The following is a 134,685-nucleotide window of genomic DNA, read 5'->3' as shown; positions in this document are numbered from 1 at the left end:
GACCCTAGCCAGGGCTGCAGGCTATGATCCGATTGGAACCTGGGCAGCTCTTTGGAGTCAGTGGGGTTGGGGTTTTTCTTGGGGCTGTGTTTGAAATGAACACTTTGATGCTCTTCCCTGAAGAGCTTTTTGGTGCAGACATCCATGCAGGTGTGTGTGCACCTAAGCAGCACTTCAGGGAATTGCACACCATAGGTGGAGAAGCTGAAAGATGTGCCTGTGTGGCACCACAGGAAAGGATTCATTTCCCAGGGAGCAGAATGAGAGGAAGGAGCAAACCAATTGTAATGAAAGGCAAAGCAAGGCCTGAGGTGCTAATAAGCTGTAGCCTTTCTGGAGCAGGAAGCAGATTTAGTAAGCACCATGCAGAGAGTGCCTATGCCACCAAAGCATGCCAGGCACAGCAACACAGGGAGCCATTTGAATATGTTTCAAGACAGAATATTGAGGGAAAAGCACAGTGAACAGCAAAGCAAATTAAAACCAACAACAGGATGTGTCCTTTAAATGAGTCACCCAGCCTCGGCTGGTGCTGCGGGACGGCACGCGCAGAGCCCCCCGACTCGCACTCAGAGGCAGATTTTGCTAAAGCTATGGGCTGCGAGCTGCAGGAACATCTGTGTTTATTTTGCATGACAAACTTGTTCCTCAGCCTGGACAAAATGCAAGTTGGTCTGGGGCTTGGGGGTTGCAGCTCTTCGTCGGGCTGTGCCCAGCACACGGCTGGCCGCTGCTGTATGATGCATATTGCATGATTCCATTCATGTTTAATGACAAGTGTGCTATATTTTTAATCTTTATAGCTTTAATGTGTGCAAGTGGTTTTAATAATTGGTGCTGCAGGATGGTTGCTTCCCAGAATTACCCTGCAAAATTGCTGTGTTTTCAGCCTTTAGTTGCACAGGTTGTAAATTATAAAGCTTGGGTAGTAACAAACTTGGCACCCTCTCCTTGCTCCTCAGAGATGCCAACCTGTAACAACAGTGAAAAGATACATGCTGGCAAAAATCCTTCTCTGAAGCTTTCCTTTCTTGTCTGCATACCCTGCGTGAGAGAACAGGACCAGGAGAGTTCAGCAGCCAGGCCCGATGGAGGCTGGCTGGAGCCTGCAGCGCTGCTGCATGGTGTGATCTCATGGTGTGGGCTCTGCTCGGGGCCATGCCCCCACAGCCCTTCAGTAACCCCCAGTGTGGGCTTCACCATATGGTGATAGGGAAGACAGTGACTGTGGACTGAAGCAGAGATGGTGGTGAGGAGCAAAGGGATTTGGGAGTTCCTTGAGCCCCTTGGATTCCTCTGGGGCATTCTATCTGCTTCCCACTCTATGTGTGGACACTTCTGCTGGAACAGTGAGAAACAAGGCTGATGTTCTCCAAATGCCTCTGTTGGTACTTTGAGACGGCATGTCTCTGGTTTGGGCCTCTGAAAATCTTCTGGAAGTGCCCACTCAGATTGGCTGGGGAGGTGGCAGACCTCATGTGTCACTTGTGAATCATTTTATCCTCTGGGATAAAGACAGAGTGCGACTTTAGTTGTTACCCTGGCTATTTGGGATGTTTCTAAGTGCCAGCACTAATCAAGAGTAACCTAATAAAAAGCAAGCGCGGCTGTAAAAATTGACTTTTCTTGGGCCATGGTTTCTGTGCCACCTAGTAACTCTGCTTTTAGTTCTTTGTCATCACACAGTTATGTCAAAGGTAGGCATTAAAGAAAAATACAAAGTGGCAGCTACTCAGTTTAATGGGGAAAAGCTAAAGGTTATTTGGGACAGCTCCTTTGCTGGCTGTAGGACACAGTGCCTGCCACCAAACACAGCGCTGTGCTCTGCCATTAGGAGGGAGCTTGGGGCTTGGTGTTTGCAGCACCATGGTAGCAGTTGGTGATGGTGTTCTTTGGCATCAGATTAATCCATCCCCAAGCACCAGCTCACCTACCCTGCTGCACCCTCTCCTACTGTGGCCTGGCTGAGGCTGACAGAGGACTGGCACTTGCCATGTGGGCTGCACTCTGGTGGCACAGCCCAGAGCAGCCACCACGGCCTGTCACCATGCAGTCACCTTGAGGAGTTTCCCTACAGATGGGTGGTGTTAGGTACAAAGCCCTTGTGCACAGCAAGTCTCCAGAGGAACACTTTAAGGACAATAAACGTTCAGAGGCTGTCCCTGGAGACAGCAGCAATGAGATGGTCTAAGGTAAGAAGAGCTCCTTTGATTGTGAGATCAGCCTCCAGCTGTCTCTGAAACTCTTCAGCCCTGGATAGTGTGGAGCTGCCACAGCCCTCTGAGCCCAGCCTGTGTGTAAAAGCTGCAGGAGCTGAGTGGCACAGGTGATGGCCAGCCTCCAGTGAAGCTGTGAGCCTGGGCTGTTGGTGTCTGGGGCAAGGCAGCCATTCCAGCAGGCAGAGCTGCTGCCTGCAGTGCTGCATACAAGTCCTTGGGTAGGGACAAGCTGGAAGGGCTTCTCCTGACACAGGTAGTCCGAGGTAGCAGTTTCCAACCCTGGGGCCACAGCTCAAACTTTCTTGCTTTACCATCTCTAAAGTCTTCTTGGTGGGGCTGCTTTCATCAGAGACTGCACCCAAGCAGAAGCTTTCCAAGTTAATGGCTTCCAGTAAACAAAAATGTAACTCTGTGTGGCTGTAGCAGAAAGGCAGCCACTGGCAGTGCCACCACCTCTGACAGCTCCTTTTCTAATCACCATTGCTTTATCAGATATGTTAAGTTGTGCTTTTTTATATTTTTATTGGCATTTAAGAATAAATTCTCACAACATCACATCTATAAAAGGTTCATCACAGCCCAAACACCACTCTAACCTTTTAAGCTCCTCCAGTAAAAGCTGTCGTCTTTATTTATACAAGTTTGGGGAAGATACAAATGTAATCATAGCCCCCAAGGCGAAATTTTATGGCAGTTTTCAGAACTCCTCTCTATAAAAACTACTCAAACCTACAAACATAAAAGCTTCCAATAAAATTTGCTTTAGATCCTAGTCATAAAACATGAATATCTTTTCCTGGTCCTGCAGCTACAGGTGTCCAATTGCTGGAGCTGTTTGATGCAAGCTTGGGCTGGCAGCCTTGGCCTCCTCCCTCAGCTGGTGGCTGCCTTGGGCAGGGCTATGGTGGGTTTTGTCCCACCTTCCTCACCTAGTATTGGGTCTGGTAATGAAAAATAGCTTTGGGGATGAAGAGGATCATGCTATAAAACTTGTCTGTGGATGAAGCAGAATGTTTCAGACATGCAGCAATCTAGAACCTGCAATTCTTCTCTCTCTTTGCTTTGCTCTGTACAACACACGTGCTGTACTCTCACTGGAAGGACTGGTGGCACTTGGGTTTTCTTTTGGGTGGAACAGGAGCGCGTGCCTGAGATGCTGCTTTAGCTAAAGATTCCTTATTGCATAAGCTGCTTAGCTGCACGTTAAGTTTTAGCAACAGGTAGAAAATCCTTTATTTGTGTGTCAGCTGAGAAGATGCAGGCACAGGCAGGAGTGAGGCTGGGCTGCAGGCAGGCCGTGTGCTGGAGATGAAGTGCAGAATAAATCTCTGCAGATTGGGGCTTTAGTGGAGTCCTGGCAACTGCAGGCTCATGCTTTATCAACCTAGATTAATGTGCTCTTACCATCCAGAGGGGTTTAACCCTGAGAGCTCAGCCTGGCTGGTAGCTCAGGGAAGACCTGAGCACTTCTGTTCTGACTGCAATTAGAAGAGGAGTGTAGGTAGGAGCAGAGCCTACAGCTCCAGACATGAAAGTAGAGGCAGTTTGCTGTGTTCTGTGAGACACAATCACAGGCTTCTTCCTTGGAGGCACTCAAAGCATTCGTGAAAGTCCATGGTAAGAAGGAACAACTTAGTTTAAATCTGTGCTTTTATGGCAGTATTTTTTCTAACACAGTAGTACTAGGACCTTATTTCTTAAAACTGATTCCTCCAGTGACTGGTGGAGGCTGGAGGTCACCCAGAACACCTTCAGCTGGTGGCCTGCATCTCACTGTTGCAGGACTTGGCCTGGGTGCTTAGTGTGGCAAGTCCACAGCTCACAGTCCCTGTGCAGAGGGGCTGTCTGAGGGCCTTTTCCTCCTCCCTTCATACACTTCTCAGCTAGAGCACGACAGCAGGAGCTGAGCAGTCTGTCTCAGTGTGCTACTGGATCTGTCCTGGGTAAGGGCAGGAAATAGCAGGGAGATGGGGGAGACCAAGAGTTGCAAAATAAGAGATGTAACAGAAACTATGATTCATGTTGGGGCTGCTCTGTTTATCTTGAAATGGACTTTAATTACAATTCTGCTTTCCCATTTGTGCTTTCTGTGAGAAATGGGCTCTCAGAGTATCAACAAGCCAGCTGTTAGCACTTCTTTAATACTTCTGTCTTCTGCTCCAGTGGAGAGGGCTGCATGCTCAGGATCTGCTGGGTGTGTTAATGATGAGTTAACTCTGCTTTATGGCATTGCTGGACAAGGGAACTTATCCCAAATGCTCATCACTGAGTATCATTTGCTTGTAGGGCTGCTGTGCCTTTCCTGTGTCCCCATTACAAAGCTGTATTTAAGAGTGAATTTTGGGGGGTGTGGAAACTGTTCAGGGAAACCTGCTTCTTCAGAACTGTTTCAAGGAGTGAGGTGCCCAAATGCCGTGGAAAGCAAGCTGCTATCTAGAGCCTGATGTGTTGGTCCTGTCCGAGGCCACACTGGTGTGTTTGTCAGACTAGAAATGTCAGGAGGATATTGTGGGAGTGGCTGCACAATCACTCAGGTCCCTGATTTCTACAGAGTCCCTTTTTTGGCCAGAATTATGTAAACATGCCAGCTTCCCTGGCTACATGGTCACAGCTGTGCATAGCCAGCAGCTCTGTCTTGCCTTCCCTCTTCCCAACTGCACTGAGGTAAAAGTCTGTAATAACGAGAATGTTCCTTTGAGTGGCAATCCTCCGTACACTCCCTCCTATGGCATCTTTGAATTATTGTTACTAATGATAGAGGGTTCTAGTCACTGCTTTCAGAAAGAAGCAAACCAGAAAGCTTCTTACTTCTAGAAACCAGCACTCTCCAAGCCTCTGCTGTACACAGGCTCCAAAGGCAATGTGAAAGAGAGAAATGGTGTCTCGCAGGTGTGGTTTGGGGCATGTAGTGCTGGTGACTGTCTGTGTTTTGCTGAGAAATGGAGTGGTTCCTGCTCTGTGCCGTTGTGCCCATTCCCTTTCACCAGCTCTACATGCGCTTAATTGTCTTTGGGGTTTGGCACCGGAGCAGAGTGTGGCTCTCAGCCTCTGATCTAAATCAAATAGTCATGATTGGAGGTGGTGCTGTTTGCATTATTCATTGCTCTTGGCAAAACAAATGTTGATCTTATAATGTGACTATTAATGTTTTGACAGGGTAATGAGGCCACCTGGATTTAGAGCAGCGATGGGCTTCCTGGTGAGGGGATCTCTGAGCTTCCAGACCCTTGTGGGGAGAACCCAGCAACAGTGAGTAAATTCACCACAGCCAGGCTGCAGGGTGGAGGTGTGATACAATTGTTGGCCTGCTCTGCTCTCCTCAGCTGCTTCTCACAACAGAGCTGTGAGTTCTGAACCCCAGATACTCCTTGGTAGAAACAGGGATGAATTGTTTTGGTCTTCTCCTGTGAAAATGTGTCCTAGCAGAATGTAAGGAGGTCACTCCCTCAAGCATTCATTCTCACCAGACTAAAGGAAGGAGGAAGAAGCTTTTCACTGTCTCCGCTGTGCCCATACTGAGTGGGGCTTCCACATGAGACTTCTCTGGAGCTATTGATTGCCTAAACTCTCCATATCTCTGGCTTACACACTGCTGTCAGGCACCTATTGTGGAGGCTTGACAGCATCATCAATACTGGCATTAGAGCTACTTTGCCAGCTCATGAGGACAGGACGGGTGTGATTGATATGGAGGCAAGTGAAAAATTGTGCAAGGTCACTGCCATTTTTTTTCCTAGGCTTTCACAAAGGCTTCCTTTGCTTCCCTGCCTACTCAAGACAGGGGAATGAATTCATCAGGACTGCTGCTAAGTCAGTGGGCAAGATGAGTCTACAGCATGCCACGCAGCCCCTGGCCCTGGCAGGACAGAGGTGCAGGGCACCAGGTGTCTGCAGATCAGTATCTGCAGTGTGCTTGCTGCTGAAGGAGCTGGCACAGCTCCAACAGGCACTCAGCACCCTGAAAGCTTTGCTAGAGCCTGAGAGATCAGTGGTGCTGCTGCAGCAGTGCTGCCCCTGCTGTTGTCAGCACCCTGGGCTGGATGGGTGCCTACAGACAGTCCAGCCCCCATCAGCAGCCCTGCCTGGTTGTGTTGCAGCAGGAACAGGGCTAGCAACCATATTGCGACTCCCAGAGTCTCTGTGGCTTCCTCATTGCTCCAGCAGGGAAATAATCTGCACCAGACTTGTTTGCTGGCACCGGCTGCGTCCCTCTGTGCCAGCTCCAATGTGTAGGCTGGCACATTGCAGAGATGAGGGGTGGGGGAAGGACTGGAAGCAGAGCGCCTCCCATTCTGACCTGCCCCAACCCTGGCTTCACTGGCACCTCTCTGTGCAGTGAGACCAAGCAGCTGCTGGCACCATGGGCAGCACAGGTCTCCAGGGAAGTATGGGGACCTTCAGGCTATCCCTCTTCTTGAGAGGGAAGCCAGGGAGCTCTGCAGCAGGCAGCTCTTTGGACAGGAGTGTAGCATGCTTTATGTTCAGGGCAGCCACTGGACTGCTGTTGAAATTCCTCTGCCAGAGCAGCTCCATTTGGGAAGAGCCAGCTTTGCTGTAGGGCAGATCTCAGCTGCTTCCTTCCCAAGCCCTGGCATCCATGTGGTGAGTGGAGGTGCAGCCAGGGGCTCCAGTAAATGCTGGAGCAAGCACTGCGTGTCAAGCCTTGGGACTTGATGTGTATGTCAGTTTCTGCCTACCTTTGCTTTAAAACAAAGGTTGGCTTCCTGCTGCTTCAGGTGTCAGAGCATAGTTTGCCCTGAGCTGCTGTTTCAGGAGCTCTTGAAAATAAAGAATGTTGCAGGGGGACAGGTGAGGTCTGTGGGGTGGTGAGACTGCACGAGCTGTGCTGCAGCAGGACCTTCAGCCTGCTGAAAGTCACTTTTTCCAAGCTATTTTCTTTCAAAATCTGCTCCAGTTCACACATGGCACAGGGCAGTCAGGAGCTGACAGGACAGCGTTAACCTGTGACATCCCCACCAGGGTTAATGTCACCACCAGGACCAAGCTGTCTCCCCAGCAGAGAGGGTGGGATTGTGCCTCCTTTTCTTATTAACAACAGGACCTTCTACCTGAAGATGAAAGAACAAAAGCCTGGGCAGACAGTTAATTATAGCTTAAGCTTCATAAGCAGAGTTAATGAATTTTAACGTGCCTCAATTAATAACTAATTGGGTTCTGCGCCTCAGCTGTGAGTGGAAGTGTAGGGGTGTCCAGGAGAAAAAAATGGGTCTAAAGATGAGCTGCTTTAATTGAAATACTGCAGGAGCCTTCTAGAGGGGAGATGGGACCACAGCATCACTCTGCATCTGTAATGCAGAGGGAAGCACACAGGGAAGTGGTTTGCCAGGGAAACAGCTGGTGGTGTTCCAGCAGCAGCAAGGACCAGTGTTCTTTGGTCACCCGTAGCATGTAGGTGGAAGAGTCCTCCATGCATCTGTGGCCTTCTGAAGGGCCACCTCACTATTGAGCACTCCCTCGTCTCAGCAGTGGTAACCTTATTGCCAGGATGAGCCCTGGAGCACTTGTTTGAGGCCAGCTTGATGGTGGGTGGGGAAAGCCCTGCTGGGATGTCAGAGCTGTGCTGCTCTAGGGATGCAAAGCCATGTTTGCACACGTCTGGCAGGAGCCCAGGGTGGGGGTGGTGATGGTGGCTGGTTTTGAGCTCTTCTGAGCCAGCTCTGCACTGAGCTCCAGCGGGTTTAAGCAGGTGCCAGGAAACTTTCTGATGAATCTGGCCCAATGGGAGTGTTACTTAAAAACTAATGGGAGGTGATGGCCCAGCAGTATGCTGGAGAATGTGTTAAAGCTTTAACTTTTCATTTAGGGTTTTTGACAAGACACTGCAGATTATAAATAATGGATGAATTCCCAAAGTGTGTCTGTACTTCCTGGCTAGTTTCCCACATGGGTGAACTGTGAGTTTTCTCCTTAATTATCTGTAGGAGAACCTCTGCATATTGCTCTTTAAGCATATAATTACCCTTGATCATTTGGGATGAATTATATGTCCTTGCTACTGTATAGGTTTGAGCCTAATGTAGGACGGGGAGTCAAGCAGATAAAAAAAAGATGTGAAGGACACAGAATGGTGAAACATGACGAGGAGCCTCTGCTGCCTTGGCTTGAGGATGGAGGCTTCTTCAGAAGGATTTAAAAGCCACCATGGAGCCGATCCTGCTTTCAGTCATATCAGCTTCTCCAAAGAACCAGGGTCTTGTAAATTCTTTTTACCTGTCTGAGCCCCAAATATATTGTAGCTGCTCTTTAAAATCAAGTACAAGTGGGTCTAGTGAGGAGAGCCTCTGTCCTATATGCTGTTGAGTGGCAGCTCTGTGGAGGAGATCCTGTGTCCTCTATGGTCTTGAGTTTGTGACACCTGTGGGGCTGGGATTTATTCTCCACAATCTCCTGTGTAAGTGCTCACCCTGCCAGTCACTAGGTAGTTTCTGTGGCTTCTGCTCTTTGGCTGCCTGGTGATGCATGTTGAGGAAAGGTTGGTGCAGGTCCTGCTGAAATCTGTCCTGGACAAGTGCTGTAGTGATGGTACACATCTCTTAGAGAGCGCTGGACAAGTAGGGGTACACAAGGAGTAAAAATGTGATCCATAGAAATAAAGGGCCTGGCTTGATATCTCTGAACACTGGTGTCAGGTGCTCCAGCAGCTTAGGAGAAGACCTCCTGTATACAGTTTTGACCTTACTCCTCCCTAGGCCTTGCTATGGATTGGAGCAGGATGGAGCCCTAAAAACCAGCAAGGAGCTGTGTGACCATCAGCTCGGCCATGGGCTCACACCACAATCTTCCACCCCTGGCTCCAGGTGCTGGAGTAGTTAGGCAGAAAGCAATGACAGCTAGCATAAATTTTGTTCTGCCTGGGGCTGGCTGCTGCCTGGCTGTGCCACTGGGCTAATGAGATATTTGATGGCTTTTGCTATGGAAAGAGGATTAGTTTTAAGCCCACAGCTAAGAGAATGTCCATCATTTTGTTATGATTAGCATGTAACTAAGGCTCTGGTAGGATAAAAACAGTGACCAGAGGTAAAGCTAGCAAAGGTTAAATTGTGTTTGTAGTGGTTAAAGAGAGCAGTAAATGCCAGAGAGTACAAACCCAGGAACCCTCTGCATCTCAGACAGTAGAAAACTGTCGTCCTTTGAATGTGATGCTCTGAATGTGAAAGAAGAAAAGAAAATATATGTGTGTGCTTCTCCTCCCCAGCTCTGCTTCCAAAGCATATTTATCAGCCACTTCAGCCACAAGGTGGGAAAACACACAGAAGCCAAAGTGCTACTTTGGTTTGTTTTGTTTAACTTTATTTGTGTTGTGTTTGAACAGCCTCAGCCAGAACATGGCAGCACTAAGGAAAAGAAAAGAACTCATTAATTCCTTCAAAGCAGCATCCTCATGTGCTGACCCCCCTCCCACAACTACCTGCACTGGGCTTCTCATCATGCCCTACAACTGCTGCACAATAAATAATAAAAGATTAAAACCTTAAACCTGGAAAACTTAGGAAAAAAATATTAGAAAATTTTATTTCAGATTATAAAAATCCTTGAATGATTTACTTGAAGGGACAATTTCATTGCTGCCATGTGCAGGAACTAATGATCGCACGGGGCTGCCGATTGGTGAGGAGGTTGCTTGGGAAACATAGCCATAGGTAGGTGATAAAGTCACCCTTTCTCCAGTGCTGCCTCACTGTCACCAGCACAGCTCTCACCGTTTGTTACGAGGAAATGATGCTCCATGCACATATTTATATCTGCCTGGCAGTAACACTGGCAATAACACTCCCTGAGCGGCCTATGTTGTTTTAAGGAGCCTGACTTGCTTCCCGCTGCCAGCGACCCTCAGCCTGCGTGTGATGGGTTTAAAGCAGAGTTTGTGGTGCTGGAGGCAGCTTCCCCCATCTTGACTCTGGTGAGGAAAAATGTTCTTTGTCATCAGGTGTGGTGCTTGAACTGGAAAGAGGCGACAAGTGCACCTCGTCCCCTCTTGGGTGTTACAATAGCAACCCAGTCAACTGGCATGAGGGTGTTCAGGAGCCCTCTGTTCCCATTCAGAGAGCAGAGTGTCTCCTGCAGCTTCTGAGAGGGCACCTCTGAAGTACCTGACCAGCTGAGCTGGTAGCTGCTCTAATGTGGAAGTATGGTTTGTGATAGCTGTGGGGAAGAGGATGCTGGATTCGGGTCCCTTTCAGCTGAAACCCACACTAAGCATGTGTGGATTCGCTTTCTTTTGTCAAAAGCCCCATGGATGAGCACCTCTGTGTACAGCCTGTTGTCAGGCAGAGCTGTCACGCTGAGCAGCAGTTGGTGATGCCAAAGCCCACAAGAAAGGCAGTTAGAAGGGAAGGGCAGCATGTGGTACAGGAGGCAGGGGTGTCTGGAGGAGCTGACCTGTGGTTTGAGTAAGGCATACATGGGTGAGCTGCGTGGCCTCCCTAGCCTTAGAAGCATTTGCTGGGCAGTGCCTCCAAGGGTGCTGAAGGTGTGGTTGGTGTTGCTGAGGAGTAATGGTGCTGAGAAGCAATGAGGATGTGGTGCTGCACGGGGCTGTGACTCCCTTTGTCTACTGGCTCACACTAACACTGGGTCTGGTCCATGTCACTGCTCTGTGTCCATCACTGCAGGTGTTACTTGGTGTTACTAGCTTGGGGAAGTTTTCTGCATGCTTCCCAAACCTCTTCCTTGTCAGTGCCTTGTTGCATTTATTCACCCTAGTAGATGTTAATTCTTCTTATTCTTTGCTCAGGGGTCAGTAGTCTCCATTTATCTGCCTTGATTCCAGCATTGGCCCTGTTGGGGCCCTCAGTGGTGTAAGTTTAGTTTTTACTTTGTGACTTTTCTTCACTGCTAGCTTCTGTCCAGTGTGTCAGACAAGTCCAGATAAGTTTGTTTTGTTCAGTCTGTGCCTTTGCCCTGGCTGGTGTGGCACTGCTGCTCCTGCAGTGTCCCTCACACTGGCGTGGTCCCTTGCTGTGGCACACAGGCAAAGGACAGGTCTTGCACAAGCTCAGAATTGCCTGGAGAGTGAGTGAAGAGGAGGGCACTCATCACACCCCTCATTTTGTGTAGTTGCTAACTCCTAGCTGAAGAGATCGGGGTCAAAGGGCTGCTTTAGCAAGCAGGAAATGGCAGGGGGTTCGCGGGCCCGGGGCAGGCCAGTTCCTCACCCTCCCCCCAGCACCTGAAAAGCTTCCAGGGTGGCGAGTTCTTGGCGCCCGCCTTTGTGTGTGCACAGAAGGGGCAGGGAGCAGCGCCTGCCAAGTGCCTGGCCCTTCAGGAGCTGACAGCCTGAGCCCACAGATCACCGGCCATGTGTGCGCAGTGCCTGGGCCTTGGCCCTGCTTCCAGGGCCACCTCCCACAGCCAGGCCTCTTGGCTGCCTCCATCCTCCTGCTGTCAGCGGCTCCCACCGCCGCGCTCTGCTTCCTCCTTGCAGGGACTTGCTGTCAATGTCACAGCCACGTGCATTTGTCATTCAGGGCCGGTGGCAGGACAGCTGGTGGCACGAGGGGACCAGGCTGCCTCAGCATACTCTCCAGAAGCCATAAGGAGCAGGCAGGGACGTGGCCGTCATGGTGTCCTGCATTGCTCTCCTGCACAGCCACCTCCAGAGCCCCAGAGCTGAAGCATTTGCTGGGCTGTGAAGCACCTCATGGAGAGCTGGTGATCCTCTACAGGGCTCCTGCCCCTGCTCCTCACACCTTGGGTAAGGCCAAAGGTGCTGTGAGGGCTGCCTGTGTGTCTCTGGGTGTGGTGCTCAGTGGTTCAGTCCACACAGGACTTGTGCTCAGGGCTGGGGCCACCTTCTCAAACTGTTGTCTGCACACACACAGAAACAGGCTGTGTGGGGATGGCAGGAGCTGGGCTGGGAATCGTACCCTCAGCTTGCAGTGGGGTGAAGGGGTTGGGAAGAGAGAACTGTGCAGCTCCTGCCTGTGTTATCCCCAGCGAGTTAACAGAGCCTTTCCCCCAGGTCTTTTCTTGGTCATGAGCTGCAGGAGGAGCATGAGCATCAGTGATGGAAACGTGATTTAGCCAGAGCGGTGCTGCTGAAAATGTGGCTCAATGTTCCTCACTGTACTGGTAGGGAAACTCCTGTGGACACTTGCTGTAAACCTGTCCTGTGCTGATGTGACTTAACCTTATCCTTTGGTGGGTGAAACTGCATTTGGCATGAGCTGGAGTGCAACTGATTTCTATTTATGCACACAGAAATGTCCAGCAATTTGACTACCTAGTTTTGAAAGTGATTTTAGCATGTGGGATCTCAAACAAAGCTGGGGAGATGGGTAAGAGGAGAGGACGTGTGGTGCCTGAGTCTAGAGGTGATAGCCCATGGGAGTGGATCTTGCAGGGTACCTGGCACCCAAACCAGCTCAAAGCACAGGGAGTGGGAATGTTCTGCCTGGAGCATTTGAGCTGCTTCTCTGTTGTTCTTCCAGCACTGAGCAGAGGCTTGCAGTGTGCTCCAAGGAGGTGATTGAACCTCTGTGTGCTTCAGGACCTAATCATGTAAGCAGCAATTTGAAATGGTGGATTTTAAGAGGAATGCCAACCCTGCAGTAGTTGCCACAGTTATCAGAGAATCTTTCAAAGCCCACAGCAGAGCTATGTTGATTTTATTGATTTTGATACCCAAAGCTACTTAGGGAAAGAAATTGGTTAGATAAAATCTTCATAAAAGGGGAGCTGGATAAAGAGCTTGCAAGTTCCTCACCTGAAAGAGACAGCCCTGGGTGTAACTCAAGTTCTGTTATATTTGCTGCTTTACTCCCCTCTCTCATTCCTGCTCTGTGCAGGACAAAACCTGTCTGCAGGGAGGCACTGGTCCCTTTGGAGGAACAGTGAGGAGCACCGTGCTGTAGTTCCCAAGGAGGGGAGGCCAGTGGAAGGTGATGGGGTTGTTTGGCACAAGTGTCAGCTGATATAAGTGCTACAGTCCATGCTGCATAGCCCCAGCCGTGCAGCCTCTGTGCCCTGCAGGTGAAGCAAACACTGCCCTCCTGCCGGCTGGCTGCAGGGACTCTAGAGCAGCAGGGAGGGCAGACCATGCCTGTGCCAAGCCGTCAAGCTGATACAGCATGAGGTGGCTCAGGGATGAGTGGAAGGTGAGGTGCAGCAGGTAAAAGGAACAGCCACAGGGTAGCCCTTGTCCTGTCAGCAGTCATGGGGAAGGTGGTTTGCACATTGCTAGAAGTGAGGTGAGCTGAACATCCATAGTGAATGCAGCCAGGAGCACAGCACGGGAGCAGTGTGTTGCATGATGGATTCCTGTGGAATCAGGTGTTCTGCAAGGCCAAGATCCACACTGACCTTTTCTTGTCTTGATAGTTCTCTTCCTAAAAGTACTGTTGGCTTCCAGTTCAGAACATCATAGTAGTGCTCGAAGTGCATCTCCCATCACCGTTTCTCAGTAGCTTGGCACCAGTTTTATTGTAAGAGCAGAAACTTTCATGTGATCTGAGTTAGATTCAGTTTTTGCAAAAGGCTGTAGGGGGAAATCCAATTCCCTCCTATCTAGACATGCACAGCTTTAAGGGCTGTGTTAAACATTCCCCTTCAATAGTCAAAACCCCTGAGGTTTTGAACTGCTAGTCTTCTGCAGACATGCCAAAAACCCTATACTGCCTGATCTGTCTCTCCTGAGCTTCTCTGACCACAGATTCAAAAAGCAGATGTTTAGGTCCAATGTCAAGTTGTTTGAATGCTAAAAGCTGCAAAATGTGGGTCTGGAGGCAAGTTTCTGAGTGTAAATTGGAGCTGACCCTGGATGAAGTAACTGCTGTGTAAATCCATGGACAGAATGTCTGTGCAGGGGCCTGCCTGGCCTTCTGCTAGATCAAAGCTCTGGCTTCAGGCTTGTTGCTATAGCCACAGGTCAATATGCACTTGGAGCCAAACTACATATCCACCCAAACTGGAGAGATGTCAGGAAAGTTCCCTGATTGGCCTGGGTAAGCAATAAAGAAGTGGCCTGGGCTGGCTAAGCAGCCAAGCTGAACTGGGAGCACTGGAGAGGTGAAGTTACACTGAATCACAGAGCACTAGGTGCTGCTGGGCCTAAGCAGCTGAAGGCTGGAGCTTACGCTTAAGTGAGAGCAGTCCTGCAACCTAACTGCTCTGTGAGCAGCCTAAACTGGAGTCTGTGAGGGATTGTGCTCTTCTCCAGTGCAAACTGAGGCTGCCATAGCCTTTGTTGGTGGACACTGAGTTAACCTTCGTGTGAAGCTCTGAGGGATGAAAAGGATGTATTGTGTGTACCTGGAGAGACAGAATCCTTTCTGATGGTTCAAGCCACTGCTCATCTGTTTCTCTTTTGGGCACAAACCTGGAAAAGTGGCTGCTCTAAGTCACTGCTGCCAGTAACATTGCACCTCTTTGGGTCCGATCCAGACCTAGGAGCCCCTAAAATGACAGTTTCCATCTTCTCTTTCTGTCCTGGTTGCAGCTGGTTGCCGAGTTCTGCAGAAGGTTTTCAGAGGTCACTGTGTGTAGCAGTGACTCACTGGAGCTGCAGCCTGGGGAGCATTAACAGTCTGAGCAGCGTCCAGCGGGGGCCTTTCCAAAATATGAATGTTCACGAAAGGAAAAAAAGACTCTGAGTGTTGTTAAGGGTTCAGTTTGGTAACAGACATCTGGCCTGGAGGATTGTGTTACCTACCCAGTGTCCAGGTCTTCCTTGTGCTGGTGTTCCAGTACAGCTGCTGGCTCAGTCTTTCTCTGTGCTGGATTTCCTTCCTGTGTGCTGTCACTCTTGTCCCCTTTCTGGTGTGCTTCTCAGAAGAAAAAATGTTTGTACCCTGTGCAGGGACTCCTTAAATGTCCTCCACCCAGCTGCTGCTTTCTCTTTTGGCTGTGCTTTGGGGATGTTATGAGAAGAACTGGGAAGTATGACCTTGTTGAAGCTACAAGCAGATAAGCTGTGTTCAGAGAAGTCCTTCAGCACAGAGGTAGAAAGCAGCTGCTTTCCCTGCCTGGAGATGAGGGGGAAACAACAAAGTCCCAGCTTTCAGCAAGAACCTAAGCCAGGGCCATGGTTCTTTAGCACCACCAATGGTGCCTGTTCCTCAAACAGCCCAGTTTCACAAGAACCTGCTTCTTTGAAAGGCAGGATATGACAATGTGCTGGGATGTTTTCTGCTAACCACATTTATGACATCACCTTTGTGGTCTCCCCATTGATGAGTTTGACATGCAGGACTGCAACAGCCTCGCTTTCCTGGCAGCCAGGATGTTCAGCAGACCAAGATGTCCTAAAATAGGTCTGATTCCACAGGATAACTCCTGATGCCCATCTTTGCTTGGTTGCTGACCTGCTAGCCCTGTCCTACTTCCCTTTTCTCCATAGACCATACCCTCATCCAATGCATCTTACATCTCATGGCATGCCATGAGCTGTGGGAGGATGGTGAGACCCTGCCTGCAGCACGAGGGGCAATGGCAGCCTGGTCTTTAGTGGAAGAAGTGGTATCTAGTTCATGGGGGTCAGTGGGAGGCTCTTTGCACGTGGCACAGATGTGGCTGCACACCAAGGTGGGAGTGACTTCCTTGGTCCTCACTCTGCATCCTGTTAGCTGCAGCCATCACCTAACACAACCTGCCTGTGAAAGCCTGGCCTGGCCGCAGCCCCTCTGAGCTCAGTGTGCCCCTGGAAGGGGAAGGAAGGAGGCATCCTGGCTACACTTGGGTCTCATGGTTGGTAATTAAGGCAGCCCAAAGCTGTTCCAGGTCCATAAAATGAACACTCATGGCAGTTAGGAGGAGGTTTTCATGCATGGCAGCAGCAGAGCTGAGCACCGATGGTGTGTGTTAGCTGTAGCAAATGAAGCACAGCAGGGCTAAATCAATTGCATCCACACTCAGCTGCATCCCCAGACACTGCCATCAGGAAGGCCACTTCCTCCTGCTGCCAGCAGAGCCAGTCAGTGCTGAACATGCTCTACAGAGATGGCTGACCCTGAGGGTGCCGGAGAAAAGCAGTGAGCACTGTACTCTGAGCACAGGGTACATTGTTAGTGATCAATGTACCCTGCCGGCCATGAGCGGTCACTGGAGTCCCAAACCTCTGGGCTCTGCCAGAGGAAGGGTGGAACAGCACCCAGCAGCAAGGTCATGGGGGGCTCTGGGTGGGGAAAATGAGGCACAGCATGGCAAAGGCCAGAGCTCCAGGAGGATGGCAGTATCCACCACTTCCCAGTGCAAGAATGCCATGCTGCATTGTATTTCTTTGTGCCACACTGGCTGCAGCTCAGGTTTGCCTGGTGAGGTCCCTCAGACCTCCTTCACTGAGAGCCTCTCAGCACATGCTGATGTCCAGCTGGGCCTTTGTGTTGGTTGCTTGGAGTTTGTGTGGGAGGTGGTTGGTGTTTAAGTGGATTTTCCAGCTGACTTTACAGCACAAAGCCTGGCGTCTTCCAAGCTTTTTCCCTGCTGAAGTATCCTGCAAATTGAAGAACACTAACTAAGAGGTTGTCTGGTCTGGCACTGGTTCCCTTAGATAAAGCGAGGCGTTTGCTGCTGCTAACACTTGCACAAATTCAGAATTAATCATGGCATAATAGAATCTGGTAGCTTTGGTTGTTAATTCTCTATTGAGTCTGCAGCCCCATGTTTGTTCTCATTTGTTCTGATAAGGTCCATTGTCTCTAATATTGCTTCGTAAAGGGTAAGAAATAAATCAGCGGTATTTAGCTCTTCTAACCATCTGCTCTGGCTTGCATCCCAAAATCAATTTTTAAGTTGGGCACCCTTTGTGTATTTTTGCTTCGTAACGGAGAATGTCTCTGGGGAGAGGAGGGAAGGAGAAGTGGCTGCTGGCCTCACCCCAGGGATGGATCATTTTATGGACGCTGCACCTTGGACTCTGCAACCTGGTGCTGGAGGCATAGGTGTGGATGTTGGGCTGAGCTTTTGCAGAGTTCCAAAAGGAACTGGTGTATGGTCTGTATGAATGGGACTGGAGCAGCAATGCATTACTGGGAGGTGAAAAACTGCTTGGTGTGGACGTGCAGTGCCTTTGCTCTGGTGGCACTCGATGGTCAGCAGTGTTAATCCTCAGTGCGTGTGCACACGATACCGCCCCGCTCAGGCCGCTGCAGAGCCATCCTGTGGAGTTAAGCCAATTGTTTGTAAGAGGTGTTGTTAATGGAGTGAAATTAGCGTGTGTGGGAGCCGCTGCCTCGCCACAGATGGGAAATAGATCTTGTAAACTATAAATTTTTAAAAATTATTTTGCGTCTCCATTGCTGTGTGGGGCCATGAGGCAGCCAGCATGGCATAATTCCACAGTTTTCGTGAAGGCACAAAATCATCAAATATTTAAAGGCCACAGAGGATGTTTTTGGGGAGCTATTATAATAATAATAATCAGTAAAGGAAAATGGGTTTAATAGAAGCTGTAAGTAGTGACCATCAGCCAGCCCCTGTCCCTCCCTGTAAGCCCCATCTGCATTGCACAACTGGGCACATGAGGCAGGCAGTGACAGTGTCCTCTCTTGGCTGCCCTGGCCCAGCAGAGACCCATGCTTTGGGGTCATGCTGAGCCAGGGAAATGGCAGAGAAATGTGAGGAGGACAGATCTGTAGCACAAGCCAAGAAGCTAATAAACAGCCTTCTGATGAGACGCTCCTGTCCTCGCCTCCTGGCAGCCTGCCACTGGGGGCTTGGGGATCCTTTGCACTGAGCCCTGTAGACTTTGCTAGATTGACACCAAAGGATTTCAACGTCAGAGAAGGCTTGGGGCTGGTGTTGATCCCCATCTCCTCTGCAATGCTTTGTGATTCCCTGATGGGAGGCAGCACCTTCCCTCGAGGTGATGGAACTGTGTGGCCCTTGGGAAAAAAGCGATGTAAGATCAGGTGGAGCGGAAAAATTCCATGGATCTAGTGAAGAAGCTGGTTGCTGAATTCTGAGTCCAATTGGTATTACACAGGCTGCTCTTGAATCAGCAGCTCAGTCAGTTCATGTAAGTATCTGCCTCCCGAGGAAGGAGCCAAGGCACTGGACCCAGAGCCAAGCTCTGGCTGACTGCAAGCACCTCTGGCTTGAGTAACTCCCACCCTGGAGGGGCCCCTGTTCCAGGCAGCACTTCAGCTGGACTGTCCCCTTCTTGTCTTGAGCAGCAGACCCCAGTCGTTGGTCACCAGCAAGCTCTGCATGAGGGAGCTTTGCTAGAGCTGTTGCTGGATGTCTCCCTGCCCCACTGCCCCTACTCCTGGGCTTTTCCCACCATCCCTGCGGGTGCAGAGCCATGAAGCTGGGACTCATGTCCGTGCCGGGGAGGGCGAGGAGGGTGTGGAGAGGGGAAGCAGCTCCTTCTTTGCTTTAAATTGAGGGCTGTTCAGCCAGGTGTGGCAACAGCAGAAAGCTGGGCTGTTCCACCCCTTCCTGCACATCCTCACCATGGGCAGGCTGGGTGCCCCGTGCCAGCGACGGGCGAGCGCCCGGCGGGAGCAGGGGCCTGAGCTCTGCGGCATCGTGCGCGGGCAGGCTGCTGGCTCCTGACCTAAATTGAGATTGAGCAAAAAGAGCAAGCAGCTGCCCCACCACTGTTGCTCTGTTTTCAGCGTGGATCGAGCCTCCCTAATCCCCTCGGATTTTGTATCTACCAAAACAGCTTGGTCCCATCAGTAAATTGCAGTGGCATATGGTCCAGGTTTATGAGTAATCTGGCACACGCTTAAGGCAAGGAGGACGTCATCCTTCAGCAAATACAGCAAATAGTGTGGGGCTTTTTTTTATGACTGTATTTAATATAGTTGATGAGAAAGCTGTGAAAAATGTTTACCTTTAAAGCTAGTCCTGTTTAAACTTCAGATGCTGGTTGAAGCAGCTATGTAATGCAAAATAAACACAAATAAAGGGGGCTGGGAGAGGGAAGGGCATTGTCCTTCGAACATTTTGTCACTTAGTGCTGACCCTGAGGGCCCCTTTGGGTCTGCAAGGAGAAGATGATCAGCTGGTGCCACCAGTCAACCCAAACACGTCTGGTCAAGGGAAGTGCCCAGCATCCCACTGACCACTTGAAAAAGTCCTCATCAGCTCCATACAGGTGAAGAAGTTCCCTGAGATGTGGAACAGTCTCATTCCTAGAAGAGAGAGGAATAAGATGTCTGAACTTGGGCAGTTCAGTGGGCCTGGCCTTGGAAGGTGATGGCAGTGGATGTCCAGGCCCAGTTTCTGGCTGTTTTGCAAGCATATTAGAAAGGCACCACCTGGGGTGGATTTAGTCACTGATGGCTTTGTCAGAGCAGCTCACCTCAAAGGGGCTGGCAAGTCAAGCTCTTCACTACAGTCCTGTCTTGTCAGGAGGATGAACACTGTGAGTGGTTTCAGCTGCTGCCAGGCAGCATGAAAACAGCTCTGGAAAGCACTGGCAGGGCTGCAGGCATCCCTGGGCTCAGGCAATGCTCCCCAGGAGACATCTGCCCCCCTCTTGGTCCTGCATCAAAACTGAAGCATCCCAGGGGGAGCAGGCAGGACGTGAGAGAGGGAAATGGCTTTGTTAGGCGAGACACCACAACAGTGTCATGAGAGCTTTCCCATGGTGCTGAGTTTCTCTCTCCAGGTCTTGCCAGTGATACAGCTTCTCCCTTCAGCTGGGATGCAGAACTGCTGGCTTTGCTTCTCTGCTCCCCTTTCAACTGCCATGGGCTCTGGGTCCCCATTCTGCAAAGACCTTGAGCTGCCTCTAATTCTTCCCAAGGTCCACCTCTTCTCAGTGTGTCTGAGAAACCTCACGCTTGCCAGCCCTTCCCTCATTCTGTGCTAGCAGCCTCCTTGTGCTCTGTAATGCTTTGGCAGCAGACAGTGTTTGCTTGCATGGATGTGGCCTGCAGCTGCAGCACCACAGCAGTAAAGTCATCTCCAAGGTGAGGGTTCGTGGGGCCTTTCCTGGCACAGTGAAGAGAACATGGCTGCCTCTAAGCTACCACTCCTGTGTTTAGGACCTGTTGGGCACAGCTTAAACCTCACCTCTGCAGAGCAGAAATGCTGTAGGGTGCTTCTGGCCACTGCAGCTCCTGGCACTGAGCTGGGCCCAGGGCTCAGACAAGCCCTTTCCCAGGGTGGTGAGATGGATGTTTGGTCTGAACTGTCCTGCTGTAGTGGTAGTTTTGGGGGTCTTGATAACCAGTCTGTGTAACCTGGAAGATGAGAGGTGATGGAGCAGTCCCCCAGCTCATTCTCCTCCTGCCAGAGCATTTGTCATCAGCCCTCTCCCCTTCTTTGTCTCAGCAGACAGCAACGTGTGATGTTAGATGGTGTTCAAAGGAGCTGGATCAGACACCTCCTGCTGTGCTTGGGCTTTCTGGGTAAGATGTCACAAGGATCTCTAATTCAAGCATGAGCAGTGACCAGCTGTAGACACCTGTAAAAGGGATGGCAGGGCTACCTCTGCAGAAGGTGGCACAGGGAAGATGCTGATAAGATCTCTGCTGCTGTTTCGTTTGTGAAGAGGAGGGAGTGATTCCCAAGGTTTCTTGGCAACAGGGGACCGTGGGGTGCATGCCATTTAGTGCCATGCTGCTAGTGTGGCATTTTCCAGCTGACCAAGAGACCTCCTTCTGGGTCAGCCCTTCTGTGGCAAGAAGAGCCAAGCCTCTAGAGGTCAGGGTGCAATGCCCTGGTGTCCCTTCTGGTTCTTCTTTTTCTGAAAGAAATTGTTGGAGCTCCAAGCAAGGAGCTTAAGTTCTCTGTAGTCCCTAAAAAGCCAAGGGCATTTGCTCACAGTTCTTATTTTAAGTGTGTTGACAGGATCTTCTCATGCTCCCTTCCCCTGCTCCCTTCCCCTGCTTTGGTGTTTGCTGGGACTGATCAGGGACACAGCCCCGCCTTGCCCTGCCGGGTCACTTTGGGCACACCTGAGGCCCTTCCTGCGCTGCTCTGCCCCTGGTGTGTTTGTTGTGGTGATTCTCCAGAAGGTTAACAAGAAAAGTCAGTGGTGGTGGTGTCACAGCCAGCTCCAGTGTCAGCTGTGTTGCACAATCACAGCCACCACAGCCAAGCCTCCTCTCAGTTTCTCCTCTTGGGTGCTGCTTTCTCCTGAGGGTTTCGTTGGAGGACCCCAGGTTCTGCCCATGCTCAGCATGCCCAGAGGGCTGTGGCATTCCACCAGCCACTCCTGTCCATGCCAACCACTCCTCTGTGTGCAAGGCCAGCCCTGTGAGTCATTAGGGACCCCCTCACAGCCCTTGGGGTTGCAGCACCTCAGCATGTCCCTTGTGTGCTGAGCAAGTGCTGTGGTGCGTGGCTGTGCAGCATGGTGTCATGGCAGCCTGCCATGCAGAGACTCAGCCACTTGTGGTGGCTTCATGACCTTGTTGGTCTGCTGGGCCCAAGGTTAACACAGGGAGGGGGAAGTGGCAGTTCCATGAGAGTGTGGGAGCTGCTGAGTAGTCCTGGCCTTAAAGACTCTTGTTTCTAGGTGTCATTGCATGAGGGAAAAATCTCCCTATTGTCAGCCTGTGCCTGTTGCCCTTGATGTTCTGCTTTTATCTCACAACTTGATGACTCAAAATCTGTATTGGTGGCTGTGCATGTGCCAAGTGTGCTGCTGCTGCAGGGCCTGCACGCTGGATCTGTGGAAGCTGAAGGAGTTAAACGGCTTTCAATTGGCCTCGTCATGCTAATAAAGTACCTTGGAGCTGGTCCAGCAGGCGGACACCTGGGTATCATTCCAGCATCTGACACCCCTAGAGAGCCAGAGCCGTGATGAGCTTTATACACTCATGGAAATCTTGGAAAAGAAAGGAGGCTTTCCATAGAAAATGGATTTTCAGGGCCAGCTGAAGGACATGACGTTCAAGATCATTGCTTTAAAATAATTTCAGCTGCAGTTAATGTGAAGCAAAGAAGAAAAGAAAACCCAAGACAGTGAAAGGATAATTAATTCTGAGTTTGAACTGCAATTTGAAAGGGCTGTATTGTGAAGTGACCCTTTACCAACTTCTGTCTGAACTGGGTCTTCCCATAAACCCTTTTACAGATGAAGTGTGCTGTTGTTTTACTTTTATTCCATATGTTTGTGCATGCCTGGTGTTATGGAGTGACCTTGAATTCAACCCCATCCTAGGAGAGTCCTGTGTCACTAGGGGGTCCTGCAGGAAGCCCCGAGAGCACCAGCACAGGCATTGCTGCAGCAGAGTTGTCTCCAGGCCAGCCCAAGCTCTGCTGTAGACCCACCAGACTGTTTCTGTGCAGATGGGAGCTTAGCCTCATGGAAGTGCATTTGTTCCCAGTCACACCAGGAGGTGTTGGTGTAGTTGTCTTTAATGGGCTCTGGCAGCAGTGCCAGGGGCAGCATGTGGTGGGTCTGCTCCAGCTTGTGCAGCTCTGGGAACTTCCCCCCTGAGCTGGGCTGTGACCACCCTTGGTGCTGTCCTGGCCAGCAGAATTCAGTGTGCGTGTGCCTGGTCTGGTGTCCTCCTGGGACCAAGGTCTTCGAAGCCTGACCCTGGTCCTGGCTGCTTTTGCTTCTGCTTGAGGCTGCCATGCTGGCTTCAAAAGCCAGGTCAGCAACTTCCCAGCAGATCTGAGGCTGGGGAAGGTTTCTTTTTCTCTCTGTAACTTCGCAGGCAGCGTTGGGTTGTCCATGTGAGAATTGTCCTGTGGGGTCCCTGCCCCCCAACAGCACCCACCAGGTCAGTTGCTGCAGAAGTACTGGAGAGGTGAGGAGCTGCCTGGCTGCAGGGATGTGGAGCTGGCTGTCGTGGCTCTTTGTTGTCAGATGCATTTTCTTTGTCCGTTACACAGGACTTGGATAACAGCAAATGAGTGCTGAAGCAGGTAGTGGGGACTGGGCTGCAGGGCAGACAGCTCTGCTCCACTCTACAAACACTTCACTGTTCCTTAGGTAGAGGCTTGGCTTCAGCATGTGGTCCAAGTAGCTCAACAGAAGGCAGCAGCTGCAGCTGTGGGGAACCAGGTGAGAGCAGTCCTGTGGACTCCAGCTTGGGGAAAGAAGCTCATTTTCAAAATAAGGCAGGAGAAGTAAATGAAAAGAATGAAGTGAGAGTTAAATAATGTGGCTTTGGTGAAGGCATGCAGAGGAGCTGCTTGCTTTTCCATAGGCTGAAGAGCCATCCTGGTAACACGGCAAGAGTTGTTGTAGGTTTACTGCCAAAACAGAAAAATCATGGAGTGAAGGCAGCTCCTCATCTCCAAAGTCCCTCATTATATTAAAAAAAATGATTGCAGCAGAAAACTTACAAGTGCATCACAGGACCCAGTTGCACTGTTAAACAGATGGCACCTACACGAGACCCAGAAATACATAACCATTTTAATTGAGCCAATGCAACCAGATCTGGAAAGCAGAACAGTGCCTGCCAGGGCTGCTAAGGCTCTTGCTGGGGATTTTGACATTCAGGAGTTTTGCAATGGCACGAGAGCTGTTTGGAAGACACTCAGCAGCACATGGAGCAGTTCTTTCACTTGCTTACTGTCATCTCTGAAGTTCTCTCAGTACATTTCTACCTGCTTTCCTTTCTCCTCAGTGGAGTTTGCCTCCTCTGACACCTGGGCTGCACCAGCCACTGGTGTCAGCTCCTTGTGCTGAGTCCTCTCCTCTTTGCTGGGGACAATGCGAAACCTCCCTGTCCCCAGGAGCAGGGAACCTTTCTGTCTTGCAAGGCTGCAGCTTGGCTTGGGCAGCAGGGGACCTCTTGACACATCTGCTGGTAGTGTCAGGCTGATACTGCTGCCGTGGAAGGATCCTTTAACCTTTCTGTCACCCACTGTGGAGCAGTCCTGCATTTGAGCAAGGAGACCTCTGTTCTGTGCTGGCTGTGGGCTGCTCTGCAGGACAGGGGCTGTGGAGCCTGTTGCTGGCCCATCTCAGTCTGCATAAGCAGAGCTCTGGGCATGGGGAGGCACAAAGCTGAGCTCTTGGAAGCTGCATACAGGGTTCTGCATGCACACAGAGAAGGGGCTGTAGCAGGAGGCACCCTGATGTGTGCTTACACCAGGAGATAGCTGCTCTACAGCTAGGCCAAGTCACTGTTGTGTCACCTTCCTTCTCCCATCCCCTGTGTCAACCCTTGGGAGATGCTCTGGGCCAGGGGTGCTTTGCAAGCCACAGTGGCCATAGGATGCAGAGGAAAATGAGTATTGCCTCTGCAGGGTTGGTGGATCTGGACTAGCCATGGAGAGGGAGGCAACTGCTTATACAGAGGGTCTCAGGACACCTTGCAGCTCCTGAAGGGTTCAGCAGCACACAAGGGGCAGGAGTAGAAGTGCTCCCAGTCGGACCATGCCTCCCAGCATGGCAGATTGTAATTCCCAAAATCCTCCTTGGAGGCTCCGCTGCGAAGGAGAGGTTCCAGTGAGCTAAAAGCTGAGGACAGATGGTGACATCACCTTCACTACTTTCCAGTGAGCTAGAGAAAGGAAACTGCTCCGCAGCAGAGCAGCATTGTCTGAGTCACGAGGCAGCAGAGCACTAAGTGTGGATTTATTCCCCCTGGAAACACCCCCTGGATGGCTCTTGTTCCCATCCCCCCACAGCCTAATGGGGACAAGGAAGAGACAGTTCTGCCACATCAGGAAAGGGGCATTTTGGCTAAAAGGGTGGAACACAGAAGTCCCCAGCCCCTTTCCAAGTGCAGGGAAGAAGAGCAAATGGTAAAACCGTCCCCTACTAGTGGCTTTTACTCATCTTTTCTTTTTTTTTTTTTCTTTTATCCTTGAGGACATCAAAGTGATTTGAATTGCAAGGACATGGTAAAAGTGAAAACAATGGGCAGTGCAGGCTGGTGTCAGCATGCATCTCCAGGAGGCTGAGTAACTGTGCTGAGTCCATCAGATCACTGGGAGGGGCTGTGCACATGGCTTGCAGGAGGTACCGTATCCTGTTGTCTTCTGCTGCCAAAGCCAAGCCCAGCACACGCAGGGGTTCAGTGCAGTGACGCCAGGTACACAGCAGTGTGTGGGCTGTGGAGCTGTGGTGTTGCCTTAAGGACAATTAGGAGAGATGTGGCACAGGGATTTCGTGCAGGAAAAATACCAGCAGGAATTGGTACCAGCCAGCTGAGCTGCCAGGCAGCACACGTGGCTTGGGATCAACCTGCATCATGGCACTCAGGAATGTTCCCTCAGCTTTCACCTCAAATCAGCCTGACCTGGCTCCTGGCTTAAGCCCAAATTAATGCTTGGTGAAAGCTGGAGGTCTTGTTAAATTAAAAAGGGCACAGTGGGCATCCTTTGCAGAGATGCTGCTGTGGCTCTGCTGAGAGTAGAGGAAGGCTCCACATCTGGGCAGAACCTGGCCTTTGCAGGTAACTGAGATCCTCACTCAGGAGGAACGTGGCTCTTCCTGGCACCCCTTGGTGTTTGGCGTTTGCCACAATGCAGGAGCTTTTGGGGTTTGCTCTTTTTCTATCTTAATCCTCATGCTTACAACACAAAAGTCCTGAGCATGTTCTTTTTTGGGGGAGGAGTCAGTCTCTAGAGACCAAAGCTATGTTCCAGGCGTTGAGGGCAGGACCCAGATGGAGTCCAGCACACAGGGACACGCTGACTGTCTGTAGGGATTCAAGGAGCAGCCATCCCCATCTCTGCTCACCAGTTCCTGCTGTGTGGGTACAGAACCCTGTGCCTGCCTGGGCATGGAAACCTGCCTGAGGAAACTCCTCCTCCAGTCACTCTTTGTGAGATTAGAGGTTTCCTAAACTAGTTTCACGTGTGAAGGGTCACACCACCTGACGCCTGTAGTGCTGTCATCTGTACTTTGAGGAACTTTTAGGGGTGGCACAAAGATCCTTGTGTTAAAGAACCATTTCAGACTCTGGGGTTTGCAGACTTCTCAGGAGAACATTTTCTGGATCACTCCCATGCTCATTTAATTTTTCAAGAGAGTTATTTTTCTTACCTAGGCTAAAATAGTTCCCAACAATGTTCTCAGTGCTTGGTCTTTCTGTAAGGAGATACCCAAGGTTTGAAACTGCAAGGGACATAGTCTGCTAAGTCTTCATGGCTTTCTCAAGCACTTTGTGCTCTTCTGCCAGGCTTTACTTAGTGCTGTTTTGAATCATTGGGTTTTAAAGTATTATTACTCTGTGCCTCTTACCCCCTGTTGTTTGTGACAGATATTCCAGTGTAATAATGAAACTCCTAGGGTGTTCTCTTCAGCTAAGTGGACAGTGCAAGGCACTGCAGTATGAGTGCAGGCGCCTGAAACGTTTTCACTTGGTATCAGCCACTCTGAAAACCTGCATGTTCCAGTGTTCTATGAACACAGACAGGCAGCTAGGGAGGACAAAAGATGATCAGTGGATTGCTGTTTCTGTGGCTCTATTGGTTACAAATGTTCTTTGAGAAACAGCAGATACACGAGGGGAAAATTCGTTGTCTGCATGTTTTGCTGCTATGCAAGATGCTGCTCCAAATGAAAGCTGCCAACTCCAACTCGAGCTCAAAAGAAGTGTTGTGTTTACATTAAAAATGGAGGAAAAGTAAGTAAAGGGAGCAGAGCTAATTTTAACTCAGTGTCTGATGAGATCAGTGTTTCTGCCTGCACTGCCTCGCTACCTTGAGCAGTGGTACAGCACTTCACCTGTGTCCTAGCAAACCTCTACCTGGTCCTGGTTCTTCATCTCGAGTTAAGCTGGAGAGTCCACCAAGGGTTCATGGGTTTGCAATAAGCCAAAGCCTTGCTGCTGGCTGTGCTCTGTGCATGGAACCAGCCTGTTTTGCACAGCTGGGCTGAAGCATCCCCACCCAGTGCTGGTGGTGTCGGTGCTGTGCCATCACTCCGTCCAGGAACAGCTCCCTGGTGTGCTCAGGTGGCTGATGGCCCACACAGCGGCTTCGGGACAGCTGCAGCCCCCAAGCAAGGCTGCAGAGGCCTTCCCTGGCACACCACACGTGGCCACAGGCAACTGGGCTGCCTTTGGGAGCTGGTACCCAGGGTGACCGTGTAGCTGGCACAATGAAAGCATAAGCTGTGAAGAGGAGGGGGGGAAGAAGGAGGAAATAATCACTGAAACTCAGATAATAATTTTATTTATAGTCTACTGTGCACACATGGCTGTGGGTGATGAGGCTACCAGTGGTATAAATAAACTCAAGCAAAAGATGTAAGCGAGTGGATATATGTAAAGGCTTCTTTGGGCAGTGCCACACGTTTGGACATTGACCAAGAGAATTATTTACGTCCCTTGCAATTTCAGTGAAGAGCACAAAGGAGATAATTGGACCAGGATGCTCTGCGTTGCTCTTTCCATCTTGCGCACATTGGTGCCCACCCAATGTGAAATGTTCGCCTTTTCCCCTCCGACGTGATGGTTGCTGAACTTATTTTTAGTGTCATTTGATAAGCCTCCCTGCTCGCAGAGAGACATCCCACTGACCCAGCCACTGGTCATTGTCTATACCGGTTCCCATCAAAGCGGGCGCGCTTTGTCAGGTTTCGCCTCGAATATCCATTCTGCGCCTGAAGTACAGTATCCAAAGTGACTGGATCATTTGAGCCTTTTTCTTCAGCTGCTCCCTCCTTCCTCCCCCACAGTGTTTCCGCTCACGCTAACATAATTTGGCACCGTCGACGTGACACGACACTGGTTCTTCTAAAAAATGATAATGCGAACCCCGTCGATGCTTGGCCATGGCTGGGCTCCCGCGCGCTCCAGCTCTAATTTGATGGCAGCTCTTCCTCCGCCGCTGGATCTCGCCCGGCGTGCAGTGCCCCTCCAAGCAAGCGCGGTACGTACAGTAATAGGTCATTCAATGTCAAAAGGCATAAAAAAGATGAGCAAAATCTTCACAGGCTGCTGCTTGCTGTTGCCTTTAATTATATTAATTAAACTTTGAAATTCTCATGCAAAGAGAGTTGCTGGCTTGTGACGCTGGAGAGCCCTTGGAGATTCGGGGGGGAGGGAAAAACCAACCCTGAGATACCAGCTTAGTGGTGACTGCTTTTTTACTCTGAAAGCAAATAAAGGCACAGAGAAGCCAAGGAGTGCTAGGTATGTTTATAGATGGTGATGTTTTATGCGCTACTGAACTCTGAATGCAGGAAAGGGGAAAAAAACACCAGCCACAGTGTCAAGGTCTTGAAGCATCAGTCCCTCCAACTCCACTCAGGATCTCTGGTTGCAGGCTGTCTTCCCATGCAGTAATGCTCTGTTAATTCTCTTCCTGTCCCGGGTGCATAATGAAAGTTTCGGAAACTAAAGGGCAGAGTCTCATTCACTACCAATACCTTGAGGCATCCTGTCTACATTTTGTCATGCGTGTGCACTTCTCAGTGTTAGAGTGACAAGAGCTCCAGTCAGAAGGTTCCCGTAAGGCACAGTGCAGGGGCTGGGGATGTGACACGGCTGTAAGGCACTGGGCTGGTGCTCACAGAGCCTGCTGGGGATTGTTCTCCGTGCCTCTGGCAATGGGTCCCTGGGTAAGCAGCATGTGCCCAGAAACCACGGCCTCTGCCGGCAGCGTCGCATCCTGAGCGCATGGAGTCCTCAGGAAAGCATAAAGTAACCAAACCAGAAAATGCTCAGTTGTGGTGTCTGCTCTGCCTCGTGTGCTCCCCGAGAGCACCAGCTGGGTTCATGCTTCTCCTCTTGGCACTGCTGGGATCGCAGATTATCGGCGCTGGGTGGGACATGGTGCCTGGCGCAGCCATGCTGGCTCCGAGGAGTGGGAACACAGAAACCTTCTGGGGTCGGGCTGGAGCATTGTCCAAGGAATGCGCGGGCGTGCTGGGTCGCTCTGCTCGGTTGAGAAGTGGCAATGTGGCTGTCTGTCCTCCTGGGATCCTCTTCTCCTCCTCTACTGAGACTGAACCCGGGTGAAGTTGATACATCGGCCCTGAGGGGGGAAAAGAGAAGCTTTTATTGGTGGAGTCATGCATGTGGCCAGGACTGCAAGTGCTGAATGTTCCAAGCTAGAAGGCAGCTGTGATTTAAACTCAGAGCTTTGTGCAAACAATAAACCCATTGGAAAACCTTTTAAGTATTAATGGAAATTACCCAGAGTGAGGCACCCCACTTGCATTACAAACTGATGGTGTCAGAAAGTGGTGATGACACAGAAGACTTTGGAATACTCTGGGGGTCTGCTCTGCGGAAGATGTACAAATTCTCAGCAGTTGCAGTGAGCAAACCCAAACCCAGCCACAGGAGATAAGGGAAGAGCAGGGCACAGACAGGCACTGCCCACAGCTCTCCCTTGAGCCAAATCCTGGTGCTCACAGCACAGATGAACGTGGCTGTGAGTCAGCAGAGCTGCTGCTGCTTGGAAGCTGTATCTGTTAGCAGTGACCCCAGCTCTCCTCACCTACCTTCAAATTGCTGTGCACCAAAAGGAGAAGTGGCTTCTTCTGCTGCCATGCCCAGGTAAATACCATTCTCCCATAAATGGGCCCAGATTAACTCTGACTTCTTTTGGTGTAGCTGTGTGAACCAAATGCCCCAGCAAAAGTCATAAGCACTTTCTACTAATGTGGGCCTTCTGGGGGCTGACTTCCAAACCCAGACTGCAGACTGGTCACTGGCTCTGCAGGAGGACAGCCACTCTGGGCACAGCACCTGATGCCTTTCCTCCTGTGATGGAAGAAGCCAGCTCATATTGAGCCTTTGTTCAGGGCTTCTCCACCTGCAGAAAGGGATGCCCAAGGTCTGGAGGGGAGGTGTGGTGTGATCAGTGACTGCCAGCATTGTGTCCTCTGGTGTGAGGCTCCTCATTCATTAAGGTCTCTCTGTGCCAAGTAGGCCCTGTCACACCAACCCCTGCTCCAGGCAGTCTGTGGAGTCAGGGAGGGTGGGTGACTGCACACAGTGTTACCTGGCATTGCCCATCCAGGTTTCAGCTGGCACCTGCCTGGGACTGGCCCAGAAGGGCCAGGGTGCTGATCGAGGGGTGTCTTCCCTAATGCTCTTCTAATGGTCCTGCCTCCGCCAGCTGTATGCTCAACAGAGAAGCAGTGAATAGGTGGTGTAGTAGCTGCTAACGTAGCTGCTGCCATGTGTTACAGCAGCAGGAGAGATGCAGAGATCAGGCAGGAGTGCAGAGATTCCTCCAGAGGCACAGTCTGACAGGCCTGGATATCTCTGTGCACCTCTCCACGTGCTTGTGGCATAAAGAAAAGCAAAGGGAATTCTGTGGCATTGGGCCTTCTCCTAAGTGCCCTGGCATCTGAGCAGGAAAGGGAACATTAATGTGTTCCAAAATAAATTTGGCAATTGTGAAGCCTTAAAAGGAAACACGGAGGTGATAGCCTGGGAGGGCTTGGCTTTCACCAGAGGTCACGCAGAGGCATTTCTTGTTTTGTTCTAAACACATCATCTCTGCCAGCCTCAAGGCAGGGTTAGAAGGGTTTGGGAAGATGCTCTCCTTTATACCTGAGGAGTCACTTCCACTCTGAACCCAGCTGTAGGCATGATGCTACTGTATCTGATGTATGCTCAGTGAATTTCTGTAACGTCTCTTATGTAAGGAAACTGGAGGATGAGAGCTTCCCAATGAAAACAAAGCCATGTTTTGTGTAGACTGTGATGCTGGCAGGGGACAGAGCTGGAAAATCCACTGAAAGTGCTAATTAATGAGAAGGTCAGGAGCACTGTGGTGTCATTAACACAACAGCAAACACTGCAGCTAGCATAGCCTAGAACTGCTTCCTTCAGGTAATGGGATGTGACAGTGTGCCTGGTTTCACAATACCTCCATGTGAAATGCAGCAGGAAGCTTTCAAGCCAACAGAAAGGCTCTGAGCTCTAAGCCTAACTTGCACAATTGCCATAGGTATCTTTCACATTGTTATTTCTTAGGAAAGAGAGATACAGGTCTATCAGCAGGCCTCTCTCTTGTTCTGCTTGCCACAATTTGTTTCTTGGACTTGGGTCTTTCCTGGGAATGCTACCTTAGAAGGTTTTTCCTTCCAGAAGAAGTGGTTCTAGACATGGCAGAGACAGAGGAGAGCCTTAAGTGAGCAACTGCCATTCTGGTTCCCCACTCATTTCCATGCTCTCTGTCCTAACCTCCTTATTTGAGGACATGCTTATGGAGAAGGGAGGAGAAAAAGGTCAGCCAGACCCCTGATGATGTCACCCACCCAGCAGAAAAAAACAAAGACATTCCAGCTACCAAAACAGCACCAGCCAGTGACAGACATCAGCAAAGGCACTGTCAGTAACTGCATTGAGAAGTCAAACCACTTGCATTCTAGATGGGCAAACTGCAGCAGGTAGAACACAAAAGACTAATTTTCAGTTACTCCAGATCAAACCAATATGAACTGTGGGTTTTCATCAACTAGAAGCTAAATCCAGCACCACTGTCCTTGTCTGAGCTGGGATTGAGCAGAAGCTCATGTGGCTCGTTCCCTGCATGACCTCAGACCTCTCATGTGCTGGGATCCACTGCATCCCTAACCCCAGCTTTTACAAACGGAAGAGGAATTCTTTTCTCCTGATTACTCTGAACCTTACTGTTCACCTAAGTACTGTTTAGCCAGCAGTAGACTCATTAGGCTATTTTTGGCTTTCCCATTACAATGTGCTTGTTCTACATAAGTAATGACACCAGGGAACTGCCATCCCAGCAGCCTTGCCATGACCCCCACAGTGTGGAGGGCCAACACTGCACTCCTGTCCCTGTTTCTCAATTAACCAATCAATACAACCAATTTGGAATCAGATGTATCATGCCTTGTAAATCACTGCATCATAAACCTTAACAATACCAACACCCACTCAGTACAAAATTGGGCTAAATTACTGTTTAGGACTAGAGTAACTAAAAAAATGAGTTATGCAGCCATTCTGTGGGCTTTGTGTGGAGCAGGGAGGTGTTGCCATGCACCAGACTCAGTGGGGACAAAGCCACCCTTCACTCCAAGGTGCACCACAGGTCCTGCAGGAGGAGAATAGGGCAGATGTGGAACAACAAGAGACAAGAGCTCCAGAGCAGGGGGTTGCCTGAGAAGCAACACTTTCTACCACACGTTCCATAGCCTGCTGAAGGTAAGCCACAGCACGACCAGGACGAAGTCCTTGCAGGGCACACTGTCTTCAAGGGGAGTGGAGGCTCAGATTGAACTGCAGCTCACAGCCCCGCATGGCAACACCCAAGAGCAAAAGGCACCTAGAGGTGCCTGCAGGAGCAGCCCTGTGCCCTCCTGCAAGCCCACAGTGCTCTGCTAGTCACAGTATTAGGTGGGGTGGCACTGAGAGCTGCAGGTGGCCAGGAAGGTGACAGGCTGGAACGTGCAGCTGCAGAGAAGTTTACATTTGTTTATTTTTTTAAAGCTAACATTGTGTTTACTTTGGAGAGGAACTGCTAACCCAACCTTGTCTGGCAGCTCTCAGCACCATTCAGAGATGCAAGCTGACATCTCTCTCCCCCTCGCTCTCTGTCCCTGCCTCCCTGCCCCTCAGCTATCTCCTGCTCCCAGGGCCCTGAGCAGCTCAGGATGTGCACTGCTGCTAACTGCAACCTAGCAGCAACCTGTGTGCTCAGACCCCAGCTCTGCAGATGGTTGTTGCTACCGCCATACCTTACATCAAACCAAACCATCTGAAGCTGTCAGTTGCCTGTCCTTGCCTGTGTCACCTTACTGCCCACACACCACCCAGCACAGGCCTCAGTGGCACCTGCTCACAGCTGCCACCCCAGCACAGTGCTGTTAGCAGCCACACACACTACAGGTGAAGTCCCAGTCGGCATCTCTGAACCAGGCTGTGGTGATGGATCTTGAGCACCTGGGGAAAGATGCCTTGCAGTGCTGTACATGGCTGGAAGCTGTGTGGAAAAAATGAGCAATGAATCTCTCAGAGGTATGATCTTGAACGGTGTTACTGCTCCAGAACCCATTGCTGCTGATGCAGACATTAGGATCACTCCCAGGGCTGCTTCCTCCCCAAAATTACTGGCAGAGATGGAATAAGCTCCAAATCCCAAGAACAGCAGGGGATGGGCTCAAAATCCTCCTAATGTAACAAGAACCTAATATAAAAGGAACAAGCTACAGCTGAATGGCACTATGTATTTTTAGCAAAAGAAGGATTATTTTTTTCACTCTAGCAGTTTTTGCCACTACTTTGAGGTAAGTGGTAAGGCAGAGGTCTTGTTTATTGTCTCACACCTATGCTCTGTGGCATGAGTGCAGGACCTCATGATTTGTCCAAGCAGCCCTTCAGTCCCTTAGGTCAGCTTTCAAAAGTCACACATCCTGAATTTCAAGAACACAATGCAAAGTGGCATCACCTGCCTGAGAAGAGCCTGCTTCAAGCAGAGTATGCCAGCACAAGCACAGGTACATCTGTAGCCATCTTTCATCCCTTGGGCCTGCTTTAGTTGTGGGCAAGTAAAGGGAAGATGGAGCTAAGTGCAGAAAAGGAGGACAGGACCAAACAAATGCTATATTTTAGAGCATAGGCCAACAAAACAAACCTGCTAGTAATAGGTTCAAAAGGGGTATCTGAAAGATGCTATGTAAGGATATAAAATGTGCAATGGATGGCCAAGAGTCTGTTGCTGCTGTGTCCAACATATTTCTTGCAGGAAGACAGGCAGCTCAGTTGCAGCCATCCTTACCTTACTATAAACATTAGGCAGTGAGTGCTAATTTGTGGGTATCTGGAGCCTGTGCAGGGGTTGTGTCTGCAGTCAGCAGCTCGCTGCCAGAGCTGCCAAGCTCTGGTTTGCTGGGTTTTGCCAGGTGCTGTGATGGAGGTGTGTTTTGGTACCTCTGGTTTGGTAACTGTTGGGGCTGCAGAACCAGGCTGTGTGTGCAGAAGGCTGCTGCTGCCATCAGGGAGAGCTGGGTGGCTCTCAGATGTGAGGGGCCATGGGCATTATCTCTGCTATTTTTAGTATGCTGGCAGCTCTGAGGAAATGCTGTTAGGAGCAGCTTTTCACCCTGCTAATAGTGCTTATTTGGAACTGGACATATGGACATTTCCACACAGTCGTTACACCAAACAAATCTTCCATCTACAGGTCTGCCAGTGGTGTAGCCTTGTGACGCCCAGGACTGAAGGGGGTTTGTAGCTCAGTATGCTGCGTGGCACTGAAAGGGGTGCTACTGAGAGTCCCAGGAACTCCTGCAGAGCACCATGCAAGCTCCACCCTCACTGCACTGCTGCTGAGCAGGTCAGACATGAACAGCACCAGGGCTGCACAGCTCTGCTCCTGCAGGCACCTGAGGGCAGTGGGGCTACTCAGGAGCAGGGCAGCCATCAGTGCCAGTGGGCACAGGAGTGCCAAGTGCTGTTGTCACCATCTGGGCTTCCCCTGTGTCCAGTGCCAGTGCCTCTGACATTGTGTGCAGGGCAGCCCTTGTCCTGACCATTGTCAGGGAAGGACAATGCAGGGAGGGGATGGCAAAGGAGGAAAGGGAAAGGGAAAAGGAAAGGGAAAGGGAAGCACTCACTTAGCTTGAGCGTTTGCCGTCCTGCCCAGGCAGGTCTGGTAATGAGAAAGGGAGGGATTTGTCTTCTTTTGCCAAGTTTTCTGTGACTGCTTTATTCAGCAGATCTCCAAATAAACTGCTGCCTTGAAAAAGAGTGGTTGTGACAAGCTGCCTCTCCTGCGAGTTGGCCTTGCAGGGCTGGGAGAAGGGAGTGCGCCAAGCTCTGAGCCGGCTGCGTGGGCCTTGGGGGGGGAATAAAACTGTGTGCATTTGTAGCATCTGCTTCAAAAGGAGGCTGTGGCAAATATTTTATTCAGCAGAGCTGGAGGTCTCCTGTCTCTAGAGGGCAGGAGTTTGTTGTTTTCCTCATAGCAGGCAAGCAATGCTTATGCAAAGGGAAAGGCTGTGGCAATGGCCTGGAGAGTGCCTGTTTCCCTAGCACCGACTCTGGAGCAGAGCTGCAGTGTGCTCTGCATCTGACCCCTTGGCAGGAGCCCTTCCACTGCGGTGCTTCTGCCTCCCTGGAAACACAGCATGGCCTGGCAAGGCCTGACCCTTGCTTCCTGAAGGACATGTTCTTGTTTTCCCATCCCTGCCAATGGAGGGCTCTTCTCCTTTAGACCCAGTTACGCCTCAGAGGGCAGCTCAGGCTGCCAGGGGCAAAGTGATCTCTGTGCTGGCAGTAGCCCAGCGCACACCTAGCCTGGCACTGCCACAGCTAACCAGGACAATTCTGCTGGCCCATGGTGACCCTGGGGAGAGCTCCTCTGGGGAGACTCCGGAGGGCTGGGCTTGCAGCACTCACTTCAGGTGGGGCTTCAAGCGCTCTTCCCTAATTCCTGCGGCACCCCATCGCTGCAGTGGGGTGGGGGTGCCCCAGAGCAGCAGAGAAGTTTTCTCTGGGCAGTGTCTTGGCTCTCTGAACTCTTCCAGGACTTGCTGGGATGAATCTTTGTCAGGAGTAAGCATTGCTGGGGTCCCCATCTATGTTACGGGAGGGGTGCAGCCAAACCAGCCGCAGGCCTGACCTTTACCGCTGAATGGTTTCCTCATGTTAGCATCCTAAATGACCCCCCGAGTCCTCTACTGCTTTTTTAGGAAGAAAGAGAACATGCTCCTAGATGCATCACATTTCAAGCCTTGTAAAATCAGAAGCAGAGTCCAATTCTAAAGCCACTACACCCAGCAAATATCAAAACCTGGCCCTGGGGCCTTTTTCATCTAAAAAGGCAAAGAGTGTCAGAAATTTACAGCTCCTAAAGATGACATCTCTAAAGCAAAAGCCAAACATCTCCATTATTCTTCCTTCCTCTCCTCTGTACAACTACCCAAAGTGAGAAGGTGGCAATTTATCTTTCTCTGAACTGAGAGCTAACAACAGATAAACCAGAACTGTCAGCAGAACCATTCTCTTTACACTCCTTGTCTCCTCCATCATGACCTCCCTCCTCAAACCTTCCCTTAGAAATACTTCCCAGGTGCCCTTTCCTGACTGACCTCTCTAACATGGGTTTGTCTGAGGACTGGCTGTTATCTTCAGGTGGCCCTTGTATTGAAGGTGCTGATGCTCTACAGCTGTAAAGTCTGCAGGTCATCCACGGGCCATGTTCAGCTCCTAGCAGAGCAGTAACATGGCATTCATACCCCAGCCAAAATCCTGGCCCCTTTCATTTTACAGTGGTCCCTGATAACTACTCATAAAAAGAGAGGCCACCCCAACTCTAGCATTTAGGATGTTACAGAAATGATTTTTAAATATTGATTATGAAATTATTCTGAGGAAAAAATTCCTCTTAAGGAATCTATGGCTAACATCAGTCTGAGGCTGTATGTGGGGCCTGAGTGGATTCTCTCAGCAGGATGCCTGGAGGGTGCAGCCCCTCTGCGGCAGTGACCACTTGGATTGAGGTGGCTCTGCAGAGGGCAAGACGGCCCCAGCAGGAGCCTGGCTCTGTCACCCGTGCCTGCAGTAGCAGCCCTGTAGATGCCACTGTGATCCAGCTGTCACTTCACCAAGCAAAGCCTGTGCAGCAGAATCTGATAGCTGGATGCTCCACACTGATAATGAATTCAGCATTAATGGCACTGACCACTGGGCCTGCTGCAGACTGCAGATGCCAGGCTGCTGCCCACCCCTCAGCCCATGGTGCCTTCCCCAGATGCAATGGGCACAGGGCAGATTCAGCTCCTTCCTGCAGACAAAACCCCACAGCACATCATTAGGCCTCTGCTTTCCTTCAGATGGATTCATAATCATCAACTTCACCGGCATTTGGCCAACCCTCCACACACAAAGCCCTTCTCTGTTCGAAGCAGTGTTACAAGTGGCAACTCCAGCATCCTCTACCTCAGACCAATGCCTGCAAGCCAAAGCCTCCTGCAACACCATAACTGAAGTGACTGCAGAACACCTTCTCCTGTGCCCTGCCCTGGCTTATGTGGGCTGCATTCTGCCTGTTCCCACCTCTACCAGCCTGCCTGCTCCCTGTCTGCAGAGACCCATCTCAGCTGTACCCCAGGCAGTGCTCACTCACCACTGCTGTTGCTGCCATCAGCTGCTGGAAGCTCAACCACTGACCTGCTGGACCCAGGTTGTGGTAGATCATCTCTTATGGGAGGTGCTGGCTTTTGATCTTCACTTGTCCTGATGAAAATCAGGAATACTTCCTTCCAAGGCAGCAGTGTTAAAGCTCATGGAAATGGATCAGAAGCTGTTCCTCAGATTCCGTTATGACAGTGTGGCACCTATCACAGGGTCTTTCCAGGTCTACCAGGCAGCTGGCCCACCAGAAGTGGTGCTGGCAGGCCCCAGGATGTGTGCAATGTGTGTGCACTGCAGAGACACTGCTGGAAGCCTGCAGCAGTTGCACTCTTTCCTTGTGGACGGGGCTGTATTCTCTGAAATGTTTTTACTCACTGGAAATCACTGCTACACATGTCCTTAGTGAAGATGCTGATGTTCTCCAGAAGCTAAAAGTCTCCCCTTGGGGACATGGGCAAGCTGCATTTATTCTCTTCCCTGTGCATTTTTCCTACTTGTACATAACCAGCTAGTACTGGAAAAGGATTTGGTAAGGGTCTTTTTTTGCCCTGAATCCTCAGGGTGGAAGGGTGGGATGTTCATGGTCTACAGAGCTGGGATTTGCTCCTGTCACTGCCCAGACACTAAACTACTTGAGCATAAGCACCTCTGCACTGGCCAGCTCTCCTCTGAGGAGCACTCCTGAGAATCCTGGGGAATGGGTGTGCAGTGTTAGATTTTGCTCTGGTTTTCAGTTTCCACCTTTCCTTTTCTTCCTCTTTTCACTTTGAACAGTCTGATTTGTACAATGAGTTTGGGTTTGGTGAGGCTTTATAACATCCATCTGCCCAGAGATGCTGCTATTAAGTGCATTTTATAAATTAATAAATAAAAATGCTCATTTGTTGTAGGATGTCTATTGTTGGTTTGGGAACAGTAAGCTCTTGCAGATCTCAGCTTTCACCTTGCCAATCACTGTATTCCTGCAAGTGCACTGCAGTTACTTGGAACCTTTTCTGGGTTGGTGTTGGCATCTTTTTGCTAGATTACATTTATGCATTAGTACCATCTGTGCCTGCTGTACCTTCTGTGAGTTAGCCCTGGCCAAATGACTGGCATTTATCTGGAAGTGCACTGAAAAAAAAGAAAGAGAAAGAAAAGGGGGGAAGGAGGAAGAGAGTAAGGATGGTACCTAGAGCTTTATGCTGGCTGCTGGCACTAATGGATCTCCGGGAGGAAGACACACTGGTGAGCACAAACACCTGCACTGATGTCTCATTTCGACTGCTGATGAAATCTGCTGTGTCCTTTGGAGCCTTTCTCTCTAAATGCTCCATCCTGACGAGGTAATCAAATAAATTCTCCCTACCCTTCTGTTCCCCAGGAAGATAAACTGGGCAGCCTTCAGAGCAAAGCCACTGCGGCCTAAGGGATGGGCTTGGTGCTGGTCTTTTCACCTTGGGTCTGGTTTCAGCCTGGACCCAGGGATGCCTCTAAGCTGTAATTTACAGAGCTGATTGCTACAGGAATGCAGATGTCACCATGCTTGGCTTTAACACTGTTTTCTAGTGAGAGTCCTCTGCTGGTCAAAAAATCTTAGGTGTGAAATAATCTCTTATGGTTTCTTTCCTATAAATAAAGGGACTGGGGGCTGGATGAGCAGTTTCTTCTGTTACTGGTCTGTAAATGTCTTTGTCATAATAAACAAATGTTCCTTGGTGAAAGCCAGGGCGTGCTGATCAACAGCAGCATCCTCACCATCTTTGCGAACTCCTGAGAAATGGGAGCATTTTTAGACAGGCCAGAACTTCAGCAGCAGGCACTAACAGGATCACAGAACTGTTTGGGCTGGAAAAGCCTTCTAAGAGCACTGATCCCAACCAACAACACAACACCAACATAACCACCAAACCATGTCCCCAGGTGCCATGGCCACACGTTTCTCGAACACCTCTAGGGATGGGGACTCCACCACCTTCCTGGGCAGCCTGTTCCAATCCCTGACCACTCCTGCAACAAAGACATTTTTCCTAATTTCCAACTTGAACCTCCCCTGGCACAATTTCAGGCCATGCCTAAGCAGCCCTTCCCTGGCAGGAGCAGCTTGGGGCACAGAGCCACAGGAGGGATAATGACAGCAGTGGCTGCTCCTGGTCTCTGGTCAGAAGCGCTCCTGCAGGAGCACTGCACTGAGCTCTGTTCCCCAGAATTCTTGCAGGCTTTCTCCTGGACACTTTGTGCTGTCTTGAGCATCCCTCAGATTAACATCAGGATAGATAAGAAGCAGAGCTAGCACTACAGGTATTTCTAGACAGTAAATCCTGCTTTGTGTAGTTCTCAATGACCACTTTCACACTCTGCAATCTTTTCTACTAAGAATACGATACTTGGAATTCAAGATTTGCTTTTTCTTTCTTTCCATATGTTCTGTGTTAAACATATGCTACACTTTATATTTAAAAACTAGCAGCAGACTGAAAACCAGCCCACACCACAGAAATATGTTTGCTTCTCTACTGAAGGCTTCTGGAGTTTGGTATTTTTTTTTTTTTTCCCCTTAAATACAGTGGTGGAGGAAACACCCTCGAGGACCATTTCAGAATGTGGAGCTAACCTTCACAAGAGCTATAGAGAAAGTGAAGACCTAGTTCCTCATCTGCAGCTTAGAGCTATCCATGGCCATGTGGAGGTGGTGACTGAGTTGGTGGTGATCTTCTCTGTGATTAAGGGAGGGAGCCCATCCCTCCCCTGGGGTTAGGAGTACTTGGGGAGCACACTGCTGTCCCTCCTGCCCCTCAAGGAGTTCTCTGCTCTGAGCCCGCTGCTTTCTCCCTGCCTGAAGAACTGTCAACAGGAGAAAAACAAAGTTCTAAGGGTTTCAGAGGCATTACAACCACCCTCCATAGTCTGCTTCAAGATTGCTGCCTCCAAGGTACTGAGTTTCTTTAATTAGCAAAAAGGAAATTAGCAGTCAGCAGCAGCAGATCCTTGCTGAAGGCCGGGTGCGGTATGTTAAATCGTGGCAAGACTCAAAGATGCTGTGCTAGATCTAAGTGGTGAATTTAGGGGAGGAAATGGGGTTTGTCATTTGTTATATAAACCCAAAGTGATGTGGCTGTTGCCATGGTGACACCTTGTTTATTGCACAGCAGAGTAAACTGTGAGCATTTGCTGCCTGAGAGCGCTTCACAGGACGGACTTCCCCCCACCCCCTCCTCCTTGTTTCAGGTCTTTTTCAGGAATGTTTAATCTGCTGTTTGGGAGGGGAGGAGGCAATGCTCAGTCATTCTCTAGCTAGGGATGAATATTTTAAACTTTATGAAATCACTGGTAATTTAGAACTTGTCTCTGAAATTACCTGGTAAATGACCACAGCAACATTTAGAAGTAAAAAGCAATGAGGTGTGCACAATTGCCTCCTAAAGCTGCAGACATGCACATACTTAAGCATGAGTTTAATTGTAACAGGGGCAGATTGGAGCCTTCTTGAAACCCTGTCACTGATGAGGGTGACAGCTATTTCTAGTTGAAACCATAATAAAGCAAAAGCCTACACTCTTAATGTAGAAACTTACCAATTCTTTGGCAAAAATAGCCCATAGGTGTGCTGGCTGTAATTAGCTGCACATCTCAAATGGCATTTTCCAGCAAGTGCAGGCAGCTTTGTGACCCATCCTTAAATGGCTGCAGTTAGTAAAAAGCTGATTTAAGGGAAATGATTTTTAACACTTTAAAATGATGCAGGCTTGCTGATCAGGGGTCTTGTACCACTTGGAGTGGAATTTCATCAAGGCCTTACTGCTGTAAACAGCTCTATTAAGCCCCACTCTGCTTGCCTAAAACCCCTTCCTTCCAATGCCTCCTTTGCAGAACCACAGAATCACAGAGTGTCAGAGGGTTGGAAGGGACCTCCAGAGATCATCCAGTCCAACTCCCCTGCCAAAGCAGGAGCACCCAGGATAGTCTGCACAGGAATGCATCCAGGCAGGTTTTGAAAGTCTCCAGAGAAGGAGGTTCCACAACCTCCATGGGCTGCACAACCTCCACAACCCCCCTGACCCCTGTAGTTTTCAGAGTTTGTGAGTTGCAGCAGTCAAGCACAGCCCTGCTGGTGTCACCTAAGGCCAGGGTAAGAGGGAACTGCCACAATTGCTCCTTGCTCCATGAGGGCTCTGCAGCTTCAGCTACTGCTGATGCCAAGGTGAGAGCTTACTGGCTGTGAGGGAGAAATTAAGAGCCCAGGTTTTTTGCTCCCATTATCTTTAAAGGTGTAAACCCTGATGAACAAAATCCTTCAGCTAAACAGAATATGAGCTGCCAGCAGGGACTGGGCTTTTCTTTGAGCCAAATAAACTCAACAGGGCAGAGCTGACACAGAGAGACACACAAAATATTGTCAGTGTCCTCTAGTAAAATGCAAAGACACAAATTTTGTTGGGAAACACATCTGTAAAATCTATCCAAACAATAAAAGACAAACAAACAACAACCAAACAAAAACCAACCAACAAAGCAAACAAAAAGCCAAGCAGACAAAAAAAAAAAACAAAACAAACCACTCCATAAAATGCAACCCAAAAGCTGAGATGAGAAGCTGGAATGTGGTCAGTCTGTACCTAATCAAGTCTGATCTCAATGTGAAGTCTCTAAATGAAACAGTCCTCTGCAGTGCTTGCAACCCAACTATCACAGCATTATAAATTAATGCAAAAGATGCCAAAAGGCCCCTTAAGTAGAAAATGTCAACATGAAAACGTTAACGAAGAGATTTAAAGAACTTGAAGTCTCCAAGTCCCACTGAAAGGCTTCAGAGCCCATAAAGCCCTTTGAAAGCTTCAGTCCCATGGCACTGGATTAGTCAGATCTGGTATGGGGGCATCCTCCCTTCACCCTGAGCTTCTCCATGGGTGCCTGCAGGGCAGAGCATGCCTGCAGAGCTTGGTGCACACAAGCTGACCCAGAACAGGGCTGGAGCTGGACCAGAACCACTCCCAGCCCTCTCACCTCCCTTTTCCATGTGCAGGTGCAGCAGAGGCCTGGGCTCAGCACGTGATGTATGTGCCATATGTGCTGCAGGACCTGTGCACAAGAGGATGAGTTAAGGACAGTGTCAGCCTTAATTGGAGCAAGCTGTCAGAGCAGGGATGGGCTGGCATGTGGAGAGTGCCACTTGGACATTGAAGAGCTCCTTCTCTCCTGAAGGACAGCACAGACAGCTCAAACCAGCTGCTAAGGAATCCTGCACAGGAGAAAAGGGTACAAGAGCTTCTGCCCCACTTTGAGCCCCCTCAGGCACAGTGTGTCAAGGTGCTGTGTCTGCCACCAGCCCTGGGAACTGCACTTGCAGGTGGGGTCCTGTGTCCCCTCCTGGGGCACATAAGGTAGGATCTGCAGAAGACTGCTCTGCCTTCCTCATGCACTCCCTCCTCTGGCATCTATCTACCTAAACAGAGACAAAAATCCCCCTCAGAGGCACCCATCTCCCTCAACACTGGTCCCTGGTCACCGGCAGGATCGCAATGTTGTGGGGCAGGCCTGTACCCAGCGCAGAGCTGGGAAGGCAAGCAGTCTGGTAGCAGTTCTCAGGGCTGCTGGCAGACACAGCACCTTGGCACAACACAGCTGCAGTTTAATTTCTGCAGGCCATTAAGCTCTTAAGACACATTAAGCACATCCAGTACTGCTGGCAACAACTTCCCTGTCTTTGCCTGTGCCCCTTGAGCATGCCCTGCTGCTGCCCAGGCTCTGCCCTCCGAGCATCGGGGGGGGTGTGCACACAGGTGTGTATGGAAAGTCAGCCTTAGAAGTACCCAGCCTGTTCCTTCCTGAACTGTCAGGTCACTCACAGTGACACCTTTGCAGTCCTGCTCATCTTGCTGTCCTTTACCAGGCAAATTTCACTGCTGCTGCCTCTCTGGGGCTTTCTGCATGGCTGGCTCAAGTGTGTGGCTAAAGCCCCTGCTTGGCCCTGTGCACCTCTGTCCCCAGCGAGCTGCTGGGCTGGTTCCTGTGCTCAGCTGCCAGCAGACCTGCTGTGCTCAGAACCATACTGTGGGTGCCCCCATCCCACAGGCTGTGGGCTCTCACCACTGCACAGGCACCCCTGCCAAGCCTGGCACTGATCTGCTGCTGCGCTCAGGAGGGGCTCTGTGGGGCTGCCATGTTTCCATTAGGTCATGAAGAGGGCAAGAGCACAGCAGATGAGTGAACAGGCCCATGGCAAATGTAGTTCCATTTTCATGACCTGAGAAGCAGGCACCTCACTCAGTTGCCCTTGGCTCAGGTTTTTAAATCCAGGTTGAAAACTTTTAGCAGAAGTAAAGTGAACTTTTAGTAAAGTGAACTGTGTACCACTTCCATTTAGTGTTAATGGCATAGGCCAGAGCTGTTCCTCCTCGCTTCCCAGCCTCCAGTTCACACACTGGTGCTCTGGTACACCCCAGCTCCCACATGTGATCCTTGCCAGTGAGAAGTGACTGCACACAAAGCAGTGGTGGAGCAGCTAGGCCCTGAGTGGACAGTGGCAGCGTACTCAAGAGGAGACATTTCCCTGCAGAAATGCTGTCCCTGGACAGTGTCAGGGTCATCTGAAATGGCCTTTTTCCCTAGGGATGCCCCTTGCTGCAGCGCCAGTCATGCTGTCAGCTGCATCACAGACCACAGTTGGCCATGCTTCCCCCCCTCCCCCCCCCCCTTTTTTTGTTGTAAGAAAGAAAATGAAGCTGCAGCAGAAAGAAAAAGAAAAATAACAGCTAAAGAAAAGCCAAGGCTGGCTCACTGCCAGAGATGCTGGGAACTACCAGTTCCTCCTCTCTTCCCATACCCTCTGATGCCTCCACATTCATCCCTCAAACCCAAGCAGCTCCACACAAAATCAACTGGGCACAGCCTGGTTCCCTATGGAATGATGATCCCTGGGGAGCACAGCATCATGGCTACCAAGCATGTCCATGGGGAGCTTGTCCTGCCCAGGGAATACCCTGACGGCATCCTGCTCTGCCTGGCCACTTCTTACAGGACATTCACAGGCACCGTGAGGTTGGTGGAGCCTCCTCCATGCTGTGACAAGCATCAGGCTCAGCCCTGCTGCCGCCTGGCCCCTCCACCCTGCAGGGAAGCCAGGACACAGCACAGCCATGCTGGGCCGGCAGCAGGGACAGCATGGACGGGCAGGGCAGGGCAGGACAGTGAGCTTGGCTGCTGAGACACCTCCACACCCCCCGGGCAGGGGCATCTTCCACAGAGCCTGGCTGGAGGACAGGACAGGAGCAGCGGAGGGCTGCAGAGGCAGCGTGGCCGTTGCAGCTAAGTGTGCAATTGCATTTTCAACGTAATTAGCTGCCTAATTGTGCGCCTAGGCCGGGCTGATGTATTTGCACGTGCACCTAATGATGATTTATCTAAAAGCTTTCTGGCCAGAATGCTTCGTTCTGCCACCTAGCAGAGGCATTCCTCACAGGGAGAGCTGGGTCCCAGTGGTCACTTCCCCCATGCCAGTATTTCAAACTGAACTCCTCTTAGCTTGGGGGTTTTCCACAATGCAAGCTGGCTGAGCAACAGGAGAACTCCAGACAGCAATGTTACTGGACAACAGGCACAGTGCAGCACAAAACAGCTGGGAAAAAAGAAAAATTCCAGGGGAAAGGCCAGGGTGAGGTTACTAAAGGAAATTTCCACACAAGGCTTCCAAACAGTGCTGATGTTGGAATCTCCAGTGGCGTGGCTGTCACACAGTAAGAACTTGTACCAGCAATCACCAAGGTCAAAAGGGAGCTTCTTCCAGTAACACCAGAGGAGCTGCAAGGGCAGCAGCTTGTGTTGAGGCAGGGAATGCCACCAGTGCAGTAGGCAAGAACATCACAGCAGCACACTTAGTGTGACCTACCCAAGCAGTGCAGCACTGCAGCTTCCACGGCAGCTGTGGAAGGGGTTTGGTCACATTTCCTTTTACTTAGGTAACCATCCTCCCTTAGGATTACTCAGCTGCATTTTAACACAAACTGGCTCACCTCAGACCCTGTGAATGCTCAGGACCAGCCAGGCCACACAGCAGCCAAGCTGCACTGCAGTGCTGTGGCAGTGCCTGTTACCTTCCCACAGCAAAACCCTTCTGAGCCTGCAGCCTCCGCGTGCTCTGTTCGGTGCATGGTGTCAGAAGCACTTACTGCACAAGCAGAGATCTGTGTTTCTTTTGCCACAGACAATAAATCTTTAGTGCCTTCTCTTGATACGCATCACTCCACTTGCTCTCAGGAGGCACTCTACGTCTCTCTTTCCCTCTGCCTCTTCTAACAAGGTCACTTTCCAGCGATGAAACAACTTTTCCAGAAGGTATCGTGTTCAATAATTAATACCTACTGATAACAGCTTCCCAAAGCAGTGCTTTAAAATCCTAATGCAGGCTCCACACAAACTTGCAGCCCAAAAACCCCTTAAAATAGACTTGAATACCACATCTGAAAATATCAGTTCAAAACCAAAATGCCTGTGACTGAAGTTACCTCTGATCCAAACACTCCTGCCACCAGCACAGCACTGCCAGTCACAGAGTTAAGTCAGCAGCAGGCACAAGACAGAAAGTTGAGTTTTAACATGGAACTGCCTTATAAATCAGGTATAATAAATAATTACTTCAGCTGAAGCCCAGTTAATAAACTTTTCTGCTCCTCAGACAAGCCCTTGGAGGACATTTTGCACCATTAAATGTCTGGTTTAGAGATCTGCAGGGGGAGGCAAGTGCCCCAGGTCAGGATGGGCTGTCAGGTTAATCCCCAGCTCCTGTTGCTCCAAGCAGTCTGTATGTGGTCTGCAGGTGAACAGGCTGGAGCTGAACTGGAGCAGCATGCCAGGAAATGAAGGGGTTTCTTAAAATGCTTCTGACCCAGACCACTCAAACCTTTCAGAGTCAGAACACAGAATCCCAGCTGCCATTTGAGCCATAGCTGTTATATTTATCTAGCACATAGAAAACAGCTTTCATTCACGAAAAATGTTACACTTGGCAGGGACTGAAAAGATGAAAGGGTGTAAAGCTCCAGTCCAAGCTCAATGGCTTTGTGCTGTGTATTGATTTGTCTGTGACTAGGAGCAGTGCTAAGCAGATGCAATTGGCCTTGATATCCACACAGAGCCCAAAACTTTACAGGGAAAGCTGGACAAAGAAGCAAAATCTGGGGGCAAAAGGGGAGGCTAAACTGCAGTTCAGCTTCATAGGTCTGAGAACTTTTAAATGCCTGCACACCAGAAAAGGAAATGCTAGGAGCAGGAAGGACTTGCAAGGGAAAAACTGAGGACACTGTTGTGCTCTGCTCACTAAGGGTCAAGGGATGCAAGTCCATGACAGACAGGAAGGTTTTAGGAGCCACCTATGTGCATAAGTCCTTGACAGGTGTTTCAAGGCTGAACTAAGTGACATTTGCTCTATCTTTTTTAATTTTTTCTTTGTTTCTCCTCAACAGAATGGAAGGGATGGTAACTAGCTTAAAACAAAACACCTGGCATGGTTAGTTCATTCAAAGGAACAAGTCAATGGCAAAAATACCAGAAAGGAGCCAGTACTGTGCCATCTTCTCCCCAGTTAGTACCTACATCCATTAGCAGCTTCTTTTACTCTGCCAACCACAACTAAGTGCATACCACTGCACTTTGAAAGCAATAAGACTTGAGAAGCTGGATCTAGAATGTGTAGAATTCACAGAATTCTAACTGACAGAGTCCTAGCTCCAAGGGAAATGCAGTCCCTTACATTACTGCTCCTTTACACCTTGCTCTTCTCCCTCTTTTAAATGTTATCATCAGAGAAAAAAAAAATTATCTTTCTTGGTCACCATCATAATCTTAACAAGATGCCCCATCAGGTCCATTAGGATCTGTGTCCATCTGCCTGGGCTACATCTGTGTGGCACTACCAGAGGGGACCCATGTCTACTGCTAATGCCTGGCAGACTGGCTGCCAGGCCTGCCCTGCACAAACCAAGGTCCTGCCCATCAACTGCTGACTCACCCTGGCTGCTGATGGGCAGAAGCCTTTCTCCACAGATGTTAGTGATGAAATCAGTGCCCTGTGGCCAGCTGTGGTAGATATTCCAGGTTTAAGACAGCCATGCAAAGCTCTCCTGTGGTGAGGCCATGCTAGGTGAGGAACTGGACAACACTGGAGGAGAGAAGGAAGCAGCCCTGGCACGAGGATGTGCCCTAAGAGCTCTCTCCAGGCCAAGCAGTTGTTCTCTAGTAGGAGCAGACAGGATTTCTCTGTGATTTAGAGTGGGGATGCTTGGGTTTGCTGGGCAAGTCCTGTCACACAGCCAACTAACACCCTGTGGTACTCAGGATGTGAACGTTTTCAGTCCTACATAATCAACTTTCTTCTGGATTCATACTCTGCTCCCTAAAGATACCCATCCATCATTTTACAAGCATTCCAAACTTTAGCAGGTTTATGTTGCACTGTAATGCACAATAATGTATCACCCATCCACTTGGGCACAGAGAGATAAAAATGTGCTGCTGCAGCCTCTGCTCTTCCCACCTGCCTCTGCCCTCTCTGTCAGACTGTAAGGGATTTGTATTTCAGACCACTAAAGAATTTCTGTGGTTTCCAGTGGAAAAAAAAGTGATAAAGAATGCCAAGAAAAATCTTATCCTTTTTAACTTGATGACAGTGGGTCTGGATGGCTAGACTAAGTGATAAAGGCAGAGCAACACTGGAGGAGAAAACCACAGCTAGGAAGCCCTCTCAAAAATAAAGTCCCTGGCTGTCTCTGAGTGATGCTGAGCCCTGGATTGCAGCTGAAATGCTGACCTCAGAGGGTCACATTCAACATTCTTCAAGGGCTAAAGGTCAGTCAAACTGTTCCTTATCATCTGGTCAGCTATGCCACCGAGCCTGCCGAAGGAAGAGCCTGAGCTAAGTCCATTGACACTTCCAATGATTGATTTTCATTTAGCATTTGTCCACCACAGTTATCAGAAGGTGCAAAATTAATGTCAGAATGACTTGGAAGGCATAGAGCCACCTGCATCCACATGCACCGTGACATGTAGCAGCTTTAATAACTCTATGGCACTGAATTAATCTTTTTAAGACTGTCTTTAAGTTACATGAAGGCTCTGACACAAGCCATCAAAAAACAGCACACACAGTATTAAAATTAAATGCTAAGGCTGAGGGTGTGCCATTATGTCACACTGTTGAGGGACAAAACTCAAACGTACTTGAGACATCCTAATTTATGGAAGGACCCTTAAAGTGTAATGGGCTTTGGCAACATATGGCACAGAGACTTCTGCTGCTAGGCAGCAGCTTCCCCTTCAGCCATGGTGGGCAAACCGCCTGCGTTACTTGCAGGCACTCTGTGAAGATACTGCAGTTCACCTGGTCAGAAAGCCTGCCCGAGGAAGCCCCCTCCCTTGACCATGCTGCAAACCTACTTGTTCAGGTTTAATTGTTTATGGATCTTCTGAGTTCATAATGGACTCTGACATGAAGAAATTTATTTCAGAACAAAACCAATTCTGCAGTATGGGAACGCAGTAAAGTTCCTGCAGAAGCAGGAACTGTAATTTCCACAAACCTTTCCTCTTGATTACAGACCTGGAGCCCAAGGAAGGCAAAACTCACTTGTTTCTGTCACCACCTTTCCTGTCCCAGAGCCTCTCTGATTCCTGATTGGTTGAATTACACTTTGCTTTAGGCAGCAGAAGACCTAGTAGACTTAGCAACAGAGATGTTCCGCTGTCATTCAGAGAGGACTTAGAACAAAGGGCTCCACTGCCATGTGTGGGAATAACCATGTAAAAAATCCTTTGTATGAAAGCGAATGCTGCAGAAATTTATAGCACAGTTTGCACAAAATTCAAGCACCAGGACTCAGTCACAGGTTTTTGGTTTATATGCTCAAATCGCCTGCAGGCAGTACCTGAGTAAACCTTGCTGCACCATTACTGGGGTTTAACCTGTAGCTATGTGGCAGCAGCTATGGAGAGCTGCTCCTCTCTTCACTGTGGAAGCCCAGTGGTAACTTGAAGTAAGAAAAAAGGGAAAGTGAGATCCTGAAGGTTAACTCAGCAGAACTGAGAGAGAAAAGTGGAGATGAGTCTGTCTGAATGGCCAGGGGCACACAGAGACAGGTGCTGCACCTTTCATCTGCAGATGGGACATTTCCCTTGGGCAGATAACCCAGCTACAGGGCACCTCTCATGGCAATGGATGCATGCCCCTGTCAGCACCACCAGAGGCATGCATGGTTCTGTTGCAGGCTGACCCTTTGCACAGAGGCTCCCATCAGCTGTGGCCAGAGTGCTGCCTCGGCCGGCACGGGAGCTCTTCCTACAGAGCTGTGCAGTGTGTGAATGCACATAGCAGAGAGGCCATATGTCCCCAACATCCCAAAAGAGCATCTGATGCTGATATGTAGACAGTACGTTAAGGACCTTCCTAATTAATAACCCAGATTAAAACCTCTTGGCAATCAATTAAGATTAATGACAGAAGTCATTCTCTATCCCCCCATGCCCACGTCTCCGGCTGTGAAAACCCTGGGTTGTGAAACTTTAATCCTGTTATCTGCTGCCTTCTTCATCTGCAAAGCTGCAGATTAACGCAGCAGACATCATGGGGTGTGCAGGCAGCCACCTGGGCAGCTGCCCTACTTTCTGCAGTTAATGCAAGAGGCACTAATCTGGTTAGCAGCACAGGACTAGTTCACCAATCTGCATGCCCAAGACAGCTAAAGCTGTCACATCTCTTCTGGAGAGTGGCGACCCAGTGAACCTGGCAGTGTTCTTGGGGCTGCTTCTAGAGGATGGCTGGTGGCCATTAGCTGGACTAAAGAGACGCTCAGGCTAACAGGTTCTGCGTGAGGGCTAGGCCCACACTGGGAGCTCAGTTAGATACCTTCTCAAAGCCAGGCAGTGGTTACGTGTTGCTGGGCTGACTGCAATCCACACCATAAAAAAGAAAAGAGATATCATGAGGAATCAACGAAACAACTTTGTGCTTCCAACAGCAAGTGTTCTGCCAACAAAATGGTTTCTGTTTAGTACAGCTTGCTGGGGGGGAACCCTCATGCTCTTTACGTGGTGGAGAAGGTACTGGACAGCTGTAGCAAATCCATACTGCACCCAGGAAAGACTAATTTGTCCTTCCACAGCAGCAGCATCTTGTGCTGCCAGCACCAGCACAGCACTGAGTATGTGGCATGCCGGGCACAGCACTATGTGGCATGCTGGGTATGGCCACTGATTGCATTTGGGGAGGCCTGAACTGCTCCTCTTTCAGCCAGCTGTTGGTAAACTAATAAAGGGAGTAGGAATGGTGGCCACTCAGCTTTTTCAAACACTACTGCAGCATGCCATGGCTTCACCAGCCCTGCAGCCTGCTACTGGCTCACAGGTGGAGCAGCAGTTGCTCTCCATCCTGGTATTGCCCCAGAGCCTGGCACAGGGTCCCTCAGAGCTGCTCTGGCCAGCTGCCTCTCTGGTCACACCAGGTAAAATGTCATCACGTTAAAAATGCCAAGTAGATGTGTGTCCTTCTGCTATCTGCTGCATACAAGTGATTGCACTCACACCAATTAATTCTGCAGGCATGTTCTAAAAAGAGCAGCAGCACTCATCTGCACAAAGGGAAGCATTGCCAAAGTGCCTGCCTACGCAGGTGGGAACTCTCCTTGTTTCTCCTAGCACTGGAACAAGGGCGCCTCTGAATCACAGTGATGGCTGCTGCCACTCCTGACTGACAGCACTCAGCTGCTGACAGAACCTCTCTGGCTGGGGTGGGCAGCCTGCAGCCCCGCTCCAACAGCTCGAAGCTGGGGCACCCGCTTGCAGTGAGGTTCCTCTTGGAGGAAGTGCCACGACCCAGAATCTTCTGGGTCTGCGGCACAAGAAAATTCTACTAATTGCATAATTCATAATCAAGCTTCTCTCCTGGCTATCACTCACGATCACTTCTTTTGCATACCACAGATTCTTGCCAAGTAACATCACACAGATGTTTGTGTTGAGTCTGCAGCTCTTTGCCACAGAAGAATCTTTAAAGCAGGTAAATGCTAACAGGCTTTAAATTAGAGCCAGTTAAGCATCTTCTTTTTATTTAGCTGGTTTGTAACTTTATAAAAACTGAAAGTATTTGACAGTTCTGCTACAGAAATTCTTCTAGAATTAGCTAGAATTTTTTTTCCCTTTTACCAGTGCCACACATTCTCATCCTGACAGAGCAAACTCCCAGGCCTGAGCTGCTTGTGGGCTTCGAAGCCATGCATGTGTGTAACTGCCCATCACAGGGTCACACAAAGCACTGCAACCTTCAGCTGCGAAACAAGCACCAGGACATAGAGACCAGAATGGGACCTAATGCTGGCACTGTGAACCTGTGCCAAGTTCTGTTCTCCTGCACCATTAGGCTCCCTGGAAGGGGTGTTCATCAGTGCAGGGACAGTGGCAGCCACACCTCTGCTGCCCAGCCTCACACTGTGCCTGTGGGGTGCCAGAACCTCCAGTCAAAGGACAGGTGACTACTTTAGCAAAGGAGCCCAAAACTACTGCAGCTCTTAAAAAAAAAGGAAAGCAAGTATAACCAGAAGGTCAAGGGCAGGTGATGCATCATTTATAAATTATCTTGTTAGTGCTGAAAACAAACGTGGCTTTGAAAACAAAACCTCCTGCTGTGGGCTCGAGGATGTTTGATGGGAGCCCTTCAAAAGGCTTCCAGGCTTAATGGAGGCTGTTTATGTGGGGACTCCGATCTGTACCTGCTGTCCCCTGTTACTCCCTGGAAACTTGGTGGCAGATGTTGCAGCGTTAAGTTGTCTCTGAAGTGGCTCTCTGTCCTCATCTCCCCACCACAACAGAGTCAAACTGTATTAGATCTCTTTATTTGTGCCCGAGGCATGTTTGGGAGCACAGCTGTGTCCACCCCCACTCTACCTTTAGTGTTTCAGCCCCCAGGCGGCAAATGTGAGACCAAAACTGTTCTGCCACTCTCAGCCCCAGCTGCTGACAGTCCTGCGGCCTCGCTGTGGGCCGGGGACGGCGCCGCGTGCCCAACAGATGTCGGTGACAACCTGCTCGCTCACACCTGGACAGCCCTCCCTAACCTCCTGCACTGCTCACTGAAAGATTGATGACTCCCAGGACTTCCACCCACAATCAAAGCTGCTTGGCTCCACCGCCTGCAGCCCCCAAACTGGGCCACCCTCAGCACTACCTGGCAACACGGCAGAGGTGGGTGAGGAGAGAGAAAAGGAAGAAAAAGCTCGCTCTGCTTTGATACTTCATGCCCAAATTTCAATTATTTGATCAAGGGCTTGAATTCAGCAGTGAATTCTTCTACAAACAGCAACTACCAAGTTCTTAAACAATCAAAGACAGACAACAAACCAGCCACAGCTGCTGTCTCCCGAAACACACTGCCCGGGGACGTGGCTGTCCTGCTGTAGCTGCGGCTGCTCCTCCTTTCACTGCCCTACACCCACAAGGGGATCTCCACTAGCAAGTGAAGAATAAGTACATTTTTTTCCCCCAAGATGTAAAATGCTGTACCAGACAGAAATTGCAGTGTCACAGGTCGTACCTTAACAACTGCTGCTTTAGATTTTACTCATCAGTACAAACTCTGCTCCTCTCTTCAGTGGGGATACTGAAGAGGAGTGACCTCCTTCTCTGTTTAATAAACCAAGGTGCTGGACAGGGTCTTCCTGTGAGGCCCCAGAAAGGCAGGTGCCTGACCACAATGGCTCAGCAAAGCCTGCTCTGGCAGTTTTTACAGGAAATTACCTCCTTCGTGGTCAGAAATCCTCACAGGAGGGCCTGCCTGACAGGTATTCAGCCTGTTCAGACACCACCACCCTCTTTATCCTGCACTTACCTGCTGCAGTGTACTGTCCCCTATCCTTGTGTGTACAGCTGTTGATACAGGTAACCCTCCCATGTAACAGACACACAGGCTAGGATCAGAACTCCAGCATGGGACTGTGCTCCCTGCTGCCAGCACTGCCCTTTGTCATTCTGCTTCTTCCAACACTTGTCTTTGTCTTCATTAAAGTTCTCCTTTTCTGTCTTTAGAGCAGTACCAAATTTCCTCCCAGGAGATCATCTCAACCCCTACCACCTCAACCCCCTCTCTGCATCCCTCTAGCTCTTCAGTGGCATCTTAGGCACTGCAGAACCAGCTGCCGCTTTGCGGGAAGGGACAATCTGCTCTGTCACACCCACCGGGGACCAGTTTGCAGAGACAACGGTGCTGCTGCCTCATCTAAGGGCAGCCATTTGCTCCTGAGTCTGTTCTGATGTGCCACAAACAGGAAGTGGAATGGCCCCTGGATGAAAGATCAGTTTCCTGAGATAAATGCTAAAGTTTCAAGTAATGCTGTCATAAGGAGCAGCAGCCAGAAATGCAGAGTCACTGCAGAAGGCCCAGGTAACACCTCTGCTTCCCAGCCAGAGCCTGCTTCCAGGTGAAGGCTGCTTTGTCATGGCCCATGAGTGTATTAGAAGCAAGGACTGTGAAAAATAAGTTTCCTCACCCTTTCTTTTTCCTGTGAAAGTTGCTTTGGCAAGAAAGGCCAAAGCCATGTGAAGCAACTTGCATGGAAGTTATTTGTGGTCACTGCAATTTGATGGGGTTTTAGCACTGATTGCCAGACTCCACTCTTACAAACAGCTGGATATGACAGATCTGGGGGTGTGTTAGAGAACTGGGACTGAAGGAACCTTGTGCTCTGGGTTTGTTTTCCAGCTGAACACACACACAATATGCAGAACCCTTTGCTTGCAGAAGATCTGTGGGTTTGTAACAAGATGCTGTGATGCATCTTTTAGTGCCCTTTGTTCCTCAACCCACTCTTTTTGCTGTTGTACCATTCTTAGGTGCTTTCTTTAGCTATGGTCAGGGAATGACCAGTGCTCAGCAGCTGTTAGAGCCTGGCTGCAACATGCCCCCCTTCACCCCCCGTGCGACGCACAGACCTCATCTCCTTGCTGCGGCCGCATCAGCGAGACTCTGTCGTACTGCCTGCGCAGCAGCGCCCACAGCGCGTCCAGCCGGCCCTGCGGGGAGGAACCGTACAGGTCAGGGCTCACTGCTCAGGGCTCACAGCTCAGGGTAGGCACAGAGCCAGCAGGGCACACAGCGAGATTCACTGGCAGAGCTCAGCACCAGCCCCTCCAAGTGTGCAAGCAAAGTGCAGAGGTGGGCTGTGGCCCATCCCAAAGAGCTGTGTGGTGCTGCTCTGCCCCACCGGTGAGTGGTGAGTGCTCAGCACATCGAGGGAGGAGAGGGAAGAGGAGCACTGAAGACTAAATGATTACCTTAATTGGCGTGTACCACTTCTCCTGAATGGCTGGTGAGGTAGGCTTTGGTTTGGGTGGTTTAGGATGGAAAGGTTCTTCTGATTCTTCTGGTAGTTTCACCACAGCATTTTTTGCCTTTTCTAATCTAGCTCCCTCCTCAGTGGATCCTTTATCACCCCAGCGCACCTAGGTAAAGGCAGAGTTTTGACATAAATGCAGGGCAGGCAAAGGATGAGGAAGCTGTTGCAAACACAAGGAGCTGGAAAAGTTTAAATTGAGAAGAAGTTCTGAGTAGACAAAAGAGGAAGTACTGAGGAAGATGTCCCCTCTTCATTTTCAATGACAAGCAGTCTTAGATACATTTGTAACTGTGAGTCAAGAGAACTACTGACAAAATCTAGCATGCAGGACTCAGGGTCTATAGGAGACAGGAAATCTAGGAAATCTCCTCTATTAATGATGTAAACCTATCATTTCCAGAAGCTCTGACTTATCCTAAAATACCAGACCTTAGTCTGGCACCAGTAAAAGCCTGGCTTTCCGTCACCCCAGGCTTCCTAACAAGGCATGCTTGTTGAGAACTTCAGTTGTGATGACAGAAGGCAAGACTTGAGCAAGGGGTAGCAGAGGCTCCCTGAAACCACCCAGGTTTTAAGCGGTTCTGCAGGAAGCTAAATACTGGAGGAGAATGCCGATGAAGCACTGACCTGCTAGCAGCCTGTGTTTTCTCTCTGCCGCCATATACAAAATAGATAGAAAGGGTTCAAAGAGAAAGGAAATCTGGATTGTTGCTGCTGGTGAAACAGGCACCTATTTCCACTCCCATAAAAGGTTGCACCTATTATGCTGTAAAGAGGAAATACAGGGGAAAACCCTTCCCTCTGAGAGAAATTATTTGTCCTGCCACAGTCATCTTAATTTCATCTGGAAACACAATGCAGCAGTCTGAGCAAGGTGTTTGCTCTTCTGTATGATGCAGAGAAACAAACCTGAACAAGACTGTTACTTACCACCCAAACAGAGTATCTAAGACTGGCTGAAGTTTGAAAGCTCTGAGGAAAAGTGGCCTGGATTATTTTCAGTGCAACACTTCCTAAATCTTGCCCTCTGCTACAGTCTGGCCTGTAAGGAGGACCTGGTAGACCCAAACCCAGGAAATGAAATTCCAACATTACCTCTTGGGTAAATGTGACACACTGATGGGTCATGAAATTGTGGCTGGGAAACAACTCTTACTGTAGGACTCCACCAGTGCTCCTGGGTTTTGCAGGGACCTCCTGACTGTAGGAGGCCAGGCATGAAAAGAGAAGACTCCAAGTAAGAAAAATGAGAGAAGCCTGAGCTTCCCCCCCGAGGGACAGAATGAAGAGCACTGCGGGGTAGGTGGATGTCAGTTCTGCTTCACCACCTGCCAGTTCAGGCAAGTGGAAAGTAGGCAGAATGGATGGAACAACTCCACTGCAAAGGGGCACAAACCCCTTCTGCCTGCCAGCAAGATATGTCCCTGGTCTTCCCTCTGCTACCCAGAGGGAGGGAGAAGAAAGCTCTGGGTCTTGCTAGGGGCACAGTACTGTGCTGGGGTAACCATGCTACAGGAAGGGAGCAGGAAGCAGCCTGGCTGATAGCCTTAACCTCAGCACCACTCATGGGACCTGCTGATACCGAGGAGAATGATGTAGGTAAGGCAGGATCTAGGCACTTTCAGAAAATTAAATACCTTGGAGGAAATCTTGTGGGCTTCTCACCATCACTGCTGCAACCTCAACGGAGAGAACAAGAGCAGCAGGGTAGGACAGAGCCTAATTTGGTCTGCAGTGCTGTAACTCCTCTTGGCAAAACACAACCTGGCGTTTCTTAGGAGGGCTTGTTTCAAACCTTTCTGCTGTGGTGAACTTCACTGTTTGGCTTGCTTAGTGGTTTCCTTTTGTCACTGGGGAATCCTTCCTCTGCAATATTAGAATGGGCTTTCACCTCCAAGGAGGCCCTGCTGAGTCATTAAAATGCATCTGTATCTTTCACGGTGATCAATGGTACTTTTATGGTGGTTTTTATGAGGTTGTTAAAATGTATTTTAAACACTCTTAAAACCATTTAGATGGTGGATTCCTCACTGATAAAATGACCTTCTCCTTCAGGTGAAAGCAACTTCATGCTGAAGAAACCAGAATTTGTGGAGTCTGATAACACAGCTTTGACATAAAAAAATCCCTGCCTGTAATAGGGGAGGTCTAGAAATCATATCACAAACCTTTAAAGCAATGCAAAAGGCAGACCTAGGGAGGGCCAGCAACACTGGCTAAATTGTTCTGGGCTGTCAAAGAGGGGTGAAGCTCGTGGGGAAAGCAGCAGTGACAGTGTAACTGTAGGGCAGGAGCAGTAAGCTCACATGCAGTGCTTCATCTTCTCCTCCTCTCTGTGCGAGGAAGCTGCCAGAAGAATCAAGCCAGCAGAAGAATGGCAGAAGAAAATAGCAGAAAGAAAAACAGACACCTGCATTACCACATGAACTGAACATAGGGAACAAATCTAATGACTAGTCCAGCAGAGCCTTTGACTGTCAGGTAAGGGATAACCTCCCTTTGATGTGTTCACCTCCATCATCTCGTTAGCCTGGGTTAGGTTTCTCTCCCATTACCTCAATTGCTCTGCCCTGGTTCACCAAGCCAGCAAGGTGCTGCCATGAGGCAGTGAGAGGCAGGAGGTCAGACAGGGCTGTGCCTGCATTTCCAGCCCAGTGTTCCCTCAACCCCACTGTTACAGCTGCCTTGGGACAGCTCCACCTTCAAACGCTGAATGCCCAACCCCACATTTGTCACTATTCTCGGGTCCCACAGAAGGACAGACCCAGCCTCACAGAACCAGAGGCCTTTCAGGAGCCCCCGATTGTGATGTTAGCAATTTTAGTTCATTTACATCTTGAGCCCTCAGTCCTGCACAGATCATCACTTTCTGCTCCCTTCTCAGAGGAGGAAATGCTGCATTTTGGATGTGTGTTGAACTTGTGTTTCTTTATGGTACTGATGGGACTTGTGGTGATGAGGGAGCTGGTGGTTTTCTGGTTCATGGTGCAAGATGATATTTGCAAACTAAGGACTGAAAACCTGAAACTCCTCCTGGGGTCTCCTCATGGCTCCCATTAGAAACCCAGGTTTGTAGCTCCTTATGTTGGACAGGATTTTCTAGTTTGCCTTTGAAAGGTACCACATGATATGTTTTCTTTTTCTACAATCTCAAGTTCTTCTAAACGAGCAGTTCTGAACTCCTGAAGGAAACACATACAGGCAACACAACTTAAACTTGCCTGTTCTGCTGCTGCACTTGAAAAGACCTCAAGCAAAGCTGATTCTTAGGCCAGTACCTTTAGTTTCATCGAGATACATCAGCGTGGCCTAGGCAGGGATTTCAGACAGGGACAGTTTTCTAGACTGAAGCTAAAAACTGCAGAAAACTGCTCTGCAAATTCCATAAAAGCTGCCTTGCCTATAAAATCTGACATAAGGACGTGCCCATAAGGATGCACATTTCTCATTCCATTTTAATTAACATGATGCTATCATGTCTCTTCAAAGACAGGCCCTGTTGTCGCTGCGCCTTCCTCTGGGATCAAGCCTCTCCTCAGCGTCACCATTGTTAGTGCATTTGGCTGGCCCACACTTGGATGACTTCTGTTTCACTGTCATTTCTTCCAAAACATTCAGAAAAGGCTCTCACTCCCTCTCTCTTTCTCATTAGTTTGATGGAAAGAGCATGTCTTCAGGCAGCTATTCATAGTTCCAGTCAAATGGAACTACTGAAGGCTGTTCTTTCATAGGCAAGGTCAAAACTGCTCGATATGGTAAAACATTGTCCAAGGCTTGTGTCAGAGGGGAGGAAGCACACATGATGGCTTTGTGTTTTCTGCACACTTGCAAAGCCTTTGCCTCCCACCACCTGCAGCCTCAGAGAGCTCCTGTTCAGTCAACTGGCCAGGACACATATACAAACCTCCATTCTTTTAATTCCTCCAACTCCTCGTCCGCCGTAGTAGGAAGCATCCACTGTGGGCCACTTCTTGGAAGGCAAGGGCTCTTGTTCTTCCTCCTGTCAATAAATTCCAGTAACATTTACTTCACAAAGATATTTTGTTTCCCCTCCCACCCCCCAGCTGTCTTTTTGAGTCTATTTCACTGGAGTCCAGAGATACTAAGTTTTCCCATGTCAGGTGTGACAGATCAGGTATTTGGGTTCACCAAATGTTTGCCAAACAAAATCTGGCCATGTTCAGAAATATTTTTAATGTTCTTCAGGGGAGGAGTGTTGGTGGTGACTATTAGGAAAGTCCAAATGGGGACTCTGTGTTCTACTGACAGTTACTTGTTTACCTCATCCTTCTCCTTTCCAGTAACAAACATAAGCAAAATGTACACACAAAGGATATGCAGTGTCTTTGCTACAGATGCCTTTGAAGGGCCATCAGCTCTGCTCACTTGGTTTCAGCAGTGTTCAGCAGATCTGCAGACGAAGGTTGCACAACCTTTGTCAGACCTGCTCTTGGCTGCCTCAGCTCAACCCAGTGTGCCTGACCATGGACCTAAGTGTCTGACTGCACTTGGGCATGCTCAGATGGCTACATTGGGACACCAGAAGATCCTTTAGTGCATTATTGCTCATAAGAGGGAGAGAAATTCCCTTCTAAGGGTTCTTTGGTGTCTGCAGTGCCAAAGCTGGGGAAAAATGCTGTTTAAGTCACAGTAACAATCTTTAGATTGTTACACAAGAGCTACTCAGTCTTTCTGCTTGTGAAGCAATGATGTTCTACTCTCATGGGAAAAAGCCCCTCCATGTTTCTGTGGATTTTCGTGCCACACTGAGATGATTGAAACAGAACAGATTTGGATTTTGGCCACCCTGCTCTCAGCTTAAGGCTTCCTTTATTCTTTAGCAGCAAGGACAAAGAGCTGGACTGGCAGAGCACAGAGCAGTGCCACCACGTCACCATACCGTACCTCTTTGGGAGCTGGTGGAGGTGGAGGGGGATCCTTGATGACCTGGAAGAACCAAACATACAAAAGCATAAGGAACTGCACTGGCAACATCCAAAAGCCAACAGAAAACTCTAAGAGGGAACTGCTTCCATCTGAGCCCCCACATCTGCTTGCTAACTGGAAACTGCTGCTGCCAGGTCCCCTTGGGTATTGATTACCAAGGCCTTCTGGAGATTAACACCATCCATCTGATGGAGAATAACAGCCCCTGACTGCAGACACTCTCTGGGCAGATGTCTGCCCCTGGGCTTCCTGGCCGGATGAGCTTCAGCCGTTCCCAAGAACAGCCAGAGCTGAAACCCCCTGCAGGTCATTAGCAGCCTGGGAGAAGCATCCCAAGGTCTCTGTGAGGGCCACGATGCCTGCTTCCTTGTGCCATGATGCTGCATGGTTCTGGCCCCGTGACAAGTGTGAGAAGCCTTCTGGCGGCTCAGGCTTCACCTCGAGCCGTCTGAGTGGCTTCCGCCACTCTCACAGCTCAGATCCGATCCTCTAAGTGTGCACCAGCCAGCTCCATGGCTGCCTCTGCTGCTCCTGCCTGGGGCCTGCTCTCAGGAGAATTCGTTCACATCTCTCTTTCAGCCTCTCCTCACAGCTTCCCTGCTCCCTCTCACACACCTGCAGTCAGTCCCAGAGGGTTCCCAGTACTGAGGGAAACCCAGTGAGCAGAGTGCAGCGAGGGGAGTGAGGCAACAACTCTTTTAAATGATTAAAAGTGAATTCACAGCCTTTCTTCCACAAGAAAGCTAACAGGGAAGCTAAAAGGAAGTTCTTCAGTGACACTAACTTGAGTATTGTATAGAAATAGCTAAAAAACTACCCCAGGAATACAGAGTCTGTTCCTGCTGTGCCTTGGTGTTACACAAATGTAGCCAGACCGGCCCATGACTGACCCCTAAATCTCCTCATGCAGCGTGTTAAGTACCAGAATTGCAATGTCTTACTCACTCTGTACTATTAATGACAGCTCTTTCCTTTTCTCTACCACTGCCTATAAATAACATCACTGCACAAATGCATAGCATCATACAGAAAGCAGTGTGTTTGCCTTGGCCAATAATCTAGAGTTTTCCTTCTCGATTTACACCTGCAAGTCACAGTGCCACCAAGATAGTTACTGGTTACTGCCTTAAGCTCTGGACTTTTAGCACTGGGTACAGGAGTTCTATCAGGTAAGATAAATAACTTATGGCACCTTCGGAAACATTTTCCACAGTGCTTCAGGTTAAAGATACTGAATAATTCATTGAGCAAGCTCAGAGTACTTTGAGTGGAACTATGGATTTCAACCAGACATCCCTTTGCTGCCATGAAGCTGCAAAATCATGCCAGAAGTTACTTTTAAATCTCTTTTAAATATTTCCAGATACTTTTTTCTTCCCACACATCAGGAATTCTCAGAACACTCTAGAGAGATCAATTACTTAATTAGTGAAACATTCCCAAGAATCAGATGGGAATTACTGCCCTGACTTTGCAAGAAACCCCACCACAGAGGGATCCCCGGGCAGATTCTGAGAGATGCTGGGACACCAAGGAAGATTTTCCAAAACCTGGAAATACTAATTCTAACTGAAAGCGATTAAAAGATTGGGAATAGTAAAACAGTGCTTTTACTGCATTAAGGGTCACCTTATTGTATTTAATTCCCACTCTTATTTCCCTTTTGCCTGTCTCTAATCATTACTTAAAAAAAAAAAAAAGTATTCTCTGCCAAGACTGCAAGCTGCACAGGGCAAAGGGCCTGGAGCAGTATACATTAATGGTACTAGCACTCCACTCTCTGCTTCTACAGCTCTTAAGCCTTGCAGTCTCTCCCTAGCAAAGACAGCTCAGCCTAGTGAAGGTCTCTGTGATGCACACCAATGCTGGCTCAGGCCCTACGCCTGCTGATATTTATGGAATCAAAATTTCCCCCCCCTCGAGGATCCAGAAAAACTCCACTCGTTGGACCTCACTAGACTGCAAGAGCCACGAGTCAATGGCAGTTAGTGTCTGACTCCCTCAGCAAAGGATCCAGTCCTGTGCCAGCTGCCAAGCTCCCTCAAGTTACAGGGCAAACCTGATTTGCAGCTACCCAATACATTAATTAGCTGCTATTTCTAATAGCTTCAGAAAATGAAACTTGTTTCAAATGTGACAGTGGCGTGAGAAAATAATCTGCTTTGAGTAGCAGATCCTCACCCCTGCTGACAGAAGTGGAATGCAAATGCCTGCATCCTTATGTTTCCACAGGCTCCTCACACTCTCTCTCACACGTGCACACAAGGATTATTCTCAGTCCTGTGTGACATTCCAAGTGAAATCAGTGGAAAGCCACGCTTGGAACAGAGAAACCCAAGGCAGCCAGGCAGCTTTGGCAGAGAACAATGCAACTGCAGCCTGAAACTGCACAGACTGACCAGCACAATGCTGCACAGTAACTTCTCCTGAACTCCAGTCAGATTAAATACACAAGACTGCAAGTAACGCTGCTGCCTTACTAATCCCATGCAGAGATGGATTACTTCCTAATTTTGTTTGCATTCTTTTATTTTATTACCACAATCTCCAGGCAAGGCTGCATCTCATTGACTTAGCTGCAAAGAATGAAGACTCCAGTTTGGAGGAAAGCCGACTTCTTTACAAAAAACCCAACAAGACAGAGAAAAGTTTGTTGCTTCAGGCAGCAGTCCCTTTGATCTGCTCATTAACACTTCTCAAATGTTCCCATGATGCGGGCATTAGGAAATGTCAGCACCAGAGTCTGCAGCCAGCTTGACGCGATCATATGTTCTGATGGCGAGGGAAGAGAGAGGGAACTGTCAACAGAGAACTGCCGGCAGAGAAAGGGGTGGGGGGAGGAAGGAAGAGGAGTCCCCCTAGCCCAACCTCTACGTGTGCAGGGACCTCCTAGCAACGAGGGCTGCCCTGGCAAGAACCAGCTGGAGTTGTGCTGCTGGCCTGCAGGCAGCACAAGTGAGGCTCTGGACACTGACTCTGTTCTGTTCATACCACCTTTGGCCCCTCTCTCTCCAATTCAGTTCTGAAGCAAGGGATGCTTACAAGGTTTGAGAGCTGCTGCCTTATTCCTTATCCTCTGGCCCAACAAACCAGATGCTCTTCTCTGCCAGGGAAGCAGACTGGCAGGAAGGGAAGAGGAGGTCCTGCCTGGTGCTAGCATGCTGCCTCTCCTGTCAAGGACACTGGCACCAAAGCCCAAACCCACACAGCCAGAAGTGGCAACAACAACTAATGTAAGAACCTCTGCTGCAGGAGAGAGGGAAAAGGATGGAGGCACAGTCTCATCATCTGAGGAGAAGGCCAGCAGAACAAAAAGAGAGGAGGAGTCAGTAAGAAGTTCAGCGCAACAGTACGTGGGTTTGGAGCTCAGCCTTGCTGCAGCAAGGAGGCCTAAAAACACCTTTTCCTTTTAAAGAAACACTCAGCATATCTGTTCTCAGGTCATTTTTTTTTCAGTGTGTCCTGTCAGCTTACAGACATCCTGGAATACAAGAACAGCTTGTAAGCAATCTCCACCTCCCAAGTCCTCAGTTATGATTGAAACGGATGAATAATAAACTTCAGTAACTTCAAGACTCCAACACTTGAGAAGATGGAAGGAGAGCTGGTGGAACAGCTTTGCTGAGTGCTGCTAGAAGGATCAGGAGTGCACTCAGATGAAAAGAGATGCAAGGCATTATTTAGACAGTAAGGGATTTCCGACTGGAAAGCCCATCATGGAATACAAATACCAATTTCAGTCTAGTACTTTTAAAATGGTCCTTGATTTCAAGCCAGCATCTGCAGAGCATTCTGGCCAACAACTGTCAAGTAGCAGAACGGCTCCTGTCAGAGATGTCACAGGGGCAGGACCCACTGAACAGAGCACAGCAGCGTACTGATGCTGGTTCATGTGTGTGCACACCTCAGCCAGCCAGCAGCAAGGCCAGGGGTGCAGCCCACTGCTGAAACTGGTCTCCTCTGCCATTTACTGCCCACCACTGATCAGAAGATGGCTTCAGCCACATGGAACTCTCCTGATGCATAACCTATTTCCTGTGCTCTCTGTGCTTCCCAACATGGTACGAGTTACAATCATGAGTCACACATCCAGTGGCTTCTTCTCCTAGTCTTTACTCACCACTTTGCAGCAGAGGGGCCAGAACCACCAGAGCAGACCCAGTGCCACCAGCAGTAGCAGCACAAGAACAGCAATCAGTGCTGCTATGCCACTGGACTGTGAAGAAAGCAGAAAGATGGTGTCAGTGGATGCTGTGACTGCTGCTGCCTGCTTTCCTCACTCACCCCAAAACAGCTTCCTACTGACTACACAAATCCCAGACAAATTATTCCCCCTTGTTGGGTTCCGTTCTTGCCAACTGAGAAGTGGGGTTTAGCCAAATTCAGACTTGGCACAAAATCAGTGACACCCTCCCTTGTAGTCCCCCCAGTCCCACAAGTGCTGCAGAAGGCAGCTCGGATGCTTCAGCAGGAGCTGCATGTCACAATGGATGTGCTGAGTCAACACTAAAAAGAGGAGGAGGTGGCAAGATGCTGTTGGTGTTTCTCATTCCCTGCATATTCTGGGGCCTGCAAGTCCCAGGTGCTCCCAAGGCCTGCACACAGCAGTTCTGCTGGGTGGATTGAATTCAAAGTGACAAAACTCTGCAAGCTGCTTTCTCCTGCCTGCCTGCCTGCCTGGCGCCATGGGTTGTTGTGCAATGTGCTTGCTAGGGGAGGCTGGAACTTGTAGCTCCTGTCTACCAACTCGCCATCAGCTGCTCAGCTATCAGAATTAGTGGAACAATTCCAGCAGTGACCCATTTCTTGCAGTTGCCCATCTGCTGCTATGGAAACAGCAGTACTCCTTGTGTGGAGCTGGCTTTGTTGCAAGTGGATGAAAGGCAGGAAAAAAAAAAGGAAATAAAAAAGGATGCTCAGAAGTATGACATTTTTTTTCCTGACAATGCACATCTGTACTCCCTCTGCTTCCTGCCAGTGCAAACTTCTGACCACAGAGAAGCACTGTTATGAGTGCAGCAGAGGGAAGGCAGCATGCAGCCAGCAGTCTTGTGTGAGCTGACTGCTCTGGTTTCACCTTTCTGTGCAACCAAAGCAATCGTAAGAAGGACATGGGGACAGGGTTACCATGTGCTGTTTTGTCTAGAAAGAGTAGCAGAAAGAGAAAAGCAATCTGCTGGTAGTCTCCAGCATCCTCCTGTGACTACTGTCCCTTCAGCATGCTTTGGTGTAAGACTGAAATGCTCCCTTTGAACAGAGAAGCACCATTTGGGTTGTGGGGCTTTCTTCAGCTCTCGGTTCATTCAGGCTTCTCTCCTGAAACTGAAGGGCTGACCTGAGAAGACTCTAATTTCATTTCATTTCTACAGTTATCCAAGTATTTGGGTTTTAAATGAATGTAAGAAAAATGTCCACTTTTTTCTTCTTTAGGTAATTATCTAAATACTGTTGGAAAAACAGACACCGATGAGCAGAAGCTACTGCTCTGCACGCCTGTGCCTGACAGCAAAGCTGCTCTGAAGTCACACTTCAAATGAGACATATTTGAAGAAACACAGTATCCCTGTGCAGCACTTTCTGAAGACCTCCAGCCCTGCAGAGTGGTCCTGTGTCTAACTGCAAAAATTCTAACTGTCCTGCCTGTGTAATGCAAAAGAAATTCATGGAGAGCAGAAATGTGAAATTAGAAATGTTATGTATTACGTTGGAATTAAGTATGTGGTTCATCCTAGAAGCTGTTTTAAATCTTTTCTCTAAGCCTGTGATAAAACCACAGCAGCATGTTCACTCTACCTTAATCCTAAGCTTAACTGGAGCTCCAGCCTTGTGCTTTGACAAAGACCCTCTCCCCTAGTTCACAGAGTTGAAAGCCCACACTCCTTATCCAGGCACCAAGTTGGGTATCTAAGTTCAGTGATGTTGGCTCCTCCTGTAGGATGATAACCACCTGCCACAGCCAGGCTGGAGTCCTGAGGTCCTGTCCCTGGAATTCAGCCTGCTCCCACTGACCCTACCCAACTGTGGTGGAACAGGACCCCAGGTGACTTGGCTCATTTCACACTTGGCTCATTTCTAGTGAACAAGTCTCTGGTGGCATGGACACTCCCCAGCGCTCTGAAAGCCACAGCTGCACACTGTGCAGAAGTCTTTTCTTATAATACAGTCAGCAAAATAGGATTCACAAGCTGTAGAGAAATACAAGGAACACAGACACTGCTTGGAGCTCAGGGCAGAACTGACTGAGGTAGCCTGGGAGAGGAGAACTGCAGGACTTTGCCCCTACAAATAGTTCTGCCTAGCATCTGCAGCAGCAGTCCCTGGAGCAACCAGTAAAACAGACATAGCAGCAATGCAAGGAAAACCCTCACAGCAGAGCCAAGGTAAATCTCCAAACCTGCCACAGAGAAAATGGCTTTTGTGTGCTGTTAGAAGTCTGGGAGGATACCTACAGCAATACTTCACCTATGTAGAACCCTACAGAAAAAAAATGATCTTCCTAAAATAAAGCTGTTTGCCACCTTAATGGGAAGAATTAAGGGAAGTGTTTTATATAACTGCAGAAAAAAATCTTGCCTGGAGTCCTCCCCATACAGTCCACCAGGGAATTCCAACTAGCTGAAAACTCTTTGTTAAGTGTGTCTCAGAGCACAGATACCTGTATGCACCTCCATGGTAAGAACTCCTGTGCCATTCACCCTGGGTATTCTGTGGACTTGCACAGCTGTAGGGCTCTATCTGGGTGATTTGTGCCCTCCCAACACCCTGGCTCCCCTGCACCCAGAGGCCCCATGATGCTAAAGCCAGGAGAGCAGCTGGGTGTCAGGGTTTGACATGGACTGATAGTAGCCATTTACTTACACACTCTGAAGCAGTGATTGTTAATGAGCTGGACATGAAAGATTGCCCTTCGTTCAAACTCACCAAAACCTCCAGAGTTCTGGAAAGAAAGAGAAAAAAATGGGTCAGCAGCCACAGGGCAGTCAAATATAGCAGGTAGGTGTTACAGAGGCACCTGCACCCCCAGATCATGCAAGAGAGCAGGAGTTCCAAGAGAGCAGGAGTTCCAAGAGAGGAAGGTGGGAGTAAGGGCCTCTGAGCTGTGCTGGCCATCAGGAATGACTTCTCTGCCACCAGAGTAGTGCCCTTTACCATGTCTGGAAACCTCTGGTGACTTTTAAATCCCCAGGATACCTAGCTAGTTGGACTATGTAGCTTTTAGAAACACACTTTTGGTCCTTTCAGACTGAGCTTTCCTTTCCTCCATGGATGCTGCTTAAAATGAACAGTTCAGGCTCCTCCCATGCTGGTGATTATCTGGAAGTACTGTTAGTCCACTCACAGGATCACAGTGCGTTAGATCTTGGAAGGGACCTCTGGACATCATCAGGTCAAAGCCCCTTGCCAAAGCAGGATCAGCTAGGGTAGTCCACACAGGAATGCTCAGCCCTCCACAGAGAGCTGAGGAGAGAAAATCCCCTCTCTACCCTGGGTAGTATCAAGTACTCCAACAAAAAAAGTTTCAGATAAAGTGAAGCTCAGCTGTAAAAATAACATTCCTTTGTCTGCTCCACAAACAGCTCTTTAGTCAGATGCAGGCAGAATGGATAAAGATGTGGGGCAACTATAAATGGTCAGGGCTTTCTATAAATAGCACACAAAGACTGCTCGCACAGAGTATGTGGTGTGCAGTTCACAAATTAACCCTGGAAGAAAACAACACATGGTGAATGTTAAACATAAGAAGACTCTTCTCTGGCTTGGATTCCCAGGATTCAGACAGTTTATATTATGCATAGATGTAATTAAATAAAAATATAGATGTCCAGGAACTGAAATGATTAATCATTTATACCATTCTTACATGTCATGAATTTTTATTCTGGCACGAATACTTCAGTCAATATGGAGTTCAAAGCTATTTCAACTAATTTGGCTAATCTTTTGCAGTTTTAGTAAAAATGAACTAAGTTGCTTCCACTAAACTCATTTTTAAATGATCTGTGTTATGAATAATTGATCTAACAGAAAGAATAACTCTCATTTACTTCTCATTATTGCTGGAGTAAGTGAATCAGAAGAGATAAAAATAAAAGATGGATCCAGCTCCCTTGCAACGCACCCAACAGAGCAAAGCACACCACAGCTTCTCTCAGGGGTGCTCCCTGGCAGTGCTTTGCTTTGCCACTCCATGAGAAATGCTGAGGGCAGCCTCAGCCTGAGGGCTCTGCTCTGGGCAGCACAGTGCCAGAGGACTTCACCTCTCCTTGGTCAGAGGAGGACTCTGGCATGAGCTGTGCTGCTCACACACAGCCCACAGCCTGGCTGGTGTCCCTGAGCAAATCTGTGTTTTTAAACTCTCACTCCTTTTGGGGATTTGCAGATCACAGCCACACCACAAGAAGTGTTTTCTACCCAAGCCACTAACCTACAGCCCAGGTACATTCACCTGACTGGAATTTCTGCTGTCCTGGGGTCACATCCTTTTGCTCTTGCTCACACCTGACTGGTGTAACTGCATCTGCAGTTGGAGGGGAACAGCCGAGCACAGCCCACACAAACTGGAGGATCCACAGCAGACATAAGAATTTTTGGATGACAGCTTTTCAGCTAAGCACAAATTCAGAGAGGAAAGATTAACCTCATGGGTGCTTCATTTTCCCCCATTTTAAAGCTTGACTTAGAGAGGCAACCACAGGCTCTGCACCAAGTTCTGAACTTGGCTACGCCCAAGCCAGGGCACTCATTGTGGCTGTATCTCCTCAATATAAAAGCTGTTCAGCCTTTCTACTTTGTCTCAGCTTTCCCAAGTAATGGTGGGTGCTTTCCCATTGACTGATGCCATAATTGGGATTGTCTGGCCTGGCTCCAAGCCTGCCAGCACAGTAAGAACCCTTCTAAGCGCTCTAAAACCAAATGTAGCATACTACATAATTCTGATTTTCAAATTTAGGTATCATGTTCTTTAAGAACTCAGATCCATATATATCTCCTGCACTGACTTTATTTCCACTCATATTTAACTGTGGCGTAGTACATGGTAGGTTTCCTCAGCCTTTGTGTCTCTGGCTGGAACCATTTCTTGTAGTCTCTTGGGCAAAACCTGCACTGAGGTACAAATTAATTCTGCCTATGCACTGCTGAGGAAGTGCTGGATTTAGGAGACTATGCACAGAGCTGGCTACAGTCTGCTCTTTGAGGCCCATGGGGTGGTGTGCTGAGCAGGCAGGGTCACCAAGACACAATCCCGTACCTGAAGCTCCTTTTCCTCACTTCAACACCAGGTGATGACAAACAGCTCCTATGGAGTATGTGAGTGGGTGGAAACAGACCCTCAGAAATGGCACCAAAAATCTCAGTCCAGCAAAAACTTCCAGGAAGAAACTTGCCATGCATGGAACAGCAGCAGCCTGCAAGCTGAAGGCCAAGTACTGCAGACAGCTGCTAAAATGGGAGCTCACCCAAAGGTCCCTTCCAACCTAACCCACCCTGTGGTTCTGCGACTTTCAGGAGGTGATGCTGTGCAAGCTCCTGTCCCACTCTGGAACTGAACTGAGCTGCCAGTGAGGGCTGCAGATCTGGTTCACAGCAACACCCCTGCACCCCCTTGCAGCCACACAGGGGTCCCAGAGCAGGGTACTAGTGACACGTGGTGCCCACATAAGAATGGGCCCACAGCTCCTGGCTCTCCCAGATGGCGGCAAGAGCAGGCTTGGAGTCCTGTGCCACCTTGGCACTGCTGTACTTTCCATTCCCCCAACCTTTAGCTGTCAGGCAGCCTGACAAAGATGCCAGGCAGCAGGCTCACTGCACACATCAGCTATCAGCACAGGGGGACAAGCAGCTCCCCTATCAGCTTCCATCCTGATACACAGCTGCAGGGATGAGCCAGCGAGATGCTCACAGGAGCTGATCATACTCGCTCACTTCTACAAGCTACAGAGTGAACTCACACAGATAATTATCTCATCTTCAAAAGGATGAACCTGTCAACATCCAAACCCACTGCTTCCCTGAAACTGTCATGTCTGTAGGGTATAGGAAATGTGTTTTTTCATTCTTTCAGCATGTACCTGTTTGATGGGCTGTGCATATTTCAAGGCACAGAAATGCTGTCCTGCCCCTCCAAACTCACAGCTCCACAAGCCAGCTGCCCCATTTCTCCCACTCACAAAGATCCAAGGTGTGTACACATGCACACCTTTAGTTACTAGTACCTGTCCACACCTATGAGGCTCTGAGCTCAGCACTCTGCATACACTGCACATACTTTGAAAATCCAATTCCATTCAGCAGTGGCTTTATTTCTCAGGCACCTTCATTTCCCATGGGTGATAGCCAAGTTCCTTCAGGTAAGCTCCAATGAGCCAAGAGCTGAACTAGCCTTTGTCACAGGGGTTGGAAGGGACCTCCAGAGATCATCAAGTCCAACCCCACCTGCAAAGCAGGACCTCTTAGGGCACGTCACACAGGAACACGTCCACACAGGTTTTGAAGATCTCTAGTGAGGGAGACTCCACATCTTCTCTGAGCAGCCTGCTCCAGGCTCTGTTACCCTCACAGTAAGGAAGTTTTGCCTCATATTGAGGTGGAATTTCCTCCTGGCAGCCCCTCTTCAGATATTGGTAGACATTGATAAGGTCCCCTTCTCAGCCTTCTCTTCTCCAGACTAAACAGCCCCAGGTCTCTCAGTCTTTCCAGTCCCTTGTAGCCCTCTGCTGAACTCTCTGCAGTAGCTTCATCTCTAAAGCTCTGGGCTGACAACTCTTCCACAGACTGGAGGAGTACACTCCAGAGGGTTATAGGAGACTACGACAGGCTTAGCTCAGGAGGTAAGGGGCAGCACAGGTTTTGGTCAGCTGGTTCTAAGACCATTCCTCCAGTCTTCCCAGTGAGGTCATCAGCAACAACTCAAAAACGTCTCCACAGGCACTTAGCATCTGGTTTTATGAGTCCGTATGGCCCAGATCTCCCAACAGTTATTTCTGTGATTTACATGACTACACCCATAGGAGCTTAAAAGCTTTCCAAAGACTCAAGGAAAATCACCTCTCCTGATGAGGGATGTAGAAAGAGCAAGACAAGAGAAGGTGTCAGTGTGCCTCCAAAGCACCAAAAGGAAGATGGTGCCGGCACGAGGCTCATGCTGGAACCCTTGCTGTGCTCAGGTCACAATGGCTCTGGGCTCACTCCAACAGCAGTACAGTGCAGCAAGGGCAGCCTGTTCCTGAGGGCACTGAGAGCTGCTGGCACAAGCAGAGCTTGGATAGATGCTGGGCTCACACCAGCACAGAACACAGACAAGTTATGAGCTCACAACAGCTGCTGCAGAACAGAGTTTCTCCTCAGGTCAACCCGAAGTCAAACCCACAAAGAATCAGGAAGTGTCAATGTTGTGTTACTGTGGCAACCCAGGAAGACATCCTCCAATGCCCTGCTAGAACCCCCGCCCTGCTGTGCACCACGTCCTGCGTGGGCCACGGCGTGGGCATTACATCCCTGCACGCAGGAAGGGGAGGCAGACCCTGCAGGCAGGAACCAGGGGCTCCTGCCTTGCACAGCTACCCAGCCCTTCCTGCAGCTGTCCTCAAGAACACAAGTTGTCCATCAGCCTCTCCTGTCTGCCTTGAAAACCCACCTGTGGGAAAGACCCCAGGGAAAGACAAGTGCAGCTCTTCACACTCTTCCTTGGAATCACAGCAGTGCCCAGATCCAGCTGCTTTTTAAGGCTTCCACCCAGGATGCCAATTCCTATCTTCCGATCACCTGTGACACAGCACCACTTGAGGGGAATCAGAGAGATGTCAAAGCTGAGCTAACGAGCACAGGGCATTAACGAGTCATGCAGACACTCACAAACTCTGATGCTTTTTACGTAGCCCAGGTCTAATCTGCAGTTCTCCAGTCGTCCAGACTTCGGAAGCTATTTCATCCTAACAGGAAAGTCTGTGGGGTTTATTTACAGTCCACAGCTCTTGCTGAGTGTGGAAGGGATCTTCCTCTATTTTGTCTGTGCAATATCACTTTTTGGATGGGAATCAATCCTGGAAAACTTTGTCTGAAAAGAGCTTTAAAAACTATTCTGATTTCTACCCAAAGTTAACCACAAGAATCTCGCAACTTCAAAGTGCCTCAGCCACAGCCTGCTGGACATTCTGTGAAAAAACTGACCAAAAAATGTGACTGGAGAAGACCCAACAACTGCAACTCTTTCTCTCCCTTATGTCCACCACTGGTTTATGGTCACAGAAGAGGAAGGTAGCCACTGCCATATGTCAGCACAGCTCTGATCTGAAGACTTTCATACCCTGTGAAATACAGCTGACATTTCAATCCGTGGTAACCTATTTTGCAAAGTATTCATTTGCTCCTGGCTTTACGAGTAGCCAATAAAAGACTGGCATTTTATGACCCCTTAAAAAAGATGAAAAAAAATTAAATAAAAATTGTGAAAGGCATTTGCTGGAAGTAATAAATAATTTACCTCACATTTTCACACGCTGAAAATTAAAACCAGCAACTGCTCAAAAAGTTACTACAACAGTGACAAAGGTATTCTAGAATCAAGTGCCAGCACTAAAATGGCTAAAATGCTGTAAATAGTAGGAAGGAGAAAAAAAAAAAAAAGAAGAGATCTATGTGGGTAAAAGGGTGCTTTTCCTTAAAAAACAAAACTGCCTTTGTTGCTCTTCCCAGATCAAAAGCCCCAGCTGCATGAGAACCCAGCACGTTCCCTGTAAGCAGGGGTGCAAACCTTGCCTAGCAAACGTTCAGTGCCATTCCACTGTGCCAAGGGTGCTCCGTGGCTCAGAAGCACCAGAAACAGTTTACTGGAGCCACTGGAGATTGTACTGGGGACAGTTAATGATCTGCAGTTTCAATAAATGGTCAGAGCTATCTTCCTCCCACCAGCCACAGAGGTACCCAAAGGCCCATTCCCTTATCTTCCTGAGGACAGCAAGCTGCACACTCTACAAATCATTTGGAGTCTTGGTACAGAATTGGAAACAAACTCTGCCCCCCTCTTCCTCCTTGTTGTGCCTTGACACTGACATAAATCCACAGCTGTCTTTGGGTCCCCCCTTGTCACCCCAGAGCTCTCTGCCTCAGCAGTGCTCAGTGAGCTGTTGGGGTTTAGCTTTCCCAGCAAAGGGCCAGCAGAGCAGAGCTGCCAGCATCTTGCTGCAGAGAAGTGGCAGTGAAACCGAAGGAAGGCAGCGATGAATTAGCTGGGAGATGATGGAATCATGGGAACCTGCAGTAGCAGGGTATGAAATGTCATTATTATGTTAAATTAGTCTATTAATTCAGCTCAGGATCCTATGTCCACTGAATAATATGAAGCACTTAGTTCTGCTCACGCACTCTTTCTTAATGCTCTGGGAACACTCCGTGCCCTGCTGAGGAACGTGAAGGACTGCATCAGAAATTACTACTGATCTTAACAGCAGATCCATATGTCTGAGGAGCCAGTCAGCCTATACAATTCATTGAGGGTGTTTCCATCTGTGAATAGTTCCCATTATAACCCAATTGTGTCAAACCAAATGTATTTCTAAAATATTTTCAGGAGTTAATATTTATAATAATAAATATAACAATATAATATTTATAACTTTAAGCCTAATCTGGCTGTACTCCTGGCTTCCCCCTACCTGAGTTTGTTTCTGTAGCTTTGTTGGAGGAAGGAGATTATTACCACATGAGCAGTCAGTGACTGGGCACCATACTCTTGGTTTCTGTTGGAACAAAACACTCACATGGGGAAAAAAAAAAAGCTTAAGTGCTGGTGCTGCAAGTAACTGCTGGGTCTGAGGGACTGTGCACAGAAAGGAATTCCTGCTGCTAGGAAAGGCTTTGGGTTCACCTCAGCTCTCTTCATCCAGCAATACCAGGCAAGAACAGCTGTTCACCTTGAAAGATCATCTTAGTGTCCAATCAATGAGCTAATTACCTATGGGCACAGCTATGGGGGGAAGCATTGCAGTCACCTGAACACAAAGGTTCTGGAATAAAACCAGGTGAAAGCAACCTGATTTGGAGCTGGCATCCGGCAGCTGCTGAGGGCAGCACTGAAAGGCTGCGATGTAGGATGAGCAGAGTGGAGATTGTCAGTTCTGAAAGGAGCACACCGCAGGCACTGAGACTGCTGGATGGCAGCAGTGTGCCAGAGCTGCCAGGGTGGCTGTGGTGGGCTGCTATGCCAGCACCCAGCTACTAAGAAGTGAAAAATCAGTGCCAGTTAGGTCTAGCTATCAGCTTATTGCCTGCTTGCAGCCTCAGAAGGAAGCACAACTGTGTCATCTGCACAATGAGCTAATGACACTTTTTGTGTGATAATGTAAATCTGCACCTCACTGGTGCCCTGCCCCCACTAGCACACACTTCCAAAGGCTGCTCTGGGAGAACTCATGATACTGATCAGCTCTTTTGCTATTCAGGTATTTATTTCCTACTTGCTTGAAGAATCAGGCCAATGTTTTTGAAAGCACATTTAACTATACCATATGCCTCCTTAAATCATCCCTATCAAACAACTTGTAGGATGCTGCTCTGGTTCATTCTGTTCTGTTTTCCCTTCCTTCACAATGTGTTTATGTGTATTTATCCAATTGGTTCTGTTTCTCTTGCCAAATCCCAGGTTTGAGATCTCAGCTATGCAGGGGCAGCTGTGCTGTTGTTGGTGCCTTACAAAACAAAGGTCACAGACCCAGCCCGTGCCACCAGAGCTAACAACAGCTGCATCCTCACCGTTGTGATGCAGGTTCAGAGCCACTGGGGCTCATGGGCCTGCAGAAGCAGGAATAAACCTCACCTTGCCTTTTGGTAAGCCAGAGCTCGAGTCTGATTTTTAAGAAGCAATTTCTGTGCAAATTAGCCTCTTGCAAAATATCCTGCTGGTTAGTTAATTTATTGATGTCTGGAAAATAAAAAAAACTTTAAACAGCCCCACCACAGAAGGCCAAAAATCTGCAAAATAAGATGAGACCTGAGTTGGAAGGAAAGATCTCTTCTGCCTGTAGCTAACCTTAGCTTTCCTTCTTTTTGAGCCTGGTAAGAATTCCCAGCTGCTCCAGCCTAGGAAGCCATTGACCACATAAAGGAGCAGATGACATTGCCTTCAAAAGAAGGTTGCTTCCAAACCTAGCCCAGCAGCTCCCACTGATGGAGCAGCAGGGCGGGACTGCTCCACATGCCCTTTGTTTGCTAAGGGAGAGCAATCTGCAAGGCTTGTGAATTCCAGACCATTTGCCCCTTGGGTGGCCTGACCTAACTACTGCTTGTCCTGCTGCCTTGCAGAGCAGAAGCCAAGAGTCCAAAGTTATCTAGAAGAGTGTTTCTTAGAGCTACAGACAGCTTTTGAAATATGAAAGAAGAGGGAATGTACTAGCTGCAGCAGACTAAGAAGATGAGGCACATGTCCACAGACACAGCTCTGAGACTATACAGCTGGCTCTGAGGCTGGCTGTCTAAGGCTATTCCACCAGCATGCTGTTAATTATTTAACAGGGAGCACTGGGGAAACCACCATCACATCTGTCACCCACACGCAGGCAGAGCCCTCACTCGATGCAGGACCAGATGTGTTTATTCCAAACATGTACTAACTAGCTACTTAATGGGTTACAGAATTATTAGCCAGAAGTTAATTAGGCAAACATATTAAACATCAGTCACCTTACAAAGCTTCACCTCTTTAACACTGCTTTGACTTTTTCAGAGCCATGATCAGGCACAGAAAAGAGGAAAAAGTAAAGGACCCATAAAGGAGCTGCAGAAAAAAAAACAGATTCCTAAAGTCTGATCACCGTGTACTAACTACTGTCAAGCACCAGGTTAATTGCCTTAACTATGCACCTCAGTACTGCAAGGATCGTAGCAGCTGGGAGGGGGCAGGGAAGCTTGCTTAAGAACCTCCACATGTTGGAGAAGAAAAAAGAATTAATGGTGGAAAACAGTCAGGTCAAAGCTGGAAAAGGATGGCTCCACTGCTCCTGCACACCTTGGCTGTGTCCCTGAAGGTGCCTGCACATGGACCCCAAACCCTGCTGCACAATGTCAGATGCTCTTCTTCCCCAAGGCAGCAAATTCAGAGGTGATTTTGAAGTTTCTGGCTCTCAGGTTCATGTCACAAGCAGCAGTGGCTAGAGTGAAGGCACAGCACACTCTGTCTTTGGGCTAGCTGGGGCAGGGTAGTCAGGATCCTTTGTTAGCAGCCTGCCATGACAACCATTTTCTAGAACACCTTTCATTTGAGAGCAGCTGTCTAGAAACTAAATGAGGTAATTTGCAGGATGGAGCCCATGATCCATTCATCTTCACTGTGTCTGTTTGCTTTCATGTGTCCATGCTCTTCCTCTTAAGTCTGCTGCTGGTATTAACAAAAATGACACTTGGGAACTGGGAAGCTAGACTCGAAGTGCCACTGTTCCACTGTCATGGAAACAATTTTCACTCCAAGCCTATGCCTGCTTTCTGTGCTCAGGATTGTTTCCAGGGAGGCAGAAACCCAGGGCAAGAGGCACAGTGCCAGCTTGGGTATGAATTCCTGGGCTTTCAGGTCATTATAGCTTTTGCTGGCACAGCTGCTGTATAGAACGTTCAAGGTCCTTCAGTGAGCAGGAACTCCTTGGTGCATCCTCTGACCTGCAGTGAGTGAGCTCCCACAGTACTGTTTGACTTTAAACTGAGTTTACACTCATTTGTCAGAGATCCATAGGAAGAAATGTACTGGGTTCCAAACTCTGCTCTCCTACAAGCTCTTCCAGAAGGCAGAACCCTGGCTTCCCTTAAGCCCCTACTGAGAGATGCTCTCAGAGCCATGTTTCACTTAAAGCTCGAAGTTAATTCCCATTGTCCTCAACCCTCACAGTTTCAAACAGAAGCAGCAAATTCTGACCTCAACCTGTACTTCAGAGGTTCAGATCAGCCTACCAAAACTTTGGCCAGAGAATGGGAAAGCTTTTCTGCCTTCAGGCTATCATAGGCTACAAAAAATGGCACAAAAAAGAAAAAAAATAGGGCTTAATTTAGCACTAGCTCAAACAAATGAACAGAGGGCAGGTAATATAAGCTGTCAAACAGCCAGACAGCATTAAGGAACATTACAGGACTTAGCTCCTGCTGTGAAAAAACCCCAACTGAATGTGAAACAGAATTCTGCCCCCCCCCGCAAAGGTTTTATTTTCGTATGTGGAGAAGCAGAGAAACATCTCAAGACACAGGCATGCAATAGGTGCTAAGGCCACCTCCTCAAATAGGTTACTTAAAGGACGAAGGTGCTACAAAAAATGAGAAGGTCACTTCTTTCTTCCCTCATCTTTTATTCCAAAGGGCTAAAGGACAGTTACCAAGTTGTAAAGACAAGATCAAAAAGAAATCAGTGATAAACCAGAAACAAGAAAGTATTAAAATCTAAAGACCTGAGAAGTGACAGTGCAGAAACCACACAATGTCGGTGGTGTTTCTGAATTCCCTCGGAGCTGCCATCCCATTCACAAATGAGAGCAAAACCAGCAGAGCAGCTGCTGACAACAGGGAGAACAAAGACTGGAATGACACAGGCTCCTCCTGTGAGAAGTCAGCCTAATAGCCAGATAAAAGCCTGTCTCAAGGTAGCATTTGCAGCTCAGAAACACAGAGCAATATGCTCAGTCCTGGAGATCATTCCCACTGTGTTTTCCTTCTAAGACAAAAGTTCTCACATTTTTGAGACTCTGAGCTATTTCTTCTCTAAGTGCATTCAGATCCTCCTTAACAGGGTAAATCCTTCCCTCAGTAACTCCACAGTGGAACATTTGGATAGGAAGTGCATTTGAAGTCACCACTAAACTTGTGAACTTGTGCTGCTGCCAAGATCTCTCACTACTAGGCATGCATAAACCCCCTGCTGACTGCTAACACCCTGCCCATAGTTGGTTGCATTACTTCAAGTGAGCTGCACACCAGAGACCAAACCCAAGTCAGCTATTCTAGAGGCAGAGGCAGCCAAGACTTTGGGAATACAAGCACAGCAATCTTCCTGCCTACCACACGAGAAATAATTCCTATTTAATCTTTGCTTTTTAAGTGCCACCAGCTGTTCATGTTGGACAGGATGTAGGAAGGGATATATGCAAGCTGAAGCCAACACAATTTGAATGGGAGGCAAATGAGGTCATTAATAAGCAGCAGTGCAGACTGCACCATCTCTGCACGCCGAGCCCCAGTCAAGGTAACTGTGAGCAGGGAAGGATTGACTTGCACTCGGGTTTGGGTTTGGATTAGTCCTTTTTGGCTTTGTTATTTTTCAAGCTGACAAGCCCGAAGACAAGGATACTGCCCACTTGTTTCTAGGACACCCCTCAGACAGGTAGTCAAGTGCCATTCACTGCAAGGGTGTCAATGTCATTCAACTGAGAGATGGAAACCCTGTGACAGGAAAGGAAAGCGGTGATCCCACTTAACCCTGTACTTGCCCTTCACTTGGTGTTCCAAACAACCAGCTGTTTGTACACGTGCTCAGAAAGACAGCCAACATGTTTGAAGTGGTGAGAAGATGACATCCTTGTTAGCAAAGGCTCACTTCATTCTGTGAGCTAATCTTAGTGCAAACACTGGAGAATTCAAGTGCAGGATGCACAAAAGCAGAAGCTGACCAGCAACATTGCAGCTGCATTACAAAATAAACTGAGGTAGTTCTCTACACTATTTTAAGAGCAGTAATTTCTCAGCCTGATGGTTCATTCTGAGTAACTCACTGCCTAGCCTAGACCTAACCTTCCCTGTTTTGCTTCAAGTTATTCGCACAAGACCAAGCTAGATTTTTTCCGTAGGCACCAGCAAATCCAAAATGTCTTTCCCTAATACTCCAAGAAGGAACTAGAGGTCAAACAAACAGAGGTAGTTAAGTAGTAGACAAGTAAATATTCACTACAAGTGTTTCGGTAAAACACTGTATTGTTGTGCTGGTTTAAATTGTTATTATTACCATCTACTCATCAAAGAAAAGAGAATCTGTCCATGCTGAGGAAAGAAGACAAATGTATGCTGGTCTATCACAGAAGGCAGAGGGTTCTGCCACTGCCTCAGAGGACCAGAAGCCATCTGTTTGGGAGCCAAGCCTACAGACAGCTTTCCTGAATGCATACTCTAAGAACTCAAGAGCAAGATGTAGAGAACAAAAGCAAAGGTGGGGCAAGAACACAGACTTACAAAATACACCCTGCCTCCTTGCAAAGCACACCACTACAGAAACACCCAAAGTGGCAGACAGAGCAAAGACATTCTGACTCAGCTTGCATCCTTCGAGCTGTGGCAGGACAGCACATTTCAGCTTAAGCTAAAAACAGGAACTTAGCTTCTCAAATACTCAGCCAGATCCTAAAAACATTTGGCCTTTAATTGTCCAGTGCAATAGGACCTGAGTCCTTTCCAGTAAACCAGCTTAGCTTAGTGTCACATTTGCCCTGACCATAGAGAAGTGGTCTCTCCAAGTACATGAAGCGAAACAATTCACCTCGGGTTTGTCTCATCTTCCTGCATCTTCTCTGGATGAATTCAATACCTTCTAACATTTCTAACAGAGCATATAATGCTCCTGTAGAAATCCCAATCAGTTCTCATTTGTTAGCTAATCAGGGGTCTTAAATGAGCTGGGTTTGTAAGAAGGCTACATGATTTTGCACTTCCAAAGTGGCACAACAAGAAGGTATTTGAAATGCCACAAGCAGCACAGTCATGTTGTCACACTACCTAAGGACACCACATCCAGCTGCTACATGGCACTGTGAAAAAAACAGGCTTTGAGAAGAAAGCTTGGTTAAATCTACAGCTGGTATAGGGTGAGGCTCCTAACTAAATGAAGCCAGCAACTGGAAAGTAGAAACACGCAAAGGCCTAAGTCCAGGAGGCAGAGTTTACCAACCCAGCATCTTGGGTGCTTCAACCTATGCCAGGTGGGTTTCTGTTTTCTGCATGTGAAAACTGCAAACTCATCAGTCACTGGAAATGCCTTCAATTAAAAAAATATAATGAAACCTGCTGAGTCTCTACTGTTTACTCAGGAACAAAGCTGCACATTTAAAAGTCACGAAGATAACTTTGCCTGCTTGTGTTGCTTTTAGTTCCAGTCAAAAGAGCACTAGAAAATAAAGCAGACCAGTTGTTGCTACATTAGCAACTAGTATTAGCTGCAGCACACGAGGAATTACTGGGAGTTATCCAGCAATAGCCTGAGCTGTGCCAATGGGAAGTCAAGAGTTCAAGTATGTACAGATCCCTCTAGCTGTCACTCTTCTGCACAGCAAACTGCTTATCCTGGGGCCAAAGCTGTAATTGCTTCAGTATCAGGTTATGGAAGCATATTTCACACAGTAAATTCTGAAAACAAATCTTTCTCCTGTGAACCTGTACAGGTCATGCGTGTTGCTCCTGCACTCCTTCCTGCAAACACTGCTGAGAAGAAGGGTGCCCAGTCGGGACTGTGGTCTGCAGCTGTCTGCTGCAGCAATGCTTCACAGGCCAAACAAGCTCTTCACTTCAAATGCAGCATGTTCAAGTAGTTGCCACTGTTGCTTTCATCTACAGAAGCATTCCAGGCATTTCACATCCCTATTTTGCATACCCTCAGACTAACAGTATGTGGAAAGGCATTTACAGCTTCCAGTCCTGGGGTGTTCAGTACTGAGGACCTAACTGGCTGCTGTTCCCCTTCTCTTGTAAGGTAACTCCAGTGAAATAGTTGGCATGGAGAGGAGGGGTTGTTAGCTGGACTGATTTACAATGTTCTGATGACAGAACTGGTTCTCTCCCAGCTGCACATGGTGCTGGTTTGCTCTAGCTCCAAGCAGTCTGTCCCAGCTGTTCTGTTGCACAGCTGGCACACAAACACACAGCCCAGCTCAGCTAGAAATGCTGCAGTGCTCTGTTTCATGCACAGACACACAGGGCTAACCAACTCCTGCTGCACATCCAACAAGATCAACACTTTGCATAGATATGTGAAAGAATGTTTCAGTAACAGCATTAAAAACCCACCCCTTGCTCTGCTCTCCAGATAACCACCCTTGTGATCCCTGCACTCCTCAGAGGGGAGCTCTGGCTGCTGCACAGAGGCTCCGATGCAGCAACCCTGCAGTGATTCATCTCACCCTCTCTCACTGGGGTTAATCACTGAAGTTACTGCTTTCCAACTGTCTTCTTCCCACTTGTTACTGAATGCACAAGCCAGATGTGTATTTGGGGTTCTGCTGTCAGCTCTACAGCACAACTGGGGTGACCGATTGTTGTTTAACTCAGCAAAGCAGCCACTGAAAGCCATCAGTGCAATTTGCTCAGGCTTCAAACTGCTAGAGAAGGGCCACAGAAAAAGCACTAGAGAGCTGTAAGAACTTCTGTGCTTCCTGCTGGACTCACACTGACCTCATTCCAAACAGCTCTCTGGGAAGAACCACTTGCAGAGCAAAGAGAAAACCAGCAGCCTGCAAGCCTTCATCCTCCTGCAGCACCAAGACCCGACATGCAGTTTTCAGACTTCGGACTAGCTTAGAGTTTCACAAATCTGAACAACGAAGTTGAAGTGATCTTTAAAGCCTAGGGCATGTCTGAATTTGAGAGGAGGAGGGAAGGATTAGTTCTCAAAGGGCCAGAAGTAATGCGCAGCCATGGCCAGTGACACGTAGAATACGGCTGGAACCGCAGTGTAGCCACAGCGCTGTGAGGGGATTGCTGCTGCTGTTACCCTGACGTGGTGAGCAGCACTATGCATCGTGACACATAATTTTAATAATAGCTTGTAAGTGTCAGTGATAATGTAATCTATTTAACAATGAGCACAAAGATTATCCAGAAGAGAGCATATTATGCCCTGTTATAACAACTAATCTGCATAAAACTTCTGACAAGCCAGACCTTTTCAGTGTTTAATAAACTGGCTGAATATTCATTTTTAGGGCACTGTCCAAATTGGTTTGGTCACACATGACTACTTAAAGCCCACACCAAAGCTGGCAAATGCACCAGAGAAACAGCACAAGAATGAAGGAGAAAAAAAACAAAACAAATCAAAACCAAAAAAACCAACAAACCACCCCTCCCCAAAACCAACAAAGCACTGCCTCTAGCCAAAGTCCCTCATGATTAACATCAGCAAGAGTGAGCCCAGCTCCGGAAAAGCAGAGGGGGAAATTTGTTCCAAGTACTTACTGGCCGCTTTTGTATAAGATGGGTGCAGGGCAGAGCAAAAAATCAGATTCCACTGTTTTTGGTTTTTCATCTGCAAGAACAAATCACATGAGCTTCATTACTGCGCTGTTTCAATCAGAAGCCGAGGTGTGAACATGCTGCAATGTCCCTTCCTTCCTCACAGCTAGTGGTGAGTGGTTCAGTGGTGTCTGGAACTTGCAAGCAGGGCAGGCAGAGCTAGGGAATAAAGCTGCTGCTTTTTTCAAGCTGCACCTTGAACGCAGGAACCCTGAGCTGATCCTAAATGAGAGTGTGAGCCCACATTACACTGCTGATTTTACTCAGGTCAGCTCATGCTCTTCCAGAGATCGTTTCCTAGAATCCAGGCCACTTCTGCAGAGCAAGAACATTATTAGGGGTTTCCTAACATCTGGAAGATAAAGGTTTGTTGCCTTGTGCGCTGCATTCAAGGACAATTTCATCAGTTGCCACCACAATGCCAGTTTCTCCATGTTTCCTCAGGATTTTGAGTCCCCAGCAGTTTGAGGAGCTCTGACACTCTGAAAGCAGGTACTTGGAGAGCACCATGTCCATGAGCACTCCTCCTCTGCAGCTGTGAAGAGGAGAGGAGGGAGCTCTTTCACCTCATCCATTTGGTAAGATGGGAAGTTCTGAGTACAGAACCAGCCTCCGAAGCTTCCCCGTGACAGGACTCTTAATTTCCATACTGGAGCTGCTCTTGCAAGCATGGACTGTTTCCTGATTTAAGGATGAGAGTAGATAAATGATCTGCCAGATAAACTTGGAGAGGACTCTGTCCCGCATTTAGGGAACAGGCAGACACACAAGTAGTTCAGGGCAGCTGAAGGAGGAGCTGTTAGCATGAATGAGCTTTTCTTATGTGCTATAATCTGCACTGTCTGCTTGGCCTAGATTTGGGCTAGTTGTGAGGTGGGGGAGAGGGATTAGCACATTGCCATATGTTTTTGTCTTAATGGTATGTTTCATAGATTATTTTTCTATCCCACAGCCATATTTGGCAGGGTTCCTTTCTAGCATTTGGTAATGGTTCTTTATAAATGCAGAAAGAGAAAGATGCCAAATGCATCATTTAACACCAGAGCTGACAAAACAAGGGTTTGCTCTGAGGCTGGTCCCCAAGCGGCGCCCAAGCTCTCGGGAACACTGGAGTCCATCCTCGTGCCAGTGGCCTCCATCATGCCCCAGATGGTGTGGGCTCTGCTGAGACTGCCAATTTTCTGCAGAGAAGAATGCTGTGACACAAGAAGAATTTTCCCTTTCTTGGGACCACATCCTTCCTCAAAGAATCCTTTGTTCATCCTTGCTCCTCTGTTCTCTCAGGTTTCCCAAGAGACAAAAGTGTTGGGAGTCCAGCACAGAACTGTAGAGAATGACCTTGTCTGTCAGGGGATCACATTAATTTTCCTTATTTCCTTCCTGTACTACTCCCTAAAGCTTTGCTCTTGTGCATTGCTGAAGACAAGAACCTGTGTGGGTTGTAGCAGGCCTCTGACGAGACCCCACATAGCAGATTGTGATTTTATGCTGCAACTTGCAATAAATACATTGCTCTGCCATCCCCTCCCTTCCTGTGCCTTAGCACACCCTTCCTAAAGCCAAGGGGAAAAAGGCAGCCCATAGACCTCCCATCAGATGCTAGCAAGTGTCCGGGTCTTCGCCCTGCCCAAGAGCAGTTATCTCCAGCATGGCACAGCTAGGGAAGGCTGAGCAATCAGGGGACTGCAGAGAGCAGGGGCAGAACACACGGCTAGGGTTATTTAAAGAAGACAACACACTTCAGTCATTCATCACTGATCCTCCCTCCAAGCTGCTCAAAGGCTTTCCAGGTAACCTTCTCCAGGCCTGAGGAATGTGTACAGGGAGAGCCATGCTCCTAATACCTCACCTAGACCTACTGCAGAATTTGCACCCTGTTGCCCCTTGTTCTCAGTGGAAGGGGAGAGCTCATCTTAGCACTTCCAGCCCTGCAACAGCCTGCATGAATCCTATTTAATGGCTTTGGCCACTTTTCCTGTCTCATAGATGTTACAAACTGAACCTTCCTTCCAGGTTGTGTCCCAGGCTTCTGCCCACCCTTGCCAGTTTCCTCTGACCGTTCTCCACAGCGGATTCTTCTCCCACTTGCAGCACAGAGCATACTGCAATCCAAGTTCCTAGGGGATGCTGTTGGCAGCTCAGCCCTGAATCCAAACAGCACCACAAGCTGCCCATCATTAAGTACTCCATTTCTAGTGTCTGCTGCTAGCACAGCTACAAAACAATGCCACAACTTTAGTCCAACAGTAGCACCTGCCAGCAGGACAGGGGAGGTTTAGATTTGTAATGTTTGTGGAAAATGGCTAAATTCCTCCTCACTTCTCACATTCTCTAGTACTTTGCCTCCACCAGGTCATGAGTGGCATGAATGCCACTATGAACACAGCCACATTGACCCAAGCCCCAAAACCCTCCAGTGAAGGAGGTGTTGTTGTTTTACTTTCCCATCTGGACAGACCGGGCTGTAGAGAAATGACTGCTCATGGGAAACACGTCAGGAGCAGAGCAAGAACAGAACTGAGGAGTTCTGATGAGCTGCAAACCAGACAATTTAGGTTCTAACTATCCTCAGGTCAGGTAACTGCTATCTCAGATTTCTACCCTACAGAGTACGAAATCAGCTGTGTTTACTCGGAACTCAACCAGGCTGTTTCCTCCCTTCTCAGAGAGGAAGGAACATCACAATAATAAATACACAACAACAGCAACAATTTTGCCACATTCCAAACTGTAGGCTCCATGAAGTTAGTTGATGCCCCAAGTTTAAATAAACAAGCTACAGTTAAAAAACTGCTACCTTTGTTTGCTATGTTATTGAAACTGAAAGGAAATTTACACAAGTAGAATTTATATGCATGGTTTGCCTTTATCCAGAGTTATCCTGTTATTCTTCCAGATTATTTTAGATATTTAAGAGGCAGAAGAGATTGGCAGCCCATTCCAGTATATCTGATATCCAGAGCAAGGAAGAAAATATACAGGAAACACATGTTCAGTTGGGTAGGAATTAAAGACAGGCTAATACAAAAACCAGACAGAAGCAGGGAAAAAATGAGTTGTTTTTATCTACAGGTGCATTTGTGGTCATTTTCCAGTCTGGCTCGCTTCTAAAGGATACTGCTGGAACAAGAAGTTGGATGTAGTTAGACTAGCCATCCCCTTTAGCTTCTGGATATAAAAACCAGCAGAGGTTTCCATTAATGGTACTTTTTTTCCACCATCATCTACCTTGTGCCAGTTCAAGGAATAGAGCAACACACAGAGATTAATCCAAATTCCAGCATGACTTTTCATCTGCCTTGCTGCAAGTTAATGCACTGAGCAAGGGAAGACCAAGTCCTGAGTATTTTGCTGAAAATTACACTCTCCATGAGCAAACCTTGCATGAAGAAAACACTCTGCACTAGCTGGCAATGACTTTTAGAGCTTTTCTAACTTCTGCAGCAGTCTGCTCAGAAAAATTTCTGCAGTGATACTTGTAGCTTGATGAAGGAATTACTAAGGATTGTCACTGGCTAATGTTGAGCACTAACAACAACAAACCACCCATGTGCACCTCCCAAAACAAAACACCAACCCAGACAAAGCTGCAGGGAAAGTGCCTGTAAAAGATGCTATGATCACTCTGAAACAGCATTTCTTTCTGTAGCCCAGGAAACTCGAGTCCAGCTAGGGAGCTGGCTGCAGCAAGACCACCCCTGCAGGAGAGTGCTGCTTGAGACACTGAGTTGATGAACCATGGTAAAATATAAGGACAAAATTGTGCCAACTGCTCTGACGTGGCCTTACTCTACATCTCTGCAGGAATTCCAGGAAGAGGAGGGGCACCCACACCCTACCAAGCCTCTGAAATAAACAGCAGGATGGTACCACACTGGGTACACCACAGCATGGACAGAGACGCTCCAAGACAACAGCAGCTTGGAAAACAATAGCTGTGGGAATCAGGGTGAGAGCCTATGTCTTGGCCTGCGCCATCTTACAAGAAGGGGCACTTGGCCAGTACACCCTGTGGTCATGTTTCTTCTGTCAGCAAACCTCTCCCCACTTGAACACCAGGAGCCAGACAGTTCTCACCATGTCCACTCCCACAGCCAACTGGGCTGCCAAACACCAGTCATGGTTTACAGCTAATAGCAATTAGTCGGAAACTCAAGCCACTGAGCAAGATATGAAATAACCTGCACCTTCTTACTAATCCTGAAAGATTTCCTGTTCTTCTCATTCTGATTTTATTAAAAGAGGCAATGAGAAGCAGAATAAATCACTCATTAGGAAATATTAAGGCAGCTCATCTCAAACTTCAATACTTACAAATGGTAGTTCCATTCACTTGATAGGTACAAGTAATGCCATCAGTCTTCCCACCAAGGGTTAAGCCATTCCCTCTAAGAACAACTTGAAACTCCTCTGGAGAAAAGAAAACAAAAGCCTCACATCACCAATCTTTAGTGCACTGCACTAAGTTAGGCAAGGAGAATCCAAAGAAACCTGCAGTAAATGAAGCACAACACAGTAATGCTTCAAATTTACTCAGGTCTGCCTTTTAAGTGACCCCTGGGACTGCACTCTTCAGTTGGATGACTACACGAAAAACAAGGATTTGTTCCCAAACCTTCATCACTGAGACAAGCCTATTAAAAGAGACTCTGAATGCTACAGGATCTGGGGCTCAGTAAGGAATAGTTCCTCAGTGAATTCTCTGGTCAGTGAGAAACCTGAGTGTCATAGCAAAAAGACCCTCTGGCCCACTTAATGAAGCAAACATTTCTCATTAGTCCTGTTCCTCTGGAAGCTGCAGGAGGGCCACACTATTTGCAAGCTGTGCAGAGGAAGTTAAAGGGTCTGTATTCCAAGGTGACTGATTTCAATTCAGACCATCCACATTACTACAAAAACATCGGAAAAAGAAGATTTTGCAACTACCTTCTTGTGATCAGTCTCAAACTCTGTGTGCACTGTAAAACACAGAAAGAAGAAAGGCCCTCAAAATTCTGTGCAACTCTTCCACTTTATGAATGTATTGCCACTTGCTGCTCCAAAACACAGCCAAAGGCTTTGTTGCTTGCACTGCACAAATCTGGGGCAGGGCACTAGAAACACTGCCATGAATTTGAATATGGATCTTGGTTACCAGGATTCCCAGAACTGAACTCTACGACCATGGGTACAGCCCTATGTGAGTATCACACAATGAGTGTCACTACTTTGAGCAAGAGGGCAAGTGCAGAGCAAGACTAATGGGAGAGAGGCAGATAAAGGAGTCTTAGATGTTTACCTGCATGACCTAAACTATGGGAGCAGGCCCTTGAAGACAGTTCCTCTGAGGGATCAAATGAGTCAGAAGAAGGATCTGATCTTGTTTAAATTCCTTGAGGATTTCTTTACAGAAATGTTTTCTAGAAACCTGGGGATTCTCTTTGGATGAAATAGGGAAATGGCAGTTCTGTAATCACTGAATAGTATTTTAAAATGATAAAAGCTTACCTCCTACGCAGACACTGGATGGCTCCAAATATAAAATCTCAGTGCATGATTGCTTCAAAACCTATTGCAAAGGAGGAAACTGGTCAGAGGAGGTTTTGGAGTGCTGCTCCAGTGAGAAATATTTTAAGGCAAAGGCTTGTCCCTAAAAGTACACATGCACAACTTAGGACATGGCCTTGGCAATGCAGAACTTCTGCAGGCCTGCACAGTGAAGCCTCCTAAGAATTCTTAAGACTTGGATTAGTTTGTTAAACATGGGGCAACCTTTAAATCGTAATGGTGCCTGATTATGGTCTTGAAATTTCTGTCCAGATATCAAACTTGATTTTCCATGAACCAAAATTCTAATGTTTAAGCCAAAAAATTAGTCACAAGGAGCCTGATCCAAAACCAAATCCAGTCAGAAGCAGTATTCCAGCAATCTGTGGGTCAAGCCAAGTGCAAGTTATTCCAAGTGCTGGCCTCCTGCCCCATGCACAGCAGAGCAGGAGCATACGGTGTTCTCCACTGTGCTGCTTTCTGTCAGCTGGGAGCTTCACTCCTGTACCAGTCAGCCTGCTTTGGTTCTCCAACCAGTCAGGGAATACTCTTCCAAAAGGCTGAGACAAAACAATAATCCTACAGGTGACTTAGAAATGCAAGGGATGGAGAGTAAGAGAAAGGAAGAACTAGGCCCTTTTGACTGATTTGTACTTCTAAAGGTCTTGGACACCACCCCTAGCTTTAGCCAAGTCACATTTCACCATCTACAGACACATGGTCACTTAAACAGAGGCATACCCAGCACTCAGGGGTTGGTTACTGCAGACTACTTCATCTTCCACTTGAAAAATGTGCATCTCAAAAGGAGTGGTCAAGCCTGTTTGACTACAGCTGTGCTGGAACCTAACAAGGAGACCTTGCTCTCTTGCCACGGCAGGGCTCTTACTCCTTGTTACTGCCCAGGAGGGAACTGTGATACCCAGTACTGAAATGTTAATCCCCTGCTCTGAGCAGCTAATGGGGTTTCTGCTGACTCTTGAAGCTTGTAGGATTAAACACAAACAACTGACAGTTCAGCTTCCTTCCACTTTCTCGTGATAACATGTGATTTCCCCCCCCCACAACCCAGTGGGTTTCAATTTTCCTCTCAGAAAACTTTCCTGATGCCTTTATGCAGCCTTCCCTGTAATAAGTGCTCTATTTTTAGCAGGCATTCATGCATCATCTACCAGCTGGAATCAGTTCAGGTCCTTGCAGTCATGTGCACAGCATAAAGTCCTGTTACTGTCCCCTCTCCACCTCCATTTGCCAAAATTGTGCTTGCTCCCCAGCTGGCCTAACAGTGTCAGTAAAGGTCACTCTGTCCTACTTGACTCATCTCTCCTTCCTTTAAACACACCTTTTCTGACTTTGCCTACTCTGCTTGCCAGTGATTTCTGCTGCTACATATCCAGGTCCAGCAGAGCAATGGCAAGTACATGTTTGTTAGCACAAAAAGCAACCTGAGCTCCACCAAACAGAGAAGCTTGCCTCCTCTGATCTCCTGTCTCCCCACAAACTGCTGCCACAACCCTTGCCTGCTTCAACCCCACTTACAAGCATTAAGGAGCGCTTGAAAAACAGCCACTCTGCAGGCACCTAGACCTGCTGAGACAACAAGAGAGCGCTCTGGAAAGAACACAGCTTCAAGCTGAGTGCAAGCCCAACAATTCAGAGCAGCTGAGCATCCCATCCCACCTCCAAAAAAGGACTCAGCATTTTGATTCCTATCTCCACGTTATGGGGAAATAAAAACCAGAGAATTCCTGCAGGTCAGCCCCCATGGACTGTACCAAGCACAGCCAGTGTCACCGCTCCTCTCTGCCTGTCCTGCTGGCAGCGTTCCTGGTCTTTCTCGGTTCAGGATAAGCAAGGGAATGACCTGGCACTGCAAGTTCATTATTTAGAGACCTACTGCCCACAAGAACTGTTGAAATAATCACTATATAAGGCCATCCTTGCAAGGGCCAGTTAAGCACTCTGCTGACAGAAAATAAGTGCCATTAAGACTGTAAACTGCCTTAGTTTTACAGCACACAGGGAGAGATTCAGAGAGGTGATGCCACCCACTTCATTTCCAGAGCTCCACACCAAATACAGGGTGCTCTTCTCCTGGGCTTACAAAGGCTCTCTCCTGCTAGTCACCTCCCTGAAGGTTAGCTGTCCCAGAAAGATACATTTCCCCCCCAGCTGAAGTGCAAAACAGAATTGGAACCTGTGAGCCACTGTCCTGTTGTCTTCCAGCTTCAGAACAGGAGAGCTGTGGAGGAACTACCGAGTGGTTGCTATTCCCATCTTCTCTTCAAGCCCTACACTGTCCAACTGTCTCCTCTCTCCATCTGAAGCTATTTCAGAGTCTAACAAGCCACAGCTGTGTGCTCAATGCCACTTTACTCTTCCTCTGGCACAAGTAAGTACACCTGTGAGTTTTTCTTACAACAGCTGCAGAAACTTTGAAGTTTGGGACCACTTTTCACCTAGGGAATTTTTCCATGAACAACCTGATTGTTAAGCAGTATTTCTGATCCCTATCAATCCTTATCAGTGTCTTGAATTGCTAAGCACTTCCCACCAGAAGGCTCCCCAAGGCTCACACAAACTTCACAGCCCACTTCCTAAATCAGCAGTTTAGCATTTCTGTCATTAATAAAACATTTAATTCAATTAGAGATGTTTTACAGAACATTGTTGGTTTCTGACCTGTAGGTGTCTGAACTGAGAAACAGGATCCCGTTTTGTTAGACTGGAGCTGCAGAAACAATACACCTACACCAGTAATTACATTAGCATAGAAAAGGCAGATGTCCCTGCAACGAATTGCCAAAAGGCAGCCAGAGAACAAGATGATGTAAGACTCGTTAGTGCTTACAGCCTTGTGGCAGTTTAGGCTGGGTGGCCCCTGCCACTGCTGCATGAGATACACCTCTGGTGTCCTGGGTGCTCACCCAATAGGGGTGGACAGAGGAAACAGCGTATTTCTACCCATAAATCCTGTGCCCTATAAAGCCATCTGCAAAGTCATTCTCTTCCTCTTTCTTCCCTCTCTGCTCCCCTGGGAGATGTCCTCTCTTATTGGGTAATGCTGGGGGAGTATCCTCAAGGCCTCTTAGGCCTGTCTAGGCCTAATGCCAGGAGGAGAATGGAGGGGGGGGGCAGTCTCAGACCTGGCCAGCCTGAGACTTGCCTAGCAGTGGGAGGGGGAAGAAAGAGCCCTGGGGGATTTGGGTTTACCCTCAGGCGGGAAGAAGGGAAGGATTGGGAAGCCTTTGGGAATTCTGTGAGGGGTTCTGTACATTTTGGGATACTCTTTGTCACTATGCTTTGTAGTTTGTAGTTCTCTGTAGCTTCACCAATTGCTTTTCCATTTAAACTTTCCATCACTCTCCAATCCGTTTGTGTGAGTCTCATTCTTTTGTCCCTTTCGGGGCAAGAGACGATCTGTCTGGCCCCAAACCAGCACAAGCCTCTGCAAACTCCACCTCTGTGGATTCATTTTGCCTTGTCACAGATCCTGCCCCTGCCTCACACAAACATTTCTTCCTGCAGGAAACGAGAGGCTTCTGCAGCTCCCAGTGCCTCTTTTGCTTGTCACAGGCTGCGGCCAGCTCTGCCTTGACTCACTTCTCACGCTTCCTGCTGCCTCTTAGAAGCTCTCAGGATTTAAGCAGCAAAGCAGAACGGCTCCTGCAGCTTTTGAAGTATTGTGACTGCCACACACTCAGAACATACTGTGGAGCAGAGCCCTACCATGCGGTACAGTGTTACAGGCAGGCTCAAACAACTTTCCCTTCCAGCACTTTAATGACTTTTACGTTCCAAGAAATTGTGAGAACAATGCAGCAGTAATGAGCCACGAGCAACCCAACTGTACATCAACAATTAACCAAATATGCTAAGTGTCAATTTATTTCACAGCACCATTCGATTGTGCTTAGCCCCAGTCGATTGTGCTTAGCCCCAGTCTGCAGTTCAAGTTTTTGGCAGCATGGGCACCATAAATCATCACTGGCCTGGCATCTGCTCCTCCCCACAGCTGCGGGCTGAGCTCAGGCTCTGGGGCAGGTCGTCAGCACAGCTGCGTTCTTTACTGAACCACCATGACTGTTTTTAACTCCACTCTTCTGAAACTAGGAAATGCCAGGTGAGTCTGTGAGGTGGTTGCTGGTGTGAGCTGCTAGAGGAGCAGAGTTCTCGGGTTCCTTCTGATCAGACTTGGCACGCTCCTCATTTTGAGCAAGCCAAGATTTCCAGAGTCACTCCCAACAGTTTAGCTGCACACATGTACCCCTTTATGTCCCTGCTCACTGGAAGCCCACCCCAAATCCAGCTGCCTTGACGCTTCACAGAGGAAGGGGATCTGGTTCTGCAAGGAAAATGTATGCACAGAACGAAGGCAGCTAACCTGCTACTTCCAGAACCAAGTTTTAAAGGAGGAAGAAAATGTTCACCTTTTAAAAATGATCTTATGTGCTCTGCTGAGGGATGGCAAGACACGGGCAAAACATGCCAACATGCAAGAGAATCTCTTCCACAGTGCTTCTGCAGGAGCCTGTGCGCAGCAGGGTTAGCTAGTGTCTGGAGCACTACAGAGTCATGTGTGCCCTCACTCCAAAAGGTGTGCTGCACAACTCAAAGATGGCAAAACAGCACCACAGAAAGCCTTCGGTGCTACTCAAACAGCTAAATCAACTCCAGTGGCTTTTCTGTGGAGATTTCAGGCCTTTTGCTTTCCCCTCTCCATTCCAAATGCAGGGTCATCATTTTCCCTAGAGATGCTATAAACACAACACCTAGTGAGCAACACAGCCAACCATGAGGAAAGCAGCTCTAGGACCTATGGCAAACTGCAAACATGGTTCAAGCTGAAGCTTGTCTGCAGTGTGACACATGGAGGATGTACTTCTCCTCACACTGTGCCACGTACCTCTCAGCCAGCCACAAGCCCTGCACTCCACTGAGCTGCACCTCCTTTAGTTCTGCCCTCAGTCAGTGGTGAACACGCTCCAGTTAGCCCCCTACAACCTTGTAATGGTTACTGCAGAACAGACACTGAACTGGGTAAGAGGGACTGCAAGGAGGGCAGGAAGGGATGGTGGCACACCCTACAGCCACCCCACACAACAGTGTCCAATAACCTAAGAGCACTGAAAACCACCTCCAGCATTGCTAGGCTCAGGTGGATCTGTGCACACAGACAAAGACTCTTTAGATTGTCAGCTATAAGGAGGGGTTTCCTGGGCTGCTTCCTGGCTAGGGATTGCCTGCACCTTTGGCTCCTATCAAGTACTGACCAGGGAATGCTTAGAATGAGTCAAGTAGAACCAAGCACAACTGAATTCACACAGGTGCTTAGTTTAGCTCCTTGCTTCACTTCTGCTGATTCAATGAGCTGGACCCATGTTCCCATGTGGGTTTATTTTTCCATGAGTCATTTAGACTTGCAATTGGCAGCTTTATTCCTTTTCCCCCCACCCTGTAATTTAAAACATTTTTTCCCCAGTATTGCTGAGGCAGTAGAAAAGATAGAAAGCAAAGCAGGCAGTGTTTAGTTGGTGTCATGTACTCATTTTCTCTCTTTTTTCTAGAGAATGAAATGCTGACTGTCCACAGATAGGACCCACTGAACCTTACAACATGTGCAAGTGACCATGTGTGAAAGCAGGGTGGTAAAAAACCAGGGCTGTATGTATGCCAGCAGCATTATAGGCTTCTTCCACTCTTGAGGTGGTGTTTTTAACCTGAATGGGATTTCTGCCCCCTTATGCTATGATTAAGGGTCAGGATGTAAAGAGGAAGGCTTGGAGGAGGTTAAAAGAGAGAAGTCACAGCAAAGGAACTACAGCACCTAATACCTCTGGGATGGGATCTACCTCTGTCTGCTGCAAACATCTGTGCTCCTAAGCACAGCTCGCTGCACGTGCCAGCCTGCTCCCTGACACTGCTCAGCAATGGTGCACACAAAGAGTCAGGCTAAAGGAGGTAGGGGGAAGGTGGCTATTGTGTCCCCTATCTAAATGAAAAGAAAAATCCCTGAGACAGACGGTCTTGCATAAAATATCCATCAGGGAGAAGCCTGGTGCAGTGTCAGGTTAGTGAGGATATTCTAATTGCACAGTGTCTAAGCAGCACCTCCTCATTTGCAATCACTGAGTAAGCTACATGGAGATGACAAAACTGTGGGTCATAAGAGATGCATATTTTAACAGCACCAGACCCTTTACTCCCAAATTACTAAGAACAGCCCTAAAGCCAGTACTTATCAAGTAATGCAAATAAGAATCAAGACAAACCATGACTTTCCTTAACAGGAAAAAACTTGCTTGGGCTTTTTTTTTAATTAGAAAGGAAAATCTGGCTCAAAGAAACTTATCACTAAGGAAACACTAGATTTCATTTGGACTTTTAAGTGCTTCATTTTCAGCAAGTTTTACAGCATCCCTTATGTAACAGAACTGATAGCCATGCAAGAAGAGCTGACAAATCAAATCCAAATCACAAGGCACATGCATGCTCACGCAAACTGGAACCATGTCAGTTCTGTTGCTGGCTTATCAAGCTCTCTGTTCTCCAGGAGAACATTATATGGTTTGTAATATGTCAGAGAATGTCAAATTAAGGGCTGCACAGCAGTGAAGGGTAGAGCAGAAAGCATTCTATTCCAGGCCATTGATTCCTTTTAACAACTACATGCAGTAATTCCCAAAACTATCTACTGGGTCTCAGTCACACGGAAAATAAAGCACAATGTGGGTTCTAAACCTTGCACCCAGTGCAGCCTGGCTATTAGACCATCCAAGAGCATTAGAGAAGATGACTGATTTAATCAGGGTAATTCTTTTAATGATAACTTGTTGCATTTCTCCCCCCCCAACCCCCCCCGACCTCCTTAAATGTTTAATAGTTTGCTTCCTGGGTTCCCAGTGCATAAACTGAGCATATTTTCTTCCTACAGGAAATGATCCAATTAAGTTGATGTATAATTGATAATGAACTGTTTAAGCTGATTTTGTTCTTGAAAAAATCTTAACAGCATGCAGCCACTTGGCTGACCCTGCTCCCCTCATCTGCAGCTGAGGGAGACAGGTTAAGGAGCAAGGGGGAAGCAGACTGTAAGCAAGGTAGACTTAGGGAGGAAATCCAGCTCAGTGAGCTGAGCTGACTCGGCACAGCATCAACTGCTTCCAAGTAGCACAGCCCCTGATCAGTGCTTAATAACCAGGCTGCCTGGCCACTGAGGCACAAGCTGCTTACAAGAGGCTCAGCAAAGCTTCACACCTGAGATGCTGTGACTGACCCACGATGCTGACCCTTGCAAAAGCTGGAGCAGGTTGCTGCAAAGTCAGTGCAGTGAGCTCTACAATGAAAAACCTCTTGCCTACCTCACCACAACTGACCACCACTCACCAGGCTTTGCTCTTTCCATGCTCTGGCAGCAGCTTGCTGTCCTTCGTATGTTGGTTGCCTCTTTCCTTGCCAACTTTGTTAGACTACAGCACACAGGCACGAGTTTGCTTCTCACCAGGCCTTGTCAACAGCCTGTGTGGCCCCTTTTCCCTGTTCAGACACTGGGGTAAGGAGTGGTGGCAATGGCTGTCACCACATCCAGGGTGAGAAGTGCCTGGTCAGGTGCTGAAAGCTGCACACCTGTAAAGCGAGCAAGCCAAAGAGAGCTCAGTAACTGAGCAGTTGTAATGCTAACCTTTCTCAGGTAGAGTTCCTCAGAAATTTTGTAACACCTAAAGACAAAACAATTCTAGACTGAGTTCTTTCTAAACTCTCTTTCTAAATCGACTCCTTCCTCTTAAGGTCTGCATGTATCCATCCCTCTAGTCTTATCAGATAAGTTTTGTTGGGTTTCTTAAGTACAAAGTGTATTTTAACTTCCTGGATTAAGTGCTGCCAACTCACTTCAGTATAAAAATGTGTTTAAGTCTACTTAGAACTGTCACACACTCTAATAATGTTTCTACAGCTCCATTAATGTAACTTTAAAGGCACAAGCCTTGTCCAATTCTGCCTGCAGAGACAACCAGACAACTTTCATTCACAAATCAGTAGGACTTGTGTCTGCTTAAGTGAAAGGGGAAGCAAGGATCTTTCACTGGATTTGGTTTTCAGAATGTGGCACACAAAAAGCATTTCAGATTTGCTGAGCTGTGCAAACCTCATGCAGAGAAACGTGCCACCAAAGCAGGCAAAGCATGACAGAATTGCAGGAGAAACTGGAAATGCAAGATGATACTCAGAGTGGAGTGTTCCGGGAACGTTACAGAAACTCCAGCCTCACCATGGACACTGTCTTGACTTCAAGTGCTAGCAGCTCCTTGGCTTCCAGCTCCTTGATTTCACTGCTGCCTCTCATGACTCCTCCATTCATTATTTCAGAAGTGATCAGTTAAAATGAACAGTGTTTGGAAAGGCAACACGCCCTGCTTCTGTGAACACAAACATCTTCTGCTGCTCTCCTTTACAGGGGAGTCCAGTTCTGGTTTTTGCATTATGGAGAAGAGTTTACCTGATCCCTCAGATAGCATCCAACTCCCTCAAGGATGTCAGTCCCACAGTGTCTGCCACCCTGCAGAAACTGATCCCTTAGGGCAAGTGTGAGCTAGTGAATAAGCACAAGGTCTCCAAGGCTTCTCAGGACCATGTGTGGCCAGACACAGGTGAGACAGTCTTGGGTTAGTTTGCTTCCAGACTGCACCCTGGTATCAGGAGATGTGCAGCCACACCAGGCCTCCCCCAGCAGCAGGCAGGAAGGTGCTATTTTGGTTAGGGCAGATGGCCTCAGATCTAACAAAGTAAACAACAAATTCCCAAACAGTTCTTTATCCAACAGATTTAAATAAACAACAATGTAACACAAATCATACACGGGACAGGAAGGGAAAGAAGAATGGGTTTCATTTCCTTACATATTGCTAAGCTGTCACACAATGTACACACAATGTAAATTGTGCTCTCCCAAAGCCTTATAGCTCACACTGCCTTGGCTGCTCCCGAGGCCATGCTCCATGTAATTACCAGCCAAACCACATCAGTGAGCTGCTCCTGAGAGCCTTAGCACCTCGCCTCCAGCAACTCCTGCTTACATTTACCCTGACAATGCTCTTTAGTTGCTACTTTGTAAAGCTAGACATGAGCAATGCCAGAAGAGCTGGAAACTTCACCAGTCTTCTTTCTCTCCACAGAATCCCCAGTTGATATTATTCAACAGAAACCCAACATAGCATGGTGGTGCTGAAATCCTTGCTCACCTTGCTGGGATTTTATCTTAACTAAGGTGCTCAAAACACAATGAAAGCTTCTCAACATCCCAGCTAGGTTTTCTCTGAGTCTCAACTCTCCTGAATCTCAACTCTCTTCAATGTTAATTCCTGGCCACAATTAAACATATCTTGTACATCTCTTGAAAGCAAATAAACCGGACTAATTGCTTAGACTTGACACAAGTGCAGCAGCAGGTACTAGCAGACACCCTCTGACAAAGCATCCCTTTATTCCCATCAGCAACTGAAGATGAACCCTGCTCCGCTCTCCTGGAATTTGCTGCAAGTGTAACAAAGTAGCAGCCAAAAACTGACACAACTGAGCCCAGCAGAGACAAATCACAGAATCATAGAATTGTCAGGGTTTGAAGGGACCTCAAGGATCATCCAGTTCCAACCCTCCTGCCATGGGCAGGGACACCTCACACTTGTGAGCAGGTTGCTCACAGCCACATCCTACCTGGCTGCAAAAAACCTCCAGGGATGAGGCTTCCACCACCTCCCTGGGCAACCTGTGCCAGTGTCTCACCACCCTCACAGTGAAGAACTTCTTCCTAACACCCAATCTGAATTTACCTACCCACTTCTAGTTTTGTTCCATTCCCCCTAGTCCTATCACCCCCTGATACCCTAAAAAGTCCCTCCCCAGCTTTCTTGTGGCCCCCTCCAAATACTAGAAGGCCACAATAACGTCTCCTCAGAGTTTTCTCTTCTCCAGACTGAACAGCCCAAATTCTCTCAGTCTTCCTCCATAGGAGAGGAGCTCCAGCCCTTTGATCATCCTCATGGCCCTTCTCTGGACATGTTCCAGTACTCCCTAGAGCTATCAAATCACTAGCAATACCTGGGTTTTTTTTTGATCTTTACCCTAACAAATGAGACTGATGCAGGTAAGACTGAAGTCAGTTGATATTTCCTATCAGAAAGACCTTCTTGTGCTCCTTTATCAGCGAAACATTTTCCACAGCCCTGATAGCCACAATGTGAGAGTCTTTTTAAGGACAGAAATAGCAGTAAGCCAAGTGCTGAAACGTGCATTCCAGCTGCAGTCTGTTAAACGAAAGCCTAAACAACCCAGGAGCTCAGTCACAGTTTAAAGGAGCAATGCCCTTGAGCTACAGAACAGTGCACCCAAAGCTCAAGTTTTCTGTATTGGCCCTGCTATTGCTAAGCTGATGTTCAAACAAAGCACTCCCATTATGTCTCTCTTCTTGCTCTACACCCATGGGATGCACAGATCTGGGGGATTTACACTTGGGTTTTTCACAAGTGGCAGAAGAAGCTGAACTGAGGCTTGTGCAGACACCACATGCCAAATCTTATCTGGAGAGTTTCCCTGACTCTGTCCACAAAAAAGTGAAAGTGCTTGGAAGCTTCTGGGAGGTACCAAAGAGGCAGAGCAGCATTGGTAGGAGCCAGAGCCTGCCCAAAAGCACTGTGGCTGAGAAGGAGGGGTAGTCAGTCAACCTATGGCTTACACCAGTCTTTCAATCACAGGCAGCTCTGAACCACAGGCTCCTTAAGGTGAGCTCTTCAGTGTACTCTCAAGTGAGTGTACTTCTGATGCTTCCTTGCAGAGCAAGAGGAGTGGAGAAATGTGACTCACTGGAAGAGTCCAACCTGAAGGTCAATGCCCTTTGCTGGGGGGAGACTCTGAATGCAAATGTCCCAAGCCCTTCATCCAAGCTCTGACTCAACAGACACTTCCATACACAGGATCCTTAGGAACCTAAGGCATCCGCTGGGGCTCAACATTCAGCTTTTCTAGAAGTCTGTCACTGGGGGCTTCCATGTTGCACCACTTAGCACTTGCTCATTCTTGTAAGATTTCAAATGGCATAGAATGAGATTATTCAAAAGCAGTACAACATAGGCTCTACAGTCTTTGCAGGAAAAGAAATGTCACTGCTTGAAAAGGTTGATTATAGCGCTTCACAATGTGCAAGGAAGATTCTGAAATTACATTTATTTTAAGCACCAAGAAGGCAAATAAGTTGTTTCATTGTGACATTAACTTCCACAAAAACCCACACTGTTCAAGAGAAGTGATAAACTCATGGCTATGTAATATCCTGTGGGTGAGTTGTATCTTTTCTTTATTAAAAAAAAAAAAGGAAAGGCAAATGAATTCAAGTGAGATCTCTCCTAGAAAAATTATTTCACTATTGGTTCTGACCTGACTTTTGACAGCAAGCTTTTTGCCATTCTGCTGCCTATAGGTACTGTTAACCTTCACTAAAACACCCCACCTGTAACTTAAGATAAGGCAAATAAACTGGGACCCCACAGCCAAAATACTGTCAAACCACTGATCACAACCCAAATGTTGCTCTTGCTTTGATTCCTTCTTGCAAATCAGAGTAACCAGTTGAATGGCCTCATCTTACTGATGGGAGTTTCCCACAGCATGCTGAAAAAAGAGGAACTGAAAGCCTTAGCATTTCCTGAGTAAATAAGTGGTTAAGGTCAAGGCTGAAGTAGGCATTTAGAATGCTTCTCTGTATAGGAAGATTTGGCAGTTCCTACACTGCACTCATTCCTAAGGATTTTAACCAGGTGCTTTCAACTCTCCTGGAGTAAGAGACTCAACTGTTTTCAGACTAAACCTACAGCAGCCATTCCTTAATTTGTCTCCCCACCAAACTCACCAAGCTTGTAGGGAATACTCAAACTCTACACAGGTGTGAGCACAAATAACTGCAGTAAATAATTAAGTGGGACTGTAGAGCAAGCTGTGATCCTGAGGGAGCATGAAGCTTATTGCCCAATACTCACAGAATTGATTATCCCCTTAAGTGCTTGGAATCCTCCAGTGACAGGGAAAACTTGCTCTTTTGTGTCAGCAATTTTTTCCAGCTTTGGAGAGAAAACGTGCAAACAAGTGAATCACTTGGAAAACTAAATTTGCCACACTGCTTTTCACCCTGGAGATGTGAATAGGTATCTAAAAACAACTCCCATCAACTCCAGAAAGAAAATCTTGAGTTCCCTCTCAGCTAACCATGACTTTACTAACTGGGAGAACTTGCTACAACCTACTGCAGCTTAGAACATGTTGCAGCAGTGAGCCTTGGTGTCAGGCCGCCACACTAAGACACCTTTCAGGGCGCTATCTTGGCAGCTACTTTGGAACTCTTTCCAGAACTGCCTTCCCTGTTTGCTCTGCATTCCATTACAAAGCCTCCCAGTCACTTTCACAGTGCGGGAGCAGCTGCAGCCTTCATTAGGACATAGCCAACTCCAGAAGAGCTTTCAGCCAAGGAAGGACATGGCCCTTTCTTTCTTTTTCTTTTTCTCATCCCAAGGCTGCTGTTACACAGCTGCTGGAAGACTGTCTACAGCCACAGTTCATGTTGCCTGTACCCTTAGCTGGCTGCCATCTGAATGAAAGGGGCTTTGCCTGCATCCTTTCCTGCTGGCAGCTGCCACTTAGCAAGGGTATTTCCGATGGCTCTTGGCAATGTAAGTGACACCCACACGTTCTATTCATGCCTATGCACACATCTGAGGATCTGAGCCATAGAAGACATTATTCTGCCTGATGTAAGCAAAATTAATGTCTGTGTTCCTTAACTGTATAAAAAGCTGTGACAAGGTGCTGCCCAGTGATCTAAAACACTAATTCTTACCTGTTCTTGTACAAAATCAAGGACACCAACGCAGTAAACTCTAGCACCCAGCTCTCTAGATCTCCTTGCCTGCCCCAGAATAGAAGAGAGGAATAAATGTATTTTCATTCCACAGGCAACACCCAAATTCTTCAGAATGTAACACACATTTTTCACCCAGTGCTCACCTCTTTCTCTGCATACAAGGGAATCTGACCATCTAGCTTGCCATCTGTCAAAGCAATGATGATACTAGAAAACCTTGAGGCTCCTTGCTTCGCAATCTGCACATTGGCCTGAAAACAAAACATATTTATCCAGCTTCATTTTCAAAGTACACCTCAGCTCTTAACCAAGATATGTCTTGTAGTAAATACAGCATCTGGAACAACACTCAGCCTCCTCTCCAAACCCATCTATCGTGACAAGGCTCTGCTTCCCTTCAGCTCACCACTGACAAGGAAACCATTCATCAGGATTTCCCAGTCCCAGTCACTGCTTTTAGCAGTAAACAAACCTGTTTTGCTAAGCTTTTCAGCCTCCAAATTGCCTAAGCATAAAGGAAGGAATGGAAGTTTTATCCACAGCAGTGAAACCCAGTTCTTCACCTCATTCCTCACCTTCAGGGCCTGAGTCTTCCAGTAAAATCACAAAGTTTATTTCAACTGTCCGTATCTCAGGAAAGCACAAGCAATTGAAACTCCATAATTAAGACAGTCCAGAATTAAGACCATTTGTCTTGAAAATGCTGATCCATGCAGTAAATTCTGCTCTGGAAGGCACTGTTAGACTGCCAGCCCCATAGAGTCATGTGTGGCTATTTCCCATGTCATTGGTCTGCTGTGCCAGCTGCTGCTTTCATGACAGGGAACCACTCTCTACTGTGAAGGAGCAAGTCAAGGAAACACCATATGGCAGTTTTCTGTGATGGCTAATCTTCTGCAAGGGTTGTGCAGAGTGTCTGGGCAATCTTGGGACTCTTAAGAAACAAAACGATTTCAGTATAACAGACCAAGGCACAGAATCAGGCATTTGTGTTCCAGGTTGTTGCTGTTGTTGCCCAAAGGCTGAAAAGAAGATGAGTAGAACCTACCTGTTTTAATCCTTCGTGTATGTATGTATCACCTGCTGGTTTGACCTCCTCCAAATCCTTAAGGCCCTTCTTGATTTTCTCTCTGAAAACAGAAAGATAAAAGACTGTTAGTGTGATTTGAAGTGGGAAGGTGGTTAGTTTGTTGATGGAAAAGTCAGTGTTTGCCCTAAAGGAGATGTGAAGTACAACATTTAGCTGAGATACCACATGGAGGAAGGTTCAGTACTCACACCGGAAGCGGTGCTGTGGCAACAGGTATTTTAGATCTAAACAACTCAACAGGCCTCAGTGAGTCAAAGAGATAGGATCAGGTGAGATGTTTCAGACAGAGCAGATACTGCCAAGTGGCACAGCCTCAGCACTAAACAGGCCAGAGGAAAATGTGCTTAACAGGGTAGCACAGAACTGCAGTAACTAAAATCTTCCTTGAAAAATAACTATCAAAAGGCAAAAGCAGCTTTACAAGACACGTCTTGCATCTGAGGGATTAGGATAAAGGACATCTTGTTTAATTTTTGGCTACCACTACCTTTCTGTGTGACCTCTGACAAGCCATCACACTTATGCAACTCACAGTTCACTTACATTTACCAGGACAAGACTATGCCATGATTCTCACAGGCCATTCCATAAATCCACCCCTGAGGGCAAGATGCTCTCTTAACTATGCCCAGACTGGAGAAGCTGGCAGACAGCACAACAGGAACTGTTTCCCCACCAGCAGCAAGGGAAAAGGGTGAACAGATTTTACTAACAGCATCAATTCACAAGTTCTTAATTCTTATGAAAGCAAAGTTCCAGTGAAGCCTGTGGAGAGTTGTGCTAGGAAAGGACAAGTGAAAACTAAGCAGGGACAACATTTGGGCCAGAATATACAGACCACTGTTCACAAGCTTAGGTGACAGGAAGGAAACCAGCAGGGGAGAGGAAAGGGAGGGAAAATACATTGCAGGCTGCATGAAAGCTTTACTTAGGGCAAACAAAATGAGAAAGAATGCATATGCCACTCTGCCTGAGTGCCACCCACTAGTCAGTTGTTCCACTGATGGGTTTCCTCTATGTTTAGAAGCTCTGTTCCAAAGTACAATCCATAGCTGTAACAAGCTCCCAATCACAGGAGCAACCAGTACAGCTGGGGAAGGGGAAAAGAGAAGTGTGGCAGTGACTACATGAAAGAGAACCAGTTAGGTAAGGTAATACAGGCTGCTACATCCAAATATTTTACAGTCAGCATCTATAGAAACAACTTGAAACTGACTATGTATGAAGGCAGATTCCAAGCACTCGCTGCTCGCCAGGAATGAGTGGCAGCACATCACAGGCATTAGAGCTCTGCTGCCAAGAAACAAGCAGCCACTGAAGCCTCAGTTTTCTGAAACAGATTTCATTCTGCAAAAATAGCTTTTGTACAATCAGCTCGGGTTTATTTATCTAAAAGGTCTTCTGACCTGGTCACACAGAAATCTCTGGTGTTTCCAGGCCTCTGCCTACAAGGGCTTCCAGGAAAATCTTTGGCAGCATGGTTTTTTAGCTGCATTTAGTCAACCACTATTTCTTTCCCTCAGGGCACATCTGTACTAGACAGGCCTGGCCAGATGTGAAGCAGCTCCACATGTGCTCCAAGCTGGTCAGATACAAGTGAGTCCTGGTCTGAACGCCACAAAGCCAGTGTGGACACGGGATTTCAGGCCCCAGTAAATGAGACCCACCAGACAGCAGTCCCATCACACTAAAAGCTTGCAGGCAGCTGGTTTGGAGGGTGGGCACAGGAGCTCCTGTCTGCCTGAACCATTGTGACAGCAGGTAGGCAACCAGCCATAGCACACTGAAGCCCTCATTCCTGCTCCTCAGTGCTCTCAAAACTCTCCTTTATCTAGCTTCTGCCACAAAAATGCAGAGAAGGTCTGGTCTTACAACTCATCTGGACTGCCATGACCTCAGCCTGGGTGCCTGGACACCACTGCAGCACAGCCCCATGTACAGCAGTAAAGGCTGCAAGGCTGTCGGCTTCATGGTTTAAGTCAGGCAAGGGAAGGAGCTGGAAAAGCAAAACAAAATCAGCAACCTGCAGCCTCTGTTTGGGCTGAAGCAGTACAAACTCTTCCCCAGCATGTGCACTGCATCACATCTCTGCTTTTCAGAAAAGGCACACCTCATCTGTAACAGCCACTGTGTCTGTTCCTTCTTCTAAGCCTTCTACTTCAGAGCATTCTTCCAGCAGCAACCAGCAAACACCACCACAGTGACAACATCTCTGCCACTTTGCTCTATGGGTTCTTTTGTTTTAGTCCATGAAGAGGGGCTGCAGGAGTAATCCCAGCCCAGCTGAGTCACAGGAGATTACACCTCTGGGGAGCTCTGCTCTGCTCCACCTCAGAGAGCAGGACCTTTGATAGCTCAGCTGCAGAGGACTGTTTGCTGTGAGGGAGGCTGTGCCAACACCACTGTCAGCCGTACAGGGCTATCTGCAAATACTGCTCCCTGCACAGGCCAAAGTCTGTGCTGAGCTGGTGCTGTACCTCCAGTGCCTCCCCAAGGCAAGGTACTGCAGAATTCAACTGAGAACTGAAACCAGACCATTTAGCAGAGGGGTTAGAAAGCACCCCAGCTTTGCAAATGACCGAAGAAATCACTTTACCATTCATTAAAATGCAGCCAGCTCTCCTCACCTGAGCACACTCCAAATCCAGATCTACACTCAGGTCTTCAAGGAATTGTTTGCCCTTCTGAGTCTGAATTACGCCAAAGAAGCTAATCCCAGCTCACAGCAGAAGTTCCTCTGCATAAAGTCTGCTACTCCAAGCTGCAAGCTTTTATTTCGGCAACTCAACAGGTACTGTTTTCATCACTGTTTAGGATTAGTGCTGGAATCTTGGATCATTTCTCATTATTTTCAGCAGGAGAACTACAATTCCCAAAGAGCATGAGTTTGTTGTCAGGGATGGGCCACATGTCTGCTTGGCAGCCTACCTCATCTCCAGCAAAGGCAAACAAAACCCCTGCTTGGTTTTACTGCTAAGAAGGAAGTAGAGAAACAGGAAAACAAACTCCTTAGTGAAACACAGCTGGGGGGAAGTGCTCCTTAACAAGCAGAGGGATGGTGCATCCCTGACAAGCAGAGATGTCCTACTGGTGAAAGCAAACCCTGCACATCAGCCTCCTCTGGTGCACCATGTGGAGGAGGTTCCTGTCTTCCACACCTCTGGAGCACTACAGAGGGCTCAGTACCACTATGATGATTCTGCTTCAAACTTCAGGCCTCTTGCACAGGCTTCACAAGTGGCTGACTCTGCTGTACTTTATATGCTCAGCAGAACAAGCTCTGCAGATGGCTCTGTTTTGGAGCTCCTTGAACCAAGGCACAGGGTCAGCTCACAAGGCTCAGAAGGCCTAACTGCCTTGCTAGACTATGTGGCTGTGCAGCAGAGGAGTAAGTTTGGCCCCACCAGACTGTAGACAAGTACAGTAAGGCACAGTTGGTTGTGTACAAGGTACTCAAGTGTCCTATTTTTCCCCACCTTCAATAACAGTCTTTAGCTCCAACAGGAGTTTCACCAAGTAGAGTCACCTCAAATCTTTACCCCTTAGTGTGCAGTTTCCCAGGGGAAACATGCATCTCTAAAATGGGATGTGACCACTGGGAGAAGACTTTTCCATCTGGATGCTATTTTTATTGTATGTATTTATGACAGCTTTGTGTGCACTGTAGCCATCAGCAACTTCTGTTTGCAGAGTTACTCACACAGCCCTGTTCCTAGTCATTAATGTCTGGTAATCTGGGTCTGGGGCACTATGCTGTGGGTTTCTTTATATCCACAGCTTTATTATGCAGTAAAAACCAGCAAGAACTTTGCACAATCAGAAGCCTAAGGCTTTCAAAACTAAAAAGACTTCACTACTTGAACTAACTGCTGGAATGAATTGTGGTTTCCTGATGTTTGTGAATAAGCAAGTGGAAAAACATCCCTGCAAGTTCAAAGTACACATGAAAAACCCAAGGCCATAATATCCCATAACACACACACATATACAGCCACCTCCAAAACTGCAAGTTAGACTTCCTAAAGAAACTGGCAGAGGAAAACGTCTTAATACTTAAAAGGACAGCTGTTCCAACTCTTACCTACATACATATAGTCACAGTTACTAATGTCTCTTCATTCTCCTTATAATTTCTCCTAGACAATTAGGGTAGCGTTTTCCTTCCCCTGCCACACTCACAGAAGCATCATCAAACCTTGCATTAAAGTCAAGTCCCACAAAGGAACTTATTCAGACTCAAGAACATGCTTCTGAGAAAAGCACAGTTCTTTCCATGGCTTACACACAGGCACTTGTGTTTCCATGGCAGGGTTCTGGAGTTCTGCCCAAGCATTCCAAATGTCTGTACACTATCAGAGCTGGTTCTCTGTGTTTGATAAGGAATAAGCCACTGAGAGGGACTAAGAGCCTACTGAAAGCAAGAGAAAGGACCTTATTGACTTCAGCAGTCCTCAGAACAGGCTTAAGTGTCCTCTCCTGACCTCTCTCAAGCCATCTGCAAAAATGGCTTATAACCCTGTGTCTCCCTGCAGAGAGCAGCTCAGTATCTGAGCCCAGGTGGGGGGGAAGTGAAAATGTGGCCTTCTCAAACCAGACCACATTTGAAATGCTAAAGCAGGAAAGGTCAGAATGGGGTCTTCAGGCACCCTGCTTCTAGGCTGTCAGTATGTACAGCCTGAAGCACTTATCTGCCGCCAATGGCAGGTCTCCTCAGCCAGTCTTGTACTTGCTATTACTTATTATTTTTAAAAACAGAACAACTCAACCCCACAGAAGGTACAGTCACTGCCTATGGCAGACTACATTTTGTACTGACTCTGCTAAAGGCAGAAAGGAAAGACTGCCTTGCCTCCACCCAATGGTTAATCCACATGATCAAGATCCAACAAGTTGGGCAGCGCAGATGGATTCTGGAGACATGGGAGAAAGGAGGTCTTGTTGGTTTTGACAAGGCTGAAGGGACACAGAAGGACTCCCATTACACTGCAGCTGTCCTCTGCTGAAAGCACTGGTTCCATAACATCATTTTCCAGCCCCACTGATTTCAGTAGCTAATTCTGCAAACAATCTCCTCTATCTGTTTTTTCCTCCTATGTGCCTTCGTCTATCCTTTAGAAATCGGTGGGCAGCCTTGAATTCCATTGCCTCTGAAAACACCAGGTGAAAGGAAGAGTTCAGGCACATCCATCCAGCACACAGTGACAGGATACCTTGCACCCTTCCAGGGGCACCAACCCCACTGCCAGACTTTGAAGTTGTGATTTTAAAATGCAAAATGAAATACCCACCTTGTATGAGATTTTGATAAAACTCCAATTTACCATTGTATGCTTTACCTAGACAGGGAAAAACACTGAAGACATCTAGAAATGCTGCTTTACCCAAGCAAGACTCATTTCTACTGCTGTACCAAGAAGAAGCAGTCATGCAGAGATGAAAACATGACCTGTAGCTGTTCTGCAAAGCAGCGGCAGAGTTCACAGCAAGAATTTCTTTCCCACCAGCTCTGCTCCTTCCTTTTTCACCAGGCTGTGCACTGATATGCTCACAAAATTAAATCCAGCCCTGCACAGAGGCTTTGTGGCTGGCTTAGGGTATCAGTCATTGTTCAGTACTAGCTGCTCTTCCTCTGATTGAATGAGAGCCTTCAGGGGGAGGAGGGAGAGGGAGAATTAAAAAAGCAGTGCACTAACCTGTCTCCAGTTAATGGCATAATGATGTGTGCCTGGGTGGAAAACACAATAAAGGATAATCTCATCTTCGGGCTTTTAAAAAGGGAAAAGAGAAAAAAATATTTTAGATAAATGAAGATAAATGTACACATACACACACAGCATTTCATTCACTCACTCATGCTCCATCAGTATCATCTTTATCCTCAAGCTTCCCCTGCACTACAGAGAGACTAACTAAAGCTTTCTGCCCATCTCCTCACTATCCACAATTATTCTTTCCTGCCTGATGAGACTCCAGATCGAGGCATGCTAAGCTGAACAGTGAAGATTCCATGCAACCCAACTGAAGGTGAGCTCTGTAGGTGGTGATCCACCAATGGACAGAAGGTAACATCCTTTCATAATGTCATGGTCAGTCAAGCCCTGGGGTATTAAACAGGGACACATTTACAAGTCAGTTTCACATCAATTTCAAAGTCAAACAAATCGTGCCTTGGACTGATCCATCTCCAAAACAGCAGCAGGACAAAAACTTCCCAAACAATAGGGTTTAGTTTCAGTGTCACCTGAGCTGTGACACTTAAGACAAACTTCCACAAAAGTTTCCAGGAAAAGCATCATTATAAAAAGCAACACTGCATGAACTAATTTCATTGAGCTTATTTTTTAAGAAGCCCACCTCCACCTGTCTCTTCCAACAAGATTACCAGGAATCATAGCCAACTATCAGTGGAAAATATGTAGGAACTGATGCTCTGAAAGCCCTGAAGAGTAACTTTTCTAAGGTAGGTTGTAACAGCATCTCCCCTACCTGTTTCTAACTTCCGCTGCTGACAATTTCAATCCATTCAGTAGTTTTGTAACTCAGTCTATGTGTATCAGCATTAATTAATGGATTAATGTTGATAAAGACATAACACTTGTAAAGATGAATGACCACACATTTGCATTTTCATTTCACTTCTGTCAGTGATGCAACTTAAAATGCACAGAGCTGTGATTTCAGATCCAGTCTTGCAGTCTATCCATTAAGGCTTTGATCTCTGAGAGGCTCTAAATCAAATTATAATCTAAACCACAGGTTTATGAATCTTCTTAGTTGCCATAAGCAGTTGCTAAACAAAACCCAAGTACTTGCAATCCCAGTCCCTGGTCAATTATGTCATTGCCTAGTCCAAGTAAGGTGAGACTTCCCTATTCAAGAGGCAACACTCAGTTACAGTTCAGTTAACTGGTCTTCAGGACAACCCCAAGACTGTCCTCTTCCTAAGATAGCTCCTTTCTGTTCCATTCGCCCAGCCCTCAGACACCATGACGATGGAGGAGGACCTCATGAAGGCACCTGTCAGACCTGACAGCCCTGCCAAGCACAGGCCCTTCAGAACCAAGACCACCAGCACTGCAAACATGGCCATTACTAATGAGACAAACTGGAGAGCAGCTGCACCATGAATTTGTTCTTCAGGTGAGGACCGAAGGTAACCACTACCAGTGGGTTCTTTGCCTTCTTCCCATAACTCCTCTTTTTAATCAAGAAAGGGCAAGGTGAAAATGATTCCATGCCCTGTTCTGAAAGTGTACTGAGGCCTGAAGGCAGGACAAAGCCTCACCAGCCCTGAGGCACGCTCTGCAGCCCCACCAGGGAAACACTGGGGGAGATGGTCCCACAGGAACCCAACCACTGCTGTGCTTCAAGGGGTTTGTGTCACACAGGGCTGGGTGCTCATCAAGTGAGGTGCTGGTGGTAGGGCTGTCTGGCTCTGCACTGTAACTGCTCCTGCTCTGCTGGGGAGGTCAGCACCATCACTTGCCAGCTCAGTAGCTGCACTTGGGATACTGCAGTCAGGGCACAGCAGGTGGCTGTACAAGATGATGAACTGAGAGATCTACACTGAACAAGCACCACCCGCTCAGTGGGGGCAAATGTGGGGCTTTACAGAGGATTTGCTTCTTACAAGATGAATGTAAGCAATACTTAATTACGCAAGCCTAATTGTCTCCCTTTATTAGCAAGCCCAGATCATTATCACTGCCCACTGCACTCCATTTTCCTCAGCAAAAACTACAACAACATCCTGCATCTGCGTCTTTGGGGCGTTTCCTTTTGTTTTTAAAGCAAAATGCTGCATCAGTCATCCTCAGCTGTTTGTACAGTTAGCCAGTATTTACAACAGCTGTTCCCGTGGCAGCAACCCTTGCCAGAGAATGCTGCTAGTCAGTTACAACGTCGAGTACATTTACGTACAACAATAGTACTCTTGACACAAACTTCCCCTACCCTTGAGCCTGACAAGTGCTCCCTCCCTTTGGATCTGTACCATATATCTACACCTATGCAGACGTATTCAGATTGCCCTTCTGTACACAGATCTCCCAACCCAACACCCAAGGAGCACTCCGTCAGAAACGAGGCACGTGCTGGCTCGCAGGGAAAAAAAGGTTTAAAAAAAATCAACAAATTAGATCCAAGAGTAATTCTAGAACTGAAGGATTTTAAAACCGCCTCTAACCACCTGTTTACCGAGCTCCAAATGTGAGAAAATTAATGAATTTTCCAGCAATGAGGGCACCAGAAGCCAAACTCTTATATTTATGAAACATCCCTCCCAAGCTTATACAAGCAGGAGAGTTTTCCCAACACATCCCAGCATTACAGAGGTCACAGAACGCACCTCACAAATCTTTCTGTCAGCTGATTTACAAAATCAAATATTTCATGCCAGTTCTGTGCCACACTCCCAGACCTGAAAAAAAAAAAACGAACAGCAGATTAGTAGGCCTTCGTTCAGGAAGCCGGCATGGAAGCGTGGCTGTTTCTATGAGAAGTCAGAAAAGGCAGCGTTTGCCTCGCTGATGCTGTCCGGTTACCGCCGCCCGGGCTCACGGCGGTACTCGCGTGGGATTTTGGTCACGATGCGGAGCCGAGGCACGGCCAAACGCACGCATTAAGCAGCACCCCGCCGGGAAAAAGCACACAAACAACCCAGCGGCGAGGCCCGGCAGCGGCGGCTCTGCACCGCGGCCAAGCCCTTGCTCCTCCCGCAGTGGCGGGGCGCGCCGAGGGCGATCCGCACGGCCAAACTTCCCCACGGAACTGGGACCAGCTGCCGGGGACAAGGGCGGCCGCCGCCGCCGCTCAGGCTGCCTTGGAAATGCTCAGCCGTGCGCTCCCGCTCAGGAAACACAGCCTCGCTTACCGAGAACCGCACCGCTTCGCGGAGTCGCGGGGATCGAGCCTGCGAGGCCACGGCGAGAGCCCCAAACTTTCTCCCACGGAGGATCCGCGGACGCGAGCGCGTGCGTTCCGAGTGTAACGGCCGCGACGCGCGCAACCCCCTGCACCGGTCCGCGGGTAACGGCCGCAGCGCGCGCGCGGCTGGAACAAAAGCCTCGGCCGGAGCACGGCGGCGGTGATGTGCGCGCGACGGCCCGGCCCGCCCGCGCTGCCCTTACTTGTCCAGCACGAAGTACATGTCGAAAGCGCCATGGCACGACGGCCCCTCCGGGGCTGGGGCGGCGGCGGCGAGCGGCGGCAGCACCAGCACCACGACCACCAGCAGCAGTGACGGCGGCGGCGCCGGGCCGTGCGGGGCGAAGCGGCCCCAGGGCACCGGCCTTGCCATAGAGCCTCGGGGCGGCGGGAGGCGGCGAATGAGGGTACGCGGGGGCCCGGCGCTGCTGTCCTGCCGCTCAGCGGGCGCGGGCGGTGCTAAATGGCCGCCCCTCTCTCGCCGCCGCGGTTCAGCCCGGCCCGGCCCGGCCCTCCCCGCCCGTCAGCTGCGGTGCCTGAGGCGGGGGCCGGGGCCGGGCGGGCTCGGCGCGCCCCTCTGCGCCTGTGTAGCGCGGACCGCCTCCCTCGCTGCCCGGCTCCACCGGCTGTTCGCCGCCCCAGCAATGGCGACCCCGCGGCGTCCCCCCGCCCCGCTCCCCTGCAGGCGCCTCCCAAGCGGGCGGCGGCCCGCCGTGACCCGGAGTTCGCGTCCCCGGCCGCCGGGCCCGGCGAGAGCTCCTGCCGTCCCCGTTCTCGGCGATGAGGCCGTATGGCGGCGGGCAAGGACGGCTGCTCTCGGTGTGACCCGGTGCCCTCCGGAGAGCGGAGGGTCACCGTGCCGGCCCGCAGGGCAGGGGCTCCCTGGATGGGTAAAGCCCATCCGTGGAACCGCCACCGGGCAGCAGAAGCGGCCCCTGTGCTGCCGGGGCTCAGCCTGTGTTGGGCAAAGTTGTGTAGGAGCTGCCCGGGCTGATCGCGAAACGCCAGGAACAACAAAGAAAACGGCGGAGCACAACACAACCGGGGGTTCTCAGTGCTGCGAGAGGGCAGACATGCCCTTCACCTTCCTTCAAGCCTCTCCCTCGCTGAGATGTGGCACTCAACCTGCCCACAACTCAGTGTGTGTCAGCCAGCTTCTGAGGAGACTTCACCGGCAACCCTCTGAGAACTCTTTTATTATTATTTTATTTGAATTTTTCAATAAATGTTGCGGTTCTTTGCCGGGGTGCTGAATGTTGAACGTCTGTCTCCGTCAGCAGCCACCTAAAAGCTGGTGCAGTCCATGCTGCAGCCCTGCGTGTGAGCCGTTTTCCGTGGGCTAGAAAGCGGCCACCAGAGTTTCCAACTGTTGCTGTAGGTAACCACCACCATGTCCTGATTTACAATGCACTCTGCAACACTAAATATAGAGCAGACATTTGGTTTGAAGCATAAGCTGGATCCTTCACAGTGAACATGAGGCACTGCAGAAATCGTCACTTTATGCTGCAAGAATATTTCAGATTTTTCCATCTGGGGCTTCAGATTTTCACAGGAAGTTCAGACATGCTTAATAATCTTAAAATATTATCTGAAGGCTATAAAGACACATGAATGTTATGTGAAGAGAAATGGTAGTCGTGTGACAAGCTGCATAAACCAAAAATGTAAGTTAAAAATAAATGTCCAGCCTCTATGTCTTTGTCTCCTTTCTGGAGTTTTTCTCCCTGAGCAATGAAGAGGAACTGAAATAAAACAGGTTTTTTCTCTTTTTAACTCTTTGTGTGCTCTCTTTCTTTAGCAGTCTTGCTTTCATTTAGAGTAGACCACATTCGCCGCTGCCTTGCGTGGGAGCTCAAGACAATGGGACTTCGGAGCACCAGAGACCCCAGGAGGCTTTAGCTTAGGGCCAGACTTGGGCTTCTCCCCCTAAAGTGTTACGCTGTGTTTTACTAGCCAAAACATGAGCTGGAGCCCTCCAAAGCCTGTCTCCCAGCACAGCGTCAGCCACAGGAGCAGTGAGTCAATAAGGCTGTCCAACTGTGAGGAGACAAAATGCAGTTCAGAGGTGCCCTGTGCCTTAAACAAACATTTTCTTCCAGAACCTGACAGCTCTGGCTTGTGAGGGAAGTGGTCAGAGAGCGAATTATTCACCAAGGCAAAAATCCCCCCAGAAACACTCCATCAGGTGCCCAGTGACTGGCTTGTGAGTCACTGTGGGTTTGTCACTGGCACGGCCTTGTGAACACTTCCTGGGGCTATATGGAGGATTTACCTGGAGCCCTTCCACTGGTTCCCAAGGTGCTCTTTTTGTTTCCCCGTGGTAACTCATCTTTTGGGTTAACCATCTTACTGACATTTCCCTCTCAACCATCCCCACCCTGCTCTCCAGCAGTCTGATGAGAGCTCCTCATGCTGCTGAGATAGCACAGAGGTAGGGGTGCTTCAGGAACCCCCCTTGGCAGGAATGCCCTCAGCACTGGCATTGCAGGGCACAGCTCGTGCACAGGAGCAGAGGTGCAAGGGGGGCGATGATCCTTACAGATCTGCACCATACCTGTGTGCATTTCCTGGCAGCACAGTGAGTGCCCTTCCCACCAAACCACAGGGCCCTGTCCTTCAGCAGTAGGAAGCCCTCTGAGCTGCCAGGTGGAACCAGCTGCATCTGTGGTTCACAGGGGCTGCTGAAGAAAGATTTAAAGGAGAAATATCTTCTTCTGGCAGGAGCTGGGGTGCTGTGGGTGCTAGGGAAGCACAGCTTACTGCCAGCTTCTGTCACAGGAGCTCTGTTTTGCTGTGGGTACAGGGGCTGGCATACTGCTCAGGAGAGTCCAGGCAGCTTGAGAACCACTGAGAGGTGAGCAAAGCACACAGGGTAAGGGGCATGGTGTTTGTTATGCTGGCTGAGCCTCCGTCTCTCAGTCAGCATCTTTCTTGTTCACGCGTGATTAAATACAAGAAGAATCCTGCATCAGTCATGCCAGTGGAAAGCTGGCAAAGTTGGTATCTTTAACATCCATCTTCTCCTTGTCACTTCTAACAGGCAGATTTCCCTTGCTGAACTGCTTGTTGTAATGACAGGATTCCATGAAGAACTATCAAGTGCTGTCAAACTGGCCCACAACCCAGTCCCACCACTGCCAGATCAAACCAATTATTTGTGCTTTTCTTGCTGCAGGCTTCTGAACAGCCCTGGCTTTAAACAGGTGCTGTTTCCTACAGCAAGAAACACCTGAGAGGTGCTGATTGCTGTCATCATTCCCCCTGTGCGGGCTGGTGTCATAGATTAAGCCCCAAACAAATTAAATATTGAGTATCTACTGGTGTTACAATATTGGGGTTTTTTTTCCCAATGTTTTGCTCTCAGTGCAAATAAAAGTCAGATGAAGTGGCTCTGTCAGAGAGTTGTAATAGGAGGACTGAAAAGAGCTTTTTACAAAGGGAAGGGTGTGAAATAAATACACAGTCGAAATTCAGTCCTAACCTACACCATATCTGCACATCTCAGTGATTGGAAGTTTCATCTGCACTAACAGTGCAGAACTGTTTTTTAACTGAGTCAGTGATGTAACAAGGATTATGTGGCCATGTCCTGCTCCAAAAAGCCTCCTTCCTCTGCAAGAGAAGCTGGGAAAGTCTTAGTCAAAGGCAGCCTGCCAGAGATCTTTCATTTCATCCCATGTCCTGCCATCTTGGGGTGTTTTTTTCTGGGCACAATGCTCTGACCTGACACATCCATGTCAGAATGCCTTCTCTATGCTGATCTGAATGCAGAGCCAAGCCTCAGGATGGTGCAAGCTGGAAATTTCACAAAAGTCCATGGACCAACAGTGATTTATGTCAGCCAAAGATCTGGCTCATGAAGCTCTTAATGTCTTTGAGCTAGCAAGGCTAAAGGGTAAGTGAGTGGCATTTTACAGTCCCCGTGGATGCACAAAACATGGAAGATTAAGGACCCAGCAGCCTGTGCCTTGCCCAAGCCCCAGACAAAGCAAGGGCTGGCAGCCCATCAGATCTCAGGAGCAGCACAGCCTCTCTCTGCAGAGGTGTGGGAAGCAGCAGAAAAGGCTTCCTGCAGGCTTCCAAACAAGCTGTGCCTGTGCTTTCCCAGCTGCACCCCAGCCCTGAGCCCCAGGAGCCCTGGCCTCGCTGGGAGGACGCCTGGAGTCATCCAGCTGCTGGAAATTGCTTCCAGTGCATGTGACCCACTGTGCTTGGAACCAGCTACCCCTGCCAGCTGGGGACCTGTGCTAGCCAGGGTTTGCTCTTTTCTGCTTTCCAAATGTGTGAATTTTTCGTTCAGCCTATGGTTTGAAGGAGCAGATAAATCAGTCCTCTTTTGCTGGAATTGTTGGATGAGAGGGAGATAGGCAGGGAGGAGGTACCCACAGGTAGGCTGGTGACATGAGTTTGGCTTCATTCACACAAGGACCCAGGGGCCTCCTTTCCTTGTTACCAGAACTCATTAGATGACGCTTGCCCCTTTCCCTGCCTCCTTCGCCAATTTCAGCAGCCAGTTTCTCCAGGAGGGAAATGGTGTCAAAGGTTTTACTGAAGTCCAGATAAACAAGAGCCACAGCCCTTCCTTCATCCACTGAATAGGTCATCTTGTCACAGAAGGACACCAGGTTGGTCAAGCCCAACCTGCCCTTCATGAACCTATGCTGACTGGGCCTGATCACCTGCTTGCCTGGCACATGCTACATATTGGCACTTAAGATGATCTGCTCCATGACCTTCCCCAGCACTGAGGTCTGACTGACACATCTGGAGTTCCCCATGTTCTCCTTCTAGCCCTTCTTGTAGATGGGCATCACATTTGCCAGTGTCGCCATTTGTGTACAAACCATCAGAAGAACAGACTTGTGGAGCTGCTTGGAGTGTCAGAAGCCTTTTCTTGAGGAAAAGATCCTGCAGCAGCATCAGGAGGGGACTCAGCATGCTCCTGCCCGTGTTGAGAGACCAAGGCCAGCTGTACACCTCTGGCCCAGCACCAGGAAAGTCTCCTGATGACTCTGGGTTCAAACACAAAACTGCAATTCAGGTGGTGGGTTTTTTTGAGTTTGGGGTTTCTCACCTGATTCTGAGGAGTCATATATTGTGCTACGACAGATGCACAAAATAGAAAAAGATTATTTGTACTTCTGAGGATCCTTTTCTTCTACATGCAGCAAATACAGACAATCAAAGGAAGGTGTTGGTTATTCTAGAGCAGGGAAATCTTCGGCCATTTAGAACAGAACTCTTAAATACAGATTAAAATAGCCCAGCAATAGCAGAAGTGTTCACAAGGAAGATGAACTGAAGTACATTGCCAAGAGTTACTGCAGAGAAAGTAGTAAACAGTGCAGTTCACAACACGTGTGGGATTGTGCAGCTCCTTTTTTTTCCTTCAGCACTTGCAGATGATTTCCCCCACATGCTGTCCCTTAAAATCCACCCACTCCCACCCTCTTTTTGGCTCAGACTGGTTGGCAAGACCTTGAGGAGAATGGCATTTGTGCCAGACCAAGCTCAATGTGTTTCAGAAGGAAGCAGCTGGAGTGAAAAGGTGACCTGCACCTTTAGAGTGACCTGGCTGTCAGCCCAGCCCTGCCCTTGATGTTGCAGCAGAAAGATGGTGCTCGGTGGCATCAGCGATGCTGATGTGAACCCTTGAGCTGCTCCAGCTTAACACAGACTTTGACTCAGGACATCTCACAGGAAAACATTTTTCTTCTGCTGCCTCAGGAGAGCAACAACTCGTGGAAGTCTGATGTTTGCAAAAGGAAAAAGAAACCAGAGTGACTCCAGGAGTGACATGTGCAGCAGCTGTTCAGGAGCTGCCTCCTGGAGGATTAGCCACACAAAAGCCTTCCTCCCTTGACAGATGTAGCCTCCTGCTCTGTGCTCATTCTATGAATCAGTGTATAAATGAATAAATAAAAAGAGTAGCATGGAATAAGACAGGAGCTCTCATGCTAGTTTGGGGTATGAACAGTTTGCAATAACACTGGAAATGGGCACAAAAGCGCAAGGGGAAAAGCCCTCTCAGCCCCAGAAAGGAAGGAGCAATACACTGGCTGGGGGGAGCTGTCCCTGTGACAGTCCAGCCTGGGGTCACTACTATGTGCACATGGGTCTCAGGCGAGCCAGGATGGTGATTGCTGCTGCCTCCTGGTCTCAGCAAAGAGGGAGAAGGCTCCATTATTTTTTGGGCTGGGTATGTGCTGTCTGATTCCCTGCACAGGCCACAGAGCTGTTTGTTCCTGCTTTTTCAAAGCTGTTTGTTTCCACTTTGCAGAGATGTTTGTTTCCACTCTGCAGAGCTGTTTGTTTCCACTGTGCTCAGATAAGCAGAAGGGATGAAAGCAAAGGAGGACTGCCCTGGTGCTTTGGTTTAGCACCAGACTTGATAGAGTTAGGTAATGGTTGGACTCTATGATCTCAAAGGTCTTTCAGCCAAAATGATTCTGTGATTCTAAACTAACACAGAATAAAAAGAAATATGTCTTGAACCGGGAGAGGAAAAAAAAGCAGCATAAAAGCCATCAAAGTCCTGCTCTGCCCTGGGAGCCACCGCTGGCCCTGAGCAGCACTGAGGGTAACTCAGGCTGGGATTTTAGCACAACTCTAGAGTTGTAGTGCTCCGGTTTGGCCTTCTTGGGAAACAACGCCCCAACTAGAGGAGGCGGAGGAATGAAGTGGGTAGGACCTCTCCCTGCAGAGCAGTGCTGCCAGTAAAAAGGACAACCCATTTCTGAGGAATATACGAAGGAGAAAAAAAGCATAAGCAGGTCACGTTCCTGCAGCCACCCAGCTTGTGGCAATTTTATCACTGAGCCTAGAGGAAAAGGCTCAAAAGTCTTCTAGTGGGCGTCCAAACAGAAATGTAACTTGTGTTTTATTTGGGGTTACACTGGTTGGAAAGTGACTAATGTTTATCCACCCAGCCTGACCTCCTCCAGGCTGGAAAGGAGAAAGAAAATATTATGCTATGAAGTCGGTTTTGTCTTCCTAGGCCTAGGAGAGAAAGAGAAAAGAACAATTGGGAGGATAAATGACAAAACAACTGCTTATACCGCTGTTTGGGGGGAATTATGTAAATATTTATGCAAAGGCAGTTTGCAGAGACAGCAAGCTGCAGCAGGACTCCCCTTGACAGCATGCATCAGCAGCCTGAAAAGCAGATGTGCCAATTTCCTGTAGTTGATGATGATGGGTCCTAATTACACCAGAGCTGTGGCAATGTCCTTTCTTATGTATGACTCTTAATTCTGTTTCATGAAGTCGTTTGTGCAATGTTCTTCCGGCATGCAGTCCTGGGCGAGTGACAGTCACGAAGGGCTTTGTGCTTAGCAACGGTAGCAGCAGTGGAACCCTGTGAGCCTTTCTTGTGCCAGGGGGTTTGGGCACCTTGTGCCAGGGGGTTTGAGCACTGTCCAGCAGCATGTGGACCACACACAGCCCCGAGTGCCATCAGCACCAGAATCGTGGCAGGGTGTGACGTTCCTGCCTGTATCAGCAATATGCACTGCTGAAGCTCCATGTACCTCCTTACGAACAGGGCTCAGCAACACCTAAGCCTTGGCCAGCCCTATAACCATGGGCACATCACACTCACAGCCAGTCACCTTCAGCTCCTTGTGCAGAAACTCCTCTGGACAAACAGAGCTCACTTCCAGTCTGACCAAAAGCCCACTGGGATTTGGTCTGTTGAGCATGTAGAGCAGGGAGCTGTCTACTGGGCAGTCCTTGGGAGGAGTAAAATTGATCAGATGGATGCTTCCTTTAAAGCCTGTGAGCAGACCCTTGTGTCATGAGGGTTTCATGGATTTTGGTGCCTTGAAAATGATACCTCTGTCAAACAAGGCTAGCACTGAAGCACTCTGTGGAAGCTTACCAGGAGGCAGAAGGTGTGACACTCAGCGGTGGGACTGGGGAACAGTTACAGTCACCATACAGTAACAGTCACAGGAAAAGCACTAGGGCACTAAAGCAGTATTCATGGGGAATTCTTGTGGTCTCGTGGCTGGGAAAAAAAAGAGAGAGAGCATTGTAAGGTAAATGTTTTGTTCAGCAAAGTTAAACAAGAAGGCAAACTACTCATGGTGCTGAGGACATCCTGGCCTCTCAGAAAAGTAAGGCTGACCTTGTGGCTAAGGCTCAAAAGCTGACAGCAGAAGAAGAGCAGGTAATGTGACACCCACCACTATTGCCTCTCATTTTCCATCTTCCACCTGTGAAATGGTGACTTGATTTCTGCTTTACCTTTGCTACCTGGGATGTTTAGGAAACATCCCAGTGCCCAAGGAGGCCTGATCTCCTTAGGCATTCCTGTAGTGTCAGCAGCAATGTGCCCCTTGTAGGGCATGGGCACCGTTGTTGTGCATATATTCCCTGGGTCATGTTCTGCACACAATTCCTATGTGGATTTGTGCTTTCAGCAAAGCTCCTGCTGTGATGGCTCTGCAACATCTCAGCACAAGCACCTCTTCTCACTTAGACTCCGGTGGGCACCTGCCCAGATTCCCCTTTGAGGGCAGAGGAAGCAAGCTTGCTTGTTTGGAGGCCACCAGTGCTTGTTGTGCCCATCTGCATGTCCCTTGGCTAGTCTGAGCAGTGCCCCTCAGCTTCTGTGTGGAAGCAACTTCTTCCTCTTCATGACAAGAGTGTCGTAGCAAAGACACCTGTAGTGAAACACATCAAGTGGGAGGTGCTTCAGTCCCTGCTGAGGATGTGCAAACAAGATCTGGTTTAATTCCCTGGCTAACTCATTTCCTGAGTAGAAGATGGTGATGAGTCAGTGTGTGCTCACCTGGGCAACTCACGGACACCTCACCTTGAGGCACATCTGCCCCTTAGCAGTCCCCTGCCAGTTCTCTCCCTCTGTGTAAGCAGAGGGAGCTGGAGTATGGCTTATGGCATCATCTTGAACTTGACTTATGCAGCTCTTAGGTGAACCTACAAGAGGTAAGGCTCTGCTTGATCTGCTGTTCTCAAATAGAGAAGGGCTGGTGGGAGATGCGATGGTTGGAGGCTGTCTAGGGTGCAGCGACCATGAGATAGTGGAGTTTTCAATATGCAGGGAAATAGGGAGGAGCAGTAACAGAACCCTCACTTTGGACTTCCGGAGGGCAAACTTCAGGTTGTTCAGGCAACTTATTCGGAAAGTTCCCCGGGTAACAGCCCTTAAGAACAAAGGGGTCCAGGATGGTTGGACCTACTTCAAACAGGAGCTCCTAAAGGCACAGGAACTGGCAGTTCCCACATGCCGTAAGACCAGCCGGCGGGGAAGACGACCGGCCTGGATGAGCAAGCAGCTCCTGAAGGATTTAAGGGAAAAAAAGAGGGTTTATCGCCTTTGGAAAGGGGGGGAGGCAACTAGTGATATGTTTAAGGATGTTGCTAGATCATGTAGAAGAAAAATTAGAGAGGCAAAAGCACAGTTAGAAATTAAACTGGCCGCTTCTGTGAAAGACAACAAAAAGCATTTTTATAAATATATTAATGCTAAAAAGTGGGGCAAGAGGAGCCTCCACTCTGTATTGGATGTGGAGGGTAACATTGTAACTAAGGATGAGGAGAAGGCTGAGATTCTAAATACCTTCTTTGCCTCCATTTTCAACAGTAAGGCAGGAGGACTTCAGGATAACTGGCCTCCTGAGCTGGTTGATGGGGTCAAGGAGCAGTGTTGTACTCCTGAAATCCATGTGGAATTAGTTTGAGACTTGTTGAGTCACTTGGATATTCACAAGTCCATGGGACCTGATGGGATTCATCCTAGGGTGCTGAAAGAGCTGGCAGATGAGCTGGCCAAGCCTCTCTCCATCATTTTCCACCAGTCCTGGCTCACTGGAGAGGTCCCAGAAGACTGGAAACTGGCCAATGTGACACCCATCCACAAGAAGGACGAACAGAAGAACCTGGGAACTACAGGCCTGTCAGCCTGACCTCAGTGCCAGGGAAAATCATGGAGCAGATTGTCTTGGGGGCAATCACTGCATACCTGAAGGATAGCCAAGGAATCAGGCCCAGCCAACATGGATTTAGGAAGGGCAGGTCCTGCCTCACCAACCTGATCTCCTTCTATGATCAGGTGACCAGCCTGGTGGACGTGGGAAAGGCTGTGGATGTAGTCTACCTGGACTTCAGCAAGGCCTTTGACACTGTCCCCCACAGCAAACTCCTGGCCAAGCTGGCAGCCTGTGGCTTGGACAGCAGCACTCTGTGCTGGGTTAGGAACTGGCTGGAGGGCCGAGCCCAGAGAGTGGTGGTGAATGGTGCCACATCCAGCTGGCAGCCTGTCACTAGTGGTGTCCCCCAGGGATCAGTGCTGGGCCCCATCCTGTTCAATATCTTTATTGATGATCTGGATGAGGGGATTGAGTCCATCATCAGTAAATTTGCAGATGACACCAAGCTGGGAGCAGGTGTTGATCTGTTAGAAGGTAGAAGGGCTCTGCAGAGGGACCTTGACAGGCTGGACAGATGGGCAGAGTCCAACAGGATGGCATTCAACAAGTCCAAGTGCCAGGTGCTGCACTTTGGCCACAACAACCCCATGCAGAGCTACAGGCTGGGGTCAGAGTGGCTGGAGAGCAGCCAGGTGGAAAGGGACCTGGGGGTACTGGTTGACAGCAGCTGAACAGGAGCCAGCAGTGTGCCCAGGTGGCCAAGAGAGCCAATGGCATCCTGGCCTGCATCAGGAATAGTGTGGCCAGCAGGAGCAGGGAGGTCATTGTACCCCTGTACACAGCACTGGTTAGGCCACACCTTGAGTACTGTGTCCAGTTCTGGGCCCCTCAGTTTAGGAAAGATGTTGAATTGCTGGAGCATGTCCAGAGAAGGGCAACGAGGCTGGTGAGAGGCCTTGAGCACAAGCCCTATGAGGAGAGGCTGAGGGAGCTGGGACTGTTTAGCCTGGAGAAGAGGAGGCTCAGGGGAGACCTCATTGCTGTCTACAACTACCTGAAGGGAGGTTGTAGCCAGGAGGGGGTTGGTCTCTTCTCCCAGGCAACCAGCACCAGAACAAGAGGACACAGTCTCAAGCTGCGCCAGGGGAGGTTTAGGCTGGAGGTGAGGAGAAAGTTCTTCACAGAGAGAGTGGTTGGCCATTGGAATGGGCTGCCCAAGGGAGGTGGTGGAGTCACCATCCCTGGAGGTGTTCAAGAGGGGATTGGACGTGGCACTTGGTGCCATGGTTTAGATAGTCACGAGGTGTAGGGTGACAGGTTGGACTCGATGATCCTTGAGGTCTCTTCCAGCCTTCTTGATTCTATGATTCTATGATTCTATGACTTGTCCTAGGAATACAACTGATGCTGCCACAGAGTGACTCAGACTTCAAGCTGAGAGTCTGGTGTGTGAGAGGCTGATCAGGGCTGCAGCAGTTGCCTGCAGAAACACTTTCTGGGTGACAATGCTGGGAATGCTTTGGCTGTCACTGAAGGTGTGAATCCTCACTTGGGGAGTACAGAGACTGCAAGATGACCAGGAGCTGTGACCAACCTTGGTCAGTAAAGCTGCAGGGTTTCAATAATGGAGGCAGGATAACAAAGCTGTGGTTAGACTGTCCTGCCACATGGACTCGTTGGGATGTGAAGTCACCTGATGAAAACATTGCCCAATACAAAACATTCCTAGCAAAGAATGAGCTTTCTGTTGCTGCAGTGCTGTTCTTCTGAGGTTTTCCATCTGCTTTACAAACAATATCTGGCTGAGCCTAGCAACGCTTCTGTGAGAACAGCATCTCTAGTGACAGCTTCCAGCTGTCTAGCAGACAAGAGCACCCAGGTGCCGTGGTAAACCAGGGGTGAATAATAACCGTGCCCATTTACAGAGGGATGCTGCTGCAAGATGGAAAGAGACCACCTAGCTGGACTGTTTCACTGCTGAACATCCCTGTGTAGGCACTGAAGATGTGAATTTAAGCAAGTATAAGAGAATAAATCCAAATCATTCAGCCAGCTTCACCTTTGGAAATGTGGCTGAAGCCATTTTTGTTCCTATTGATCTTTAGGACCTTTGGGAGAGAATGTTCTGTTTTGCAGAGTTTGTTTTGTGAAATGATCACGACCTCATGAACAGGATACAGTCCACCAAGGCCAGGCTTGGGGCCATCTCCAGGTCTGCAGCCTCATGCCACCTGTCCAGCTCTTGGTGGCCAGGCCATGCCCTTCCAGAAGGGCAGAAGGGATTGTGGTGTGCCATGGGGTGCTGAATGCAGTCACAAGCTTGAGCTGATCTGTGGCACAGATGATATCCATAAACTGTGATGACATTAATGTATGCCTTCTCCTACAAATGTGAATACCAACAAATACAAATTCCATGCAAATCAGGCCTTCCTGCAGCATGTGCAAATGGTGGAACATCTGAAGACTCAAATATTACATCAGAAGTTTTTCACATACGTGCCTGTTCCAAAATTTGCTGTTACAGAGCCCTTCTGTGGTCCCACGGGATCCCTCAGGTGAGGGAGAAAGATGTGCCAGCTGCTCCCCTTCAGCTAAAAGGATCACCTGAAGCAAGAACCATCTTCCTCTTGCTGGATTCCACCTTCCTCCTCAAATCCTGCTGCTCCTTTCGATGTGTGACAGCTCAGAAGGACTCACACCAGGCTCTGTGGCACCCCTCAGTAGGCAGAAAGGTGGATGTTAAGCCTTCCTCAGAGAAGGAAGCAGTACCCTCTGCCAACTGGCAAAGAGCAAGTGCTGGCACTAGCTGCAGAAGAGAAATTTTTCATTCATTCTGGGAGCACATACTGGGAATCCCTCTCCCAGTCCTGACAGGCTCTCCCAGCTGCAGCCCAGGTGCCCAAAAGGGTTTGGGGTGTAAGTACCCAAACAGACAAGGAAGCCTGTTCTGACAGCTCCTCTGTGAGCTGTGCAAGTTTGCCTCCCTTTACAAACGTGAGAAGGAAGCAGAGGACAGCAGAGTGGTTTGCCCAAGACAGCAGGAAGGAAAGGAGGGAGAGAACTGAGTTCCCCTGTGCTTCTGTCCAGCACACAGGCAATGTGGCTTACAGCAGGGAAGAAAACGGTAGAAACAAGTGTGAAGTACGCAAGACCTCCAGTGTGGAAACAGGATGCAGAGTCTGTTTTCTTCCCTTTTTCTTTTTTTAGCTGCCAGTGAGAGCTCAGGGATCTAAGGACTTTTAAAATTGAGCTGGACCTTGTAAAACAAAAATATTCTGAGTAGAGCAGGGTTTGTGGGAACCTACTAGGAATAACAGAGGAAAAAATAATCTACTAGTTCACATGCAGGCAGCCAGAGGCAATGCTCCAGATGAATGGACCAGGAGTGTAGAGATGAGGACCTCAATCAAAATTGTTGGTAGAAGAGATGCCAGAGTGTCCTTTTTTTTTTTTTTTTTTTTGTAAACACAGAGCTGTTCATACTGCTCTTCCCATTTTAAGTCCCTGTTGCTGTGCAATCAAGGATGATCATTTAGGAGAGGAAGCAAGCCTATTGAGGGGGTTATATCCTACACAAGTGCTGTTCTTTTCCCTTACAAACAGGCCAGCTTTTATGGTGATGATGGGAAGACTACAGATGTGAGCTCTGGAGGTATCTACTTTGGCACTGGCTGTGGGGGCCTCACCTGACTCAAGAAATAAGATGCATAAGCAGAAAGGTGCCATGTCCTTTTTTAGTGGTGTTTTGGATTTTCTCTGCTGCTCTTGAGCTCACAGATGTGAAAAAGCAAATACTGATGTGCCAGCAACTGTGGGATACAGCTTCCAGCTTTACCCTCACTCTTGCCTTCACACCCACAAAAATTCAGATAGTTTCAAGTGAAGGAGCTTTCTGCTAAATTTTGTGCTTGAAGAAAATAGTCTGTCTGATACAGAGCAGCAAGCTCTATAGGGTGCAGTCACATTTACTCTTCATATAAGCAAGCAACTATTACATGTCTAGCTCCTCCCTTAAAATAAACCCTCTGGCAGCAGGTTAAGAGTTTGGGCCAGTAGCTCATGGTATGTTGATAAATCTTCATTCCTGGCACACTAAATCACCAACCTGCTCATTCCAGAGGTATTCACATGTGGTGATACAAGGATGGCCTCTGCTCTGCCATAAATGCCAGTGCCCATGAAATAGTTTGATCAAGGCTCTGTGTTTCTGGCTCCCTTCCCTTGGTGCAAGCTGCTTGGCTTTCCTTGTCCCTTCTGCCCATGCAGCCCCAGATCACAGCATGGTCCATGATCTCCTCAGGGCTGTCTGCAGCTTCAGCTGTCTGACTGTGGTGGACTGTTGGGTTTCTCCCTCTCCTCAAAGACTTCTTATCTTTCAAAACACTCTAATTGCTGCATGGTTGGTTTTTAGTGCAGAAAGGGGGAAATGTGGCGTTTATGCTAGCCAGATTGTATGTTTGTTTGTTCTTTTATTTTTGGCTTCTTGGGAGCTTATTGCTGCTTTTCACTTTCTAATTGTCTTTTTCTAATCCAGGCACTTCTTATGCTCAGAGCCAAAATTTCTTATGGCAACACTTTATCACCTGCTGGCTAGAACAGACAAAAAAACCCAGAACAGGTTTTGGCTTAAGGAGGTGTGAGTAGGAAAGCAAAAAGGTTCCTGTTAAGGTTTTCTGTGTTAGAATAGGGGGGGGAAAAGTGTGTGTTTAGAGGTAAAAGACCTGGCTGCACACACACAGCTCCAGCTTAAGCTCTATAAAAGTGTTTTCTTTTAACTTCAGAGGAAAAAAGTAGGATCCTGGTTACCATTGCAGAGGAGAAAAAAAAAAAAGAAAACTACAGAAAAGCCATTGGTTGGGCACCCAGGCTGCAGTTCAGGGCACCCAGGCTGCAGCTCAGGATGTTATAGTGGGATCCTGACAGGAGATTTTTGGGTAGTGAGCAGGTCTGTTCTGTGTGTAGAAAAGAAGCTAAGGAGAGGCTCTGGTGGGCATGATACCCTCATCATCGAGGTTGTGCATGCTGAAATGTGATGCTACAGCTCAAGCCAGACACAGAAAAGAAAAGCTGTCCTTGATATCTTGGGAGACAGGCATCTGTGTGTCTCGGACAGTGTCGTTGTGGCTGGAGATAACTGAAATGTTTCAAGAACTTGTAGAATGACAACGTTTTACTGAAGGAGCGTGCAAGGGGCTCATGGTTTAGTTGTGTTTTCCACAAAGCGCACAACAAAAGGGATGACAGAAAAGGGAAGCATTGCTTCGCCCACCACCTTTCAACGGCCCCGGCAGTCCGAGGTGTGCCTGGCTTGCTGGCGTGAGCCAGACCTGCAGGAGGGCTGAGCGCTGGCTCCCCTGTGCCGCACAGCAGTCTGGCTCCAGCCGAGGCAGAGCTGCAGAGCAACTTGCTAACAGGTTTGATCACTCCCATAATTTGTCTCCACGTGCTCTGATCAGCCGAGAGACAGAGGCCATCGTGGTGACAGGGAATTTTAAAATGTTTGTTGTGGAGGGCGAAGCTGAATGCTAAATAGCAACATTTGAAATACTTCATCCCAGCGAAGTCTCAGGGAGAGATGCCAGAGCCCTGCAGATGAGTAGCACCATGAACCGCTGCTGTCAGCTATGGTTGAGGGCAGTGAGGCATTGGTTCCTGTCCCCCTACCTGTGCTGGCTCTGGCAGTGGTGCTGCTTCAGCTATGGGCTCTGATGCCTTCACAAATGCTGTGCCTGAGCACTGGGACAGACTCTGGGCAAGGTGTGCTTACCCAAATGAGAGAGACCAAGCAGATCTGCTGCCCTGATGCTTGTGCTCTGCCTTCTCAGGCTGCTGCGCGAAAGATGCCAGTGCTGGTGCTGCTGGCTCTACTAGGGAGGAACCCTCAGCTGTGGAGCATCTCCTTTGTTCCCTCACAGTGATGTAGCCCCAGCTTGCCAGGACTGATCCCAGCTCAGGTCAGAGTTTGGCAGCTGCCATCAAGCTCTGACCACGTGTCTGAGATAATCTGCTTCCCTCACAACTATTGTTTCCTAGAGCATATTCCCAAGGGATTTGTCAGCCTACTCGCTTTGCATTAGCCCATGAGTGGGGCCAACCATCCGGTTTTCCCTGGGAGGTTATTCCTGGCTGAACAGACTCCACTCTGCACAACTGGTCTTGTTAAATACAGTTTCCTTCCTTGCTTTCATTCCATGAGTTATAACGGGTGTTCTCGTGCTGCTGTAATAATGTCTGTCTTTGTTCTGAGACCCTTGAGTCTATGAGCAATGTTGTCCCCCCCTTCCTAAAAAGTGCATCCTTTTAAACAGACAAAATGCCTTTCCTGCATTGCTATTTAGATTGATTTTGATAGAAAGGAAGGAGGAATTGTACAGAGAAAGGAGGGAAAAAAATCCTTTAAAAATTAGAAGTGAAGCAAATATAGTTTAGTAGTATACTAGTTGCAGAATGAACAGCATATTGTATGTGCTGTGTTAGAGGTATGTTATGAATAACAAAAGCACTGGAGCATTTACATATTTGTTTTCAGAAATCCTGGCAGTTGGATTTCACCATTCTGTGCCTCTTTGCCAGAATCACTAAACAGTGGTACATATGGCTTCTGAAGTACCATATGCCGTAGGAAACGTTCGCTGATGCCTATACTGCTGCACACGCTATAGTCTTTATTTAGATCTTTTTTTGCAGTTTTGAACAAAGAATATTAGATCATGGCAAACATTGTACCAGCAGCATGTAGTAGTACGTACAGTAAAACATAATGCATTGCTCCCAGAGAAAAGCAAACTTTAAAGGGAAAGGAACGGGGTGTGTGTGGGGGTTGTGGATTAGAGTGTGCACATGCCAAGAGCTGCATCAAACAGCATGGCACTGTTTTGCAGGGCTGAGGCAGAAGATGTGCTTGAAGTGCTTAAAGCAAAGAGTTAAGAGAGCTCTGCTGGATGTACAGATTTTGAATTGGGTCCCAGTTCTAAGATGCTCCCTGTTCCAAAAAGCACTTAAGCTTCAATTTAAGTACATGCAAAGGAAACACGTGCATGAGTGCTTCTCTGCTCAGAGTCCTTATCGTAGGAGCAGCAATACTCTCCTCTCTCCCACATAGCTGTCTGAAAATAGTGACAATAAACACAATTTTAATGAGGCATGCAAGAAACACCTTGAAAATACAAAGAAGTATGGGTTCAAACACAATGGCCACCATGTCCAACCTGGAATTAAAAGATAAAATTGGGCTTTTGTTTTCACAAGAGTTTTTAAAATACATTTTTCCCTTCCATCTTGGCATCCCTAATGATGACTGCACTCACAGAGCTGATGTTGATAGGAACACTAGACCCTGAGGGGAGCCTGGTGCCAGGGCTGTGGATCATCAGGACCGGCCAAAGGAGAGCATGGCCCGAGGGGAACCTAGACAGTGTTCTGCACCCCACAGCTCCCCTCCCAAGCAATGCCCTTCCCCTCTCTTCTGGCTCCTCTGCATGGAGACCACTGCCCTGTGAACACTTAATAGGCTTAGCTTTAAGCATTGCAGTAGCTCACATATTTAAGCAAAGGTGTCACATTTGGAGCTGGGGGGGAGCAGCAGCATGTTTCTGCATCATAGTTTGGGCCCTGCTCTTGAAACACACCCTGTTTCCCAGTGCCTGAGGATGGTATGTCACAGGGTTCACATAGTTTGTGCCAGAAGTACATTGGTGTGATATAGCAAGTATTGAACCTTGGAAAGTAGGAAACTGAGAAAATAGACACTTATCTGAGGCCACCCAGCTAACTAGAACAGAGATGAACCCAGCACTGAAACAGAAGGTGGATCAGGCTCAACCCTGCACAGAGGTGGAACAGAGTGGCTTCCCCAGGAGGTGGGGCAGAAGGCCAAAAGGACAAGGGCTTAGGCTGAGCCTGCACCACAGATGGACAGGGGAATCAGGAGAGCTGTGACTGCTGGCTATGGGAAGAGTTATCTGATAAGCCTTATACAGAGCGCAGGTGCTGTTGGAGATGGGCACCACCATGGTGCAGTATGCTAGCTGGGGAGGTGGGAGGGGGAGCTGCAGAAAGGTGTATGTGAAGGTTGAATAGCACAGGTAGCTGCAGAGAGGCCATCTCTGGGGTAACCAGCTAATTCCTTCATTGGACGAAAGTAGAAAAGGCACTGTGAGGAACCAGTGGGCTTCCACACTGTGAGCAGAAGCAGTGGAAGATTTAAGATACTGAGGCTGCCGCAGAAATTCATCTGTGAGGCAAGGACTGTGTGCTCGTGTGTGTAGGTAGCACTTTACACATTTTATAAACCACTACTTGAATGGATGTAAACAGAAATAGTAGTAGGAGTGGAAGCCGAAGGAAAAGAGACAGGGATAAGGGAAGCTTTCATTGAGCAAGTCTTTGAACTTGCTTGCTGGACTCACTGAAAACCAAACACTGTCTCAATATCAAATCTCTTTAGGTGAGTGTAGTTTTATGGAAGTAATCAGTGGGGAAAGTTAACTAAACTCTTTACATCCATCTCATCCCAAGGTGTTTTAATTCTTTTAATTCAAGGACCTTTACAGGACCTATGAGCAAAGGAAAATGAAGCCTCTCTTTCCAGAGAAGACGAGAAGCAGTGATGAGCAGGTGCTCCCTCCCTCCATCTCTGGCCTCCACTTCAGTCAACCAGCACGGTGAGTGCCCAGCTTGTCCCAGTAATGCAGCTGCCCTCTTTAGGCTGTGAACCAAGATGTCAAAACCTGCACTAAGCTCACTAAGTCATGAGACAGGAGGTTGTCCAGATTGCAGCAGGTAGACATTGGAAGGGAAGGACAACATGAGTCAGGCTGACTACTGAGCAGATGAGTGCAGCTTATTCCCTGTGCGGTCAGTGGGTCATGTCTGAACAGTTCTGGGTTCACTGCACCCAGGCAGTGGAGAGGTGAGTCCTGCAGACCTGCCCTGTTTCTCCTTTCATGGCGTTACAATAGCTCACACACAGGAAATCTGCTTCCGAGATACCTGGGTTTATTCCCCACCCTTCCCCAAACAAACCCAAGCATTAAAACAAGAAGGAAAACCTCTGTACCATTCAGTTATAATGGTATCTCAAAGCCTGACTGCTTATATTCTGATTCCAAAGCTCTGCTCCTGGGTGCCAAGAGGTGACATTGCCATGCTCAAGGACCTGAAATGCCCTCCAGGCTGCCTGGGTATGCAGTCTTCCCATACTAAGGATATTGTATGTCCTATATGGACAGAAACTGACAACTGCTGGCTTAGTCTCATTACCTTTCCTTTCTGTAAGCATCCACCACTGTCTACCCTGTGGTTTGGAAAGGGGTTAACACTTTCCTTTCCTAAACCTCAACTTGCCAGGACATCTCCTGTGTGCTGCAATTATTAAATGACACTTCACAACTTCATCTCCTCTCCTACTACATCTGCTTGCTGCTCCCATGTGCAATCCTGCTCACATCCCCAACATCTAAATGCATTGTTTCCTCTGTTTCTCCTGCCAGCATGGAAAGAAGCCATCCTTGAAGCAGGATTACCTTTGAGCTGGCAGCAGTGATTGGCATTGGGCATTGCTGCTGAGACTCTGGCAGGCCGTTTAGCAGAGAACCTTGGCTAATGAATGTCATCCACACCTAGCAGATGTGCCACTGGCTGCCATGCCAGATTTTTGACATAATACAGTGCTGCTGGACACGACAGTGCTCAGGAAAAGCCACAGCAGAACTTGTGCCCTCCACATGGCTTTCAGTCTCTGCGAGAGAAACAAAACCCATGTGAGGGAGGGTGAGGCGTCAGTGTCTTCTGCTCCTCAGCCCTGCTTTTAATCACTGTGTAAATCGTGTTTGTGCTGCTTCCCTCATGTGCCAGAGGATCTTAAAAAAAAAAAAAAAAAAAAGGAAAAAGAGACAACTACAAACCCCACAACCCCCCCACCATCCTGTTTTCCTGCGCTTTCAGCCCCGGCTCCAGCTGGTCCCTGCCGCCACCCGGCTCCACGCCTGCCCGGGACTGGGCCGGGCAGCTCACCGCGACAGCCCCGGGAGCTGGGTCTGCTGCGGGAAGGTGCCAGGGAAGCGAATCTGGCCGCCGGCGACATCTCGCTTTCGTCTCTCCTCTCCTGCCCTCCATCGGGGGAAGGCAGCATGTGCCCCGCAGAGCGCCGCGCCCGGGGGAGAGGGCACAGCGGCAGGGAGCGATGGGGCCGGTGCTGCCTCAAATCCCGGGCGTAATCCCGGGAAGCGGCGTCAGAGAGGGTGGCCGCTGATCCGGGGGCTGCGAGGGACGGCTGCGGGCAGCGGGGCCGGGGCGGCTCCTCCCGGGCTAGAGGTTCAGATCCCTGCGCACGGCTGCGTTCCAGCCAAGCGCTTCGCTCGTACGGCACCAGAGGAGCCGCTCATTAACCATCTAATCAACCGGCGGGCGGTGCGGGGGGGCCGCGTTCCGCCGGGCCCGGGGCTGCTCCTGAGGCTGGGGCTTGTGCATCCTCAGGTCAAGCCACCCACCTCCTGCCCACTGCCGCGTCTTCACTCGGGGCCGCCCCTCCTCCCCCAGCTGTAACCGGAACCGCTGTTTTTTGTTTCTGCAGCCGACGGGGCGGCTTGGTGGGGCAGTGGTGAGTTCCCTGCCCCGGCGGAGAGGTACCTTCAGACCCACCTCAGGGGGATCAGCCCTGGCCCTCGCCCTCGCTGGCCGGACCCCGTGTGTCTCGTTTGGAGTGGTCGTGGGGGTGAGGTTATTGCCTACCAGCTGCTGGAAGTCAAGTCCAGCAGGGCTGGGCTGAGGGGATGTTGTCGGGGAGGGGCGCGGGGGTGTCGTGTCACACTGAGACTTTCCGATTGCGTGAGACTGGGTGCCGGTGCATGGGGGTAAGGCAGATCACTTTGTCACTCTTCCCGGTTTTTAACTCGGTCTCTTCATCTTTCAATTTAAAACCAATTAAAGGCTTCTATAAATCTGTAAGCATCCCTGTTCCGTGGGGCCCTCCGTGCCGGCTGTATTGCCCTTTAGATGCCTCTTCCTTTTTTTGTTTTACAATTGTTGTATCAATATAATGCTTCCTTTCTTCCTCTGTCTCTATAGATACAGAAATACAAGGCAAGCTAAAGGTTTTGACTGCTATTCAGTGCCTCCTCATTTGTCCCAGAGCCCTAACAGTGGTGCCCTTTCTCTTCTGGCTGCTTTTCCCTGCTTCTGGAGCAGCAGTTATGGGAGAAGCAGATGGCTACTGATTGGGTGAGCTTTGTGGCTTTAATACTGAATACTTTATGGAAAAGGACTTTATCATGCTTGGTTGGTCAGAAGAACAACAGGATGAGATTTATGACTAGAGAAAATAAATCTTTTTAAGTTTCAGGCTCCTTCACATACCCCACATCAAGTTGCTGTAGCAGAGCCAGAGCTGAAATCTTCTGCGTCTTTCTTTTTTCCTTCCCCCTCCTCAGCTCTCTCTGTCCTTTCACTGCTCTCCCCACCCCCTCTCTGCCAGGGTTTGGCAAACCCATGCAAACTTTAGGAACTGTCACTCCCTGGAGCAGACAAGGCTCTCAGAGCCCGCAGGCTGTGCAGGAAGGAAAAGGCCATCCCCAGATGTGGATCATCCCCCTGACAGGAATGCTCTGGGCAGTCAGCTCCTGCCAAGACTTCTTCACATGTCAGCCAGAGAGTGGCCACTCAAAGTCCAGGCTGGGAGCTCTCAGTGACAGCCTCATAAACCTGACAAAACCGAGGCTATGGGACCACCAGAGAGACATCCAGGTTGGGCTGCCTACCACTCACTTCAGAGCCCAAGATTCCTGAAGGAAAGGGAGCCCAGCACTGCCTGGCTGCTGTACCCCATGCTGGACAGTTCCAGGCTGGGGCTGTGGGACTGTACCCCTGGAGAGCAGCTCTCTGCACTGTTCCAAGTTGGCTCTACAGAGACATTACCCTTGCCACGAGCTGCAGCATCAGCCATTGAGTCTTTCTTTCTGCGTGGTCTCAAAATGAAGCTGGAAGATGACCAAGGGCCATGCAGTGAGCGGGCTCTGGCTCACATGGGGTACTGGGAGTGGCATACAGGGACACAAAGGCTGAAGGGCATGCAGGAGGCAGCAGCAGATTTTAGCCCTAGAGGGATTTCCCCATTGCATTTCTCTCTTGCCTCACCCATGAGACCATACTATTACATCTTCCTGCTGAGCATGTTAAGGAAACTAAAGTTAGGTAGAAACTTCCCAGGTTAAACTTTGATGTTGCTATCAGGGCAAGTAAGGAGGAGAAACAGAAAGCTGTGGTGGAGAAAAATAATTTTGAGATAGAAAGCCATAAGTAATTTGGGACTTTATAGTAAGATTTAACCAACTACCTTATATTAGATTCAGCGGACTGTTTTCTGGTCAGTTAAGAAAAAATTCTGGGACCCTTTGGTGAATAAACAAATTAATATTTCTAACTAGTTTCTGTGCTTGCTCAGAATGATGTACATGGAAGTTCATGCTCCATCAGGGACTGAAGAAATAGCCAATGTGCTTATGGCATCTCTGAGGCATCTCTATTATTCTGAGTCCTGCTGAGGCTGCCTGAGGCTCTTTGGGGAACAGGAGTATTTGCTCCTTGTTGGAGTGAAACATGGCTGAAGCTGGTGTCTGGCAAAAAGGGCAAGAGGGCTTTGTAGTTCTGTGGTGTGGTGGTGACTTGACCTGGGAGTCCCAGGTGCTGCTGTGAGCACCAGTGAGATGCAGCTGAAGCATCAGTGGGGACAGAAAGGGAAGGGGACCATGGGTTTGCTTGGGAGCTGAGATGGACATGAAGTAGGGCAGGCATTTCCCATGTGCCTTGGCCCTGATGAGGGCCTGGTGATGGAGAAAGGTCCAGCTGATTGTGGGGCTAGAGTGTCCCAGAAGGACCCCATGCCTGCTTGGAAGGATTATTGGTGGGAGAATTACTGCCTCTCCATGCTGCTCTTTGTCTGTGATGATGGTGATGCTGCTGACACCCCAGCTCAGGACCTCCCAAGGAAAGGAATCATCTGTGAGCCTGGTAACAGTGAAATGCTGAGGCTAATTTGTCATTCAGCTGAGGCCCAATTTATTTCCACTACTGAGGCCTAGCTGCCGTGTTTGTCTCAGGGGAAGGGAACCATTCTGCCTGCATTTCTTCAGACACCAGAAAAGCTTGTGGCTCCGTGTTCCTAGCCCCTCTTCAATTCCACCTCTTGTGCTCTGCCAAGACCACAGGCCAGCCCTGCTGCTGACAGCAGCATGCAGAGAGGGCAGCAAGGCAGCTTTGTCCCTTCTTGCAGTCCCCAGCACCACCGGAACGATCCTAGTTCGGCTTGTGCACTCCTGGGATCTTGCTTATTTCCTCAGTGATTCCATTTCACAGGTGACTACGGCAGAATCACCTGTGAGCTTACTCTTGGCTCTGTGTGTGTCTCCTTAGAGGATTAAGTGCACATCCATAGGCCAGGTGTGTGTCACAGCTTTGAGACAGTCTTTCTAAAAGGACACAGGAGTATTTCTGAGTACAGGCTGTGCAGCCTCACCTTCCCCTCTCATTTTCCTGGGTGAAATCTGGGGAGGAAAAAGAAGGTTCCTCCAGCACAGACAGGAAGGCACCCTGCCATCCCCAGAGCAACAGATCCTCCATCCTTTGCTGCCATCCCCGTGGCAACTCATCATGGGCAGAAAGCTGGCACTTTCCCTGGGAGGTTAAGCAATGTCGCTGCCCGAGTGTCAGCCTCCCTTCCCCGCCGGCCCCTTGTCCCCCGCAGCTTTCCTGTCTCCCCACTGGGCTCCTGGCCGGCGAGCTGCAGAGCCCGGATTCCCCACCCTGGGGCTGGGTGGTCGTCCTCCCCGCGGGACGCGGGCTGGCCTTCCCGGCTTTCTCCGAGCTCAAGTCCCAGTCCTGCCCCGGCCATTCCCGGGACTCCCCTTCTCGGAATCCAGTGCCGGCTAGCGCGGCCGTACCGGTGCCGTCGGGGGCGACGAGGGGCGGGGGACAGCGCAGGGCGCCGGGGGCCGGGGCTCCTCTATTAAGGGGCCGGAGGCCGGAGAGGCGACGGGAGCTCTTCAACCCGGATTGCCCGTGGCACTCCCCGGGAGATTTTCGGGAAGAATAAAGGTCCGAAAGTTGCCCGCGTGTACCAAGGTTTCCATGCGTGCTTGTACCGGATGACGGTTCGCAGGGCCCGCAGTGGGAATGGAGCCGCATCGGGCCCGGTCTCTCTTTCCCTCTTTCCCCCTCAAAATCCTATTGCTGCTTCTCGGTGAGCCTAGTGGAACGGCCGTCTCCCGAAGCCGCGAGTTGGATGCTGCCCGCTTTCTACGGCGAAGTCCCCGCCGCCGCGGACCGGGGCACCGGCTTCTCCAGGCGCCGGGACGGTGGGGGTCGGCTGCGGGCGCTCCCGGTCCCGGCACTTGGGAGCGTAAAGTTAAAAGGAAAGGGAAATCAGTGCCATTCTGCGGGGCTGAGAGACGCCGTACAGGGGATTCACTTTTACGGGCGCATCCGAGGCTGAAGAAAGGCTCAGAAATGCCACTGCGGTCCTCTCTAGCGCCGGGGAATTTCGGCAGCGGAGATGATGCTGAAGCAATTTCGAGATAGTTTATGCGCCGTGATGTCCCTCAAAATTCTCGTGAATAAAAATAACACCTAGGTTTTCTTTCCTCCCTACCCGCTCCCCAACCCCCCCGCTATTAATGACAGTCATTCGGACAATT

General features: G+C 48.7%; 1 protein-coding gene across 1 annotated transcript; it reads right to left on the bottom strand.

The window, feature by feature from the left end:
* Positions 1–28,770: 28,770 nt before the first annotated feature.
* On the bottom strand, positions 28,771–109,571 carry ANTXR2 (ANTXR cell adhesion molecule 2). The gene is made up of 16 exons (XM_054392260.1): positions 109,522–109,571; positions 106,868–106,939; positions 101,133–101,214; positions 100,228–100,335; positions 100,061–100,129; positions 99,207–99,287; positions 87,142–87,202; positions 85,969–86,064; positions 81,598–81,667; positions 66,274–66,352; positions 63,536–63,631; positions 59,374–59,415; positions 58,373–58,465; positions 54,407–54,574; positions 54,065–54,145; positions 28,771–29,033 (listed from the first exon to the last, which is right to left on the bottom strand). The coding sequence occupies exons 2-16, from the start codon at positions 106,930–106,932 to the stop codon at positions 28,995–28,997; spliced, it is 1,230 nt and encodes a 409-aa protein (XP_054248235.1). The 5' UTR covers positions 106,933–106,939; positions 109,522–109,571; the 3' UTR covers positions 28,771–28,994.
* Between the last annotated feature and the right edge of the window lie 25,114 nt (positions 109,572–134,685).

Source organism: Indicator indicator, chromosome 25, assembly GCF_027791375.1.
Source record: "Indicator indicator isolate 239-I01 chromosome 25, UM_Iind_1.1, whole genome shotgun sequence".
Classification (NCBI taxonomy): domain Eukaryota; kingdom Metazoa; phylum Chordata; class Aves; order Piciformes; family Indicatoridae; genus Indicator; species Indicator indicator.
This window is presented reverse-complemented; position numbering and strand designations above follow the sequence as displayed.

Bases quoted from the DNA above. Each gene is read 5' to 3' on its own strand.
- ANTXR2 (XM_054392260.1), bottom strand. From the start codon at position 106,932: ATGAGATTATCCTTTATTGTGTTTTCCACCCAGGCACACATCATTATG. The intron at 100,130-100,227 runs GTGAGCACTGGG...ATTCTGGGGCAG, and splicing joins CCTTGTATGCAGAGAAAGAG to GCAAGGAGATCTAGAGAGCT. The intron at 87,203-99,206 runs GTGAGTATTGGG...CCTTTGCAATAG, and splicing joins TTAAGGGGATAATCAATTCT to GTTTTGAAGCAATCATGCAC.